General features: G+C 39.4%; 6 protein-coding genes and 1 pseudogene across 7 annotated transcripts; 3 read left to right on the top strand and 4 right to left on the bottom strand.

Annotated features, from left to right (window-relative positions):
• The first annotated feature begins 27,900 nt into the window (after nucleotides 1-27,900).
• On the top strand, nucleotides 27,901-52,661 carry LOC121973171 ((S)-beta-bisabolene synthase-like). The gene is made up of 7 exons (XM_042524747.1): nucleotides 27,901-28,049; nucleotides 28,215-28,470; nucleotides 50,830-51,199; nucleotides 51,305-51,526; nucleotides 51,607-51,742; nucleotides 51,841-52,092; nucleotides 52,228-52,661. Exons 1-7 carry the CDS (start codon nucleotides 27,930-27,932, stop codon nucleotides 52,519-52,521), a joined length of 1,650 nt encoding a protein of 549 aa, XP_042380681.1. The 5' UTR covers nucleotides 27,901-27,929; the 3' UTR covers nucleotides 52,522-52,661.
• Nucleotides 52,662-76,130: 23,469 nt separating this feature from the next.
• On the bottom strand, nucleotides 76,131-78,839 carry LOC121972268 (protein NEDD1-like). Its single transcript, XM_042523956.1, has 6 exons — nucleotides 78,646-78,839; nucleotides 77,479-77,736; nucleotides 77,278-77,382; nucleotides 77,105-77,170; nucleotides 76,742-76,963; nucleotides 76,131-76,163 (listed from the first exon to the last, which is right to left on the bottom strand). The coding sequence occupies exons 1-6, from the start codon at nucleotides 78,817-78,819 to the stop codon at nucleotides 76,131-76,133; spliced, it is 858 nt and encodes a 285-aa protein (XP_042379890.1). The 5' UTR covers nucleotides 78,820-78,839.
• A 111-nt stretch (nucleotides 78,840-78,950) lies between these two features.
• Nucleotides 78,951-79,837, bottom strand: LOC121972267. Its single transcript, XM_042523955.1, has 4 exons — nucleotides 79,698-79,837; nucleotides 79,283-79,553; nucleotides 79,110-79,187; nucleotides 78,951-79,011 (listed from the first exon to the last, which is right to left on the bottom strand). The coding sequence occupies exons 1-4, from the start codon at nucleotides 79,835-79,837 to the stop codon at nucleotides 78,964-78,966; spliced, it is 537 nt and encodes a 178-aa protein (XP_042379889.1). The 3' UTR covers nucleotides 78,951-78,963.
• A 4,169-nt stretch (nucleotides 79,838-84,006) lies between these two features.
• On the bottom strand, nucleotides 84,007-86,399 carry LOC121973170 (annotated as a pseudogene).
• A 940-nt stretch (nucleotides 86,400-87,339) lies between these two features.
• Nucleotides 87,340-88,186, top strand: LOC121973169 ((S)-beta-bisabolene synthase-like). Its single transcript, XM_042524745.1, has 2 exons — nucleotides 87,340-87,604; nucleotides 87,743-88,186. The coding sequence occupies exons 1-2, from the start codon at nucleotides 87,431-87,433 to the stop codon at nucleotides 88,034-88,036; spliced, it is 468 nt and encodes a 155-aa protein (XP_042380679.1). The 5' UTR covers nucleotides 87,340-87,430; the 3' UTR covers nucleotides 88,037-88,186.
• Nucleotides 88,187-100,158: 11,972 nt separating this feature from the next.
• LOC121972265 (probable protein S-acyltransferase 22) lies at nucleotides 100,159-101,706 on the bottom strand. The gene is made up of 6 exons (XM_042523954.1): nucleotides 101,671-101,706; nucleotides 101,487-101,555; nucleotides 101,338-101,409; nucleotides 100,988-101,116; nucleotides 100,811-100,891; nucleotides 100,159-100,473 (listed from the first exon to the last, which is right to left on the bottom strand). Exons 1-6 carry the CDS (start codon nucleotides 101,704-101,706, stop codon nucleotides 100,159-100,161), a joined length of 702 nt encoding a protein of 233 aa, XP_042379888.1.
• Nucleotides 101,707-128,523: 26,817 nt separating this feature from the next.
• Nucleotides 128,524-130,996, top strand: LOC121969629 ((S)-beta-bisabolene synthase-like). Of its 2 annotated transcripts, none has more exons than XM_042519826.1 (7): nucleotides 128,524-128,664; nucleotides 128,838-129,092; nucleotides 129,191-129,563; nucleotides 129,635-129,856; nucleotides 129,945-130,080; nucleotides 130,160-130,411; nucleotides 130,529-130,996. In XM_042519826.1, exons 2-7 carry the CDS (start codon nucleotides 128,888-128,890, stop codon nucleotides 130,820-130,822), a joined length of 1,482 nt encoding a protein of 493 aa, XP_042375760.1. In that variant the 5' UTR covers nucleotides 128,524-128,664; nucleotides 128,838-128,887; the 3' UTR covers nucleotides 130,823-130,996. The 2 variants fall into 2 exon arrangements, with proteins under 2 accessions (XP_042375760.1, XP_042375761.1); XM_042519827.1 differs by having other exon boundaries at nucleotides 128,539-128,696.
• Nucleotides 130,997-144,179: the final 13,183 nt, after the last annotated feature.

Below are 144,179 nucleotides of genomic sequence, written 5' to 3'. Positions count from 1 at the left end.
ATTGGCCGATCTTTTGGGAAGTGACCGTTGCGCAGGATGCAGGTGATGGATGGCTGCGATGGAGTGGTGCTGACGTGGTAATCGATTAGGGATGAATTCGATCGATTGGGAGCACTGTTTAAAGCCTGGGCGGAGCGTTTTCTTGGTAAGTTCTTTGCGAGCTTTTTCCTGCGATTCTTCTCTGATCCTCACGATGATTTCTCCAGCATTCACCGCCAGTTCTTGAAGGCACTTGAGGTGCATTCACAAGCTTCAAGAGGCAACAATAAGCAACAAGTAAGCAAGAAGAAGGGTGTATTTTATTTATATCTTGTATTTTCTTCTTGTGTGAGTTCTTTGTGTGTGTGAGAATTTGTACAAGGCTTCTCCACCTTCGGCTGCGACTGAGAAGGAGTGTTTCATAGTGAAGATAGCATGTCGTATGTGGATCCTTGGACTAGTCACCTCATCTTGAGGTGGATACCAAGTAAATCTACTTGTTACCGTTGTGTGAGTCTTGTATTTTGTTTCCGCTGCATATCATCATCAAGACGAAGCAAACGACACAAGGAGCGCGACGCAACGCTATTCACCCCTCCCCCCCCTCTAGTGGGCATATAGGTCCCAACAATAATACTTCCATTATATTTTGTTTGGAGATCTACTCTTTACTTATTTTGATTAATAGGACGTGATTTGGAACAAAACAGAGCTTAAATGAAGTCTAGAGCTTCCAGAGTGTCACAAACATGCGAAAACTAAGTTCTTCCAAGTTCTGGCCGTGCGGAGACCACACAACCATGTGAAGGTCGTGTGGGGGCATGTCGAGGTCGTGTGAATGCCACACGGCCGTGTGGAATTTTCAACACTGCAGACCAAAAGTAAAATGGTTATAACTTTGTGCTCGGTTAGAGATTTGGGCTATTATTTATACCGATTTGTAGATAACTTCAAGATCTACAACTTTGATGAAGACTTCAACTAGATAAAACTCCATCTTGATGGTATAAAAGATGTTGAAATGAAACATAGCCATTTAGAGCTATGGCAAGGGCCATGCAAGGGGTGTGTGAGAACCACATGGCCATGACATGGTCGTGTCACATTTCCAGAGAAGAAGAAGACTTTGGCCGTGTGGACCACACGGTCGTGCCCTCAGACCAGATCCAAGGCAGCACATGGCTGTGTGGATTCACACGGCTGTGTCACTTTTGAAGTAGCTTCAGAATACGACCGTGTAGATTCACACGGCTGTGCAAGATTTCTAAAGACCAAGCATAACACGGTCGTGTGAAGTCCACATGGCCGTGCAATATTTCCAGAGGCCAAAATGTGCTAGGCCGTGTGTGCCACACGGCCGTGTAGGCCATCCACTGCTGAAGCAGTACACGATCGTGTGAATCTACACGGTCGTGTCACATTGATCGAGAGGGAAGTGCACATGACCGTGTGAAGGCCACACGGCCGTGTCACGGGTCGTGTGGTGCCCGTGCCTAGCCTATAAAAGGAGTTTTTTTCCCCTTTTCTCTGATCTTGGGCGATCTTTGGCTTGGGGCTTTTCCCCATTCCTTTGGGAAGGGTTCTCCCCTTTGGGGAGACCCTAGATCTTCCATCTCCGCCATCGATCCGCCCTCCTCCAGAGAAAAGGATTGCATCCAAGAAGACCGGTGCTATATGGATAAGCTTTCTCTTCTCTTCTCCTTATATCTTAAGTTGTAGATTACTTTACGTCTTGTTTCTTGGTTTTATTCTCTTGCTATGGAGTAGATCTCCAGATTTAGGATGTAGGAAATATTTGTGATGTAAATTGATGTGAGATTTCAAAGATTTGCCATCTTCTTGATTCAATGACATTGTCATGTTTTGTATAAATTCAATCTTGTGTGGATTGTTGTGTTTTGAATCTAATTATCATTCTTGATTGGTTGTTTGTATTTCTTATGGAATCTTGATGAGGAATTCTTTAGATTGTATTATCGCTGGGCGTCGTGACAGAGCTTCCCCATTAAATGGACATTTAGGGGATTGTTTTGAGGGGTGAGACAAGAATCTACAAAGAAGTAGGATGGATTGATATGTAGAATCCTATATCTTAATGTGAATTAATTAGTGATGTGTTTCTATATTGTATGACCGTGGGGCGTCGTGACAGGTTTGCCCCATTAAACGGGCTTCATAGGGATCATAACTATTTGATTACTTAAGGTTTAGATGAGAGTCCTTGACCGATGTTTTCTGTACGAAATAACCGGTGACTTCTTACAAATACATTTCAATTGAGGATAGAATTGGTAGATCATTTCACATTAATGAGTATCACAAAGAAACCGAAACCCTAGAATCTATCATCCTCCATTCACTACGCTCATTCTCTCTCTACTCTCTCTCTTTTCTCTTCTCTTACTCTTTATAGTTTGTTAACAACTTTAGATTGTCTATATAATTCACCGTGCGAAGTTAACTAGTGCTTAATCAACAGTCCCTGTGGATTCGATATCCTTTTTATTACTGACGACGTAATCGTAAACTTGCGGTGACGTAACAGGTAATCTCAGGCAGGACAGCTTCAAGATTCTCTATCGAGTCCTCAATTGGATCCTCTTCTAGATCCTCCTCGATCATTTCCTAGTACTCTTCAAACTCTTTTGGATCCTCTTCAGTCATATGGTGAAGCAGTTCCTCATATAATACTGAATATGTGACACGTCCTTGATGACGCCCCCAAATATAGTCTGCTATCATCCTAGGATTTTTTGGCAATGAACGCATCAAAGCCCAAATCCTATAATTGTCTAGGACTGGAAACTCTTTCCGCTCAAGTTTCCAAACTAGATCATCAAGTCGTCCAATGTATCTGTCGACTCCATAAATAGAGTTATACTCTATCTCCTGAATTTCCTCCCTGAGCTGATTTTGTCACAATTCGCAGTAAGTCAATGTGGTAATCATCCGTGCCATCTGAAAAATTGAAATTAAATAAGTCAGTACAAAACCGACTAACCAGTACAAAAGCGGCTTATTTCAATTTATACATGCATAGTACCAACATAATAAATCAAGAAAAACAAATCTTCTCGATTTTCAGGAGTTCAAGTTGACAATTAGAACTGATCTAATTAGTCATACCCATTGGATCGGTATCCATTGGATCAGTTGATTATGGATTCAGATTCTAAGTTCGGTCCATTGTCCTTAATTAGAACTAATCTAATTGGATAAGGATTTTTGTACCTATATTCTGCTACTGTTTGATATAAGTCTATTTCTATCAATTTCAGACTTATTGATCAACCTCAGATCCGTTTGATCAAACCAATATTCATTGGTTTAAGTCTGATCGATTAGAATAAATCTAATCATTTAATTAAATTTGACCCATTAAAATGAATCTGGTCATTTGATCATATTTGGTCCAAATTCAATTAATCAACCCAAATTGATTCGGGTTTTGATCAAATTGGTTCAGTTAAACCAACTAATGGTTTAATCTAAATAACGTCTAATTGAACCAATCAGATTAAACCCACATAATTAATTAAAATTGGACTAATAATCCTAATTTTAATTTATATATATATATATATATATATATATATATATATATATATATATATATATATATATATATATATATATATATATATATATATATATATATATATATATTTAAAACACAGACGCTTAAAAAAAATTGCATGAAAAGCAATTCGAAATAAAAATTTTTCATTTTTTTTTAATCTAAAAGCATGCGACAACCTTTTATTTTTTTATTTATTTGATTTTTGAAAATCAAACATTTCCTCACGAACTTCGTATTTCTTCGTCATTTTCTTCGCATCGCATTTTCTCCACCGCACGGCTGCCCACGTTCACACGCCGCGCATGCCGTCACGCGACAGCTGCGAACTCAGTCACTAGCCATGCCAACCTTCTGTGCCGACGATAGCCGGTCCTTTCCGGCACCTAAATCCAGTCGTCTTTAAGTCCGACAAGATCGCTGATATCTGCTGTGTATGTCCCAGTCATCAGCACATTGTCAGCCAGCCAGGACGCCGGCCACGGTATGTCGTCGCAAGCAAATCCCCATGGCCTGAGTCCTGCTCCGATGAAAATTGCTATACTGCTGCAATTGGCACAGTGCGTTGCCAAGCAGTCACGCTAACGCCAGCGGTGACTTTTACCAGCGACCTTATCGCCGATCTCCCTGTCGTTATGTAGTCGTCGGCGCTTATTTGCTACGGCATATTAGTCATGCAAAATAACGACGAGAAATGGCAAAGTGATACAGAAAAATATCTGAAGAGTGATTTCATAATTCGTCTCAAGCATTTAGAAATAATTTATGCTCTGATATCATTATTGATTATTTTAAATGCATGGGTTGAAACGAAATTAAAATAATAAACAGTAAATACTTACAGCGATCTTCCACATATCTACAATCGGCGTCGGCAAGACTCACTGTCGGAAGAGCGATCATAGGATCGTAAAGCTCTCCACAATTCCACGAACTAAATCTCACCGCCTCAGATATTCTCCTTCCTCTCTCTACATTGCCCTCCTTGATGATCCTTGGACGAACTATTTATAAAGGGAAATAACCTAGGGGTATGATGGTCTTTTCCATCAAGTGTAGTGGGGAACGTGGGCATGTTCTCACATCCCCACTTTCTCCATTTCCTACACAAGGAGTGAGCTTTGTTAGGTTCTAGATTGTCTTGCTAATGTGTAAAAGTCATATGGAGAACAGTAATGGAAAACATGTGATTTATGATTTGATACTACTAAGTTTGATGAGTGATCCGGTTGTAAGAACAGGTGACCCCCGTCCGGGGGGGTCAACGCCACGGGGAAGTCAAATTAGCAGGAGTCCGGCCGGAGAGGTGTGGGTCCGACCGTCCGGATGGATGGCCGGTGTGGTTAACTGTTAAAGGGGCCTTGTCGAAAATCAAGGTTCCGGCGCTCAGTGGACAAGAGCGGAAGGCCAAGCGGACGGCACGCTCGGCCGAAGCCATAAAGTAGCATGCTGCTAATAGTCCCCACAAAGCACGTGATTGAGAATCTCCCAAGTAAACCACCATATATGTCCGGCCGGATGTCACGGAAGCTGGCCGGCCGGACGCTAGATCGGGAGCAAAGGGGAAAAGGACAAGGTACATCTCTTCCTGACAGTGGGTATGCTCCCCATGTAGGCCATACTCCAAATCTTATGACAGGGGGTTCCGCTGTCCCATCGAGGACATGCCTGGACTGTAGCAGTATGGCGTCAGGTAAGCTTTCTGACAGACACATACCGAGGTATGGGTTGCAGACACGTATGCACCTCGAAGAACGTGCAGGAGCTCTTTCACCACTCTATATAGAGAGCCTCATAATTCGCCGGAGGTACGCGATATACAACCTTGGAGCCACTTTTTTCACTAGCTTGCCTGACTTGAGCGTCGGAGGGTCGCCACCGGGAACCCCTTCCCGGCCCGACTTCTGTGCAGGTTCGCCGGAGCTTCATACGATTAGCCGGAGATCTATATCAGCAAACCGGAGAGCGCCACGTGCCCAGCGTCCGTTGAGTCAGCGTTCGGACAGGATCAAATTGGCGCCGTTTGTGGGAACACTCCTGCATCCGAACGGAAACAATGGACGAGGTTGGACGACAACACACGGTGACACTTTCCACGGAAGAACTCGACGCTCTGATCGAGTTGAGGGCCGCCAAGCTCGTGGAACAAAAACAGAAAGCAACGGCCGAGCGGCAGGAGCAGCAAGCAACGTCAGCATCGGGTGGCCGAGCGGAAGCACCACCAGCGACAGTTCCATTCCATCGGGCACTCTTCCGCACTCCTCCTGAATCCACAGCAACTAATCGAGATCGGGGATCATCTTCGGATGAAATGCCAAGACGAGATAGCAGAAAAAGGAAAGCCCCCCGAGCGGACGCATCGCCCGAGCGGAATACCGTCGAGCTCCGACGTTAAATATCGAGAGACGTGCCGGCGTCTATAAACGTCCGAGCGGAAGACCGTCGAGCTCCGACGTTAAATATCGAGAGACGAGCCGGCGTCTATAAACGTCCGAGCGGAATACCGTCGAGCTCCGACGTTAAATATCGAGAGACGAGCCGGCGTCTATAAACGTCCGAGCGGAAGACCGTCGAGCTCCGACGTTAAATATCGAGAGACGAGCCGGCGTCTATAAACGTCCGAGCGGAATACCGTCGAGCTCCGACGTTAAATATCGAGAGACGAGCCGGCGTCTATAAACCCTCCGAGCGGAAGACCGTCGAGCTCCGACGTTAAATATCGAGAGACGAGCCGGCGTCTATAAACGTCCGGGGAATACCGTCGAGCTCCATCGTTAAATATCGAGACGAGCGGCGTCTATAAACGTCCGAGCGGAAGACCGTCAAGCTCCGACGTTAAATATCGAGAGACGAGCCGGCGTCTATAAACCCTCCGAGCGGAAGACCGTCGAGCTCCGACGTTAAATATCGAGAGATGAGCCGGCGTCTATAAATGTCCGAGCGGAAGACCGTCGAGCTCCGACGTTAAATATCGAGAGACGAGCCGGCGTCTATAAATGTCCGAGTGGAAGACCGTCGAGCTCCGACGTTAAATATCGAGAGACGAGCCGGCGTCTATAAACGTCCGAGCGGAAGATCGTCGAGCTCCGACGTTAAATATCGAGAGACGAGCCGGCGTCTATAAACGTCCGAGCGGAAGACCGTCGAGCTCCGACGTTAAATATTGAGAGACGAGCCGGCGTCTATAAACGTCCAAGCGGAAGACCGTCGAGCTCCGACGTTAAATATCGAGAGACGAGCCGGCGTCTATAAACGTCCGAGCGGAAGACCGTCGAGCTCCGACGTTAAATATCGAGAGATGAGCCGGCGTCTATAAACGTCCGAGCGGAAGACCGTCGAGCTCCGACGTTAAATATCGAGAGACGAGCCGGCGTCTATAAATATTCCGAGCGGAAGAAGGCAATAAAAAAAAGAAGACTGCAAGTGTCCGAGAAGCTCGCCTTCAATATCGTTCGACCGACTCTACGTTCTGCTCGGCTCAGAGCCCAAAGGTTCTTGTCGGCTTCTAGCGAGCAATCTCTGCTATCAAAGCAGAATGTTACGCATCCGAAATATTTAGCTCAGCGGAAGGGCAATGCCAAGTACTTCGCAAAAATTCCTTTCTAATGCCAGAGGTGTGATAATAGGCGAGCGGGCAACACACATATTAACTAGCAAAAGGACAAAGTGCAAAAGGACAAAGTACGCGAAAGGAAAACATTGCATTAAAAATAAAACTTTAGGCCGGGCGGCCTAAGTACAAAAGGGATCATATCTAGCCGAGTGGCCAATTACAAAAGTTACTCGATATAATCGTAGAGGGTCTCGGGGATGTTATCTAGAAGCGCCACCTGATCGCCGGCCGGAATGTTAGTGGACTCTAGAAGAAGGCCCGTGGACTTCAGATATGTCATGGTAGCGGTCATAGCCAAGTCGAAGGCTGTGTACATCCGCTCGCAAATTTTCTCCGAGAATTCGGGCGAACGGATGTAGCCCTGTCTCAAGGCAGCGACTCAACTCGGCTCGGCATCCTGATATTCTTTGAAAGCCGCCTGGGAGTCAGTGAGGGCCTCGTTCAGATTCTTAAGCTTTTTCGCGTCGGCCGAGCGGCCCACCTTCTCTCTGTCGAGTTGCTCCATCATCTTTTTTACCTTCAGCTCCAGGCCCCGAGCCTCCACGTTCTTTTTCTCCAGATCGGAGATGACCGTATTTTTTCGAGTCGTGGCCAGGGTTAATTTTGTGTCGAGCGACTTAACTTGTCGCTCGGACTCGGCCAAGGCGTGGGCCTGATCGTCTATTTTCTTCTGCTCGGCCGCCAGCATATCCTGAGCCCTCTTAAGCTCTTTCTGCAGCTCGGAGTACGATGGGCCTTGAGAGCCGGATGGACCGCACGCCGCCTTCAACTGCCTTAACTCCTCATCCACCAAGGCTAGGCGGTTGGAGACTGCAATCTCCTCCACCCATCTCTGGCAAAAGAAAATTAGGGTTGTTAGCGGCCGATCAGAAGGAATGCATACAAAACTTCGGAGAAAGTGAACTTACCCCCGTGGCCTCCCGCATGTGGCTATTGGCCAAGTTTCGGAGGGGGATCAGCACTGTGCATGCCCGAGCATCGGCCCACATCTCAGCTAGGGGCCCTTTCAAGGTAATGGTGTGCTCGGGCGCGGTTGGTCGGTCGGCCTCTGGCAGTAGCTCTTCAGTCGGGAGATGAAGAGTGACCCGAATCGTGCGGCCATGACCGAGGGTCGTCCGACCGGCAGTCGGAAGGGGATCAGAAGCCCGCGCAGAAAACTTGGAATGAATGGTTGAGCGCTGGACTGAGTGACGAGCGGGCGGAAGGGTGCTGATCGGAGTTGCCTCAACTGGAGCAGCTGGCTCGTCCCAGTTAGAAGGCGTCCGATCGGACGAAATGGTTTCGGCCTCTGGCGCCTTGCCCCGAGCAGTCGCAGTGACCCGCTCAGATGGTTGGACTGCGGAGGTAGCCGACCGCAGGGGAGTCTCCACTCGGCGCCTCTTTTGTAGAGGCTGCTCCTCCTCCCGAGCGGAACCTTCCTCGGGGGCAGTTGGTTCTCCAGGGGGGGTGGCTCCACTGGCCACGTTTTGCTGAGAAGCTTGAGCGGCCGACTCAGCTTGAGTCCCGCTCTCTCCTTCGTGGGATCCGACCGGCTGGATACCCAACGCTTCCATTTCTCGGGCCACCGCGGCTTCTAGCGCTGCCGCCTTTCTCTTCAAAACGCCGGCCATCACTGAATCCATGACGATATCCGCTGCAAGGGAAAGAAAAGAAATCAGTTAGCAATTAAAGCAAATGCCCAAGCAAAGTTCTTACCCAAGCCGGTCGGAAGAGGAGTCCGTATGGGACTCAGGCCGAAGATGTACATCACCCCTTCGTGAAGAAGCTTGTTGATGTCAAGTCGCAGACCGACTAGTATATTTGCAGCGTGGAGATAGTCCGGTCGGGTCTTCAATTTCTTCATCTCGGGAGTAGGGGGTAGGCTGACCTGCCACTGGGTCGGGAAGTTGGCCCGATCGGACATACGGATGTAGAAAAAATAATCCTTCCAATGTTTATTGGAAGAAGGTAGCTTGTTGAAGAAGACTAAGCCGGGTCGAGCTTGGAACATAAAGGTGCCCGGTTCGGCTTGCTTGGGGTAATAAAAATAAAAAAAGACCTCCGGTCGGAGGGGGATGTTGTGAATCTTGAACAAAACAACAACACCGCAAAGGAGACGAAAGGTGTTGGCACACCGAAATAATTACAAACATCTAGGATGAAAGGATGTACAGGGAACCGCAGACCGGCGGTAAATTGGTCGCGGAAGACGCAGAAGGCTCCGTGCGGCGGCCTGTGCGGCTGAGCGGAAGGACCGGCCAAAAGAAGTTCAAAATCTTCGGGGATTTCGAAATTGTCTGTCAGGATATCAAATCACGCTGGTCGAATCGGGACTGCATGGTGGTGTACCATGGGCCGAGAGACTGGTCTTCGGGGTACGAAGAACTAGCCATTGGCCGAGCGAAGGAGGCCAGGAAAGAGGACAGAAACAAGAAGAGATCGCCGGAACAGTATCCAGGAGCAAAAATGGGAGAAAGAAATGTAAAGAAAGCACCAGAAACAAGAAAGGCAGGAGGAGAACCTTACGAAAAAGAAGGAAGATCGAAGGGAGACACCGGAGATCGCCGGAAGCAGGAGAACGCAATCGTCGGAGCTCTAAAGAGCTGGGGGCAAAGGTCGAAATCGCAGAGGCAAATGCGAGAGAGAAGGAAACGAAGAATTTATAGGGTGGAGGCCGGGCGGCCTCCACCGTCGGATCCAGGTCACGGGAATCAAAGCGTGCATCGGGCCGTCCATTTCGAATCGCTTCGATCACATCAAAGCACCATGCCACCGCCGCCGTACGATGATGGCATTACGCCACGTGGCATTCTACCATTCGAGGCATTTAATGAGCGCATGCTCAGCCTTAATGTCGAAGATTGGCGCAGAACACGAGGGGATCCAGTGAATGCCATTGAATCAAGGCCATCTCTGCGGCAGGCCGATCGGGGGATACTAGCACGGAGGATACGCCCGGCTAAAGTCGCAGTCCAGTCAGTCGGACAAATTGCCTCCTTCGACTAGACTTGAAGGGGAGGCAAGTGATTGTTGGAGTGTATACTGAAAGCCTAAGCTTTGTAAACTTTCATTATGAATAAAGAATCACATTTGGTCAAATAGTCTACTTTTAGTTATAGTTGTTCACTTAATTTATATTGTAGATAATATAGTATGTGGTGTTACATACAGAAGATGATATTATCAGTACCTTATAAATTATAAACAGTAGCTCACGACCAAAATGGAAAGGAACAAACCATTAGAAGGTCGTAGTGTAATTAGGTATCAGTTTATCTTGACTGTATAATTACACTAGTACACTCAGAGTGTATTGAGTAGGACTATTTGAGGTCGTTTCTTTTATACTGACTTTATAAAGAAACAAAGACCTCGGTTATTATGAAAGTGTGTGCTCTTAATCCTAATATAATAACAAGCACATATATTTGATATTTATTTCTTTAATTTATCAATGGGTGAGATTAAGTTCGATAAATCAATAAGCCCGATAAGTTGCGAAATGGTATCACTTATAGTGTGTGTTGTTGATTATAGAAGGAAACTGTGTCTTAGAGATACTAGGTTGATAATGTCCTCAAGAGGAGCTCATAAGGATTGTCATGTTAAACCCTGCAGGTGGACTTAGTCCGACATGATAATAAGGTTGAGTGGTACTACTTTTGGACTAAGATATTAATTAAATGAGTTGTCAGTAACTCACTTAATTAGTGGACATTCGATATCTTAAACACAGGGAGACTAACATACTCATAATAAGAAGGAGCCCAAAAAATGTAATTTGGGATTGGTGCGGTAGTTCAATAATAGTTCTCTAGTGGAATGAATTATTATTGATAAAATTAAGTTGTGTGTTCGGGGCGAACACGGGATGCTTAATTTTATCGGGAGACCAAAACCAATTCCTCCTCTCGGTCCCTATCGTAGCCTCTTATTTAAAGAGTACTATACCCACCTATATCCACCTTCTATACCCACCAATAGGGGGCCGGCCAAGCTAGCTTGGGAACCAAGCTAGGGACGGCCTAGGTATAAAATTGGGTGGCCGACCCTAGCTTGAACCCAAGCTAGTGGGGGCCGGCCAAATTAATTTAAAAAGGAATTTTAATTTTAATTTTTATTATGTGGGAGATATAATTTATTAAAGAGAATTAAAATTAAAATATCTCTCTTGTAAAAGATCTACAAAAGATTAAAGAAAGAGATTAGATCTCTTTCCTTATTTGTAGATTGGTGAGATATTTTATTTTCTCTTTAAAAATTATTCACATGTTGTAAAATTAAAATTATAGAAATTTCCTTTTATCAACCATGAAGAGATTTTGAAGAGAAATTTTATTTTTTAAAATTTTTGGAAACAAATTAGGAAGTTTTAATTGTTGATTGAAACTTGTCCAATTTGTTCTTCATGATGTGGCCGGCCACTTGAATTTAATTGGGGAAATTTTATTTTATTTTTCTCAATTAAATCATGTCAAGGAAATTAAGGAAATTTTATTGTAATTAAATTTCCTAATTTGCCTAGGCCAAGGAATATAAAAGAAGGGGTGAGGGTGCCTTCAAGAGATACAACCTCTATTATTTCTTTCCCTCTTTTATTCCTTGGAGTGGCCAGCCATCCTCTTCCTCTCTCCCTCTTTGTGGTGGCCAAAACTCTCAAAGGCTTGGAGCTCTTATGGCGGCCGGATACTACTTGGAGAAGAAGAAGAAGAAGAAGGAGAGAAAGCTAGCATCTCTTGGAGCTTGGTTGGTGTTTTGTTCTTCATCCTTGGTAAAGCTTTTTGTGGTCGAACCTAGCTAGGAGGAGAAGAAGGTGGTTGGTGGTTTCTCATCTCGGAAGATCGTTGCCCACACAACGTCCGAGGTTAGAAGAGGAATACGATAGAAGATCAAGAGGTCTTTCTAGAAGGTATTGTTGATACAGTCTGACCTGGATGTTGTTTTGCTGTTGACACTGATTTAAGTTTGTATCAGATATTTAACTCAGATTAATTACTAATCTAGGTTGACTAGGTTGACCTGATTGAGAAAGTCCTAACTGGGATGTTAGGCAGTTGGAAAGTCCTGGTGAGTGAAGCCAGGCAGATTGGAAATCCTGGTAAGTGAAGCCAGGTGAAAACCCTAGTGAGTGAAGCTAGGTGCAAGTCCTGGTGAGTGAAGCCAGGCAAGGGAAAATCCAGATGAATCAAGGGTGATCGGACATCTGGTGTTGAAAAGTCCAAGAAGGAAACTTGGCATGCGAAGTCAGAGAGGGCTCGGTAGCTCATTCTCTAGGACCAGATGAAGTCGGAGAGGGCTAGGGAGCTCGTTTCTCCGGACTAGGTCAGAGAGGGCTCGACCCGGACTGAGTCAAGAAGCTGGATCGGTCGGTAGACCGATCTAGTGAAACCTTGGACACCTGATCGGTCTGACGACCGATCAGGAATCGATCAGTGGCTACTGATCGATTACTGATCGGTCTGCAGACCGATCAGAAATCGATCAGTAGCCTACTGTGATTTTACTGATCGGTCTGGAGACCGATCAGGAGGGCTTACAGCGCTTGGGAAGAGCGACATCTGATCGGTCTCGGGACCGATCAGATTAGTGCCTGATCAGTCCGCAGACCGATCAAAAGCTGTGCGCAGCGACATCTGATCGGTCTGGAGACCGATCAGATTAGTTCCTAATCGGTCGCCAGACCGATCAGCGATGATCCAGAAAGCGTGGATCGGTCTGCTGACCGACCCACGATATTGATTGTTCTGCATGCACTTTTTCTTCTTGCCGTATTTGTTTTCACCCGTCTGTTTTTAACCATCTGCTGTGAGTCTTTTTAGCTTGCAGGTTGCAGGTCACACTCTCATGGTTGAATTCAAATTAAGCTTCATTAAGAGAAGAAGACAAGTGCTCTTTTCACTGTGATTTGCTGCAACAGATGCATTTGAGGCATCAACGTTCACTGGCGAATCTGATTGCGATTGGGCTGCGCTCAGTTTGACCTCTACTTATTGGTTCGTATCCAGAGACGCCAGTGATGACTGTGATTTCATTGGTGTGAGTTCAGAGAACCAGGTAAGGAGAAAGAGGGATTGGCTGCAGCACTGATTCGTGCAGTCTGACCATGATCGGGAACAGAGCTTCAGAAGCAGTAAAAACAGCGAGAGGAAAGAAGAACACAACAACAAGAAAGCTGAAAGAAAAGTCTGTTGGGTGTGAAAACCTCTTGAGCTCTCGGGTGAACTGCGATCTCTGTTTCCTTCACTGATCCTCGCGTGGTTGTAAGCATTTTTCATTCTTCTCTGCCACCGAGCTTCTGTAAGTCTTGTGCTTTAACTTAGATATTTCTTGAGACTTTGTGGGAAGGTTACTCCACCTAGAAGGAGGATCTTTAGCCGGAATTCTTCCGGGGTGCGATCTACCGAAGATCAAGGAGTCGTCCACCTTACGGACACGCCGAGGAGTAGGGGCAAGTTATCCCCGAACCTCGTAAATCTGTGTATCAGTGTTTGTGTGTTGGTTTTCGTTTTGTTTTAGTTTGCTTATTCCGCTGCGCTAACTAGTTTCTGTGTAGAACTCTCTGCTTAAGTTTTTAAAGAGGCTATTCACCCCCCCCCCCCCTCTAGCCATCTAAGATCCCAACAAGTGGTATTAGAGCAAGGGGCTCTTTGATTCGGATTAACACCCAAAAGAGCAAACAAGGATGGCTATGAAGGAAGGCTTTAGCACAAATCGACCACCCTACTTTGAAGGAGCAGATTTTCAATATTGGAAGGGCCGCATGGAGTATTACCTCAAGACCGACATTGCCATGTGGTTCTCTGTCAAGGAAGGCTTCACACCACCAAAGGATGAAGAAGGTAAGGAACTCGATTCGTTAAGGTGGTCTACCGAACAACTCCGCGAAGCACAAGTCGATGCCAAGGCTATGGTCACCTTGCAATGTGGAATCGCCAAGGACCAACTCGTCAAGGTAGGTCCGTTCTCGAGTGCAAGAGACCTATGAAACAAACTCATCGAGCTCCAAGAGGGAACTCGAGATTCTCGGATTGCCAAGAGGGACCTATTCTTGAATCAGCTCCAAAATCTAACCATGAAGGACAATGAAACGGTAAGTGAACTTCATGGGAGATTCAAGGAGATCATCAACGGTCTACACTCTGTGGACGAACGAGTGGAGAATCGCGATCTAGTAAGGTACGCTCTTAAATCTTTTCCTAGGAATGCCTTGTGGTCATCTATGGTAGATGCCTACAAGGTATCCAAGGATCTTTCCATTGTTAAACTAGATGAATTTTTCTGTGAGATGGAACTTCATGAGCTTGCTAACAAAGGTTAAAAAGAGAAGGGTATTGCTTTATTTGCAGGACCAAAGAGCAAGGATGGAAGAAGGAAGAAGGAAAAGAAGAAGGAAAAGGAGATTTCCTCATCCACCTCTTCCTCCGAATCCGATGATGAAAGTGGATCATCATCAAGTGAGATGGCGAACTTCGTAAGAAGGATTATGAGAAGAAGCCGAAGATACAAAGGAAAAGGTAAAACAAATGATCAAAATTTTGATAAATCTAATGTTATATGTTATGAGTGTAGCAAGAAAGGACACATTCAGAGCGAGTGTCCGAAATTAAAGAGGAAGGAGGAACGAGCCAAAAAGAAGGAGGAAAGAGCCAAGAAGAAGAAGGCTCTCAAGGCCACTTGGGATGAGTCCTCATCAAGCTCATCGGAGGAAGAAGAGAAGATGGAAAAGAGCACACGACAATTAGCACTCATGGCAAGGGAGGTTTCGGACTCCGGAAGTGAGGGAGATTCGAGCGACGCTTCGACCGCGGCTTCATCATCGTCGGATGATGAAGAGGTAACCTCTTCTCATATAGAAAAGTGTTATAAGACTATCACTCACTTATCTACATTGCTTAAAAAGTCAAAAACAGAAAATAAATTGTTAAAAGAAGAAGTAAAAACCTTAAGGACCCTTAGGGAAGATGAGGTCGATGACCTACATCTAGAAGTCCTTGAGGATGAGAACAAGGCATTAAAGGGTGAGGTTGAGAAACTCAAGAAAATGCTTGAGAAGTTCTCAACTAGCTCTAAGACTCTAGACATGATTCTAAATGCCCAAAGGGCGGTCTACAACAAGGCCGGGCTAGGGTATCAACCCAAGGAGTCGAGTTTCATTTCTCTAATGTCTAGAACTCAAAATAGTAGATCACATGTTTCTAGGGCTCATGGAACTAGGAAAGGTATGACCAAGGCATGGATTCCTAGGTCTTTCGTTGTAGAAGCATTAGGTCCCAAGATTTGGGTACCTAAAACCTCTATCTTCCGTGTCTTGTAGGCATTGGTCGAGGGGGAGCATCTATCAACTTGGTTTGTTGATAGTGGATGCTCCAAGCACATGACCGGGGACAAATCACTGTTTACAACCATTCAAAACAAAAGTAGAGGTAATGTGTCTTTTGGTAATAATGGTAGCCTTAAGGTTGTAGGAGTTGGAGACATTCATATATCCGAATGTTTCCATATCAAGAATGTCCTTCTAGTCAAGGGGATGACTTTTAATCTCCTAAGTGTCAGTCAATTGTGTGATACGGGTTACACAATTGAATTTCATTCAAGTCAATGTTTGGTTAAACACATTGACACACTTGACACGGTACTAGTAGGCACAAGGGTTGATAATATTTATCAAGTATCGTTTAAAAGTGCTACTAATGCTTTGATTAAGTGTTTCATGTCGAAAGAAGAAGAGTCTTGGCTATGGCATAGAAGGTTGGCACATGTAAACATGAAGAACATCCGGAAGTTGGCCAACCAAGGATTAGTGCGAGACTTACCCAGCATCAAGTACCACAAGACCAAACTATGTGATGCATGTCAAAAGGGTAAGCAAACAAAAGTTGTTCATAAAGGTAAAAGTACTGTAAGTACATCTACTGCTTTAGATTTATTGCACATGGACCTATTTGATTGCAGTAGTGTAATATCATTGAATGGAAGTAGATATTGCTTGGTAATCGTTGATGATTTTACTAGATACACATGGACTTTCTTTTTGAAACATAAGGACCAAACTATAGATATTTTTATTTCCTTTTGTAGAAGAACTGAAAATGAAAAATCGACAACAATTAAAACCATTAGAAGTGATCGTGGTGGGGAATTTCAAAATCATAGGTTTTTAGAGTTTTGTCAAGAAAAGGGATATAGGCATGAGTTCTTTACTCCAAGGACCCCACAGCAAAATGGGGTTGTGGAGAGAAAGAACCGAGTCCTACAAGAGGCTGCACGAAGCATGCTTAATGAGTACTCACTACCGAGCTACTTATGGGCTGAAGCTGTGAATACAGCTTGCTATGTGCAAAATCGAGTTTTAATACATAGGTTTTTAGGAAAGACTCCCCATGAACTTTGGTTTGGGAAACCGCCTACAATTAAACATCTTAGGGTGTTTGGTTGTAAGGTGTTTATCTTGAACACCAAGGATCATCTTGGGAAGTTCACGGCTAAGGCTGATCAAGGGATACTGGTCGGGTACTCTCTTACCAGCAAAGCCTATCGAGTCTACAATGAGAGGACTAAATTGATTGAAGAGTCCTCGGATGTAGCTTTCGAAGAAATCCCTGATAATCAATCAAGGAATGTAGAAGAAGTTCAATTCGAACTTAGAAGGCTAGGTTTGAATGATCCAAACATGGAAAGAGTCGAAATTGACTCTGATGATGATGAGCAAGGGCAACAAAGAACTCAGGCGGACCCGTTGCCTGATACTGAGTCCTCGCCTGTGCCGAGTGAGACCACTCATGAGGCACCGCCAACACCAAGGCAGTCTAGGTTAGCCTCTAGTCATCCCCAAGACCAAATTGTAGGAGACATCCAACAAGGGGTTAGGACTAGATCATTCTTTAGAAATGAGTCCAATGAGGTTGCCTTAATCTCAGAAATTGAACCAAGACTAGTTGATGAAGCATTGCACGATCCTGATTGGATCATAGCTATGCAAGACGAATTAGGTCAATTTGAAAGGAGCCAAGTATGGGATTTAGTTCCTAGACCTAGGAAGACCACCATTATTGGAACCAAATGGGTCTTCAAAAATAAATTAAATCAAAAGGGTGAAGTTGTAAGAAACAAGGCAAGACTTGTAGCCAAAGGCTATAGCCAAGTCGAATGTCTTGATTATGATGAGACATATGCTCCCGTGGCCCGATTAGAGTCCATTCGCCTGATGCTAGCTTTTGCTGCACATAGAGGTTTCAAGCTCTATCAAATGGACGTTAAATCGGCTTTCTTAAACGGTCTCATCAAAGAAGTGGTCTATGTTGAGCAACCACCGGGGTTTGTGAGTACCGAAGCTCCAAACCACGTATACAAGCTCAAGAAAGCTCTTTATGGGCTTAAACAAGCACCTCGAGCATGGTACGAAAGGTTGTCAACTTACCTATTAGAAAAGGGCTTTGTAAGAGGCCAAATAGACCCAACACTATTTCTGCGTAGAGATGGTGAAAATATTTTTGTAGCCCAAGTATATGTCGATGACATAATTTGTGGCTCAAATAACAAGGGCTATTTGAATGAATTCATTTCTCACATGGAAAGTGAGTTTGAGATGAGTCTAGTAGGAGAGTTGGCATTCTTCCTCGGACTTGAAATCAAACAAACTCGAGATGGAATTTATGTCCATCAGAAAAAATACACTCAAGAGATGCTTAGAAAATTCAATATGAGTGACTCTAAGGAAGTGTCCACTCCAATGGCGACAAACACTCGCCTTGACAATGATGAGAGTGGAAAACCAATTGATCTAACGCAATATAGAAGCATGATTGGTAGTCTTCTATATCTCACAGCTAGTCGACCAGACATACTTTTTGCTGTGGGCATGTGCGCTAGGTATCAAGTCTGTGCCAAGGAATCTCATTTAATTGCAGTTAAGAGAATATTGAGATACCTTAAGGGCACAATTCGAGTAGGTCTATGGTACCCTCGCATGTAGTCTTTTGACTTGATAGGCTATACCGACTCCGATTATGCTGGGTGCAAATTGGATCGGAAAAGTACTAGTGGGGGCTGCCAATTTTTAGGTTCATCTTTAGTTAGTTGGTCAAGTCGGAAGCAACATTGTGTTGCTCTCTCCACGACCGAGGCCGAATATATTGCCATGGGAGAGAGTGTATCACAGTTGTTGTGGATGATACACACCCTAGAGGATTATGGACTTTCTTATAAGGGTGTACAAGTGCTATGTGACAACATTAGCACGATCAACCTAACTAAAAATCCAGTCCATCATTCGAGGACCAAACACATTGAAGTGCGTCATCACTTCATAAGAGATCACGTAGCTAGGGGAGACATTGCACTCACATATGTTGAGTCAAAGTCAAACCTAGCTGATATTTTCACCAAACCCCTTCCGGAGAATGAATTTAGTCATTTAAGGAGGGAGTTGGGAATGTGTTTGGCTCCTTAGGTCATTAGAACTTCACCATGATCAATAAGGACTATTAAAATGACAAGAGTAATTGGGACAATAATTTGGGCAACTTGGGAACATCTCACACAATCTATAAGGTTTAACAAAATATTTTTGTTTGCTAGAAATGGGGTGAGATGCTAGGAACAACCAAATTATTCAAAATATATCATGCATCTCTTGAATAATTAGGTTGAAGAGACATTAATTGAGTATGGGGAACACCATTACATAATTCATGTGTAATTGGTTCCTAGATCTTACTCATATATTCCAACCAAGGAAACTTGGTTGGGCCTTTGCCTAGATTTGATCTGATTTTGATTAATGGGTTGTTTGATATGGCTGTTCATGATTTTGAATGAAAAATAAGACAGGCTATTGAAGTAATTCTAGCATTTTGAATATATTTTGACAAACTTGAAACTGTACATAACAAAGGTGAAAAATTTCACTTTTCAGGCCTTAAGTTGTTTGTTTTCTAAATGTCTGCAACCTTAAGGCTATAAACAAGTTCAGACCATAACTTTTAGGTAAGAGTTATGCTTGTAGATCCTCCAGGTTCTAGGCTCTGAACTTGGAAGTTTTCCTAGAGAAACTTCCACGAATTATCGAACACGAGTTACTGAAATTACTATTTTCAGTTACTGAAATTACGGGAGATACTAGTATCAGACACTGATCGGTCTACGGACCGATCAGGTCAGCCTGGAACGCTCGAGCCCGCTACTGATCCCTTTCTGATCGGTCCGGAGACCGATCAGATCAATTCGGCACAAAAGCCACTGATCAATCTCTGATCGGTCTACCGACCGATCAGGAATCTCGCTGATCGGTCAAGGGACCGATCAGTGAGTACTGATCATCTCCTGATCGGTCCGTGGACCGATCAGGATGTTCCTGGATCGGTCCAGGGACCGATCAGGAGGCTTCGATACCTTCTGATCGGACAACCGTCCGATCATTTCTTCACTGTACACCCATCTAAACCCTTAAAACCTCCCGATCCCTTCTTTTCCTCGTTCACGCGAAACCCTAGCCAACTCTTCCCACCAGCTCACCCTTTCTCTTCTCTTTGCACGCCAAACCCTAGCCGAAGCTCTAGCCCTCGGAAGCCCTAGCCTAAAGTTCAAATGGCACCAAGGTAACTTCTTACCTCTCTAGAACTTGGCATTGTGTTTTCATTTCTCACTGAATCTTCTGTTGTTCTGTTGTCTCGGTTCTTGATTGTTGGTGGCTCCGGTGCTCACTCATTGCCCCATTTTACCACATTGCTAACCCCTTAGGAAGAAACCAGTAGGTGAGGGTACTTCCAAGTCCAAAGATAAATCCAAGTCCAAAGAAACCTCCCGACCTCAACCGTCCAGTTCGGGGAGATTCCTCAACCAACAGTTTGAAAAATCCTTTAAGGAAAGGACCTTCAAGTTGCTCCCATGTAGATCAGTCGATAAAAACTACATGAATGAGTTTTGTCCAGCGATTACGGAGACCATAGCCTACTATAAACTTGATTCCTTGGTATATTTAGAGAGGGATATCAACTTTGACCTAGTTTCTGAATTCTATAACAACCTTCATCAGACTATTGATGGTAGTTATAGATCAAGAGTGGCTAAGCAAAACGTTGATTTCAACTTAATTGCCTTCTTTGATTATTTAGGCTGTCGTATGTGTTCGGGGACGGTGTTCTCATTCTATCCTGCTTTGCCTGAACCCGTGCCTCATCCTCTTGATGTCTCCTCTGACTCGATTTATGAGTACTTCTTTGGATATCCGAGACCGGATGGATTAGATGAGTTAGATGTCGATTTTCCTACATTTGCATCCCTTGGCCTTTCTGCTCCTGATTACATTCTTTTCAAAATTGTCACAAACTGTCTTCTACCTATTACCTCTAAACCATTGGCAGAGATTCGACCGTATCATTGTCTGATGCTTTATGGGTTGCGTAGGCATCTTGACTTTGATATCATGTCGAGTGTCTATACTTCTATCATATCCCATAGCGAGCCAAGCGGTTACACCATCTATATGTCTTATGGGCATGTAATTACTGACTGGCTTGAGACCCTGGGTATTGACGTCTCTAAGGGGAGGATAGTAAAGATGGTTAGGCAGGATTGTCGACTTGGGAAACGTGCGTTTTCCAAGTCTGGAATCTTAGGACAGGCTGGGGTGGTTAGGTGGTAGGATGGGAGGGCACTAGGTGAGTTACCTCGACGACAGATTGCTGCTGCTGCTGCATATGGCGAGGCGGATCCAGATCTGCGCTGGCAGATCGCTGAGTTGGAGAGCCGATTTGATCGCCACGAGGAGATGATGGCTGCTGAGTTCGATGGGCTACGCGTCCGGATTGACCAGCGCTACGATGATTTGCGCAGTCAGCAGCTGGCGACCCATCAGACGATTATGGACTGGATGGCCAGATATCCACCTCCGCAGGATTTCCCGGGCTATCCATCTTCGAGCAGCGGCTTGCCACCTCAGGGATCCTTTCCTCCCGCTGATATTGCTGATGCTCCTCATGATGAGGAGGCTGACTGAGACACACTGTTCTATGATATCATATTGATTGTATGTTTTGGATGATGGTTGCTAGATACTTATGTCTAACCTGGTTGTCTGCTACTTACTGTTACGCTACTCATTCTTCTTTATATATTTGTTGTTCTTTTCTTGGTTGTTACTATACTCTTCATATGTCTTTTATTTCTTTATTCATTTACTGTCCTAAAATACACTTAGAAGGAACTCTAGGGGGATTAAGCAGAGGACAGTATGGATTAAGGGGGAGCTCTTTAAGTTATCTTACCTTGTTCGCTCCTTTTCGGTGTTTGACAAAGGGGGAGAAGATAACTAAGTTTAGTAATGAATGAAAGGTTGATTTAAGGGGAGAGGATGACTTTGAGTCTTTTTGAATCCTCTTACCTAATTCGCACCTATTCGACTAAGTTAAGTGAAGAATTGACTTCATTAAGTCAATATGAAAAAGGGGGAGAAGATAACTAAGGTATATCCGTCTTAGGGGGAGGATCCTGATTTCCCTAAAATTATGGGTATATGAGCATTTCTGATCTAAACTTAAATCGTGTTGTCAAACAACAAAAAGGGGGAGATTGTTGATACAGTCTGACCTGGATGTTGTTTTGCTGTTGACACTGATTTAAGTTTGTATCAGATATTTAACTCAGATTAATTACTAATCTAGGTTGACTAGGTTGACCTGATTGAGAAAGTCCTAACTGGGATGTTAGGCAGTTGGAAAGTCCTGGTGAGTGAAGCCAGGCAGATTGGAAATCCTGGTGAGTGAAGCCAGGTGAAAACCCTAGTGAGTGAAGCTAGGTGCAAGTCCTGGTGAGTGAAGCCAGGCAAGGGAAAATCCAGATGGATCAAGGGTGATCGGACATCTGGTGTTGAAAAGTCCAAGAAGGAAACTTGGCATGCGAAGTCAGAGAGGGCTCGGTAGCTCGTTCTCTAGGACCAGATGAAGTCGGAGAGGGCTAGGGAGCTCGTTTCTCCGGACTAGGTCAGAGAGGGCTCGACCCGGACTGAGTCAAGAAGCTGGATCGGTCGGCAGACCGATCCAGTGAAACCTTGGACACCTGATCGGTCTGGCGACCGATCAGGAATCGATCAGTGGCTACTGATCGATTACTGATCGGTCTGCAGACCGATCAGAAATCGATCAGTAGCCTACTGTGATTTTACTGATCGGTCTGGAGACCGATCAGGAGGGCTTACAGCGCTTGGGAAGAGCGACATCTGATCGGTCTTGGGACCGATCAGATTAGTGCCTGATCAGTCCGCAGACCGATCAAAAGCTGTGCGCAGCGACATCTGATCGGTCTGGAGACCGATCAGATTAGTTCCTAATCGGTCGCCAGACCGATCAGCGATGATCCAGAAAGCATGGATCGGTCTGCTGACCGACCCACGATATTGATTGTTCTGCATGCACTTTTTCTTCTTGCCGTATTTGTTTTCACCCGTCTGTTTTTAACCATCTGCTGTGAGTCTTTTTAGCTTGCAGGTTGCAGGTCACACTCTCATGGTTGAATTCAAATTAAGCTTCATTAAGAGAAGAAGACAAGTGCTCTTTTCACTGTGATTTGCTGCAACAGATGCATTTGAGGCATCAACGTTCACTGGCGAATCTGATTGCGATTGGGCTGCGCTCAGTTTGACCTCTACTTATTGGTTCGTATCCAGAGACGCCAGTGATGACTGTGATTTCATTGGTGTGAGTTCAGAGAACCAGGTAAGGAGAAAGAGGGATTGGCTGCAGCACTGATTCGTGCAGTCTGACCATGATCGGGAACAGGGCTTCAGAAGCAGTAAAAACAGCGAGAGGAAAGAAGAACACAACAACAAGAAAGCTGAAAGAAAAGTCTGTTGGGTGTGAAAAACTTCTTGAGCTCTCGGGTGAACTGCGATCTCTGTTTCCTTCACTGATCCTCGCGTGGTTGTAAGCATTTTTCATTCTTCTCTGCCACCGAGCTTCTGTAAGTCTTGTGCTTTAACTTAGATATTTCTTGAGACTTTGTGGGAAGGTTACTCCACCTAGAAGGAGGATCTTTAGCCGGAATTCTTCCGGGGTGCGATCTACCGAAGATCAAGGAGTCGTCCACCTTACGGACACGCCGAGGAGTAGGGGCAAGTTATCCCCGAACCTCGTAAATATGTGTATCAGTGTTTGTGTGCTGGTTTTCGTTTTGTTTTAGTTTGCTTATTCCGCTGCGCTAACTAGTTTCTGTGTAGAACTCTCTGCTTAAGTTTTTAAAGAGGCTATTCACCCCCCCCCCTCTAGCCATCTAAGATCCCAACAGGTATAACTAGTAGTTTTTCCTTTTCTGCATCATACTAGTTATTTATGGAAATAATACCAAATACAAGAGGCTTACGTTCTAGTATTTCGAATATGTTTTTCGATATTGTGTTCTTTTGTTTTATTTATCCTTGTGATTTGATTGTTCTTTTCGGTTAACCTAAAGTTATTTTAGGAAATTAAATATTAGCTTTTATAAAAGATTTTGTCTAGTCGGTGGTGGTTGCTCCCATATCCAAGAAGGTCATGTGCCTCGCCACGTCAGTACTGGGAACCAATTATGGAAATTAATATTTAATGAAATTAATAACTTAAGGTGATTTGGGTCGAACGTGTTAAGTTCCGCAGGAGACCCAAGTCAAAACCTAAAAGAACGAATAGATTAAGTTTTGGATCAAACGTGTTAAGTTCCGCAGGCGATCCAAAATTTAATTTAAAAGAACACATGGTAGCTAGGAAAAGGTTCAGACCTTTGTACAAATTTTTGTACAGTGGAACCTCTAGGTTTTCCGAGTAACAACCAACAGTGATCCGGTTGTAAGAACAGGGGACCCCCGTCAGGGGGGGTCAACGCCACGGGGAAGTCAAATTAGCAGGAGTCCAGCCGGAGAGGTGTGGGTCCGACCGTCCGGATGGATGGCCGGTGTGGTTAACTGTTAAAGGGGCCTTGTCGAAAATCAGAGTTCTGGCGCTCAGTGGACAAGAGCGGAAGGCCGAGCGGACGGCACGCTCGGCCGAAGCCATAAAGTAGCATGCTGTTAATAGTCCCCACAAAGCACGTGATTGAGAATCTCCCAAGTAAACCACCATATATGTTCGGCCGGATGTCACGGAAGCTGGCCGGCCGGACGCTAGATCGGGAGCAAAGGGGAAAAGGACAAGGTACATCTCTTCCTGACAGTGGGTATGCTCCCCATGTAGGCCATACTCCAAATCTTATGACAGGGGGTTCCGCTGTCCCATCGAGGACATGCCTGGACTGTAGCAGTATGGCGTCAGGTAAGCTTTCTGACAGACACATACCGAGGTATGGGTTGCGGACACGTATGCACCTCGAAGAACGTGCAGGAGCTCTTTCACCGCTCTATATAAAGAGCCTCATACTTCGCCGGAGGTACGCGATATACAACCTTGGAGCCACTTTTTTCACTAGCTTGCCTGACTTGAGCGTCGGAGGGTCGCCGCCGGGAACCCCTTCCCGGCCCGACTTCTGTGCAGGTTCACCGGAGCTTCGTACGATTAGCCGGAGATCTATATCAGCAAACCAGAGAGCGCCACGTGCCCAGCGTCCGTTGAGTCAGCGTTCGGACAGGATCAATGAGTATAACTCATTTTGTATATTTTAGCTGGCATATTTTGAATTGAATGTAGTAAATATTTAGTTTTGTATTGATGATTTACTTATATTAAAGAAAGATTGATTGTTTGTTATTATCATGTTATAACATGAACATTAAAAATAACGAAACGTTGTAAAAGTATATAACCACAATAAAAAAATTTTGTGAAAAGTGATAAAAGACAACAGTTTTATTCGTTGTAAAACATATTAAAATTATATACTACAACAGTTTATAACTGTTGTTAAATTCAAAATGAGTAAATATTATCTACCAGAATGGTTTATATCTGTTGTAAAAAGAATCTACCACAACAGTTTATATCTGTTGTCGAAATTATCTACCACAACGATTTTAAAACGTTATCGTATAGGGTAAAAAAAATTTTTAGCATATAAACAACAACGGATAAAAATCGTTATCGAATGTCTACAAAGACAATAGATTCAAAACTATTGTCGTAAGACAATACATTTTACAACGCTGTCAGTTATAGTGATTTTTTAACCCTACGATAATGGATAATATCTATTGTCGTAGGTCATTTTTGTTGTAATGTCTCCTATAACAGGGTTGAAAAAAATTGAAAAAAAAAAGAGATGATAAAATAAAGGACGGTGAAGAAAAGATACTTGACATTCATGGGAGGAAAGAGAAAAGGGTGAAATAAAAAAAAAATCAGTTAAAATTTTTCAAGAAAGTAGAATGGAAAGACCATTGTAAAAAAAAAAAATGTATTCTTTAATAAATATTAAAATAATGTACATCTTTTAATAAATTTTAAAATTTAAATACGTCCTTTGATAAATTTTTGTTTGATATTTAATAGTCGTGCAGTTATAATATTTACTGTTTTTTTTTTAATGGAGGTCATGTGCCGGAGAAATGTAATCATATTGTGTTTTTTTTTGCTGCATATAAAATATTAAAGATGACATCGAGCCATCTTTATCCTTCGAGGAGACTTTCACATCTATCAGCGTGAGGTGATTTTTCAACGCTAATTAATGAACGTTTACACTATGCTAAAAGAACTTTCTTCACAATTGTATTCTTCATTTTCCTTCCCAATTATTTATTTATTTTATTTTATGATAATTAAGATATCCGGCCCTTTTTAATCATTGAAGTGACCGATTGCCACTAAATCAACCAAATTAAATTGGAAATGTAGATAGTGCTAAGGACATCTCAACGCCACAAATAATTTAAACTCATTAAGTGTGTCTCATTCGTTCAAATATGGAAGATAATTTTTTTTGAATTCCTTATATTTTTCAACGCTAAGTGCATAAAAAGTATTGCTAAGTGCATAAAAAGTATTACGATATTGATGTTCTTACCATTTATAGTCCGAAGCTCAAAATGATCCATTTATGATATAAATGTACTAACTCATAATTTATAGGTAACTGATAGTTATACTAATGTTTTGGGTCAAATTTTTAACGGATATAAAATATATTAAATTTCTGACCTCATATAAAACTCTTATGTTAAAATAAAATATCTTTATAATTTATTTATATATGTTTAATTCAGTAACGATACTATATTAATTTTTTTTCATAATAATCTTTAGATTCAGAATATTAATTATATATAAAATATTAAATGCGACAACGAAGAGGCGGCTTTCACATTTTATTTTATTTTTTATGAAAGAGTCAACAAGGTGACGGTTCCATTTTTACTTCCATAAATAAATAATAGATAAATTCTTTAAATTTTAAGTACAATGATAGATTTCACCGTCACCTTCAAAAAATAATACATGCATTAACATGTTTAGAGATAGCCCACACCTTCATAAAAAACAAAATAAGAGCATTTATTTTATAATTATAAAATAAAGAATAACGCCCCTGGTTTCCTTCCTTCCGACTACGTACTCCCTATATAAAATTCAATTTTCATTGGGAATTAAGACTAGAATTCATCTATAAAATCAGACCAACATGCAGATGGCTCTTCAGGCTTTTCAAAATCATATTCAAGTCATGGAAGTTGTTAATACTCCATCAGTCAAGCTGTCAAGGTTTTGGAAGAAGACGTGGTTGTTGATCGCAGGCTTCGATCCCAGCTTTTGGGGTGACTACTTTATTACAAATCAAAAATCACATGTATCTATCTATACACATCATCCAATGGAGATATTTTTTATCTTTTAAATTCATGATCTCTTTTATTATTTTCAATGTGAGATTTTTATTATATTTCCAATATTTTTGACCCTTGAAACTCTATTTTTAGAGTTTCTAAATTTCTTTGGTCTTCTTGATGTCAAAAATCCTTGGATAAATAATTTTGCTTATCCCTTGTTGGATAATCCTCAATGTTGAAATATTTTTCTTCACATTCTCTTTGTATTCCTTCTCTTTTTCTTTCGTCCGAGAAGAGGTACCATGTCTCTCTTTGTATCCATCTTCAATCATGTTCTATATATCTTGTGAAAAAAAATGATTTCCATTTGAAAATTTCAGTAATCATAATGCTCTCCTTTGAAAATTAGAATCTAACTTGCTGGGTATAAGAAAATAGAGTTTTGATAAAATCATCTTTTCTTATAATTAATAGATGCGAATGCTGTTTCCAAGCACGCCTCTATTTTTTCCAAGTTATTCCAAGCACGCCTCTAGAATGCATTATCGTTCTATTCAACGGAGACATTCTTTCTTTTAAAATCAATAATTGTACTATTTTATTTATTGCATCGCATCATGATCAATATGTCTCCCTTTTGCAAAACTTATAAATAAATAAATAATTATATTTAGAATTATTTATTTTACCAATTTGATATAAACAATAATTTTGATTTTTCATACAATAGTAAATCTACTAAAATAATCTTTTAATCAGTATGAATAAGTATAAATTATAACTTAAATGTTAAACTGGAAAATCGGAATAAAGAAATCCAGATAAAATATATATTAGATATATTTTATAATTTTAAAATCAAAATAAAAGGCATTTATTTTATAATTTAAAATAAAGAATAACTGCCCTTTGTTTCAATTGTCAGACATACTATTTAAATTTCCTTTTCATCCAACTACTCCCTTTGAAAAATTCAATTTTAAATTTAAGACTAGAAATCATCTATAAAATCAGACAACAAGCAGATGTCTCTTCATGCTTTTCAAAATCATATACAAATCATGGAGCTTGTTGATACTCCATCACTCAAGGCTTTCGAAGACGTGGTTGTTGATCGTCAGGTTGCAGGCTTCGATCCTAGCTTTTGGGGTGACTATTTTATTACAAATCAGAAATCACAGGTATCTATACACATTAGTACTTAGCTTGTTCGTATCGTTTCAATGCTTTGGATGATGCATCCTTCAGATATTAATTAGTATTGCATTGCAGTAATCGATCAATATATACATAATTCAGTATATATATAGTTAATATATCAATTTTCTCTTGCATCCATGATGTAGTCTGAGGCATGGATGAATGAAAGAGCTCAAGAGCTCAAGAACGAAGTAAGGAGTATGTTCCAAAACGTGACTGGCATCCTACAAACCATGAATCTAATTGATACAATTCAACTTCTTGGACTTGATTACCATTTCATGGAGGAAATAGCCAAAGCTTTAGACCATCTCAAGGATGTTGACATGAGCAAATACGGGCTCTATGATGTTGCTCTTCATTTTCGACTGCTTAGACAAAAAGGATTCAACATTTCTTCAGGTATATATTCAATGTTCTATTCTTATATATTTAGAGACCTAGCTAGATGATTTATCACGCCCTGGGGGAGTCTTTGTCAGAAAAAATTTCGATAACATCTCCCCTGTACGAATGACAATATGAAACTTGACTACATCAATACAGATACCTCGGCCAACACGCTTGGAACATATGTATAATAATATACCACGCAGTTTAGTATCACAATCCACTAAAACAACGATAAGGAAAATCATCCCAAATATCCTACTCCACTACACTCATAAAACTCAAATCATATTCCTACTCAACTACACCCATAAAATTTAAATCACAATGACGCAAATAAAATCAACTCACCTTTTCTGCTATCCAGACAGGCATGTAGCAGAACATATCTAAATAAAACTCCATCGACAAATAAAGGACCATACAAGATCCAAGTGCCAAAAAGATACAAGTCTAAAACATAGTCTAGTTAGTATAATAAGAAAAACCAAAAGACTAAACAAACATCCTTGCGATCTGTAGGGGGACTAGCGACTGAAAATCCTCCGGACAGCCTCAACCTGAAATAGTAATATCAACGAGGTGAGTCAACTCCTCAGCGGGTAACTACTGACATGCATAGTAAAAAATAACAACTAATAATAAATATGTGTATAGCCTCCTGGATATATATCATATGAAAAATGCAAAACTATGAGCAAGAGTATCTGTACTTACCAGGACTTGGGTAAAGGGATAACAAGGTCGTCAGACTAAGAGTATCATAAATCCTGTATGCATGTCAAACATATGCATCCACCAAATATGCATCATATAAAGTGCAACAAATACAAGCAATAAATGCATCAATGCGTATGATGCCAATGACATATCTTGGTCACCCCTACTGCCAGTTAGCCGTCTCACACACGATGGTGAGACCGAGTGGGTAGAGCTATCACAACCGTGCACTCTGCCATCACTACTCCTGATGAGTGTCCGAGTGGACGGGATGCTGTCGGAGTACACCTATCCTCCTTACCCCAAATCATAAGTGGGAGAGTTCAATGTTCTCATCTCCTTAAGCCAATCCAGAGGAGGGATCCCTGTCCTGCTATCACACTGCGGCACACTACCCATGAGTGGACCAACGGAGCCCTTGACAGAGCAACCTACTACAACACACCCTGCCTGATAAAAACTACTAACCCATGAGTGGTTGTGTGTGCAGATCCATGTAACTGGCGATGTGCTCAATAATAATGGAGCCAACAATCGCACAGCATGCAATCATGCGAGCTGGTGCATGACACTAAGCATGGAAATATCTTGATCCTATCCATCTCTACCAAAATGTGTACCAAATATATATGGATCAAATAATATAATCTAGGTACATAGGTCAGGTATGGTAAAATAAATCAATGTCCTGAACATAATAAGACATGGTATGTCATTACCTTAAGGTCATATATAATCAAAGGAACATGAATGCAACAGCAGAAAATAAATACAGCATGCTCAGGTAATAGATAATGACATACTAATGCAAAAATGAACATAAATATTACTATTTGTTAAATATTACTAAGCATATCAACATGACATATCAAAATAGATAAGTCAAGGTACCCACCTCCAATAAGAGGATCATATCCAAAATAGATCCCTCGTCGAAACACCGTCTCAAATCAAACTCCTATGATATCAAACATAATGTATTTAGCTATATAGCTAAATAAAAAATCTCTAAACCTATTTAATAATCTTATCCTTCCTTTATATTTAAAATATTTGAATTAAACAAATTCTAACTATTTCACCTTCCAATTAGGATTTGCAATTAGCATTATCAACCTAAACTTAATTCTTTTACCTCAAACTCACAGCCAAGTGATTGCTGGAGAAGGGCAGCTGTTGGAAATTGTGGCCGGAGTTACTGCTATCATAGTTTTGTTGCCGTCACTACCCAGGAACCATTGCTAGGCATTCTTCACAGTTAGACCATTCCCATAATGATATCAAAAATGCCAACCTCTGCGAATCTTGAACCCAAAAGTAAACAAACTTACCCAACCAACAGTTCCCTCTCTAGCAGAATCGGCGCAGTGAAGAGAGGCGAAGCGTCGGCTGTGCCAAGAGGTGCCAAGGGGTTCTGGGCGGTGCCGACCGATCAGCGACGGTAGTAGCCAGTGGCGAGCGGAAGACAGCTAGGGTACGACTCTCTGCCCTTGGTTGAAGATCGCCCCGTGCAGAGGTGCAGTGACAAGATTTAGGGCATGACTCAATGTTGCTTACCGCGAGGAGATGAACAGATCGGAGGGGGCAACTGCCGAACGGAACTCGACAATCGAAAGAGAAGGTTGCTCGGGTGTCTTACAACCGGAGAGTGCAGTGGAGACATGATGAAGAGGACTCGGGCTCCTTGCTCAGGCCGACCGCACCACTTCCTATGACGGTTGCTGCGTTGTTGGTGAGTCTCACACGAAGTGGTGATGACGCCCAGGTGATCGGCCTGAGCGGGCGGCAGCAGTGGCCAGTATCTAGCGAGAGGGAGACGGCGGTGGTGGAGACGGCTATGGAAGAGAGAAAGAAGGGGAAAAAGAATTGACGCAAGGGGAAGGCTCTGGTTCGAAGCTTTTGTACTCGTGGAGAAGAAGAGGAAGTGACGTGAGGGAGGGCGACGTCGGTTTGGGAGAAAAAGAGGTTAGGGCATGAGAGGAAGAGAGGCTCGGTGTGAGGAGATTAGGGCACGGGTTCGGCGGGGGAGAAAAGAAAAAGAAAATAAAAAGGAAAAGAAAAACCAAACTTTTCCTCGTTTCAATGGGGTAGCCTAAACAGGCTTTCTCGGGGCCCAATATTTGATCCTCTTAAACCTGTCATACGATCTCTGAAAAATTCCCAGAAAATTTCTAAAAGTTCCAGAAAATTCCCTTATGGTTATTTGCACTTTTTTCGATATTTTACATTCTCGTTATCTACGATCAGCAAGTACTAAAAGTAAATAGATAGTATAAATGCTGAACGAAAATATAACTTACATACCTCAAGTAAAAAGGTGGGGTATCGAGCTCGGATCGTATCCTCGAGCTCCCAGATAGCCTCCTCGTCCGAATGATGCTGCCATCCGACTTTAACCAGCCAGATAGTCTTATTCCACAACTGACGCTCTTCCGGTCCAGGATTCGTACCAGAACCTCCTCATAAGTAACGTCAGGCTAAATGAGAATTGAGATATCTGTCAACACATGTGCCGGGTCGGATATATATCTCCTCAGCATAGACACATGGAATACGCCGTGAACACCTGCCAGGGACGGTGGTAGTGCCAACTGGTAAGCTACTGCTCCAATCCTCTCCAAGATCTAGAAAGGTCCAAGTATCGTGGAGCTAGCTTACCTCGGATCCCAAATCTCTTCACCTCTTTCATGGGTGAGACTCGTAGAAATATATGGTCGCCAGCAGAGAACTCTAGGGGTCTCCGTCTCCGATCAGCATTAACTCTTCTGACGATCCTGCGCCTCTAACAACCTCCGTCTGATAGTACGGACTAACTTTGCCTCCTGCTGAGCTCTATGAGACCCTAGCAGTTGGACCTCCCCAGCCTCCTCCTAGAGGGTGGGTGTCTGACAAGGCTTACCATACAACGTTTCAAACGGTGCCATCTGAATAGTTGAATGAAAGCTATTGTTGTAGGTGAACTCTACCAATGGAAAATGGTCCTCCCAACTTCCTCCGAAATCCAATACACAAGACCTCAGCAAGTCCTCTAGAGTCTGAATGGTCCGCTTTGACTGTCCATAAGTCTGCAGATGGAAAGCTGTACTGAAACGAAGCTGAGTGCCCAAGGCCTGCTGCAAACTCTGCCAGAATTGAGACGTGAATAGAGGGTCCCTATCTGAAATAATACTCAAAGGAACTTCATGTAATTTCATGATCTCTCGGTAATACAAATCTGTCAATCGATCCAGGGAATCAATCTTTCATATTGCTAAGAAGTGCACCGATTTGGTTAATCGATCAACGATTACCCAAATTGTGTCATGGCCTCGTCGTGTCCTAGGCAAACCCACCACAAAATCCATGGTAATGTGTTCCCATTTCCAGTCAGGAATAGGAATCCGCTGAAGTAATCTGGCAGGTCACTGGTGCTTAGCCTTCACCTGCTGACAGACAAGACATCTAGCTACGAATTCCATAATGTCTTTCTTCATGCCGTTCCACCAACAGGAACATCTCAAATCTCGATACATGTGGGTCCCGCTTGGGTGGATAGCAAATCAGGAGCGATGAGCCTCCTGAAATAACTCCTCTTTGACCGGGTGAGATGGAGGTATGCATAATCGACCTCGAAAATATATAATACCCGCATCATCTCGAGTGAACCCTGTCTGCTGCCCGGAAGCTATCTGGCTGCCAATGAACTGAAAATGTTGATCACTGGCCTGGGCCACTCGGATCCTCGTCCTGATCGATGATTGAGCAACCATAGTAACCAAAACACCTCGCTCTGTCTGTCCCTGCTCCTCAAGGCCCAACTCAGAGAAAGCCTGAATCAAGTCCGTGACTGAAGCTCGGTGGCAAGCCAAAGTCCCTCTAGACTTCCTACTAAGTGCATCGATAACCACATTAGCTTCCCCCGGGTGATAGCTAATGGCACAATCGTAATCCTTCAGGAACCCCATCCATCTCCTCTGTTAGAGATTAAGTTCCTTCTGGATAAAAATATATTTGAAATTCTTATGATCCGTGAGAATCTCAAAGGTAATGCCGCTAAATCTTGAAAGCAAAGATGATGGTGGCTAGATCCAGATCATATACTGGGTAGTTCTTCTCATGCTCCTTCAACTGACGAGAAGCATAGGAGACTACTCTGCCGTGCTATATCAGAACAACGCCCAAACCCTGAAGAGATACGTCAGTGTAAAGTACGAATCCATCCTCTCCAGCGGGCAAAACAAAAACTGGAGCCGACACTAATCTCCGCTTTAGCTCTTGGAAGTTGGTCTCATAGGCCTCGAACCAAGTGAACTTCACGTCTTTCCTGGTCAGGCGTGTCAGTGGTGTTAGGATCGGTTGAGCTAGAGGGGGGGGGGGTGAATGGCTCACTTCGTTTTCTTGATCAACTTGATTTTGCGCAGCGGAAACTCGAAGGCAATGCTAACTCGGATATTTACTTGGTATCCACCTCCCCAAGGCGGTGACTAGTCCAAGGATCCACACCACTCACACTCTTCCACTATCAAAAACCCTCCTTCTCGGAATCACACCGAAGGTGGAGAAACCTTACACAGTTACAACCCTCCCTCTCCAAAGTAAAGAATCACACTCACCACAATGAAGAAGAAAAGAAATATTATAGACTTTAGAAAGGCTTCTTCTTTGCTGCGTGAGATTTGAGAAAGTAGCGAGAGGGAGATTCTGAACTTGAGCACCTTTTGAAGATCTTGAGCACTTGAGAGAGTTGAGACCTTGGAGAGCAATGGAACAGTATTTCTTTGTTTTCTTATCTCTTTTCTTTTTCTTTCATGCCTTTAAACATTGAGAAAACTAGCTGTTTCTCACGTAGCCGTCGCCGTGAATCGATCGGAGTCATATTTGGATCGATTCATAAGTATCCGTTGGAAACCATCGCATCACAATCAACAGCTTAGATTGCTTCACTTGAGTTTGAATCGATCGGTGCAATTCTTGAATTGATTCGGACCACTGCTCGTGAGATCGCAGCTCTGTGGATCGATCGCCCGATCGATTGAGTAACCTCAATCGATCGGCTGATCGATCCAAGGGAAATCTGTGCTATGCACAGAGGCTTCCTGGATCGATAGCTCGATCGATTGGATTGCCCCAATCGATCGGCTGATCGATCCAGAAGCATATTGTGCTTCGCACAGAAGCTTCCTGGATCGATCGCTCGATCGATTGGATTGCCCCAATCGATCGTTCGATCGATTGGATTTCCCCAATCGATCGTTCGATCGATTGGATTTCCCCAATCGATCGGCTGATCGATCCAGAAGCACTCTGTGCTTCGCGCAGAGCCTTCCCAATCGATCAGCCGATCGATTGGCTTCCTTCCAATCGATCGACTGATCGATCTAGAGGCATTCTGCCTTACAGCCGTGTCTAAATCGATTTTCCAATTGATTTCTGATACGTGAGGGATATTGCATCCAGCTTTTTGACCTGCAGGAACTTCTCTTGCCAAGAATCCAGTCCTCGACCTTCTTGGACTTCTCTCACCTTGCATCTGGTCTTCTGACCTGCAAGGATTCTTTTGCCAAGAATCCGGTCCTCGACCTTCTTGGACTTCTCTCACCTTGCATCTGGTCTTCTGACCTGCAAGGATTCTTTTGCCAAGAATCCGGTCCTCGACCTTCTTGGACTTCTCTTGCCTTGCATCCGGTCTTCCAACCTGCAAGAACTTCTCCTGCAAACTCACACTGTATGTTAGATCCAACGTATTAACCTAAACTTAAATAATTGTCAACACATTGAAACTTCCAGGGCATGATTGCACCAACAATCTCCCCCTTTTTGATGTTTGACAATCTATTTAAGTTTATGCCAATTTCCAATATATCAAAATAGTACAGTGATAAATAATGATTGCAACAACGCTGAAAATCATCTAAGTTAAACATAAGTAGTAAGTATGAGCATACATAGTAAGCTTGAGTTACAATTTAAATTTTATTTAGCATGAACTTCAACATATATCTCCCCCTTTGTCAATATCAAAAAATAGAACTCCCCCTCAAAATGTGTACTAAGCAAACACAATAACCCAAGGAGTACTCCCCCTAAACCACACAGATATTAACAAAATGTAACCACGTGAATTGTAGAAACAAAATAAAGGATAGACATAAAACTCGATAATTTGTACAATAGAGTTCACATAACATAAGGACTCCATAAGTCGATGACCAAAAGAGAGTTCACATAAGGACTCCATAACAACCATCCATAAGTCGTACAATAACCTATCACAAAGAGACATAAAACTCGATAAGATCATCGCCCGAAGGAGGGGGATCAACAGCAACAGGAGGAGGAGCCGAAGTAGTAGCTGGAGCAGGAACCTCTACAGAGTCAGCACCAGCAGCATCCGTAGCCTGGGGAACGGGAGCTGTGGATGGAGCAGACTGAGACGGATTACCCGTCACCCAGGAGCTCACTAAATCCACTAAGGTATCCATAGTCACTTGTATCGAAGTCTGTCAATGGACCATGGTCTCCATCATGGAACGCAGGTCGGCTACCTCCATGGTCAGCTCCTCCAGGCGAGTGTCGACAGTCTCCTCGAATGTCGGAGCAGCTGGCTCGGGGATATCCTCCTCAGCATCATCTGCCGCGAGAACCAATGCCTGTGCATCCCCCCTGTGGTGAGCCCTGGGTCCCTCACCAAAAGCACGTCCATCGCGCCATCGAACTCTCGCTGGACCACCAACTAAGCCCGTCTTCGTGAAGGAGCGGGAAGAAATCCAAGAATAAGCTATAGTCATGTGCTCCAACCGTCCCCGGGAGATATCTATCTTCTGGGACTCTAGCCAATCTGTGATAAGATGCCCGAAAGGCATATGGATCGTCTGCTGCACGGGCTGGGTAAAATGAATAATGCAATGAAAGATGTTCAGAGCGATGTTAATGTCAAGGGAATGACGAATGACATAGAGGGCAAACATATGAGGAGGTCGTAGAGCGGCTAAGGCACGAGAAACAATGGGGAAAAGGCAGTTGATGATCACTTTAAACAAGGCGTTGTTTTTAGCCGACAACTCAAGCGAAGAAAATTTTGTGATTTGAGCATGTGGTCCATCCGGACGAGGATGACCAAAAAGAAACTGATGCATGGATGCAATGCTGATATGCTCAAAAAGGTGGAGGCAGCTCATCGGGAAGAGTGGGATAAAAGACAAAATCATTGTTGGATGGTAGACAGTCAAGGAAAGATCGAAGAATCTCATAAGAGAAGTCCAAGCTCTGTTTCGCAACACGAGTGCGATAATTTACACCATCAGAAGTGTGCAAATTATTATAAAATTCGGAGACAAGACCTACATTGACATCCCTCTCACAGGTTAACAAAGAGTCAAGTTTATAATGCTTAAACCGATTATAGGTATCAAAACAAGATGTCCTATAGTATTGCAAATCAACTGATCTAGGGGTTATAAGTTTGAAGGTGTTTTTACTAAAAGCTTGTTACATTGCAGCATTTGGGAATCTCGGATCAGTAGGAGGTTGAGGACGTGAGGAAGGTACAGACGATCCTTCGCCCGATTCACGAACCTTTTGTTTCTTTCTGTGGGATAAAAAAAAACACAAGAGGTGGCACACATTTGGCAGTGCATTAGGGAAGGATATGTAAAAATGCAAGGGCAATGCATGAGGGATAATGCAATGCACAAAGACACACAAGACACATATAGATTAGGTCAAATATAGGAGCAAAAACCCAAAAAAAATAAGAAGAGAGCAAAGAAATTTACTTAGGGTTAGGGTTTTGAGACCGCATGTTGTGTGAGGATGCGCAGACGAGGAAAAGAGGCTGCCTAGTACGTCGAGAGAGAAGGAGCAGAACCGGAAGAGAAGTGGAAGAGCTCCCCTTCGCCGGAGAAGCACGTCAGAGTGAACGAGCGAGGCAGACGAAGAAGTCACCTGGAAAATCACCTAGGGCAAGACAGGGTTGAGAGAGAGAAAAGGAAGAGATGAGAATAAGCAGATCGATTCGAGAACCAGTGGATTTAGGGGTTTAAGACGGGTTTTAAATTCTCAATCGATCGACTGATCGATTGAGAACAAGTGAATCGATCGGTCGATCGATTCACGACGCTTCATTGAGAATTTGAACAGGTGTCTCAATCGATCCAACGATCGATTCAAACGGGATGAATCGATCCATTGATCGATTAAAATGGCTTCTGTGAAAATCGAAAGAACATCCCAATCGATCCATTGATCGATTGGAATGGTCTGAATTGATCCATTGATCGATTCAGATGCCTTCTGGAAAAACTCGAGTACGCGTTCTATGGTTAAACGAAAGTGTGTCGTAATCGATCCATTGATCGATCCAAAAGATCTGAATCGATCCATTGATCGATTCAGATGCTCTCTGGAGTGAAATGTGAACCTCCCAATCGATCGACCGATCGATTGGGAAGTCTGATATTTCTGCATTTATGAAAACCTTTCAGATCCAAGTTTTGGAAATGCACAAATAATTGTATATTCCTCTAAAATCACAAAATTTGGTGTAAACACTATTTATGTCTCATATTATCAAGGAAAAATAAAGGTTGACAAAAAGCGACACTCCCTAGACAAGATTTACACAAAATAAAAATTATTGAAAACATCAATGATTCGAGTGAGTCTTATCAAGGTTTCAAAAATAAGTATGGTGCCTATGGTGATTTTAAAAATTTCCAATTATAATCGTAGGGCAACGTGCACATGATTTGTACATGTGCTTTCCCTATGATTGGACAAATTAATGTTTCATATGAAAACCACTTTTCTTGACCAAAATAATGCATCATAACAAGCATCATGACCAAGCTAAATGTCCCTAATCTCTCACCCCATCTAAATCATATTAAGAGGACAATCCATGTTCTTGTGAGAGGCAATGTTAAGGTGAATAAACCTTAAAGAACTCTACCTATGAAGTGATCATGGAGGATGTGATTTAATCAATACAACACATTCCCAATTCCCTTCTAAGAAAGCTAAATTCAACTTCGGGAAGAGGTTTAGTGAAGATATCGGCTAGGTTTGATTTTGATCCAACATAATTTAAAATGATATCACCTCGAGTGATATAATCACGAATAAAATGATGTTTAACCTCTATGTGTTTCGTTCTTGAATGATGAACGAGATTTTTGATCAAGTTGATTGTACTCACATTATCACAAAGAACTTGAACATTGTTATAAGTAAGTTTATAGTCCTCTAGAGTATGAGTCATCCACAATAATTGTGATACACACTCTCCCATGGCAATATATTTCGCTTCGATTGTGGAGAGAGCTACACAATGTTGTTTTCTACTTGACCAACTTACCAAAGAGGACCCTAGAAATTGACAACTACCACTCGTACTTTTGCGATCCAATTTGCATCCGGCATAATCGGAATCGGTATAGCCCACTAGGTCAAAAGTTTCGGTTCTAGGATACCAAAGATCAACATTTTGAGTTCCCTTGAGATAACGAAGAATTCGCTTAACGGCACTCAAATGTGACTCCTTGGCACAAAATTGATACCGTGCACATATACCTACGGTAAAAAGTATGTCGAGTCTACTAGCCGTAAGATAGAGAAGACTCCCTATGGCACTATGATACACCTTGGAGTCAACTTCTTTCCCCTCAACATCTTTATCCAATTTAGTACTAGTGGCCATCGGAGTAGATATTTTCTTTGCATTTTCCATTCCAAATTTCTTAAAGAGCTCTTTGACGTATTTAGATTGATGAATGTAAATGTCTTCTTTTGTTTGCTTAATTTGTAACCCTAGGAAAAATGTCAATTCACCAACCAAACTCATTTCAAATTCACTCTCTATGTGATTAATGAATTCATTTAAATAATCTTTATTTGTAGAACCACAAATAATGTCATCTACATATACTTGGGCCACAAACATATCATTACTACTATTTTTCAAGAATAAAGTGGGATCAATTTTTCCTCTATGAAACCCTTTTGATACTAGAAATGTTGACAATCGTTCATACCAAGCCCGGGAAGCTTGTTTTAGCCCATATAAGGCCTTTTTAAGTTTATATACATGATTTGGATACTCCAAATTTTCAAACCCCGGTGGTTGCTCAACATATACTTCTTATTTTATAACACAATTCAAAAATACTGATTTTACATCCATTTGGTACAATTTGAACCCCTTGTGGGCGGCAAATGCCAACATCATCCTAATTGACTCCAATCTTGCTACGGGTGCATAAGTTTCATCATAGTCTAACTCTTCTACTTGATTGAAACCCCTAGCAACCAATCTAGCTTTGTTTCTCACAACTATCCCCTTATCATCAAGTTTGTTTCTAAAGACCCATTTTGTATCAATAATCGATTTGTTTGTAGGCCTAGGAACTAAATCCCAAACTTGACTTCTCTCAAATTGAGATAGTTCATCTTGCATTGCTAAAATCCAATCGGGATCAAACAAGGCATCATCAATGGTTTTTGGTTCTATTTGAGATATCAAGGCGACTTGGCTTCCTTCATTTCTAAAGTAGGATCGAGTTCTCACTCCTTGAGTGATGTCTCCTACTACTTGATCTAAGGGATGATTTACATGAATCCTAGTAAGTCTTGATTCTTGATTTATTATAATTTCAGGTTCAAGTGGCAAAGATTCATTCTTCTCACCATCACTTTCTTGACCTTGATGATCTACTCCATCCAATGTTAACTTCTCTAACTCAAAACATATTTCTTCATCGTTTGTTCTTATAGAGTTCAAAGAAGGATTTTCTTCAAAGACAACATTTAGTGATTCTTCAACTAATTTTGATCTTTTGTTGTAAATTCGGTACGTCTTGCTATGACTTGAGTAACCTACAAGGATCCCCTCATCCGCCTTAGCGGAAAACTTTCCCAAGTGATCTTTGGTGTTTAGAATATAGACCTTACACCCAAACACTCTAATATGCTTAATCGTAGGTGGTTTACCAAACCACAACTCATGAGGTGTTTTTCCTAGAAACCTATGTATTAATGTTCGATTTTGCACATAACATGCCATATTAATTGCTTCGGCCCATAGGAAGCTATGAAGTGAATATTCATTTAACATGCTCTGAGAGGCCTCTTGCAAAACCCTATTTTTCCTCTCAACAACTCCGTTTTGTTGAGGAGTCCTAGGGGTGGAAAATTCATGTTTATATCCTTTTTCTATACAAAAAGTTGTGAATCTATTATTTTCAAACTCACCTCCATGATCACTTCTTATCTTGTTTATCTTATGAGCCTTTTCATTTTCTACTCTATTACAAAAAGCAATCAAGGTATCTAGAGTTTGATCCTTATGTTTCAAGAAAAACACCCATGTATATCTAGTGTAATCATCCACAATAACAAAACAATATCAACTACCATTTAAAGAAATATATTTACTGCTATCAAATAAATCCATGTGAATGAGCTCCAAAACATTTGAGGTACTTACAACATTTTTACCTTTATGAGTAGCTTTGGTTTGCTTACCTATTTGACATGCATCACATATTTTATCTTTTTGAAACTTCAACTTTGGCAATCCTTGCACCAACTCCATCTTTGAAAGGTTTTTGATATTCTTCATGCTGGTGTGAGCGAGTCTCCGGTGCCAAAGCCACGTCTCCTCTTCTTTGGACATGAGACACTTAGCAAACACATTAGTAGCACCAAATAGTTCAACTTGATAAATATTCTCTCTTCTATGGCCTATGAAAATATTGGTGTTTAGTTCACTATGCTTGATTAGGCATTGAGATGAGTTGAACTCAACTCCATAACCCGAATCACATAGTTGACTAACACTTAAAAGATTAAAGACCATACCTTTTACTAATAGCACATTTTTTATAACAAATTTTTCGGAAATTCTAATCTCTCCTATTCCTACAACTTTTAATTCACCACTATTACCAAAAGAAATGGTACCTTTACTTTTGTGTCTAAATGATGAAAATTTTGATGAGTCCCCCGTCATATGCTTAGAACATCCACTATCTACGAACCATGTTGTTGGATGCTTCCCCTCGGCGCATGCCTGTTTAAACATGATAAACCAAATGTTTTGGTACCCAAACCTTGGGTCTGGTAGCATCAATAACAAATTGCTTGGGTACCCAAGCTTGAACAAACTTAACTCTTGAAGCATGATTTCTACTAATTAGAGACATGAATTTAACTTCCTTATCTTGTGATTTAAAACCTAGTCCCGCTTTGTTGTACACACCCCTTTGAGCTCCTAGAATCATGTCTAAATACTTTGAGCTTGAAGTAAATTTTTCTAGAGCACATCTAAGGTCATCAACTTGTAATTTCAACGATACATTTTCCTTTTTAAGATCATCAAAATCATTTTTGTCATTTTCATGAAGCATGCAAGTTTCACATGACACAATTTCTTTTTTAAGTGATTTCAAGTCATTTTGCAATTTCTTTACCTTCCCTTTTGATTTAGCTAGTGCATTGGTTAAGCATGCAATGGTGGCATACATCTTATCAAGCTTGGGAGAAATTACCTCGTCATCACTAGATGATGACTCACTTGAAGACTCCACATCCTCTCCATGACTATCTTCATCTTCACTATCTTCAACATGGCTTAAGGCCATGAGAGTCATGTGCTTTGAGCTCTTCCTTTCATCTTCTTCCGATGAGCTTGACGATGAGTCATCCCATGTGGCTTTCAAAGCCTTCTTCTTTTTCTTGATCTTTTCCTCTTGCTTCTTCAACTTTGGACACTCCGTTTTGTAGTGCCCCTTTTTCTTGCATTCATAGCAAATAACATCAGTCTTAGACTTAGAATCCATAAGAGATTTACCTTTTCTCTTTTCATCATTGAAAATCTTCTTGACATCCTTTTTGTCAAACTTCCTTGAATGTCTCATCATTCTTCGAACAAAGTTTGCCATTTCACTAGATGATAGCTCTTCATCACTATCACTATCACTATTTTGTTCAGATTCCGAAGATGACTCCTTCTTCTCCTTTTTCTTTTCCTTGTGCTTCTTTTTGCTCTTTTCACCTGCAACCAAAGCTATACCTTTCTCTTTGTGGCTTATGTTAGCTTGCTCATGTAATTCAAGTTCACAAAATAATTCATCCAACTTTACTATTGACAAATCCCTTGATACCTTATAGGCATCCACCATGGATGACCATAATGAGTTTCTTGGGAAGGATTTTAAAGCATACCTTATGAGGTCTCGGTTCTCTACACTCTCTCCAACTGAATGAAGACCGTTTAGGAGTTCCTTGAACCTCCCATGTAGTGAACTTACCGTTTCTCCCTCCTTCATTGTGAAATTTTGGAATTGGTTTATCAAGAGATCTCTCTTTGCAATTCTTGAATCCTTGGTGCCTTCATTTAGCTCAATGAGCTTGTCCCATAAATCCTTGGCACTCTTGAAAGGTCCGACCTTGTTGAGTTGTTCTGAGCTTAATCCACATTGAAGAGTCACAATCGCCTTTGCATTTGCTTGAGCCTTCATTTTTTGTTCAACAGTCCACCTTGATGATTCAAGCATTCTTCCATTTTCGGTTGGCGCCGTGAATCCCTCCATGATTGAGAACCACATGTCAATCTCGGTCATAAGATAGTGCTCCATGTGGCTCTTCCAATACGCGAAATTACTGCCTTCATAGAATGGTGGTCGTGAAGTACAATGTCCCTCCTTCAAAGACGTCTTGTAGCTCTTTAACTTGTGCTTTCTTGGTGATGAATCCTCAAAAGCAAACCAATGCTCTAATACCACTTGTTAGGATCGGTTGAGCTAGAGGGGAGGGGGGGGGGGTGAATGACTCACTTCGTTTTCTTGATCAACTTGATTTTGTGCAGCGGAAACTCACAGGCAATGCTAACTCGGATATTTACTTGGTATCCACCTCTCCAAGGAGGTGACTAGTCCAAGGATCCACACCACTCACACTCTTCCACTATCAAAAACCCTCCTTCTCAGAATCACACCGAAAGTGGAGAAATCTTACACAGTTACAACCCTCCCTCTCTAAAGTAAAGAATCACACTCACCACAATGAAGAAGAAAAGAAATATTACAGACTTTAGAAAGGCTTCTTCTTCGCTGCGTGAGATTTGAGAAAGTAGCGAGAGGGAGATTCTGAACTTGAGTACCTTTTGAAGATCTTGAGCACTTGAGAGAGTTGAGACCTTGGAGAGCAATGGAACAGTATTTCTTTGTTTTCTTATCTCTTTTCTTTTTCTTTCATTCCTTTAAACATTGAGAAAACTAGTCGTTTCTCAAGTAGTCGTCGCCGTGAATCGATCGGAGTCATATTTGGATCGATTCATAAGTATCCGTTGGAAACCATCACATCACGATCAACGGCTTAGATTGCTTCACTTGAGTTTGAATCGATCGGTGCAATTCTTGAATCAATTCAGACCACTGCTCGTGAGATCGCAGCTTTGTGGATCGATCGCCCGATCGATTGAGTAACCTCAATCGATCGGTTGATCGATCCAAGGGAAATCTGTGCTACGCATAGAGGCTTCCTGGATCAATCGCTCGATCGATTGGATTGCCCCAATCGATCGGCTGATCGATCCAGAAGCATTCTGTGCTTCGCACAGAAGCTTCCTGGATCGATCGCTCGATTGATTGGATTGCCCCAATCGATCGGCTGATCGCTCCAGAAGCATTCTGTGCTTCGCACAGAAGCTTCCTGGATCAATCGTTCGATCGATTGGATTTCCCCAATCGATCGGCTGATCGATCCAGAAGCACTCTGTGCTTCGCGCAGAGCCTTCCCAATCGATCGACCGATCGATTGGCTTCCTTCCAATCGATCGACTGATCGATCCAGAGGCATTCTGCCTTACAGCCGTGTCTAAATCAATTTTCTAATCGATTTCTGATATGTGAGGGATCGTGCATCCAGCTTTATGACCTGTAGGAACTTCTCTTGCCAAGAATCCGGTCCTCGACCTTCTTGGACTTCTCTCACCTTGCATCCTGTCTTCTGACCTGCAAGGATTCTTTTGCCAAGAATCCGGTGCTCGACCTTCTTGGACTTCTCTTGCCTTGCATCTGGTCTTCCGACCTGCAAGAACTTCTCCTGCAAACTCACACTGTATGTTAGATCCAACGTATTAACCTAAACTTAAATAATTATCAACGCATTAAAACTTTCAGGGCATGATTGCACCAACAAGTGGTATAGCTATGTGGGAGAAACCCTCAACAAAATGTCTATAATATCCTGCCAGTCCCAAGAAACTCCGGATCTCCTGTACTGATTTCGGCTGCTCCCAGCTGGTGACAGCCTCTATCTTCTGAGAGTCTACTGAAATACCTTAGCTAGAGATCACGTGACCCAGAAAATCGACTGAAGATAGCCAGAAGGTACACTTGCTGAACTTCGCATATAGCTGATGTCGTCGAAGAGTTCCCAAGACTGTATGAAGATGCTGCGCATGTTCTTCCTCAGAACGCGAGTAAACCAATATGTCATCGATGAAAATGATAACAAATTGATCAAGATACTCCAGGAAGACACGGTTCATCAAATCCATAGATACTGCTGGAGCATTGGTAAGCCCAAATGACATTACCAAGAACTCATAATGGTCGTATCTGGTATGGAATGCTCTCTTTTGAATATCAGATTCTTTGACTCTCAACTGATGATATCCAGACTGCAGATCAATCTTAGAATACACTGATGTACCTCCGAACTGATCAAATAAATCCTCGATCTGAGGTAAGAGGTACTTATTTCTGATGGTCACTGCATTCAGCTGTCTATAATCTATGCACAACCTCAGAGTACTATCTTTTTTCTTGACAAATAATACCAGAGAACCCCACGGAGAAGCACTAGGGCATATAAATCCCCGGTCTAAAAGTTCCTGGAGTTGAACCTTCAGTTCGTTCAACTCTTTTGGTGTCATATGGTAAGGAGCTTTCGATATCGGTGTGGTTCCCGGAATCAACTCAATAGCAAACTCCACTTGCCTTCTGGGAGGCAAACCTGGTAGCTCCTCTGGAAATACATCCGGATACTCTCGGACTACTGGAACATCGGAGAGTTGAGAACTACTGCCATCTTCAGTATTAATCAAAGATAACAGAAAACCCTGACAACCATGTGACATCAGCTTTTGAGCCTGAATCTCTGAAATAGTCGATATGTCGTCGTCTCTAATGCAAGTGAAATCCCATGAGGGTTGGTTCGGAGGCTGGCATGTGACCACCCTCGTCTGGCAATCAACAATGGCATGATATGCTGACAGCCAATCCATGCCAAGAATAATATCAAACTCGACCATTTCCAGTACTAAAAGATCTACCGTAAGTATCTTGTCGCCAAAGTCTAACGGGCAACCTCTGACCTCCTGGGTGACGTCCAAAGTATCACCGGATGGTAGAGAGATGGTCAGTTACTACGGTCTAATAGTGGGTAATCTACCAATCTCCCTCATAAATGTACTGGATATAAAAGAATGCGAACTACCAGTATCTATCAGCATATCAGCAGATAAGACATAAATGAAAATTGTACCATGGAAAACGAATCTGTCGACCCATTACGCATCCTCTATGGTGACCGCATGAATCCGTCCAGTCTCTGGCGGAGGTGGAGGTGGTAGCGCTGCCAGCTGCGGTTGCATCTGGCCAAGAGCCGCTCACTGAGGCGGTGCTGGATACGAGGCCAGAGGTATAAGTGAGGACTGTGACTGATACTGTACTGGTGGCTGTGACTACGTCTAGTACTGAACCAGAGGCTGGGGCTGCCAATACTAGACTAGGGGCTGAGGCTACAACTGATATAGAGATCCCACAACAGAACTCTATGGTACTATGAGGGCATTGGGTGCTCCTGTCCATGCATGCCACAAGCAGCAGCTGCAGGGGGAGCTATCCTCTGCTGGCGATGCGAAGTTTGAGCTCTATGTCCTCCTCGCTGAGTCCCTAGCTGACTGAGCTAAACTCCATGACCAGAAACTCCGGAAGCAATATGCTGAGCCTTCAGCGAATAATCTCGGCTCATCTGCCCAGGCAGTTTGCAATAATAGCAAACTGACTGTCCTAAGGTGCAGGCTGATGTGGTGTGCTCTCTGGACCCACACCGGGCGCAATGGATGTCACCGACAGGTTATTTCCGAGTTTGCTGAGGAGGCCGGAAACATCCTAATGAAAATCACCTCGATTTCTGAGGCTGACCAGATGCCGCAGAAGTTCCTTGACCTGTTCGATTGCGATCACTCTGCTGCTGTGTAGCCTGTGGCTGCTGGATCTATCCAGATGTCCAATCCGTATTTTTCTTTTTCTTGTCCGGGTATACTCTCTGGTAAGCTGACTCTATCATCAGGGCTCTCTCCAATGTCTCTAAATAGGAAGAATTTCCAAAACTAGCAAGCTTTACTTGCAGATGCTCATCCAGTCCCTAGATAAACTGAAGCATACGGGACTTGTCCTCAGCACCTAATTCTGGACAAAACCTGGCCAACCGATTAAACTCTGCATTGTACTCTGTCACTGAGCGATTGTTTTGACGCAGACTCAGAAAATCCTACCGGCGAGTCATCTGATATGCTCGTGGACAATACCGGCTCTCAAAAGCCTCTCTGAAACTCGCCCAGGTAATATTCTGCTCGTTTATAATGGAACGTTGCATATCCCACCAGGTGTCGGCCTCATCCCATAGATGGAAAGCAGCTTGCTCCGCTTTCTCCCACTCAGAGCAAGCAATGTAGAAGAAGGTCCGCTCCATAGTTTCAATCCAGGACTGAGTCACACTCGAATCAATCCCTCCACGGAATAATGTGAATCGACTCTTCATCAACTCTACTATGTTAGAATCCGGACTCGTGCCACGATAATATAGTGAGGTAGGTAGGGATCGTCGCGGGAACTGGCAAAATCACTGGAGCTAGTGCTACAGGTGGTACCGCTGGATATACCTGGGGAGGTACTCTCGATGCTGTTGCATAAACTGGGGCATATACCACTGGTGGTATTGCAGGATCGATATGAGTGGCCATAGCTGGAGGTACGGTAGGTGGTGGTACCGAAAATGGCGTAATCGGTACTGCTAGTGAGGGTGCTAGGTACACTATAGGAACTAGGGGCGTGGGTGCCGCTGGTGCTGGGTACACGGTAGGTCCAGGTTGCGGTGGTGTCGGGTATGCCGCAGCCTCTGCTGGTGGAGGTATCGGGTTTGCGACGGGTGGTACAGTGTGTACGGTATGGGTGGGTACCTTTAACGAAGCCACCGGAGTCTGAGAGCCCGACACACCCGTAGTATCTTGAGTCTGTCCCTAATCGACAGGCTCAAGCCCAGTAGGGATCTCTAGCGAGTCCGTTGCCCGAGATTCCAAAGTCCTCTTACATGGTCGTCCAACACTACGTCTTGCAGATACTGTCCATGTAGATCTCCTCATATATGTTAAGTTATAACTCAGATATTACCACAAGTAACAAAAATTATAAAATTACCTTTTTACCTATTTGTCATCAGGAGATGTTCCATTGCTGTCTAGTCCCCACATATAACCTCGGAATCCCGTACGAGAAATTCGACGGAAACCCGTACAAATCTGAAAAATAAATACCTAAGTTAACTAGCAAACTTGGGTTAACTCTCAAATCCAGAACACGAAAAGTAGGTATCGTAACCCGCTCTGATACCAAATAAATTGGTATCAGATTAACACGCAAAACCAAAATCCGAATACCAAGCATCAGAAACTTGGCTCTGATACCAAATAAATTGTCACGCCCCGGGGGAATCCCTGCCAGAAGAAATTTCGGCAGCATCTTCCCTGTACGGGTGACAATATGAAACTTGACTACATCAATCCAGATACCTCAGCCAACACGGCTGGAACATATGTATAATAACATACCACGCAGTTTAGTATCACAATCAACTAAAACAACGATAAAGAAAATCATCCCAAATATCCTACTCCATTATACTCATAAAACTCAAATCATATTCCTACTCAACTACACCCATAAAACTCAAATCACAATGACGCAAATAAAATCAACTCACCTCTTCCCAGGCAGACATGTAGCAGAACATATCCAAATAAAACTCTATCAACAAATAAAGGATCATACAAGATCCAAGTGCCAAAAAGATACAAGTCTAAAACATAGTCTAGATAGTATAATAAGAAAAACCAAAAGACTAAACAAACATCCTTGCGATATGCAGGGGGATTAGCGACTGAAAATCCTCCGGATAGCCTCAACCTGAAATAGTAATATCAACGGGGTGAGTCAACTCCTCAGCGGGTAACTACTGACATGCATAGTAAAAAATAACAACTAATAATAAATATGTGTACAGCTTCCTGGATATATATCATATGAAAAATGCAAAACTATGAGCAAGAGTATCTGTACTAACCAGGACCTGGGTAAAGGGATAACAAGGTCGTCAGACTGAGAGTATCATAAATCCTGTATGAATGTCAAACATATGCATCCACCGAATATGTAGCATATAAAGTGCAGCAAACACAAGCAATAAAAGCATCAATACGTATGATGTCAATGACATGTCCTGGTCACTCCTACTGCAGTCAGCCGTCTCACACACGATGGTGAGACCGAGTGGGTAGGGTTGTGACAATCGTGCACTCTGCCATCACTGCTCCTGATGAGTGGTCGAGTGGACGGGATGCTGTCGGAGTACACCTATCCTCCTTATCCCAAATCATAAGTGGGGGAGCTCAATGCTCTCATCTCCCTGAGCCAATCTAGAGGAGGGATCCCTATCTTGCTATCACGCTGCATCACACTACCCATGAGTATACCAACGGAGCCCTTGATAGAGCAACCTACTGCAACACACCCTGCCTGATAAAAACTACTAACCCATGAGTAGTTGTGTGTGCAGATCCATGTAACTGGCGATGTGCTCAATAATAATGGAGCCAACAATCGCATAGCATGCAATCATGCGAGATGATGTATGACACTAAGCATGGAAATATCCTGATCCTATCCATCTCTACCATAATGTGTACCAAAGATATATGGATCAAATAATATGATCTAGGTACATAGGTCAGGTATGGTAAAAGAAATTAATGTCCTGAACATAATAAGACATGGTATGTCATTACCTTAAGGTCATATATAATCAAAGGAACACGAATGCAACAACAAGAAATAAATACAGCATGCTCAGGTAATAGATAATGACATACCAATGCAAAAATGAACATAAATATTACTATTTGTTAAATATTACTAAGCATATCAACATGACATATCAAAATAGATAAGTCAAGGTACCCGCCTCCAATAAGAGGATCGTATCCAAAATAGATCCCTCGTCGAGACACCGTCTCGAATCAAACTCCTATGATATCAAACATAATGTATTTAGCTATATAGCTAAATAAAAATCTCTAAACCTATTTAATAATCTTATCCTTCCTTTATATTTAAAATTCTTGAATTAAACAAATTCTAACTATTTCACCTTCCAATTAGGATTTGCAACTAGCATTATCAACCTAAACTTAATTCTCTTACCTCAAATTCACAGCCAAGTGACTGCTGGAGAAGGGTAGCTGCTAGAAATTGTGATCGGAGTTACTGCTATCACAGTTTTGTTGCCGTCACTACCTAGGAACCACTGCCAGGCATTCTTCACAGTTATACCATTCCCATAATGATATCAAAACGCGAACCTCTGCGAATCTTGAACCCAAAAGTAAACAGACTTACCCAACTAGCAGTTTCCCTCTCTGGCAGAATCGGCGCAGTGAAGAGAGGCGAGGCGTCGGTTGCGCCAAGAGGTGTCGAGGGGTTCTGGGTGGTGCCGGCCGATCAGTGGTGGCAGTAGCCAATGGCGAGCGGAAGACGACTAAGGCACGACTCTCTGCCCTTGGTTGAAGATCACCCATTGCAGAGGTGCAGTGGCGAGATCTAGGGCACGACTCAATGTTGCTTGGTGCGAGGAGATGAGCGGATCAGAGGGGGCAACTGCCGAACGGAACTCAACAATCTAAAGAGAAGGTTGCTCGGGTGGCTTGCAATCGGCGAGTGCAATGGAGACACAATGAAGAGGACTCGGGCTCCTTGCTCAGGCCAACCCTCACCACTTCCTATGACGGCCACTACATTGTTGGTGAGTCTCACACGAAGTGGTGACGACGCCCAGGTGATCGTCCGGAGTGGGCGGTGACAGTGGCTAGTATCTGGCGAGAGGGAGACGACGATGGTGGAGACGGCTAGGGCAGAGGGAAAGAAGGGGAAAAAGAATCGACGCAAGGGGAAGGCTCAGGTTCGAAGCTTTTGTACTCGTGGAGAAGAAGAGGAAGTGACGTGAGGGAGGGCGGCGCCGGTTTGGGAGAAGGAGCGGTTAGGGCGTGAGAGGAGAAGAGGCTCGGCGTTTAGGGCATGGGTTTGGCGGGGGAGAAAAGAAAAAGAAAATAAAAAAGAAAAAAAATCAAATTTTTTCTCGTTTAAATGGGCTAGTCTAAACAGGCTTTTCCGGAGACCAATATTTGATCCCCTTATATTTATCATACGAGATCTGAAAAATTTTCATAAAATTTTTAAATATTCCAGTAAATTTTCTTATGGTTATTCACCCTTTGTTTTTTTTTTGGTATTTTACATGATTATTTATATATTTAGTGCATAATATATAATGCAGATGTATTTAAAAAGTACATGGATGAGGGAAAATTTATGGAAGAACTAAAAGATGATGCTAAGGGTCTCCTGAGCTTATATAATGCGGCTTACCTTGGAACTAAAAAAGAGACTATACTCCATGAAGCCATGTCTTTTACTAAAGATAATCTTACATCTTTGTTAAAAGATCTAAATCCAACATTTGCAAAGCTAGTGTCTCTCACTCTCAAGACACCTATTCAACGAAGCATGAAACGAATTTTCACAAGAAGCTACATCTCTATTTACCAAGATGAACCAACACTAAATGAAACAATACTTGAGCTTGCAAAGTTGGACTTCAACATATTACAACATCTCCACCAGGAGGAGCTCAAGAAAATATGCACGTAAGTTTTTGGGTAAAATGAGTCACATATTTTGATGTACGTGTGAGTATTTAAACAATTTTATATAAGGCACCTTACTTATATATGACACTGATATACATGCAGGTGGTGGAAGAATTTGAATTTAGACATTATGCATCTAAATTTTGTTCGAGACCGAGTGGTGGAATCTTATTGTTGGTTGATGGTGATACGTCATGAACCCAGTTGTTCTCGTGCTCGACTCTTTGCGACTAAGCTACTTATGTTCATTACTGTCTTGGATGACTTCTATGATAGCTACAGCACACTAGAAGAGAGTCGACTACTGACAGACGCAATCCAAAGGCATGATTGACATCTGTAACTACAATAAAATTAAATCACGTTTTTTTTTAAGATTAGTAACCAATTTTTTATTCATGCAGGTGGAGCCCTAATGCAGTAGATCAACTACCAGAATACTTAAGGGATTTCTTTCTCAAAATGTTGAGCACTTTTCAGGAATTTGAAAATGAACTTGCACCGGAGGAGACGTTTCGAATATTGTACCTCAAGGAACATGTATGTCTATGCGTCCTGGCTACATTTTTTTCCCACTATATATATATATATATATATAACCAGGTCTTAGTTATTCTCTGTTAATTAACTATGTGTAGTGGAAATTTCAAGCTCAAACTTACTTCAAGGAATGCCAATGGAGGGATGACAAGTATGTGCCCAAGTTAGAAGAGCACATGCGTGTTTCAATCATAAGTGTTGGATTTATCTTGTTTTCCTGCGTACTTTTGAGTGGCATGGAGGAGGCAGTGGCCACAAAGGAAGCATTTGAATGGTTCGAAGGCTCATCAAAGATCGCAGAAGCTTGTGGAACAATTGCCCGTATCACTAATGACATAGCTTCAAAGGAGGTATATATATAGAAACCATAACTTAAGTTTTTTTTTTTTTTTGTGTATGGGAATTTATAATCCCAATAGGAACCCGAGAACATATGCAAATTTATATATGCTTGATAGACACCTTTTTCTTTTTTTGGGTTGAAGCGAGAACAAAAGAGGATACATGTTGCCTCAACAATAGATTGCTATATGAAGGAACATGGAACATCAGAAGATGTTGCATGTGAGAAGCTCCTAGGCTTTGTTGAAGATGCATGGAAGACTATGAACGAGGAGCTCCTTATTGCAACTGGATTGTCTAGAGAAGTAACCGAAGTATTACTCCACTTTACGCGAAGTACAGAAGTTATATACAAGCATGGCGATGGATTCACAGAACCTGACACTTCGATGAAGGAAATCATCTTTTCTCTACTTGTTCATCCTATTCCTGTTTGATGACAGTAGCGTTACAATCATGTACTATCTGATATCTTATATTGTTGTGTGCCTAAGTTATTATCGTAGAAATAAAAGGGGAAGAAAGAGTGAAATAATTTGTTCTTGTTATTGTTGAAGCCAAATAAGCCCATATATACAAGTTTTTTACGAGTTGTATACAATGTAATAAATTATGATGATATTAATTATGGCATGCAATCTTAGAATTATGGTGACAATAAGAATTATGATAATTGCATACCTAATATGAATTGTATGTTAAGCTCTTGTTGACAATTGTAATTTTTATAGATATGTAAATTTTATCATAACTACTACTTTTCTGTATCCAATTTTATTGGATGGCTCCGAAGAGACTCATTACTACTACTTTTGCTATCATTACCCCTTGCTTTTGTAGCAAAATTAAGGTAATTACACTCATCTCAAGTTTCCTTCACAATCCGTCCCCAAATTATATGGAGGTAAATCATGAGACCGTTGGGAAGTGATCCATTATCTATTGTAACAAAGATGTCATCCTCTTAGATACTTAATGACATTATAGAGGTGATGAATATGTTGAGTTTGGATGCTAATAAGAAATCATTGTCTTATTAATGGTGTGGTGAAGGTATCTGAAATCTTATCATACATGGAGATATAGAAAATAAGTTGTTGTCAATTCACTACATGTTTTTTTTTAAAATAAAAATAAAAATTAATTTCCAGATATCATATTTGTAACAAGATATGTAATGCTAATATTGTCACACAAAATTTTAAATATATTAATGGTATCCAAATGTTATTCAGAGAGAAAATTTAAAGTCAAATGACCTCAAACATTCTAGCTTTATATTCAATTTTAGTGTTGGACTAAGATATGATAGGTTACTTTTTAGAAAACATGAGCCGACCGCCACAGTCGACACCGCACGAAGCAGTGCCGACCCAACGCCGATCGCCTCTGTGCCCTAGCATCTCCGCCAACGCTGAGCAACGCCGACCTTCCCTCCTCTGCCTCCCGGCCCCTCTCCTTCTCCCGACGCCGAGCAGCGCCGAGCCTAGCCTCCCCATAGTCCCCAGCGCCGACCACCGCAGTGCCGCGGCCCTTTCCCTCTTTGGAGCTGTGCGCCGACGCCAACCCACTTTCGTCGGCCACCAGGTCCGACCCTCAGGCGCCTCTAACTCCACTAATTACCAAGTGCTGTCGCGCAACCGATGGGCCTAGTAGTGCCCTAGTTCTCGCCATCGCAGCCACCTAGCCTCTGTGCTGCTTGCTGCCACAGAAGAGGTAATGCTTTCGGATTTGGGTGCTTAGTTTTGGATAGGGAAGTTTGCTGATTAGGGTTTCTTTGTCCAGCAGGGAGGTTATTGGTTGTGGTTTGAGGTAAGGGAAGCTAGGTTGAAGTTAAATTGTAGTGGTGTATTGATGTTTTGGTTGAGCCTCAAATTTTCATGTGATCCGGGCAGTGTGGAGGGTTTCCAGCAACAGTTACTTCGTCCAGCAGTAACTTTCCTTGCCTATGGTGTAACAGGAGCAGCTGAGAAGTAAGGTAAGGTGTAGAGCATTTGATATATGCTATAGGTCATGATTTTGATTCAATTATTTTAGATAGATGATCATGTGTAGATTAATTCTTGTGGGAAGAATGATGGTCATATGATTAGGGTTTTGCCCTAATTTAGGATTAGAGATTTTATTTAGCTATTTGGAAGAGTTGTAGCTAAATAAAAATATATTTCTATTTGTGACATAGGACTTTGACGCGAGACGAGTATCTCGACGTCGAATTTGGACCGGTTTGGACATTTTTCATTGGAGGCGGATACTTTTGACTTTATGTCTTTGATATGCATAGTAGTGAATTTAACAAATAGCAATAATTATGTTTCTTATTTGCTTCGGTTATTCACTACCCGATACCTGTTACATGCTTGGTTGATTGCTTGTTTTGCATCTCATGTTATTACTTACCTGGTTATACGTGCTTATAGGGGTAGTGATATAACCATACTTCACCATGTTCAGGACCTAGGTGTGATACCTTATCTGATCTGTGTACCCTTGATATGTTTTATTGACTATGGTACACATCATATATGTATGTTGATTGGTTCAGTATATTGTCATGCTTAGTGTCATGCACCATTCGCATGATTACATGCTGTGCGATTGTCGGCTCCATTATTGTTGAGCACATCGCCAGTTACATGTATCTGCACATACGACCACTCGTGGGTTAGTGGTATACTCAGGCAGGGTGTGTTGCAGCAGTTGCTCTGTCAAGGGCTCCGTTGGTCCACTCATGGATTAGTGTGACACAACGTTGTAGTAGGACAGAGATCCCTCCCCGTCATCGTGTACCGGGAGATGAGAGCATTGAGCTCCCCCATTTATGATTTGGGGTAGGAGGATAGGTGTACTTCGATAGCATCCCATTCACTCGACCACTCATCAGGAGTAGTGATGACAGAGTGCACGGTTGTCACAGCCCTACCCACTCGGTCTCACTATCATGTGTGAGATGGCTGACTGGAGAGTAGGGGTGACCAGGACATGTCATGGGCATCATATGCATGATGCATTTATTGGTTGTGTTTGTGTTTGCTGCATTTGGATTGATGCATATGCTTGACATGCATACAGGATATTGATACTTCTTGGTCTGACGACTCTGTGATATTTATACCTAGTCCTGGTTAATACAGTTATGCTCCTGCTTATCTCAGTTTGCATTTATCCTTATTATGTTAGGAGACTGTACGCATGATTAGTGTTAGATGCTATTTCCTTACTATGTATATCAGTTGTACTTGCTGAGTGTTGGACTCACACCCTCCTCCGTTGCTATTTCAGGTTGATGCTGTCAGGATAGAGTTCCAGTTGCTAGTCCCCTGCAGCCCACGAGGATGTTTATTTATCTTTTGGCTTTATGTACTAGACTATGTTTGGACTTGTTTTGTTTTAATACTTGGAGCTTGCATGGATTGTACTTGTCGGTGGATTTTTAATTGGATTTGTTTTACTATATGCCTACCTAGACAGCAGAAGAGGTAAGTTGATTTGATCGTCGGATTTGTGTTTTATGAGTGTAGTGGAGTAGGATATCAGATTTATGTTTTATGGGTGTAGTTGAGTAGGGTGGATTTTGAGTCTTATTATCATTGCTTATTAAACTGCGTGGATGTCTATATGTTGTGGTTTGTTTATTAATGTTATTTATTCCAGTCGCATGTGGCTGAGGTATATGGTGATGTAGTAAAGTTTCATATTGTCCGTCGTACAGGGGAGATGCTGCCGAAATTTCTTCGGACAGGGACTCCTCCGGGGCGTGACATATTCTCCAAGCTAAATCTGGCCACCAATATCTCCTTGAGAGTTGATGCCGCCGGCCACCAAAGAAGAAGAAAAAGAGAAGAGGAAGAAGATGAGGGCTGGCCACCACCAAGGAATAGAGGAGAGGAATAATAGATGTGTTGTTGTTAGGTGAGGCACCTCTACCGTCTTTTTTATATTCCTTGGTCTTGGAAAATAAGGAAAGTTTTAAAATATAATTAAAATTTCCTTATTTTCCTTGCCAATGTCTAAGAAGGAAAATTTAATAAAACCTTCCTTATAATTCTTTCAATGGCCGACCATATCAAATCTTCCAAATAAGGAAAGTTTTAAACACAAAAATTACAATTTCCTAATTTGTTTCCAGAAATTTTAAAATAAAAAATTTCTCTTTTAAAAATTTCCTTCATGGTTGGTTATAAAAGGAAACTTTTATAAATTAAAATCTCTCTATTAAAACATGTGGATGATTACAAAAAGATTTTCTCCAAAATTAAAATCTTCCTTTTAACTACAAATAAGGAAAGATATCAAATCCTTCTCTTAATCCTTTATATAAATTAAAAAGGATAGATTTATAATTTTTAAAACTCTCTTTTAAAACCATGGAGATATTACAAAAAGTAAAGTTTTATAAAAATTAAAATCTTCCTTTTAACTACAAATAAGGAAAGATATCAAATATTTTCCTTAATCCTTTGTAGAAAGCTATAAAAGGAAAGATTTAATTTTAAAACTCTATTTTAAAATCATGTCTTCCACATTATGAAAGATTTAAATTTAAACTCCCCTTTTATTTTATTTTGTTCGGCCACCTAAGCTTGGGTTCAAGCTAGGGTCGACCATAACTTGACCCATCATGCCTTGGTTTGGCCGGCCCTAGCTTGGGCTCCAAGCTAAGCTTGGTCGGCCACCTTAAGGTGGGTAAGAAGTTGGGTATAGGTGGGTATAAGACTTTACAAATAAGAGGCTACGACAGGGACCGAGAGGAGGAATTGATTTTGGTCTCCCGATGAACTTGAGCTTCCCGTGTTCGCCCCGAACACCCAACTCGAGTTCATCAATAATAACTCATACCACTAAAGAGTTATTATTGAACTACCGCACCAATCCCATATTACTATATGGGCTCCTTATCATGAGTGTGTTAGTCTCCCTGTGTTTAAGATATAGAATGTCCACTAATTAAATGAGTTACTGACAACTCACTTAATTAATATCTAGCTCCAAGAGTAGTATCACTTAACTTTATTGTCATGCCAGACTAAATCCACCTGCATGATTTACATGACAATCCTTATGAGCTCCTCAAGGGGACATCATCAACATAGATTACTAGGACACAGTTTCATTCTATAATCAACAACACACCATATAAATAATATCATTTCCCAACTTATCGGACCTATTGATTTAACGAGCTAAATCGCACCCTTTGATAAATTAAAGAAATAAATATTAAGTATATGTGCTTGTTATTATATCATGATTAAGAGTACACACTTCCATAATAACAGAGGTATTGTTCTTTTATATAGTTAGTATAAAAAGAAACTACCTAAAATGGTCCTGCTCAATACACTCATAGTGTACTAGTGTAATTTATTAGTCAAGATAAACTAATACCTAATTACACTACAACCACTCCTATGATTTATCCCATTCCATCTTGGTTGTGAGCAACTGTTTATAATTTATAAGGAACTGATAACATGATCTTCTGTGTATGGCACCACATACCATGTTATCTACAATATAAATTATTTGAACAACTACACTTAGTATAAATGTAGACATTTGACCAATGTGATTCTTATAAATATTTATACAAAAAGCTAGACATTTAGTATATACTCTAACACAGCCTTGGTCCAAAAGCTTTTATTCAACTCAAACAATTCATTTCCAACACTTGTACGCTTCATTTCTAGATTAGCTTCTTTGTTTTTGCGCTTCACTGCTGTAAGAGCTTCTCCGCCTGAAGGAGTATTTAGTGTTACACTTTCCTTGGATTAACAACCTCCCCGATTGTAACCAAGTAAAAATCCACTTGCCTCTACTTTCTGTTCTGTTTAGTTAATTTACTTTATGCAAGTGTTATTCTGTTGAAAGTTCGAGAAGAGTTTCGTTTTATTATTTTTCAGACTATTCAACCCCCCTTCTAGTCGGCCCCAGCAGTCCAATATAGAAGAAGGTCGGCGGGAGCGCACAAGGAGATCGAATGACTGTTGGTGTGAGGTGGAGAAGGATGGAAGACGACAACGCAAGGGGGAGGGATGGGTTTTGTACTCGTGGAAGAAGAGGAAGCGAAGCGTCAACGGGTTGGGGGAGACAATCGGGTTCGAGGAAGAGGAGGAGCTCCACGCCGTGAAAGGGAGAGGCGGCGTCGGGCGAGAGGGGAGGGAGATGGCGCGGGTGAAGATGGCTAGGGCACGAGCAAATGAGAGAAAATGAAATATTATAAACTTAGGTATCTCTAATTAAACCCTAGGTTAATTCCTTAATCAACTCCCACTTTTGGGTATTCCAAACAAGCTTTTCCCAAGCCTATAAACTCATCCCCTCAAAATAGTCATACGAGTTCCAAAAAAATTCTCAGAAAATCTCTAAAAATTCCCTTATAGTTATTTATGTTGGGTTTTTCAGGCCGCGAAAACCGCTTTTCGTGTCGCGGAAACCCCGAAACCCCCAGCCACAGATCCGTGCGAAGTAAAAACTTTCGAAAGCATACGAGTACGAGTTTATAAAAACCTAGATCTACTCTAGATCTACAAAGAAGAAGAGCTTATACCTTCGATGCGTGCCCTTTTCATATCCCGCTCGTCCAAGGAGATGCCGGATCTCAAGTTGTCAAGGTAGGCAACTCTCTATGCGTATCCACATGAACAACTTGATGGAGGGAGAACCTTTGAGTGTGCTAGCACTCCAAGAAGGTCTCGGCAATGGAGAAGAGAGGGAGAGAAGAATTGGAGCAGGGAAGAAGATGGGAGTTACACTTGCAAAAATGAAACTGCTTTTTCATCCAATAAAGTGGCCGACCACTTATGTGGTTTGTAACCTCCATGGGATACCAAGAGTCACATCTCTTGGTAACTCCCATGAGGTGGCACTTCACTTAAGTAACCATGATGATGTGGAGCATCATCATTGGTCCACTTAATGTCAACTCACCAATGAGGTGGCATAAAGTCAAGTCAAACTTGACTCTTCATCTTCCTCTCAAGTCAAGTCAAACTTGACTTAATCTCTCTCATGGTTGATCTAATTCAACCATTTAATTCAAGTCAATTTAATATATGAATCTTATTCATTTAATTAAATTGATTCAATGAGTCATAATCTAAATTAGACTCATTGAACATATGAATCAACTTGAGTCCAACTCAATTAGCCCAATTAGGATTACTCTTAATCCAATTTGATTTATCAAATGAATCTAATCCTCTTTGTTCATCATATGAACCTAATTTCCATCTAATTGTCCTTAGTGTGTGACCCTATAGGTTCTTGTAACGTTGGCAATGCCCCTAAACCCATTTAGGAGCATAAGTAATGAGCGGTATCTAGCAATACATCATTACTACCCAAGTTACAAGAATGTTGAGATCCAACATCACCTTGTGACTACTAATTGTGACTCCTCACAATATATGACAAGTGTCCTTCTATCCAAGACATCTAGATTGATCAATGTGAGGCATAGACCGTGTCATCCTCTAATCAATCTAAATCTTGAACTCCAAGTAGACTCACTAAATCAAATGAGCTCAATATCTCATATTGACTCATTTGAGCATGGCAATGCACTTCGTGGTCTCACTCTATCAAGAATATCGATGTCTCTCCCGTCATATAGGAGGGATAGATCCCATCTACATCACTCACATCCCTCTGCATAATTCGTTACATACCCAGTAATCGCCTTTATAGTCCACCCAATTACGGGTGACGTTTGACGAAACTAAAGTACATAACTCCTTATATAGGGAACCATGGTGACTTCAGGTCCAAGGACTAGTAGTCATACTAATAGCCACATGAGAAAGTATATGACACTCATATAACAATCCATGATACTTTCTCATGGCGGGTCATTCAGTATACATTCTCCAATGCATACCCATGTGTCAACTTGATATCTCTATATCCATGACTTGTGAGATCAAGTCATCGAGTTGACCTACATGCTAGTCTTATTGCATTAACATTGTCCCTGAATGTTAACACTCGACTAGGAATGATTAAGAGTAGTATTCCCTATATCATCTCACTATCGGTTCAACTAACCGAATGATATATGTGAGAACCTTCTACTCAAGGACACTATTATACTTAGTTTATTTGACACCAATACAAGTAAGTATAATAACCAAAACAAATGTCTTTAATTATATATAAGAATATGATACAATAAGTCCATAATACAATCATCAAATGATTGTCTCTAGGACTCTAACTAACAATCTCCCACTAGCACTAGTGCCAATCAGTGTAGGCTCTAAGCCCCAATGACCTAGTGTGACCATCATGCTTCCTTTGTATCATAGCCTTAGTCAAGGGATCTGCGATGTTAGCCTCTGTAAATCTTCACATCTCCTCTCTCGATAATCTCTCAAATGAGATGGAAGCGTCGTAGAACTACTGTGAACTCTTCCAGCTCACAGCACCACCATTCAAGCAAAACACGAACCCTGACTGCGATCGATAATCATCCTGGTCGGTCTGAAAACTAGCATCACTGTAACCCTTTACAGCTAGCTCATCATTGCCTCCATATATCAAGAAATATTCTTTAGTCCTTCTTAAGTACTTAAGAATATTCTTGACCGCTATCCAGTGACTTTCACCTGGATCTGACTGGTATCTGCTCGTCATGCTCAAAGTATACGAGACATCAGGTCGAGTACATAGCATGGCGTACATGATAGATCCTATGGCTGAGGCATAAGGGATCTGATCCATGAGATCTCTTTTCTCTCTAGAAGAGGGACCTTGAGTCTTCGAAAGACTCACACCATGTGACATTGGCAGAAATCCCTTCTTGGAGTTCTGCATGGCAAACCGAAGGAGTACCTTGTCAATGTATGTACTCTGACTTAGGCCAAGCAATCTCTTAGATCTATCTCTATAGATATGTATCCCTAGAATGCGGGATACCTCACCTAAGTCCTTCATTGAGAAGCAACTCCCTAGCCAGGTCTTGACAGACTGAAGCAAAGGGATGTCCTTCCCAATGAGTAGTATGTCATCCACATACAATATGAGAAAGACAACTATATCCCCTACAACCTTCTTGTAGACACAAGGCTCATCTTCATTCTTGATGAAACCAAACTGTTTGATTGCATCATCGAATCAAAGATTCCAGCTTCGAGAAGCTTGCTTTAGTCTATAAATGGACCTATGCAGCTTGCATACTCTGCTAGTATGCTGTGGATCTACAAAACCCTCAGGTTGTGTCATGTACATATCCTTGAGCAAGTTTCCATTCAGAAATGTGGTTTTGACATCCATCTGCCATATCTCATAGTCATGGTAAGCTGCAATAGCAAGCATGATCCGAATGGACTTAAACATCGCTACTGGAGAAAAGGTTTCATCATAGTCAATACCATGAATCTGTTTGAAACCTTTAGCTACCAAGTGACCCTTATAGATAAGTCCATCCATGTCAGTCTTTCTCTTAAAGACCCACTTACAACCTATGGGTTTTACCCATTCAGGTGGATCAACCAAAGTTCATACTTGGTTGGTGTACATGGATTCCATTTCGGATCTCATGGCCTCTAGCCATTTCTCAGAATCTGGTCTCATCACAGCTTCCTGATAGGTGGTAGGCTCATCCTCTATGAACACAATGTCATCATGGTTAGACAAGAGAAATGAGTATCTCTCAGGCTGACGACGTACCCTATCAGACCTGCGAAGAGGTATGTCTACTTGAACTGGTTGTTGTTCCTCAACTCTTTATGGAACAACATCATCCACAACACTTTGTGGTTCCAGTTCAACTTCCATCGAGACTTCAGTGTTATGGTCCACATCTTGAACTTCTTCAAGATCGAACGTACTCCCACTAGTCTTTCTAGAAACAAAGTCCCTTTTTAGAAAGACCCCAGTCTTTGCCACAACTAGCTTGTACTGACTGGGAATGTAGAAGTAATATCCCTTAGTTTCCTTGGGATATCCAATAAAATAACACTTGTCAGATTTGGGTCCTAACTTGTCTGAGACTTGACGTCGAGCGTAAGCCTCACAACCCCAAATCCTCATGAAAGACACCTGGGCATCTCTCCCAGTCCATATCCTATATGGTGTCTTTATCACGGCCTTGGATGGAACTCGGTTGAGTATAAAAGCTGCCGTGTCTAGAGCATAGCCCCAAAGGTATGTCGGAAGATCTGTGTAACTCATCATAGATCGTACCATATCTAATAGAGTATGATTCCTCCTTTCGGATACACCATTCCATTATGGTGTTTCAGGAGGAGTGAGTTGGGATAGAATCCCACACTCAGCTAGGTAGTCACGAAACTCATGGCTAAGGTATTCACCACCTCGATCTGATCGAAGTATCTTAATACTCTTGCCAAGCTGGTTCTGTACTTCATTCTTGAATTCTTTGAACTTTTTAAAGGATTCAGACTTATGTGTCATCAAGTACACATAACCATATCTACTGAAGTCATCAGTAAATGTGATGAAGTACTTATAACCGCCTCTAGCAACGACATTGAAAGGGTCACATACATCATTATGTATAAGACCTAACAAGTCAGTCACTCTCTCACTGTGCCCACTAAAGGGAGTCTTGATCATCTTGCCTAGTAGACATGACTCACACGTCTCATAAGATTCAAAAGCAGATGAGTCAAGCAAACCATCCTTATGGAGCTGGGATAAGCGCTTGTCATTTATATGACCTAGGCGACAGTGCCAGAGATAGGCTTGGTTCAGGTCATTTGACTTGAACCTCTTAGTATTTATGTTATAGATAGGGCTTTCAAGGTCTAGAATGTAGAGTCCGTTCATCAGAGGTGCACTACAATAGAACATATCTTTTAAATAAACAGAACAACATTTGTTCTTTATAATAAAAGAGAAACCTTTCTTGTCCAAACAAGAAACTGAAATTATGTTCTTAGTTAATGCAGGCACATAACAACAATCATCCAACTCTAATACAAGCCCAGAGGGCAGAGATAGAAAATAAGTCCCTACAGCAACAGCAGCAACCCGTGCTCTATTGCCTAAAGCTCAGAGTTCATGGTCGCGAGCATTAGACAGGACACATCTAATACGTCATCTTGATGCTTCTTGTAAGCATCTTTATCTGCTCACGTGGCATTGGCAGGAGGAGCCTCCGGAATGGGCTGCTCCAGACGTACAGTTTACGTTCCTGGTGAGAACTATTCTTAAGTTCTTGTACCAATCCAGGAAATTTGCTCCGTTGAGCTTATCCTTCTCAAGGACTAAACGCAGGGAGAAAGAGTTCGTATTCGACGTCATGGTTATCTACAACAGAAAAATGCAGAAAATAAATATTATATTCTTTTAAATCATTTAATTAGGCCTTTAACTAAATGATGCTCCCACTGAATTCTATAATTCATGTGGGACAAGATCCACATCATACTAACCCTTGAGTTAGCTTTGGCTAATACGCCCAAGATTTAGTATGATCGGTAGGTAACGATTTATCAATTACATCTCTATGCAACTCTTGTTTATAGGATCATTATCCGCAGTTATATTAAAACTTGAGTTAGCTTTGGCTAATACGCCCAAGAATTAATATAAATGTGATTTATGTCCTATCTTTCCAACCATTGGAAGAATGCTTATAGTTGTACTCGATCCAACCGAGTTAACTAGGAATACTCAATCTAATTGAGTTTGTATTCGCTCATGCGTTGATAAGCGGGACCAAGATTGTCCCTCCGTACCCTACCAAGATAATATGTGTTGCTCTGCTTTGGCAGATTCAACAACACATGTGATCGAGGTAGTGATAGATATCACGGCATTGTAGGCATTAGAGTTGACGTGATTTAGATCTAATCTAAACGATGATGCGTATCATATACTCAATAGATCTAATCAATCGAAAGGGTGCATCATGTGCACGACTTAGATCTAATCTAATCGTTATGCACTAATTAATTACTTAATCATGCATCACATATACACAATCAATTAATTAAATTAATTTGTGATTTGTCATGGCCCTACTACGATCTTCTCAAGCTAATGAGAAGATCGGATGATCAACCTAGGGTCAACAACTTCTTAAGCTCCTCCCTTTGACCACCTTGTGTTGCACATCTGCACTCAAGAATTAAGGAAATCATCACCGGCTCTCAAATCTCGGAGTAAATAACCGAGATTCGCTAAGGTACGCCCTCAATTCATTTCCTAGAAATACAAAATGGGCATCACTAGTAAATGTCTTTTATATTTTGAAAATTTTAGAAAAAATTATATTAGAAGAATTTTTTTTCTACATTTGAAGTGTATGAATCAAGATGTATAGGTACGAAGGAGCCCAAGAACAATGTCGCCCTCAAAGCATCGAGAGACAAACCTGATTCTGAGTCTTCTCTCGATGACGAGAAAATTATAATGATGGTAAGAGGATTCAAGAATCTTTGTAAGTCTAGAAACACTAACCATCCGCAAGGTAGAAAGAAAAAGACCATCCGCTGCTACCACTGCGACGAAGAAGGGCACGTCAAGGACAACTGCCCCAAGCTAAAAAACAAGGACAAAGATAAAGGTAAGAAACTGTTGGAGTGTATACTGAAAGCCTAAGCTTTGTAAACATTCATTATGAATAAAGAATCACATTTGGTCAAATTATCTACATTTAGTTGTAGTTGTTCAATTAATTTATACTGTAGATAACATAGTATGTGGTGTCACATGCAGAAGATGATGTTATCATTACCTTATAAATTATAAACAGTAGCTCACGACCAAAATGGAAAGGAACAAACCATTAGAAGGTCGTAGTGTAATTAGGTATCAGTTTATCTTGACTGTATAATTACACTAGTACACTTAGAGTGTATTGAGTAGGACCATTTGAGGTCGTTTCTTTTATACTGACTTTATAAAGAAACAAAGACCTAGGTTATTATGGAAGTGTGCGCTCTTAATCCTAATATAATAACAAGTACATATATTTGATATTTATTTCTTAAATTTATCAGTGGGTGAGATTTAGTTCGATGAATCAATAAGCCCGATAAGTTGGGAAATGATATCACTTATAGTGTGTGTTGTTGATTATAGAAGGAAACTGTGTCCTAGAGATACTAGGTTGATAATGTCCCCAAGAGGAGCTCATAAGGATTGTCATGTTAAACCCTGTAGGTGGACTTAGTTCGACATGACAATAAGGTTGAGTGGTACTACTCTTGGACTTAGATATTAATTAAATGAGTTGTCTGTAACTCACTTAATTAGTGGACATTAGATATCTTAAACACAGGGAGACTAACACACTCATAATAAGAAGGAGCCCAAAAAATGTAATTTAGGATTGGTGCGGTAGTTCAATAATAGTTCTCTAGTGGAAAGAATTATTATTGACAAAATTAAGTTGTGTGTTCGGGGCGAACACGGGATGCTTAATTTTATCGGGAGACCAAAACCAATTCCTCCTCTCAGTCCCTATCGTAGCCTCTTATTTATAGAGTATTATACCCACCTATACCCACCTTCTATACCCACCAATAGGGAGCCGGCCAAGCTAGCTTGGGAACCAAGCTAGGGCCGGCCTAGGTATAAGATTGGGTGGTCGGCCCTAGCTTGAACCCAAGCTAGTGGGGGCCGGCCAAATTAAATTAAAAAAGAATTTTAATTTTAATTTTTATTATGTGGAAGAAATAATTTATTAAAGAGAATTGAAAATAAAATATCTCTCTTGTAAAAGATTTACAAAAGATTAAAGAAAGAGATTTGATCTCTTTCCTTATTTGTAGATTGGTGAGATATTTTATTTTATCTTTAAAAATTATTCACATGTTGTAAAATTAAAATTATGGAAATTTATTTTTATCAACCATGAAGAGATTTTTGAAGAGAAATTTTAATTTTAAAATTTCCGGAAACAAATTAGGAAGTTTTAATTGTTGATTGAAACTTGTCCAATTTGTTCTTCATGATGTGGCCGGCCACTTGAGTTTAATTGGGGAAATTTTATTTTATTTTTCTCAATTAAATCATGTCAAGGAAATTAAGGAAATTTTATTGTAATTAAATTTCCTAATTTGCCTAGGCCAAGGAATATAAAAGAAGGGGTGAGGGTGCCTTCATGAGAGACAACCTCTATTATTTCTCTCCCTCTTTTGTTCCTTGGTGTGGCTGGCCATCCTTTCCCTCTCTTCCTCTTGTGGTGGCCGAACCCGTCTCTTTCCTTGGAGCTCTTGTGGTGGCCGGATACTACTTGGAGAAGAAGAAGAAGAAGGAGAGGAAGCGAGCATCTCTTGGAGCTTGGTTAGTGTTTTGATTTTCTTCCTTGGTGAAGCTTCTTTCTTTGTGGCCGAACCTAGCTAGGAGGAGAAGAAGGTGGTTGGTGGTTTCTCATCTCGGAAGATCGTTGCCCACACAACGTCCGAGGTTAGAAGAGGAATACGATAGAAGATCAAGAGGTCTTTCTAGAAGGTATAACTAGTAGTTTTTCCTTTTCCGCATCATACTAGTTATTTATGGAAATAATACCAAATACAAGAGGCTTATGTTCTAGTATTTCGAATATGTTTTTTCGATGTTGTGTTCTTTTGTTTTATTTTTACTTGTGATTTGATTGTTCTTTTCGGTTAACCTAAAGTTATTTTAGGAAATTAAATATTAGCTTTCTATAAAAGGTTTTGTCTAGTCGGTGGTGGTTGCTCCCATATCCAAGAAGGTCATGTGCCTCGCCACGTCAGTACTGGGAACCAATTATGGAAATTAATATTTAATGGAATTAATAACTTAAGGCGATTTGGGTCGAACGTGTTAAGTTCCAGAGACCCAAGTCAAAACCTAAAAGAACGAATAGATTAAGTTTTGGATCAAACGTGTTAAGTTCCGTAGGCGATCCAAAATTTAATTTAAAAGAACACATGGTAGCTAGGAAAAGGTTCAGACCTTTGTACAAAATTTTTGTACAGTGGAACCTCTAGGTTTTCCGAGTAGCAACCAACAATTGGTATCAGAGCTAGGGTTTTGCCTCTGTGTATTTGGTATTAGTTTAATTATGCACATGTCATACATAATTTAGGCAGGTTAATAGTAGGATGTGCTAACTTTGTGGATGCAGGATCCAACTATTATGGCTTTTAGTTATTATGTGTGTGATTGGACCCTTGGACATGTCAAGGGCATTTATATGTGTGTGCATGATTGTATTAAAATACAGCAGGAGCTGTATTTAGTTTTATTAGGATTTTATTTTTGATCTAGATACATGTACATTCCTTTTATGGAATATAGGATCAAAAATGTAAAATTCTATTTATGTCACGGATCAAATCTTGCAAAGCGTGGAACCTTCTAAGGACCAGAGGCGCAGCGGAACTAGTAACAAGATGGATGCGACAGCTAGACCCGGTGGCGGTGGCCAAATATGGCAGCAGCTTGGGATGACAACACACGGAGGACAACTAGAGATAAAAGCCATAATAGTTGAAAATTAGATTTTCTATTTATTGCTTTTATATTGTGCTGTGTGTGCATGTTAGTTTACAAGTTTTAGTAGGCTAGCATAGTTAAAATTCCTCATTTATAAATAACTAAGTGGGAGAGGGATTTTTAAGTAAATCCCATGGTCTCCATTACTGGTTTGTAAGTGATGCAAACAAGCTTGCGCGTTGGCTCTGAGTGCCTTCCTCCATAACGGATGAGCTTGTTTACGGATCACTAGAACAAACTTCCATTATTGGATGACTATAGGAAATTAATTAAGAGCGTGTGATCTTCCCCAACGGAAGGGCATAATCTTATTAATGGACTTAGTGTCAAGTAATGGTATACACTTAGACACATCTAATAGTATCCTCCCCATCGGAGTCACTGCTATTATTTGTGTGACCAAATCATGCCAACTATTAATTTTATTTGTCAAAAAGTTAGGTTGACAAGATAATAAAATTAATGGGTTAAAACCCTCCTTTTACAAATGTTGAATTTGTATACGTCCACACTAACGTGGCATACAAAATTCACGGTGTTATGAGGCGTTGGTTAATTTAAAATAGTATTGTTTGAGGAATCAATATTATTCTAAATTTAGAGTTCTGACCAAAAGTTATTTGTGATTCTTAGGATGACTTTCAACCCACTGTCCATCATACTTCAACAAAATAGACTTACTGGACCTAATTACATAGATTGGAAAAGAAACCTAGACATTGTTCTTACTGCTGAAAGCTATAAATTTGTACTGACTGAGCAGTGCCCTGAAGCACCTACTGGTGAATCTACCCAAGAGGAGATTGAATATCATAGGAAATGGGTAAAAGCAGATGAGATGGCGTGGTGTTACATTTTGGCTTCAATGTCAAATGTATTACAACATCAGCATTAAGATTTACCAACAGCCTATGATATTATGAACAATCTCAAGGAACTCTTTGGTCATCAGGATAGGCTTCTAGGCAAGAAGCCATGAGAAAGATAATGACAGCCACCATGCAAGAGGGTACTCCTGTAAGGGATCATATCCTAAAGATGATGGCTTATCTGAACGAGATACAAATCCTTGGAGGAGAAATTGATGGGGAAACCCAGATCGATATGATCCTCCAAACGCTACCGAGAAGTTTCGCCTGAACTATAATATGAATAAAAGGATTTATTCATTAGCGGAACTACTGACAGAACTTCAAGCAGCAGAAGGATTATTTCGTCACAATGCTCAAATTCACTATGCTGAAAATGGTTCTACTTCTAAACCGAGAGGAAAGAAGAAGAAGAAACAAGCTGGTTCAGCAAAGAAAGTGAATAAATCTCAGAGTACGGGATTTAAAGCTGGAGTGAAGAAGCCGAAGGGCAAGTGCTTCATCTGCAAGCAGGCAGGACATTGGAAGGCGGACTGTCCTCGTAGGAACCAAAACAAAGGTATATCTCATACTCTAGTTGTTGAAACATGTTTAGCGGTGTTATCTACCAGCACCTGGTGTGTAGATACGGGAGCCACTGATCATGTCTGTAATTCCTTGCAGGGGTTCCAGGAAACCCGACGACTATCTGAAGGAGAGATTACCGTCTACATGGGCAATGCTACTAAGGTGGCAACTGTTGCAGTGGGAGACGTCTACTTATCTTTTAGTAGAAATAGGAATTTGGTTTTAATAAATTGTCTTTATGTACCCAGTTTTAAAAAGAATTTAATTTCAGTTTCTAAACTGTTTTTAGATGGATATTCAGTTTCTTTCAGTAACGATGTAGTTATTAAGAGAAATAAAGTGATTATCTGTTCTGGTACATTAGTTGGTAATTTGTATACTTTAAATCCAATTTCTTCCACAAGGCAAAGCATGGAAATTTATAACTCATCTTCTAACTCAAATAAAAGAAAAGAACCTTCAGAAATGAACCAAGCATATCTTTGGCATCTAAGGCTTGGTCATATTAACTTAAGTAGGATTCAGAGGCTTATAGCCGATAGACTTTTGGGTTCATTAGAGTTGGAAAATTTTCCAACTTGTGAATCCTGCTTGGAAGGTAAAATGACCAAGAGGCCGTTCAAGGCCAAGGGGTATAGAGCCAAAGAAGTGTTAGAGTTGGTTCACTCTGATTTGTGTGGTCCTATGTCTATCCAGGTAAGAGGAGGTTTTGAATATTTTGTCTCTTTCATAGACGATTATTCAAGATATGGATATATTTACCTAATGTGCCACAAGTCCGAGTGTTTTGATAAGTTCAAAGAATACAAGGCTGATGTGGAGAAACGACTAGGTAAAAGTATCAAGACACTACGGTCAGATCGTGGTGGCGAATACCTCTTAGGAGAGTTTAGGAATTACTTATCAGAGGCCGGGATTCAATCCCAACTGTCCGCACCTGGTACACCCCAACAGAATGGTGTGGCAGAACGAAGGAATAGGACTCTTATGGAGATGGTTAGATCGATGATGAGTTATTCAGAATTACCAAATTCATTTTGGGGATATGCTCTGGAAACAGCAGTGTATGTTCTGAACTTAGTACCTTCTAAATCAGTTTCTTCTACTCCCATAGAATTGTGGAATGGGCGAAAACCCAGTCTAAGACATATTCGGATTTGGGGTAGTCCAGCACATGTGCTGAAACCAGATGCTGATAAGTTAGAATCCCGTACAGAAGTTCGCGTGTTTGTAGGATATCCCAAAGGAACGAAAGGTGGTTTATTTTATAGTCCTAAAGACCAGAAGGTCATTGTTAGCATCAATGCCTAGTTTTTAGAAGAAGACTATATAATGGATCACAAGCCCAGTAGTAAAGTTATTTTAGAAGAATTAAGAGAGGACACGTCTACTTTAGTACCAACAGTATAAGATGAAGTACCACAAGAGACTGCAACACGTGTCACACATGATACACAACCACAGACAGTGCCTCGTCGTAGTGGGAGGGTTGTGAGGCAGCCTGAGAGATTCATGTTTTTGGGAGAGTCTTCGAACTTGATCCCGGGTAAACATGAACCTGATCCCCGGTCATATGACGAAGCACTCCAAGATATAGATGCAGCATCTTGGCAAAAGGCGATGAATTCTGAAATAGAGTCTATGTACTCTAATAAGGTCTGGGAGCTTGTAGAACCACCTGATGGTGTAAAAGCCGTTGGATGTAAGTGGATCTACAAAAGGAAAAGAGGGACAGACAGGAAGGTAGAAACCTTCAAAGCTAGGCTTGTTGCGAAAGGGTACACTCAGAAAGAGGGAATCGATTATGAGGAAACCTTTTCACCGGTAGCCATGCTTAAGTCTATCCGGATACTCTTATCCATTGCTACTCATATGGATTATGAGATTTGGCAAATGGATGTCAAGACAGCTTTCCTTAATGAAAGTCTTGAAGAAAACATACATATGAAGCAACCAGAAGGGTTCATTGAAAAGGGCAAAGAGCATCTAGTGTGTAAGCTCAATCGGTCCATTTATGGACTGAAGCAAGCTTCAAGATCTTGGAACATCCGGTTTAATGAAGTAATCCAGTCATATGGATTTATTCAAAGTCCGGATGAGTCTTGTGTATATAAGAAGTGTAACGGAAATGTGGTGGTATTTCTTGTACTATACGTAGATGATATTTTGTTAATTGGCAACAATGTCAAAGTATTATCAGACGTAAGGGTATGGTTGTCCAAACAATTTGATATGAAGGACTTAGGAGAGTATGCACACATTCATGGGATCAAAGTGATAAGGGATCGCAAGAAAAGAATGTTGTGTCTGTCCCAAGCTTCATATATAGATACAATCCTTGCTCGTTTTAGTATGCAGGATTCCAAGAAAGGTTTCTTACCTTTTAGGCATGGAATAGCTCTATCTAAAGAGATGTCTCCTAAGACATCAAAGGAGATAGAAGACATGAAAGCAGTTCCTTATGCCTCAGCTGTAGGAAGCCTTATGTATGCAATGCTATGTACGAGACCTGATATTTTTTTTGCCGTGGGCATGGTCAGCAGATATCAGAGTAACCCTGGACAAGGACATTGGACTACGGTAAAGCATATATTAAAGTACTTGAGAAGGACTAGAGATTATATGCTAGTTTACCAAGCAGACGATTTGCTCCCTGTGGGTTACACGGATTCAGATTTCCAATCAGATAGGGACAACAGTAAGTCTACATCAGGCTATGTGTTTACTTTAGGAGGTGGAGCCATTTCATGGAGGAGTGTTAAGCAGAAATGTGTTTCAGACTCAACCATGGAAGCAGAGTATGTAGCAGCCTCTGAGGCAGCTAAAGAAGCAGTATGACTCAGGAACTTTCTAATGGACTTAGATGTGATTCCTGGATTGCCCAAAATCATCACAATTTATTGTGATAATAGTGGTGCAGTTGCAAACTCGAAGGAACCACGAGCTCATAAGGCAAGTAAACATATAGAGCGCAAGTACCACCTGATACGAGATATCGTGAAGCGAGGAGAAGTTGTCATCGCCAAGATTGCATCAGCGGATAACCTGGCAGATCCTTTCACTAAGGCCCTTCCGGCGAAAGCTTTCGATCGGCATGTGGAGGAAATGGGAATCAGATGTATGGTAGAAGATATGGCAGCTTAGTCATTAGTATAAGTGGGAGATTGTTGGAGTGTATACTGAAAGCCTAAGCTTTGTAAACATTCATTATGAATAAAGAATCACATTTGGTCAAATTGTCTACATTTAGTTGTAGTTGTTCAATTAATTTATACTATATATAACATAGTATGTGGTGTCACATGCAGAAGATGATGTTATCAGTACCTTATAAATTATAAACAGTAGCTCACGACCAAAATGGAAAAGAACAAACCATTAGAAGGTCGTAGTGTAATTAGGTATCAGTTTATCTTGACTGTATAATTACACTATTACACTTAGAGTGTATTGAGTAGGACCATTTGAGGTCGTTTCTTTTATACTGACTTTATAAATAAACAAAGACCTCGGTTATTATGGAAGTGTGCGCTCTTAATCCTAATATAATAACAAGCACATATATTTGATATTTATTTCTTTAATTTATCAATGGGTGAGATTTAGTTCGATGAATCAATAAGCCCGATAAGTTGGGAAATGATATCACTTATAGTGTGTGTTGTTGATTATAGAAGGAAACTGTGTCCTAGAGATACTAGGTTGATAATGTCCCCAAGAGGAGCTCATAAGGATTGTCATGTTAAACCCTACAGGTGGACTTAGTTCGACATGACAATAAGGTTGAGTGGTACTACTCTTGGACTTAGATATTAATTAAATGAGTTGTCAGTAACTCACTTAATTAGTGGACATTAGATATCTTAAACACAGGGAGATTAACACACTCATAATAAGAAGGAGCCCAAAAAATGTAATTTGGGATTGGTGCGGTAGTTCAATAATAGTTCTCTAGTGGAATGAATTATTATTGATAAAATTAAGTTGTGTGTTCGGGGCGAACACGGGATGCTTAATTTTATCGGGAGACCAAAACCAATTCCTCCACTCGGTCCCTATCGTAGCCTCTTATTTATAGAGTACTATACCCACCTATACCCACCTTCTATACCCACCAATAGGGGGTCGGCCAAGCTAGCTTGGGAACCAAGCTAGGGCCGGCCTAAGTATAAGATTGGGTGGCCGGCCCTAGCTTGAACCCAAGCTAGTGGGGGCCGGCCAAATTAAATTAAAAAAGAATTTTAATTTTAATTTTTATTATGTGGAAGAAATAATTTATTAAAGAGAATTGAAATTAAAATATCTCTCTTGTAAAAGATTTACAAAAGATTAAAGAAAGAGATTTGATCTCTTTCCTTATTTGTAGATTGGTGAGATATTTTATTTTCTCTTTAAAAATTATTCACGTGTTGTAAAAATAAAATTATGGAAATTTATTTTTATCAACCATGAAGAGATTTTTGAAGAGAAATTTTAATTTTAAAATTTCCGGAAACAAATTAGGAAGTTTTAATTGTTGATTGAAACTTGTCCAATTTGTTCTTCATGATGTGGCCGGCCACTTGAGTTTAATTGGGGAAATTTTATTTTATTTTTCTCAATTAAATCATGTCAAGGAAATTAAGGAAATTTTATTGTAATTAAATTTCCTAATTTGCCTAGGCCAAGGAATATAAAAGAAGGGGTGAGAGTGCCTTCATGAGAGACAACCTCTATTATTTCTCTCCCTCTTTTGTTCCTTGGTGTGGCCGGCCATCCTTTCCCTCTCTTCCTCTTGTGGTGGCCGAACCCGTCTCTTTCCTTGGAGCTCTTGTGGTGACCGGATACTACTTGGAGAAGAAGAAGAAGAAGGAGAGGAAGCGAGCATCTCTTGGAGCTTGGTTAGTGTTTTGATTTTCTTCCTTGGTGAAGCTTCTTTCTTTGTGGCCGAACCTAGCTAGGAGGAGAAGAAGGTGGTTGGTGGTTTCTCATCTCGGAAGATCGTTGCCCACACAACATCCGAGGTTAGAAGAGGAATACGATAGAAGATCAAGAGGTCTTTCTAGAAGGTATAACTAGTAGTTTTTCCTTTTCCGCATCATACTAGTTATTTATGGAAATAATACCAAATACAAGAGGCTTATGTTCTAGTATTTCGAATATGTTTTTTCGATGTTGTGTTCTTTTGTTTTATTTTTACTTATGATTTGATTGTTCTTTTCGGTTAACCTAAAGTTATTTTAGGAAATTAAATATTAACTTTCTATAAAAGGTTTTGTCTAGTCGGTGGTGGTTGCTCCCATATCCAAGAAGGCCATGTGCCTCGCCATGTCAGTACTGGGAACCAATTATGGAAATTAATATTTAATGGAATTAATAACTTAAGGCGATTTGGGTCGAACGTGTTAAGTTCCGCAGGAGACCCAAGTCAAAACCTAAAAGAACGAATAGATTAAGTTTTGGATCAAACGTGTTAAGTTCCGCAGGCGATCCAAAATTTAATTTAAAAGAACACATGGTAGCTAGGAAAAGGTTCAGACCTTTGTACAAAATTTTTTGTACAGTGAAACCTCTAGGTTTTCCGAGTAGCAACCAACAGAAACCTGTTCAAAAACGCAAGGCATTAAAAGCGATGTGGGACGATACGTCGTCCGAATCAGAAGTCGAAGCCTTCTCCGAACTTGCACTAATTGCAAGTCATCAAGACGACAACTACGAGTCAAGCTCTTCCGAAATGAGCATCGATGAAGGGGGAGCTACGTCGGAAGATAGCAGCAGTTCAGGGGGAGGCACAGACAACAAAATCGACAAGGTAAGTCAGGTATGATCTCTTCCTCCCGATAAACTATTTAAGTTTATTAATTTGCACTACAACAAAAACCCTCATAGACATCGGTTTTCCACCGGTGTCTATTTCATTTTCGACCGATGTCTATGAAGTCGATGTTAAAAGTCTGTCATTTTAGACATCGGGTTAAAACCGGTGTAGTATCACTTAACGACACCGGTTTTCGAATCGGTTATTAACCGGTGTAGTATCACTTAACGACACCGTTTCATCAATGGTGTAAAACCGATGTAATATTGTATGTTAATAACACCAGTTTTGGCAGCGATAAATGACCGATGTAATATTATTTAACAACACCAGTTTTGCAACGGTGGAAAACCGATGTAATATGTATTTTTTTTAACATCACAAATTTAATTTCCGAAACAATGAAAAACCGACAATAATAAAAAAAATACATAAATATTCACAAATTATACAAATATTCTTCATTCAACAATATCCATAAAATACACAAATATTCACAAATTATATAAATAATCTTCTTACAACAGTATCCATAAAATACCCAAACATTCTTTTTACATCAAAAGCTGGCTAATAGATATCAACATCAAGGTAGAACATTCTTTTAACAACACATCAAGGTAGAACCGCACTTCAAATGTAATCTAGCATGCATTCAGCCCACTCGAACCGCACTTCATCAATTTCAACTATGGAGTACTTGAGATTTGTAAACTGTAAAAACACATAAATAATATATTAGTAGGCATCATACAGCAACTTACTAGGCATAATACAACAACTTACTAGGCATGATAATGGTTGAACAAAGAAATATGACTACACAACAAATCCAATGAAGCATAGAAGAGCAAAGCTACCTCTGATGAAGCTTATAATCGCAGGGAGCAGTGTTGTCATTTTTAGTCAACTTCTATAAAATCTTTTACCATTGTTGAATGTATGTTTGTAGGACATAAACAATGTTTGTAGGTTCAAGCCGAAATAAATAAATGCTTAGGACATATTTGAAGGAAAACATCAAATAGCAAAAGATGAGATTATACTATGTATAGCCAGCCGTGGTTATATTTCTTCAAATTTATTAACATATAAAGCAGTGGTATTCAAATTGTTCACACATGCTATTAGTCTGCCAAGAACATCATCAAATTTTAGTAATTCTTTTGCAACTTTAACAGAAGCATCAATTGCTTTAGAACTCAGTTGTATTTTTCCTTCTCATGAATACATCAAGTAAATTAGTTGTGTTTTAGAACTGTGGGAAACAACACCCAAGGTGAGACATGCATAAGACTTACAGAAAAGACATACTGTGGTTGCAGAGCAATCATCTAGTAGAAATCAATTCACTAACAATTATTGAATTGAATCAGAGATGTAAACCAAAGACACGCAGGTCACTCTAGAATAATCATTAACAGTAGTTGAACTGAAGAAAAGATGTAAACCAGAGAGACGGGGAAAAAAATGATTTCTTTATTTATTAAACTTTTGATGAATACCCAAAATCACAGTGAAAACACTTCTTTAAATATCACAGAAATATATTGTATCTGTTCTCACTTATAATTTGTTTCACAAGGCTAATCAAGCATCATAACAGGTATCAATAAACTAGCACAGATGTAATTTTCAATTAATCTTTATTTAAAAAGATAGATTTTTTTTATCTATGTGCACTGCCTGTGATCTAATAATCTAAAACCTAAACGTGTGATTTTCTCAGATTACTTGATGAAATTGAATCTAAATCTGTCATATGAGATCAAATAAACTAATAAAAACCTTTGCAACATCTATATGCTTGCATGTTCTGCATGACCTGACAGGATTGTTTAGCATAAAAAGAACAAACATGACTATGAACTATGAAAGGCATGCTATCATCAGCATATAAATAGACTATTTAATGAAGCAGTGAAAAAAAGAATCAAGATGACTATGAAATACATGCTATTCTTGGCAGATAAGATATCTTACCTCTGAACTACTGTATGCACGAAGAACTGTGAAAGGTTGAGGTTTCCCTCGAACATCATAGAATACTACACGTCCATTATTTGTCCCAGCAGCCAATAGATTACCATCATCACAGTATGCCAGCGATGAGAAGGGTGCCTCAAAAGGCATGCAATATGAGGGTCTTTTTGTTCCAGAATCAAACATATACAACTTTTTATCAAGACCAACTGTAACAATAACCTACAGGGAAAACAAGTTAGGATATAATGGCCATTGATTTTCTATAGAACAAGCACCTCCCATCCAACAAAACTAGCCAAACCATGTATAATTATCCACCAGAAATCCAAATCATTTAATAGATTCCTAGGAAGATAATACCTTGTCACTTGATGGAGAGAAGCAAATACCAGTTGTTGGGGCAGAATGTTGTTTCAACCAAGAAACCTGACACCAAGAGCCAGTATGAATGGAGATCAATTTTTTAGTGAATGCAGGGAACAAATACAATTTCTCCTTCATTTTAGCAGATTAAGAAATATTATTTTACTAACCTTTGGTCTGCGACCAGTTGTATCCCAAATATGAACAGATCCATCATCCCCAGCTGTTGACAAAAGATGTCGACTAAATCGAGAATAATCAAGTACTCTTAGTACCTGAAATCGCATCACCGATACAGATTCATGTTAAACCAAAAAAGATGTTAGTAGAGTGAAAGTTTGGAATTTTCAAAATATTTGACAGCCAATAACCTGCCCATTTGGATCCTTGAGTTCAGCCCGTGTTCCGGAAGCAAGATAATGAAGTATGAGATCCCCCTTCTCGTTGATGGATGCTAAATGTTCATCTTTGCAGTTGTACATTACACCTGTAATTGTGTCAATATGACCACTCAACCGTTTGATGCACCTTTTCCTCTGCAGGTCCCATATTTTGACAATATGCCCACTTCCTCCAGAGCAAAGATATCTAGAACTTTTATTACTAAAGCTGATACAATTTATGGATTCCTACAAAATAGAGAAAAGTAAAAAAATCTTTAAAATGTTTGATATATTATGCACTCATAATTACACAGATAAGAAGTGTTTTTATTATATTGTCATTTAGGTCCTATTAGGCATCAATCAGAATTGGTAAGCTTACTAAAAAAATACAGGTATAGTCACCCAGACTGCGAGTATGCACTAATTTGTCCCTAATCACAACAAGGGGAAACAAGGCTCAGGAGCGGTACTTAGCATTACAATGAAACATACAAAAATAACGTAAAGGATTCATATTATTACAATTGCAAATATCGAAACACGGCACAGTCATAAAATTTCTCTTAATTTTTACCATCAAGTGAAAACTTGCAGAATAATCAAGCTGTACTCATTCTATGTTTAAAAGCAACATTTTCCATGCTTTGCACTCAAACGCAAAGAAAAAAAAAACTACCTGGAAAAGGAGAAAATCTAGCTTTTAAGTCTCTTATTTCTTCAATGTGTAACATCAGAATAAGCAATTTTTGCAAAGTCATCAACTGTAAAAGTCAAAGTCAGACTTTGCTATATTGGCAGACATTGCTGTACAATTAGATGAAAAGAAATAACCTACCTAGCAAAAGAGATATGCTAGCTATTTTCTTCTTATTTGTTCAACATGTATGCTAAAATTCATAAGGGAGTCAAACGAACAATCACCATTGTTCGAAGAAAATATTGATGGAAGAAAATACCCAGACACAACATAGCAAGAAGGTGGCAATTTCTATCGTGCCAACAGTTCCAGTGCTTTTCTTCCAAGAGAGACAGAGAGACAGGGGGAAAAAAATGCAGGCAATGATTTGAATGGCATCCGGGCATCTGTAAATTTCCAGAAAACCAGATGTATTGATCACAATAGAACAAATTAATGAGCAAACAATGAGCTACCTCAATGTCATCAGCAAGGTCGCTGCCGTGAGAAGGAAAGGATCCCATACTTTGGCCATTTTTATTCCAAAGTGATATCTTTTTATCGTCACCAGCACTAGCAACCACTAGGTCTGCACGAACATAAAGATTAACCTTTAGTAAGATTTTCCCACCGTAAAAGTCAGCCACCATCCGCTGGATTAACAAAATTAACTAAGTTATACAAGATACAAAATAAATTTGAATGATGAGTCATGGGAAAATTAAATTCTGACGGAAAAATTCCAATTCGATCATAATCAATGATAGCAATTAGTATTACCTCTCCCTTTTGCTTCATTCTGAATCACTCTCCATGGACATGGCCTTTAATCCTCTTCTCCTCTGCGAATTATGGGACAGGAAACAAAAGAACATGAGATGTGAATGGGATGCAGGAACGAGACGAGCAAATTAGTCGAAGGTAGAGAGAGAATTTCTACCTTTCTTGATCCCTTCTTCTCCCTGACTACATACCTCTCCTGTGAGAGATCTGACAGCCATGCTCCAGGACTCACCAACTAGATCGAGTTTGTCAAAGAAATTAGAGGAAAAAATTAGTTTTTTCAACTGTTTGATCTTAAAAATCGGATTTTTGGAGGGAATGGAAGCGTACGAGTATGCATTTTTGGATGAATTTGGATCTCTTCTTGGGTCGCTGCGGCAGCTTGCACCCCTTCATCACCATGAAGTCCTCCTCCTTCTCCTTGTTCGACAGTGAAACGAAGAATCGAGGTAGAGAGGCTGCCGAGGCTCTTTCGTCGGCGTTCTCGCCCTCGCATACCAACGCCGCCGATCCCCTGGTCGTGTAGCAACGGTCATCCTTATCCGGCGACGACGAGACAGATCGGGAGTTATGGTTCTCGCTCCCGGCCGATTCCGACCTCCTGTGGATAAATCCGAGCAGTGGTTACTTCCATATCTCACCGCCGACACCTCAAACTAGATCAAACCCTAACTTTTCCGGATCAACCTCCGATCTATTACTTGAGGGGATAAAGAGGCGGGTGCAGGGGGGACTCTTGATCTACGATGCGGTGGACATTCCGAGACGTGATTCCCCTCCGGACGCCAGATTTTGCGGCGGATCCTTTGTCCCTGACCTTGATGCGGCGGAGGCGCTTGCGGCACCCCCATTGCAGAGTGATGCGAGGACCGTTGCAGAGCCCATCGCGGCGGAGGAGAGATTGTTTTTGTTTTTTCCTCCTCCTTCTTCTTCTTCTTCTTCTTCTTCTTTCAAACAGGTAAAGGAAAGTGCTGCAAAATCTAAACTCGAGAGTAAAGAAGCATACATAGAAAGCAACCACCACTCCAGCCACGTAATCGGAGGGCAGTTTAATGGAGGCACTAAAGAATCCATGGAGGTAGAGATCTTGCGACGCAAATGCAGCACCTGATCACATAACAAGGTAGGTTCAAAGATGCCCCTTTCTTTTTTTAAAAAAAATCTTTTAACAGAACCTATTTGTTGGTCGAGGGAGAGGTGGACAGTCCGGCCATCGCCGTGAAGCATGAGGTTGGAGTCTTCGAACAGTTGGGTGTAGCCTTCCTCAAAGGAGATAGTGGCGAGGTTGGGCAACTCCGAGAGGAAAGCAGCCTCATGGGAAGGGAGCAGAACCGAACACAAAAACAGGAGGAAGTAGAAAGGAAAAGATAAAGTATGGACTACCAGAATGCGAAGAAGGCCTCCTCTTCTCAACCAAATGGAGGAGTTGGAGGAGATGCGGTGTGGTTGGACGGAGAAGCAAGTTCGTCGTGTCTTGATCCTGATCGGGAAAGGATCTAGGAAGGGGGAAGAGGGAGATGAGGCTGAGAGAGATGGTCGGAGGTTTAGGTTTAGGTTGAGAGAGATGTCTCGGTTTAGGTTTACACGAGAGAGATGGTCGCGCGGAGGAAGGGGCGGGATAAAGATTTAGGTTTGGAGGGAACTTCACAGTGTGCAGATTTTGGCTTGTGGGGAAATTAAAATATTTTATTTTTGTTCATTAACATCGGATTTTAAAAACCGATGTTAAAATTGGTGTCTATTAACGAAAAAAAGAGCGCTCATAGACATCGCATAAAAAACCGATGTCTATGAGCTAAAATATGCGGTCATAGACACCGGTTTTTAGAAAAATCGGTGTAAAATACTCAAAGACATCGGTTTTAGCCTAAAACCGTTGTTGTTCCACTGATGTCTATGAGAGATTTTGTTGTAGTGTTGTTAACTAAGGATTGCTGTAAATTAGAAAAAGAAATTAAGAATTGAAAAATAATATTAGCTAAATCTTGTCCAATAGAAGAATTCGACAGAATTAAATTAGAAAATAAAAAAAATAAAAGTAGAAAATGATAATTTAAAAGTACAAGTAAATAACTTGAAAAACCATGCATGCTCATCTAATACCAGTGTTAGAAAATTTAACAATTTAAATTGATATTTTAGATATCATAAGGGACAAATTAGGAACATTTCAAAAAGATATGTCCCTAAGAAATTTTTAGTTAATCCGGTAGGCTAGAACCTTTATTGGGTTCCAAAGTCATATTTAAATTGAACTTTTAATCGAATTTAGCGCTTTTAGTGAGAAAATTAAACAGTCAGTTTCTTTAAGAGACTTTGTCTAAAGAAGTGGTTGTTGCTCCAATACCCAAGAAGGACTAGTGCCTCGCCACAACATGAAAGCCAAAATATTGAAATAAAGTGTTTAATTAACTTTCTGATAAAGCATTAAGACTAAACTTTAATAATACTTTAAAAAGTTTTTCAAACATCTTTTTTTGGAAATCTTTCTAAAATAATTTTATACTTAGAAAAATTTTCGTATGTAAAATTTTCACTTAGAAAAATTCTCAAAAATTATTTTTGCCTAAGATAAAATTTATTCTAAAAATTAGAAATTATTACTTAAATTTCTTTTTACTCAAAAAATTTTTACCTAAAGTTTTTACTTAAAATTCAAAAATTTAAGTTAGAAATTTTTAAAATATTTCTTTTGTAAATTTACTAACTTAGAATTTGTTTAACTTAGAAGTTTTTTTTAACTTAGAAACTTTTTGAAAATTATTGAATATTTTTAAGTAAAGTTAAAATAATTTTTCTGAGTTTCAAAATTTCTTTTTACACTTAGAGTTTTCTTAGAACTCCAATTTTTTTTTATGTGATCAAAGGGGGAGAAGGAAAAGTATAAGTCTATGGGGAGGTAGACCAATTTAAATTTTCTATCTTTTTTGCACTTTATAGCAAAATTAGTTAGTTTATTTTTATGTCTATTTACCCTATCTTAACTTGTGTTGCTCACATAAAAAAGGGGGAGATTGTTGGAACCCCAAGGTTGTTTTGGTGTGATCAACAAGTTAAATTAGGTCCTGTATGTTTAGAACCTGGTGTCTAAGTGTGCAGGAGCTCACTTAGACACGGGTTGAAAAAGTCAACGATGTTGGCTTTCCCCATCCGAGGCGCCCGGAACTGTCCGAGGCGTTCGGAACAGTTCGGGGCACTCGGACCAAAAATATATCCAGATCTCGATCAAATCGAGATCTGTGTGTTGGGAAAAAAAATTTTATCCCCCCAGGGCGCCTGGAAGCTTTCGAGACGCCCCGACCAAGGCTATAAATACAGCCTTGGTCCAGAAGCTTTTATTCAACTCAAGCAATTCATTTCCAACACTTGAACGCTTCATTTCTAGATTAGCTTCTTTGTTTTTGCGCTTCACTGCTGTAAGAGGCTTCTTCGTTTGAAGGAGTATTTAGCGCTACACTTTCCTTTGATTAACAACCTCCCCGGTTATAACCAAGTAAAAATCCTCTTGCCTTTTCTTTCTGTTCTGTTTAGTTAATTTACTTTATGCAAGTGTTATTCTGTTGAAAGTTCGAGAAGGGTTTCATTATATTATTTTTCAAGTTATTCAACCCCCTCTTCTAGCCGACCCCAGCGGTCCAACAGAGAAAAAGGTCGGCGGGAGCGCACAGGGAGATCGGATGGCTGTCGGTGTGAGGTGGAGAAGGATGGAAGACGATAACGCAAGGGGGAGGGATGAGTTTTGTACTCGTGGAAGAAGAGGAAGTGAAGCATCGACAGGTTGGGAGAGACAATCGGGTTCGAGGAAGAGGAGGAGCTCCACGCCGTGAGAGCGAGAGGCAGCGTCGGGAGAGAGGGGAGGGAGATGGCGCGGGTGAAGATTGCTAGGGCACGAGCAAACGAGAGAAAATGAAATATTATAAACTTAGGTATCTCTAATTAAACCCTAGGCTAATTCCTTAATCAACTCTCACTTTTGGGTATTCCAAACAAGCTTTTCCTAAGCCTATAAACTCATCTCCTTAAAATACGTCATCGGAGCTCCGAAAATTTTTCAAAAAATTCCTAAAAATTTCCTTATAGTTATCCATCATTTTCGGTATTTTACAATATCAATAGTACATGATTGTAATGATACTATCATCAAACAGGAATAAGATGAAAAAGTAGAGAAAAGATATCAAATAGTACATTCCACTAGTTGTTTTGCAATATTTTACATATGAAGTATCATATCATATCATGTTTTCTAAAAAGTAACCTATCATATCTTAGTCCAACACTAAAATTGAATATAAAGCCAGAATGTTTGAGGTCATTTGGCTTTAAATTTTCTCTCTGAATAACATTTGGATACCATTAATATATTTAAAATTTTGTGTGGCAATATTAGCATTACATATCTTGTTACAAATATGATATGGTATCTGGAAATTAATTTTTATTTTTTTTTAAAAAAAAACATGTGGTGAATTATTTTCTATATCTCCATGTATGATAAGATTTCAGATACCTTCACCACACCATTAATAAGACAATGATTTCTTATTAGCATTCAAACTCAACATATTCATCGCCTCTATAATGTAATTAAGTTTGTAAGAGGATGACATCTTTGTCACAATGAATAATGGGTCACTTCCCAACGGTCTCATGATTTACCTCCATATAATCTGGGGGACGGATTGTGAAGGAAACTAATTGAGATGAGTGTAATTATCTTAATTTTGCTACAAAAGCAAGGGGTAATGATAGCAAAAGTATAGTAATGAATCTCTTCTGAGACATCCAATAAAATCGGATACAGAAAAGTAGTAGTAATGATAAAATTTACATATCTATTAAAAATTACAATTGTCAACAAGAGCTTAACATACAATTCATATTAGGTATGCAATTATCATAATTCTTATTGTCACCATAATTCTAAGATTGCATGCCATAATTAATATCATCATAATTTATCACATTGTATACAACTCGTAAACAACTTGTATATATGGGCTTATTTGGCTTCAACAATAACAAGAACAAATTATTTCACTCTTTTTCCCCCTTTTATTTCTACGGTAATAACTTAGGCACACAACAATATAAGATATCAGATAGTACATGATTGTAACGCTACTGTCATCAAACAGGAATAGGATGAACAAGTAGAGAAAAGATGATTTCCTTCATCGAAGTGTCAGGTTCTGTGAATCCATCGCCATGCTTGTATATAACTTCTGTACTTCGCGTAAAGTGGAGTAATACTTCAGTTACTTCTCTAGACAATCCAGTTGCAATAAGGAGCTCCTCGTTCATAGTCTTCCATGCATCTTCAACAAAGTCTAGGAGCTTCTCACATGCAACATCTTCTGATGTTCCATGTTCCTTCATATAGCAATCTACTGTTGAGGCAACATGTATCCTCTTTTGTTCTCGCTTCAACCCAAAAAAAGAAAAAGGTGTCTATCAAGCATATATAAATTTGCATATGTTCTAGGGTTTCTATTGTGATTATAAATTCCCATACACAAAAAAAAAAAAAAAACTTAAGTTATGGTTACTATATATATATACCTCCTTTGAAGCTATGTCATTAGTGATACGGGCAATTGTTCCACAAGCTTCTACGATCTTTGGTGAGCCTTCGAACCATTCAAATGCTTCCTTTGTGGCCACTGCCTCCTCCATGCCACTCAAAAGTACGCAGGAAAACAAGATAAATCCAACACTTATGATTGAAACACGCATGTGCTCCTCTAACTTGGGCACATACTCGACATCCCTCCATTGGCATTCCTTGAAGTAAGTTTGAGCTTGAAATTTCCACTACACATAGTTAATTAACAGAGAATAATTATAACTAAGACCTGGTTATATATATATATATATATATATAAAGTGGGGAAAAAATGTAGCTAAGAAGCATAGACATACATGTTCCTTGAGGTACAATATTCGAAACGTCTCCTCCGGTGCAAGTTCATTTTCAAATTCCTGAAAAGTGCTCAACATTTTGAGAAAGAAATCCCTTAAGTATTCTGGTAGTTGATCTACTGCATTAGGGCTCCACCTGCATGAATAAAAAATTGGTTGCTAATCTTAAAAAATTAAAACGTGATTTAATTTTATTGTAGTTACAGTTCACAATAGATGTCAATCATGCCTTTGGATTGCGTCTGTCAGTAGTCGACTCTCTTCTAGTGTGCTGTAGCTATCATAGAAGTCATCCAAGACAGTAATGAACATAAGTAGATTCCACCACTCGGTCTCGAACAAAATTTAGATGCATAATGTCTAAATTCAAATTCTTCCACCACCTGCATGTATATCAGTGTCATATATAAGTAAGGTGCCTTATATAAAATTGTTTAAATACTCACACGTACATCAAAATATGTGACTCATTTTACCCAAAAACTTACGTGCATATTTTCTTGAGCTCCTCCTGGTGGAGATGTTGTAATATGTTGAAGTCCAACTTTGCAAGCTCAAGTATTGTTTCATTTAGTGTTGGTTCATCTTGGTAAATAGAGATGTAGCTTCTTGTGAAAATTCGTTTCATGCTTCGTTGAATAGGTGTCTTGAGAGTGAGAGACACTAGCTTTGCAAATGTTGGATTTAGATCTTTTAACAAAGATGTAAGATTATCTTTAGTAAAAGAAATGGCTTCATGGAGTATAGTCTCTTTTTTAGTTCCAAGGTAAGCCGCATTATATAAGCTCAGGAGACCCTTAGCATCATCTTTTAGTTCTTCCATAAATTTTCCCTCCTTATCCTTGTACTTTTTAAATACATCTGCATTATATATTATGCACTAAATATATAAATAATCATCTAGCTAGGTCTCTAAATATATAAGAAAAGAACATTGAATATATACCTGAAGAAATGTTGAATCCTTTTTGTCTAAGCAGTCGAAAATGAAGAGCAACCTCATAGAGCCCGTATTTGCTCATGTCAACATCCTTGAGATGGTCTAAAGCTTTGTCTATTTCCTCCATGAAATGGTAATCAAGTCCAAGAAGTTGAATTGTATCAATTAGATTCATGATTTGTAGGATGCCAGTCACGTTTTGGAACATGCTCCTTACTTCATTCTTGAGCTCTTCAGCTCTTTCATTCATCCATGCCTCAGACTACATCATGGATGAAGGGAAAAATTGATATATTAACTATATATATAATGAATTATGTATATATTGATCAATTACTGCAATGCAATACTAATTAATATCTGAATGATGCATCATCCAAAGCATTGAAACGATACGAACAAGCTAAATACTGATGTGTATAGATAGATTACCTGTGATTTCTGATTTGTAATAAAGTAATCACCCCAAAAGCTAGGATCGAAACCTGCAACCTGGCGATCAACAACCACGTCTTCGAAAACCTTGAGTGATGGAGAATCAACAAGCTCCATGACTTGTATATGATTTTGAAAAACCTGAAGAGCCATCTGCGGTTTGTTAGATTATATTTATAGATGATTTCTAACCTTAAATTTTTATAAAGTAGTATTTTTTGATGAGGTTAGTTGGAAGGAAGGGAAAATTTAAAGTTATAAAATAAATGCTCCTATTTTTAATTTTTTTTTTTTTTATGGGACACGAGCTTTACATACTTTAATATATCTATTACATCTTTTTTTTTATCTGGATTATTATTCAGATTTTTCAGTCGAACGTATAGTTATTCTTACTGATTCAAAGATTATTTAGTGCATCTACTATTCTACCAAAATTAAACGAAATTTTTTATTTATGTAGTAAAAAAGGTGATTCGTTCGCCCCAGCACCCTCACCAACCCGTCTTTAGGTCAATACGGAAGAGGTAAATCACGGGTGACTACTAGTCATTAGTGCAAATGACCAAGATATGGGGGAGGTTATGCTCGGTCATGTCGAGTTTCGACCCCAAGATCTCATATGGTAACACCCCATATTTTAACCATCGCATTGTCCAGAAGAGATTGAAATTTTTTATTTAAGAGTTATGGTAAAGAGACATAATGATGATAAGATACAATAAATAAAATAATATTATTGATTTTAAAAGAAAGAACGTGTCTTTGGATTTTCTCCAAAATTTACCAACGGCCCAAGTTTTCGTTGATAAGTAATCTAGTTTAAACCGACATCTAGAAAATGAGGATTTTAAATATTCTAAAAGACACGTCCGAGATACATGCATTAGTCTAAAAAATGTGAGGATTTTAGTCCGAGATACATGCATTAGTCTAAAAAATGTGAGGATTTTAGTCCGAGATACATGCATTATCTAAAAAATGTCTATGCTTCCTAGCTACATTTTTTTTCCCCACTTTATATATATATATATATATATATATATATATATATATAACCAGGTCTTAGTTATAATTATTCTTTGTTAATTAACTATGTGTAGTGGAAATTTCAAGCTCAAACTTACTTCAAGGAATGCCAATGGAGGGATGACAAGTATGTGCCCAAGTTAGAAGAGCACATGCGTGTTTCAATCATAAGTGTTGGATTTATCTTGTTTTCCTGCGTACTTTTGAGTGGCATGGAGGAGGCAATGGCCACAAAGGAAGCATTTGAATGGTTCGAAGGCTCACCAAAGATCGCAGAAGCTTGTGGAACAATTGCCCGTATCACTAATGACATAGCTTCAAAGGAGGTATATATATATATAGTAACCATAACTTAAGTTTTTTTTTTTCTTTGTGTATGGGAATTTATAATCCCAATAGGAACCCTAGAACATAGCAAATTTATATATGCTTGATAGACACCTTTTTCTTTTTTTGGGTTGAAGCGAGAACAAAAGAGGATACATGTTGCCTCAACAGTAGATTGCTATATGAAGGAACATGGAACATCAGAAGATGTTGCATGTGAGAAGCTCCTAGGCTTTGTTGAAGATGCATGGAAGACTATGAATGAGGAGCTCCTTATTGCAACTGGATTGTCTAGAGAAGTAACTGAAGTATTACTCCACTTTACGCGAAGTACAGAAGTTATATACAAGCATGGCGATGGATTCACAGAACCTGACACTTCGATGAAGGAAATCATCTTTTCTCTACTTGTTCATCCTATTCCTATTTGATGACAGTATCGTTACAATCATGTACTATCTGATATCTTATATTGTTGTGTGCCTAAGTTATTATCGTAGAAATAAAAGGGGGAGAAAGAGGGAAATAATTTGTTCTTGTTATTGTTGAAGCCAAATAAGCCCATATATACAAGTTGTTTACGAGTTGCATGTATACAATGTGATAAATTATGATGATATTAATTATGGCATGCAATCTTAGAATTATGGTGACAATAAGAATTATGATAATTGCATACCTAATATGAATTGTATGTTAAGCTCTTGTTGACAATTGTAATTTTTAATAGATATGTAAATTTTATCATTACTACTACTTTTCTGTATCCGATTTTATTGGATGTCTCAGAAGAGATTCATTACTATACTTTTGCTATCATTACCCCTTGCTTTTGTAGCAAAATTAAGATAATTACACTCATCTCAAGTTTCCTTCACAATCCGTCCCCCAGATTATATGGAGGTAAATCATGAGACCGTTGGGAAGTGACCCATTATTCATTGTGACAAAGATGTCATCCTCTTACAAACTTAATTACATTATAGAGGCGATGAATATGTTGAGTTTGGATGCCAATAAGAAATCATTGTCTTATTAATGGTGTGGTGAAGGTATTTGAAATCTTATCATACATGGAGATATAGAAAATAAGTTGTTGTCAATTCACCACATGTTTTTTTTAAAAAAATAAAAATTAATTTCCAGATACCATATTTGTAACAAGATATGTAATGCTAATATTGTCATACAAAATTTTAAATATATTAATGGTATCCAAATGTTATTCCGAGAGAAAATTTAAAGCTAAATGACCTCAAACATTCTGGCTTTATATTCAATTTTAGTGTTGGACTAAGATATGATAGGTTACATTTTAGAAAACATGATATGATACTTCATCTGTAAAATATTGCAAAACAACTAGTGGAATGTACTATTTGATATCTTTTATCTACTTCTTCATCTTATTCCTGTTTGATGACACTATCGTTACAATCATGTACTATTGATATTGTAAAATACCGAAAATGATGGATAACTATAAGGAAATTTTTAGGGATTTTTTGAAAAATTTTCGGAGCTCGGATGACGTATTTTAAGGAGATGAGTTTATATGCTTGGGAAAAGCTTGTTTGGAATATCCAAAAGTGGGAGTTGATTAAGGAATTAACCTAGAATTTAATTAGAGATACCTAAGTTTATAATATTTCATTTTCTCTCATTTCCTCATGCCCTAGCCATCTTCACCCGCGCCATCTCCCTCCCCTCTCGCCTGACATATAGCGTGGAGCTCCTCCTCTTCCTCGAACCCGATTGTCTCTCCCAACCTGTCGACGCTTCGCTTCCTCTTGTTCCACGAGTATAAAACTCATCCCTCCCCCTTGCGTCATCGTCTTCCATCCTTCTCCACCTCACACCTACAACCATCTGATCTCCCTGTGCGCTCCCGCCGACCTTTTTCTCTGTTGGACCGCTGGGGTCGGCTAGAAGGGGGGTTGAATAACCTGAAAAATAATATAATGAAACCCTTCTCGAACTTTCAACAGAATAACACTTGCATAAAGTAAATTAACTAAACAGAACAGAAAGAAGAGGCAAGAGAATTTTTACTTGGTTATAACCGGGGAGGTTGTTAATCCAAGGAAAGTGTAGTGCTAAATACTCCTTCAAACAGAGAAGCCTCTTACAGCAGTGAAGCGCAAAAACAAAGAAGCTAATCTAAAAATGAAGCGTACAAGTGTTGGAAAATGAATTGCTTGAGTTGAATAAAAGCTTCTAGACCAAGGTTGTGTTAGAGTATATACTAAAAGTCTAGCTTTTTGTATAAACATTTATAAGAATCACATTGGTCAAATGTCTACATTTATGCTAAGTGTAGTTGTTCAAATAATTTATATTGTAGATAACATGGTGTGTGGTGCCACACACAGAAGATCATGTTATCAGTTCCTTATAAATTATAAATAGTTGCTCACAACCAAGATGGAATGGGATAAACCATAGGAGTGGTTGTAGTGTAATTAGGTATTAGTTTATCTTGACTAATAAATTACACTAGTACACTATGAGTGTATTGAGCAGGACCATTTGAGGTAGTTTTTTTTATACTGACTATATAAAAGAACAATATCTCTGTTATTATGAAAGTGTGTACTCTTAATCATGATATAATAACAAGCACATATACTTAATATTTATTTCTTTAATTTATCAAAGGGTGCGATTTAGCTCGTTAAACTAATATGCCCGATAAGTTGGGAAATGATATTATTTATATGGTGTGTTATTGATTATAGAATGAAACTGTGTCCTAGTAATCTAGGTTGATGATGCCCCCTTAAGGAACTCATAAGGATTGTCATGTAAACCCTGCAGGTGGATTTAGTCCGGCATGACAATAAAGTTGAGTGGCACTACTCTTGGAGCTAGATATTAATTAAGTGAGTTGTCAGTAACTTATTTAATTAGTGGACATTCTATATCTTAAACACAGGGAGACTAACACACTCGTGATAAGAAAGAGCCCATATAGTAATATGGGATTGGTGCAGTAGGTCAATAATAACTCTTTAGTGGTATGAGTTATTATTGATGAACTCGAGTTGGATGTTCGGGGCGAACAGGGAAGCTCAAGTTCATTGGGAGACCAAAACTAATTCCTCCTCTCGATCCCTGTCGTAGCCTCTTATTTATAAAGTCTTATACCCACCTATACCCAACTTCTTACCCACCTTAAGGTGGCAGCCCAAGCCTAGCTTAGAGCCCAAACTAGGGTCGGCCAAACCAAGGCATGATGGGTCAAGTTGTCGCCGGCCCTAGCTTGAACCCAAGCTTAGGTGGTCGGCCAAAATAAAATAAAAGGGGAGTTTAAATTTAAATCTTTCCTAATGTGGAAGACATGATTTTAAAAGAGAGTTCTAAAATTAAATCTTTCCCTTTATAGCTTTCTACAAAGGATTAAGGAAAAGGTTTGATATCTTTCCTTATTTGTAGTTAAAAGGAAGATTTTAATTTTTGATAAAGCTTTCCTTTTTGTAACCATCTCCATGGTTTTAAAAGAGAGTTTTAAAAATTATAAATTTTTCCTTTTTAGTTTCTACAAAGGATTAAGAGAAATATTTGATAGCTTTCCTTATTTGTAGTTAAAAGAAAGATTTTAATTTTGGAGAAAACTTTCCTTTTTGAAATCATCCACATGTTTTTAATAGAGAGATTTTAATTTATAAAAGTTTCCTTTTATAACCAACCATGAAGGGAATTTTTAAAAGAGAATTTTTTATTTTAAAATTTCTGGAAACAAATTAGGAAGTTTTAATTTTGTGTTTAAAACTTTCCTTATTTAGAGGATTTGATATGGTCGACCATTGAAAGAATTATAAGTAAGGTTTTATTAAATTTTCCTTCTTAGACATTGGCAAGGAAAATAAGGAAATTTTAATTATGTTTTAGAACTTTTCTTATTTACCAAGACCAAGGAATATAAAAGAGAGAGTAGAGGTGCATCATCTAACAACATGTAACGACCCACCTTTCTACACTACTACTATTCTCTAAAGGTGGACGCTACTTGACTACTAACTCTACTTAACCGGTATGATTAAAAATCACATAGAAATTCTACCGAAGAATTTCGGCAGAGTCTCCCCTGTACCGGTGACCCCAAACTGGGATACATAACATGTATACTCAGCCACAGGCGGCTGGAACATATAATTTCACAACCACGCAGTATAATAGCACAATAAAAATATGAAACTACTCTAGCAATGGCAAACAACCATATCACTCCAACAATAGGAGGTATCAAACTACAAATGCGGAAATAAACTCAATTTCAATATAACATTAAAAGAGAACTAAAAGAAAACTCTTGACAATTTTGCCAGCTAATTCTGGATCTCTCCATAGTCCACACATCACACACCGTCACAGCACCTCCTTGTCGCCTTCTTCCTTATACTTTAGCTTTTTCCTTTATCTGCAGTAGGAGGAAAATAGTATCTATAAGCTAAAAGCTTAGTGAGCGCTATCCTACTCACAAAAACTCGATATGCATGTATATAAATAAAAACATGCTAAAATTGAATGCTAACATGTAAAGCTACTCATGCTCATAAATAGCCAAGAAATCAACTAACTGGAAAACTAACATGTATAGCTACTCATGCTCATGAATAGCAAAGAAATCATATCATGCTAACTGAAATACTGAACATGTATAGCTAATCATGCTCATAAATAGCAATAAAGGAATCATACTAACTGAAATACTAAACATGTATAGCTAGTCATGCTCACAAACCAATAAAACTATAAAAGAAGCATACTAAACATGTAAAACTACTAAACATGTAAAGCTACTAAACATGTAAAACTACTAAACATGTAAAGCTAATCATAGAACTATCCTGTGTATCAATAGGAAACTGAAGTGATACATAAGTTGAACTAATTAATGCTAAACTGAGTCTAACTTGTATTCACATAACTAATTTGTGAAGTTTTGAAAACTATTTATATAATAGATCAAAATAGTAATCATGCTGCTGATGGGCCCGGCAACTGTACTTGCTGTGCGCGCATCCCTAACTAAACCCGGGATTGCAAGTTCCGAGTCTAGTAGGGTTTACTAGGTTATCTAAACCTAGGGACGACTGTGGGAGCCCAACCCAATGGATATCTAATCCAGTACAGTGCCACTGCTGAAAATAAAATACTGATTTCATAGTTAATTTTCTTACCTTGCTTTAACTAGGTTATCTGAACCTAGAGGCGACTGTGGGAGCCCACCCATTGGACCGTAGTCCCATATAAGCTGAAGCAAGACTAAATAAGTTATTTTAAATGCTTCTACTGCATTAACTGAGCTATTAAAATGTCTACTGTAGCATTATATTGAGCTAAGCATTTTATCAAGCACTTGGTGTGCACTAGAACACACCCTACGTATTGAAAATCTGTATACAAAGCTTAACATAGATCTGCATGCAAAGCTTAACAAAAATCTGCATATTGAGCTTATCAAAATCTGCATATTGTACTTGTAAAAATCTGCCCATGAACTTCTAATATCAAGGAAACTAGAAATAAAGGAATCAATGCTGCACATACTCATTCTTTATCATGCTTACTAAATAACGAAGAGGCTGAATTTGCAATGCTATTAAACAGGGCTGATCATATGACAATTTATTCTAATCAACAAGAAATCTATGAGCTAAATGCAAACTAAAAATCTGCTCATGCTTCATTAGTTGTGCACGCCTACTGCTACACAAAGAAAACTAGATGTTTGATACAAAAGTCTGGATTTGCTTAACACTTGGCTGTTCTTTTTCATTGTCGCAAGGAGGAAGAAAGAACAAAATCTAAAACTGCAATTAAACTAGCGAAACTGAAATGCTAAATCAAGGAATCTGGAACACATGTAGAATAGCACTAAAAGCTAAACTAAAACTGAAGGCTTAATGCTAGGGCTGGAAAATCTAACAACATGCTAGAATAAAGAGAGATTACAATCTGCTGAACTGGAAATAAGAAACTTGAAAACTGAAGCTAAAAAAACTAATCTCCAACTAAAAGTTAGGGTTCGGATGGAAGTAAACCTAAGCACAACTGAAAATTTAAAAGGAACAATTTGCCAACTGATGCTAGGATTCGGATCAAGAAGAAGGATCAAAGTACATTCACTTGCATAGCACTAACGGAAAGGAACAGAACCGAATCAAGAAGGAACAAAATCCAAAAATCTCCACAACCTAAAATCCGAAAACCATGAAGATAAATCGAAGTTCGGAACAACTCCTACTGCAGGTGAGAAGCAACTCACCTTTGCTTTTAGGACTTACAACCGGAAGGGAGAAATCTAGGGTTTGCGGCGAAGCTTGAGTTTCCCCGGCCGCTTCCTCGTGCCTACGCGCCCTCCTGCCGAGGTGGTCTCAATTGGTGAAGATCCGTCGGAAGGAAACCTTCGCCGGCCACCGGAGGAAGAAATCCTGGCGGCGGCTGCGATTTCGCCCAAGAGAACCCCGACGCCGCGCGAGAGAAAGAATAGGAGAGGGGAAAAATTAGGTCACGGCCAAAACTTAAGTTCTCCTTTTAATACTCTCATATTTCTGTTAACTAGTACTACTTAAATATATTTCGATATATATTTAATTAAGAAAAGTTCGGCCGGTCTGTTGGTGGGCTGCGTTCTGCTTAAAGCCCAACTTGTGGGTTCGAATCTCGGCTGCAACCATTTTATTTCGTATTTATTCTCCATTTCCTAACTACTGCTCAAATAGAATATTTCTCCTTCTTTAATAAGAAACGCCCGCTGGAAGAGTTGGTTGGCTGTGTTTAACCGAAACCTCTGGTCACGGTTTCGAAACCTCAACCGAGCGTTTAATTTCCCTTTTATTTTAACTGTTCTTAACTACTGCTTAAATATATATCGCTCCATATATGATTAACAAATTGAGCGCAGCTCGGTTGGTTGGGCCGATTTTGCTTGGGTCCGGGGTGCTGGGTTCGAAACCCAACTTCTACAACCCTTTTTTTTTTTATTATTTTTTTAAACTTCTTCCTCTTGGTAAAAATACCAAACGAACTCCTAAAATTGCATAAAAATACTCTAAAAATTTCTAAAAATCTCTAGAATTTTTCTAAAGAATTTCTAGATTTTAATAAGGTCTTTTAGGACTCCAAATCATGAAATTTGGGGTGTTACACAACAACACATCTATTATTCCTCTCCTCTATTCCTTGGTGGTGGCCAACCCTCATCTTCTTCCTCTTCTCCTTTTCTTCTTCTTTGGTGGTCGGCAACATCAACTCTCAAGGAGATTTTGGTGGCCAGATTTGGCTTGGAGAAGAAGTAGAGAAAGGAGGCTTTGTTTCTTAGCATCCCTTGGAGCATGGTTGGTGGCCGAAGTTCTTCATCTCTAGGAGATTGTTGGTGGCTGAAACTTGCAAGGAGAAGAAGGAGGCTTGGGTGGATTTTCGTCTCGGTAGATCGTCGCCCATACGAGATCCGAGATAAGAAGAGGAATACGGCAGAAGATCGTGAGGTCTATAATCTACAAAAGGTATAACTAGTTATTAGTTTCCGCATCATAACTAGTTTATTCTTTTGTTTAGATCTTGAAATACCAAACACAAGAGACTAACGATTATAGGTTTCGGATTTATGATTCGACTTTGTGTTTCTTTTAGTTTTTTCGATCTTGTGATTCGATTGTTCTTAATGGTTAAACCTAGGGTTACTATAAGGAGATTAAATATTGAATTTCGTTGAAAGGTTTTGTCTAGGAAGTGGTGGATGATCCCATACCCAAGAAGGCCTAGTGCCTCGCCATGTTTAACCTGGAAGTCGATCTCTGAAATAAATATTTAATTGAATTTGTAACATAGGTGGATTTGGATTAATAATGTTAAGCATCATTTGCGATCCAAGTCTAAACCTCTAAGAACAGATAAGTTGAATTGGAATCAATAATGTTAAGTTCTATTTGCGATTCCAAATTTAATTTCTAAAGAACACAATAGGTTGTTAGGAAAGGTTCAGGACTTGTACAAAATTTTTGTACAGGGGAACCGGTACGATATCCGAGTAGCAATCAACAGACTGTATTTATAGCCTTGGTTGGGGCACCCCGAAGGGTTCCAGGCGCCCTGGGGGGATAAAATTTTATCCCCAACGCATAGATCTCGGTTTGACCTGGATCTGGATATATTTTCGGTCCGGGCACCCCGAACTGTTCCGGGCGCCCCGAACTGTTCGGGGCGCCCCGAACTGTTCCGGGCGCCCCGGATAGTTTCGGGCACCCCGAATGGGGAAAGTCAACATCATTGACTTTTTCAGCCCAAGTCTTCTGCTCCGGCTCTATTCGCTCTCTTGGGTGATCTCGGCCATTCGGAATATGGCTCACCCGAACCCAACTTTCGGTCTTCTCGATCAGACTTACACTGCGGCTTCTCATCCCTCGAAATCGTCGCGTGCTTCCTTCTCATCGGCCAGTGTACTCATCCGCAGTTTTCGTCCCTCGGTCGCACCCCGTGCCGACCTTCTTGCTAGCTGTGTCTCTTGCTCCCCGAGCAGTCTTCCACTTCGGCTTCTCGTCCCTCGGAACCACCGTACGCTTCCTTCTCATCTGTCGGTGTACTCTTCCGCAACGCCTCGTCCCTCAGACGTACCGCATGCCGTCCTTTTCGCTAGCTGTGTCTTCTGCTATACTACTTGTGCTCCTAAGCTCCTGCACACTTAGACACATGGTTAAAATCACACAAGATCTAACTTAACTTGTTGATCACACCAAAACAACCTTGGGGTTCCAACAATCTCCCCCTTTTTGATATAAGCAACCCAAGTTAAGCTAGGCTAAATAGACATAAAAATAAACTAACTAATTTTACAATAAAGTGCAAAAAAGATAGAAAATTTAAATTTGGTCTACCTCCCCCTAGACTTATACTTTTCCTTCTCCCCCTTTGATAACATAAAAAAAATTGGGGTTCTAAGAAAACTCTAAGGGTGTGTTTGGTTCGGGGTTATTCTTGATAACCTTAGTTATCCATTCAAGGTTATCAACAAAAACCTTGTTTGGTTTAGGTATTCGATGATTCCCAAGTAATTTTCCATGCCCGACACGTCAGCAAAAGGGTCATGCAGCCCGGAATCGAAAAATCTCATAAAACTAAGGTTTTTGTTGATTCCGGGGTTAACGAATTTTTTTAACCAAAAATACCCTCCGATAAGAAAAAACATGAAAAAAAGAGAAAAAATGTAAAAAAATATTAAAAAAAGTAAAAAAATAAAAAAAATGTTTTAAAAAATTTAAAAATTATTTATTTTAAAAAAAATAAAAAATTTAAAAATAAAAAATAAAAAATAAAAAATAAAAATTTTAAAAATGTTAAAAAATTTTAAAAATTTTAAAAAATTTAAAAAAAAATTATAAAAATTTAAAATTTTAAAATTTTTTAAAAAATTTTAAAAATTTTAAAAAATATAAAAATTTTTAAAAAAAATAAATAAATAAAATTTAAAATTAAAAAAATGTAAAAAAATAAAAAAATATAAATATAAATAATATAAAAATATAAAAACATTAAAAAATTTAAAAAAAACATAAAAAAGTAAAAAAATATACCGGAAAAAGAAAAGTAAAAAAACATTAAAAAATAAATAATAATAATAATAATAATAATAATAAATAATAATAATAATAACAATAATAATATTATTATTATTATGTATATTTATTTTTGTAACTGAGGGTAATACAGTAAAATATTAAACTAGGGTATTCATTAAAATCTTCAAACAAACAAGTTTTTGTTGCATTACCTAAGTTGAACCAAACAACATTTGGTTATGTTTTATTCCCTATAACCTTGGTTATGTGATTACCTGGTAATCACATAACCAAGGTTATACATGATGACTTGAACCAAACGCACGCTAAGGGTAAACAAAAAATTTGAAACTCTGAAAAATTATTTTGACTTTACATAAAAATATTCAATAATTTTCAAAAAGTTTCTAAGTTAAAAAAAAACTTCTAAGTTAAACAAATTCTAAGTTAGTAAATTTGCAAAAAAAATATTTTAAAAATTTCTAACTTAGATTTTTAAATTTTAAGTAAAAAGTTTAGGTAAAAATTTTCTGAGTAAAAAAAAATTTAAGTAATAATTTCTAATTTTCAGAATAAATTTTATCTTAGGAAAAAATAATTTTTGAGAATTTTTCTAAGCGAAAATTTTACGCACGAAAATTTTTTTAAGTATAAAAATATTTTAGAAAGATTTCCAAAAAAAGATGTTTGAAAAACTTTTTAAAGCATTATTAAATTTCAGTCTTAATGCTTTATCAGAAAGTTAATTAAACACTTTATTTCAATATTTTGGCTTCTTGGTCGTGGCGAGGCACTAGGCCTTCTTAGTTATTGGAGCAACAACCACTTCCTTAGACAAAGCCTCATAAAGAAACTGACTATTTAATTTTTTCACTGAAAGCACTAAATCCGATTAAAAGTTCAATTTAACACATGACTTTGAAACCCAATAAAGGTTCCAGCATACTGGATTAACTAGAAATTTCTTAGGGACATATCTTTTTGAATGTTCCTAATTTTTCCCTTATGATATCTAAAATACCAATTTAAATTGTTAAATTTTCTAACACTGGTATTAGATGAGCATGCATGGTTTTTCAAGTTATTTACACTACAAGAAAAAAGCTAAACAACAACGCTTTTTTGGCGTTGTCGTATGTACTTAAAAAGTGATGTTGTAGATGGTGTTGTAGAAAGTCATATCAAAGACAACGCTTTAAAAGCGTTGTGGTTGGTCACAAAGACAACGCTTTTTAAGCGTTGTCTTTTCGTTCTTAAAAAGCGTTGTTATAGATGCTGTTGTAAAAATGCACATATCAAAGACAACGCTTTAAAAGCGTTGTGGTTGGTCACAAAGACAACGCTTTTTAAGCGTTGTCTATTCGTTCTTAAAAAGCGTTGTTAAAGATGTTGTTGTAAAAATGCACATATCAAAGACAACGCTTTAAAAGCGTTGTGGTTGGTCTCAAAGACATTGTTTTTTAAGCGTTGTCTTTTATTACTTAAAAACGTTGTCTTTTAAAATTGTTTTTTAATTAAATAGCAAAATTATAAAAATACTCAAAATTTACATATAATTGAATATCCACAACCACAATCATTTTTATAATAAGACTATTTAACAAATAAATAAAACTTTATATTATACAAACAAAATGTATACATATTGATCCACAAATTAAATTTGTATCATACAAGTTATCCTTAACTTCATGACAATAATTTTTCAAACACACAAGTTTTACAAAACCTCATCATTGACTAACCGTTGTTGTTGGTGTCCATCGCATGGAATTGCTTCTTTAAGTCCAGCAATCTCTTCTTCCGAAAGGCTTTCAGCTATCACTCTTAGAGCCATCTTCTTCAACTTGTCATCAACACACCTGGGGTTGTAGGCAATCAAGAAATTTTGTATGAAAACTTTCATACATGTAAATCTCGTACTAAATAATATGTCAATGTTATATATACATGTAATTCATACCGTAAGTGTGTTTATATCGTAACTGACAAGTTTTCTTTAGGGCCAACTTCTACTCAAGCTCTTTAAACACTGCATCAAAATAAAAAAATTGGCATTAGTTCTGTGCTAAATGAAAATCATATTTAGAGGAAAAAGCGGGAGTGCTGTAGATGGATATATTAACCAAGCATATTAATGTTTGACCTGTCTTTACAAGTTCTAAGCATATATATTAACTAAGCGGGAGTGCTGTAGACTCCGAACCAAGTAAAAATAAACTGTGTTAGCAATTGTTTTTACTTAACTTATATTCTGCTGCATTTTACTCAATTGTTTTTAAACGAACGTGAAAAAGCAACGAGTGCTATTGACATTAATTTTGAACTAGAATTAATTTTGAACTAGAATTTCTGTAATAGAATCTAACTTAAGTTATACCATGAGATTGACAATTATTTACACAATTGAGCTGAAGCAAGGTAAAAGTTCAACTTGACATGACACATTCACAGTCCCAAAATCGAGGACGACATTCTATTCCCTTCCAACACCCATGCGTCATGGAAATATATATATTAACAAACTGTAGACATTATCCTACTATCAAATTCTCAGAAGTCAGAAGTTGGCAATGGAAATGTGAATGCAGTTCAATTTATGAATAGCTAATGATCAACTAAGTTGATTTTGGTTAGCTTTCCAGCGAGAGCTTGAATAAGAAATCGCATGCAGTTTACAAGATTCTTAGTTCACGAAATTCCATAAAAACGGGTTAATTATAACAACATTAACTACCCATATTAAAAGATATATTGCATCTTTCAAAATAGGTTCACAAGAAACAAATCATCTAAAGAGGTCAATGCATGAAAACAAAATTCAAACAGCACACACCTAAGTTCGCTAACCATTGAACCAAGTGTACAATAAGCAAGTGGATTACATTTGTTATTTCAATTTTTATTCAAAAATACGATAATGATGAATAAGGAGAAATGAATGAAGTGTTGATAAAGATTTACAACTAGGCTTTTTTACCAAAAAAAAACTTTTAATTAAATGGATTTGCCTCGTACAGTAAAAAAAATCTTATTAAAAGGTTTTTCAAAAATAATCTTAACCATGGTAAATTACATTCACAATAACTTTCTAAATAATGAAAGTATGATACCTGATCCTCAAGGAATAATCTTGGCGGAGTACACCATGCACCCCGATGGAATTGATTGAAAGAACTGGTGCTGCTTAGTCCAGTAAAAGAGCTCACTTGGGACATTTGCGGACTTTGCTGCCCACCAACAGCAAGTTGCTCCTGCTCCTGATCTTGCTCCCTCAAAGCAATAATGTAATCATAGGTGCTGATTCCCTGTAAGCGCATCCATGTAGAGTAGCATGAGCTAGTTAAAGTGTCAATTTTCTCCAGAATTGATGAATAAACAACACCATATCGTTCAAATTCTACTATTTGTTTTCCACTATGGAAAATCTATCAGTTAAATAACAAGCTGTAATAGTTCAGTTGGATAATAAGTTTCAGTAATGCTCAGTGTATGGATGAATGCAAAGAATTTGAAAATATAAAAGATATATTCCTTGAAATAGAGATATTTGACCGGATACATAGGTTTGTTTTATATAAATGTAGGAGCTGTGTAACTGGTAGTGTTTGCTGTGTCACAAGTAGAAATATGAAAGTAGTGTACCTTTTTTATTAAAAGAATATGGAAGAAGAAAAGTTGTGCAACTGGAAGAGTAGCAACCATGGCTAATAAAGTGCACACAGCCTGCATTATAGAGACATTATCAAATTAGTATCAGAACCTTGAAAAATCCTCATTATGATGTGTGATTTTCATTCATTTTCTCTTCTGAGTACTCACCACCACAATGATAAAGGGTGCCAAGGAAAAGCTACTACCCAGCTTTGAAACAATTTCAGCAGAAAATCTCCTTCTCTCAACAAAACACAGTATCAGCACAAGCATCCCAACAGCCCACTGCAGAATAAGCTGGCCCAAGGTGCACAAAGCATGGAGACCAATCAATAGTCAATCAGAATGAAAAGGACCTGACATAAAATGCATTCTATGTATCAGGTCCTTCACGTACTAAGAAAATAGTATCTTCTAAGTTGATGCACACAGATGATAAATCTACACTAAGAAAATAGTGTCAATCACTATGATTAATGAATACAACTATTGGAATGGTAGGAAATATTTGTGCTTACCAAGAGAAGAGCAAACACCATGAGGATGAAGAACCTTTTGTAATTTTTTCTTCCTATGCAGTTATTGATCCACTACTAGGAAAGATGAATACTGCATATTACTACAAGATAACAAAACATATAAGGTTGTGAATGGAGAAAACCCTCACCCTGCAATGATGATCAAAGCCATCAACGCATTTGTCACAGACTCTACAATGCTTACTATATTTTAGAACCTGCAATACAAACAGATAGAAATCATTAGAGAAAAACCAAGTTAATATAAAGCACATAAGAACTTTATTTTCTTGAAAAGATTGTGTGGCTCATCGTAAATGAGATCTCTATCACCTTTCTCCCTAATAACCAATATTCTGAATTATCCATCTTTTATGGTTATGCATTTGTCCAAAGGCCATCTGATCAAGCAATCAAAAAAAGTAAATTACTCATCTTACTGTCCTATTCTTTTTAAGACATCCTACCACACCACATGAGAAGCACCCACATTGTTTTGGTTAGCCTAGAAATTTGCAACTTATCACCTCGAATCCCAACGGTGGCATCACTCTGAATTATTGCACAACTTCTCCATCCATAGCAATCCAAACACCAGAACACGAAATGGCGAAGAAATATTACCTTAGTTAAGATGGAAGATTAAAAGTATTGATCAGGAAGAGACCAACAACTTTAGAAGCCTCGAAGTTTTAAATTTTGTCCATGCTGGTTGGCACAGGGAAAAAAATTCATTCCATCTGCCAACTGGCACACGAAAAAGAACAAAACTACTGGTATGCTCCTATGAACTGCACCACCGCTTGCCGCCTTTAACACCTCATGTGTTCCTCTTTGTCGGTTGAAACCTACTATGTCACCTCATTGCCAATTGAAACCCACTGCATCCCCTCACGAGCAGTCTTCTGAACAGCCACCCACCGGATGAGGCCAATAGCTTTGAATGCCTTAAACACATGGTTTTAGATCTTGTTTGTGTCACTTAACATGGCCAATATATATGCTTGGAGAAGATGACTTGTTTCAGAAGCTTTTTAGATCAAAGATACGAAGTGCATTGTTATAAAACTAGATGCACGAACACTTGCTTATACGGTTCTTGAAATAAAATACATTCGTAACCGTCACTAGCCCAAGCTCAATAAGGAAAATTCACGGTAAATGTGCATAGTATACCTCAGATACTGCAGATGATAGGGAAGGCCAGAAGACAGTTTGACGCAAATATTGAGATTGCCCAAGCCAATCCATGGTACTAATCCTGACAGCTCCTCCAAATCGCACTGACTTGATTGTGTCCACCCATCCTTGTTCATCAGCTTGGAACCTTTGAAATGAAAGCTGCATTGGGTACATGGAAAAAACAACAAAAAGGGAGGATAAATGATAGCCACCAACCTAATTGTTCACAAATATCTGTATAAGTTATTAAGGGTGTTCATAGAAGTTGATCCTTTAGCCGTGTCTGTTAGATGGTCAAATCTAGGCGCCAACTCAAAAATGTTGGCGTCCAAGTGTTAGTGTTCAACTACTTCTGATTTTCTTCATCTTTGAATTGTTAAATACATAGGGTATTTATAGGGAATACTCAAGATGTATCTAAATAAATACATTAACCAATATTAAATGACATACATTCATCATCCGAAGAGTCATTCATGAATCCTCCAATATTCATGCTCCAGATGACCATACATTAGATTATAAGTCCAATTAATTTGATTGCAAGGTTGTAAACAGTCCTTGAGGGCTATTGATAGTGATTCCAGTACGTCTCGGAAAATAATGGAACAAACCTATGAAACAGCTATCAAGGGATTCACTTCAACTTTCCTAAACCAAAGAAGAAACAGATGGATTACAAAAGAAAACAATTTGCACCATCAAACTGAAACTTATAATAAGCCTTAATAAATTAATGAAAAAAGAATTGTTTAGAAGTTCACTGAGAAACATATGAAAATACAACAAATGCAACTGCAAAAAAAAAATAAAAAACTAGTATCCAATTAACTTTTTTTTTATACTTTCAGATCAAAAGGTCAAATTTATATACTTTGGTTCATGTTCAAGCAAGAGGATAACAATCTCATCGACAGTTAGTATTTCCTTTTAATATAGAACACTAAAAAGAAGGAATATCAATGATGAAACAAACCTGAAAATGCGAGCTACTGAGGCAGCGAGCAATCTGCTTGAACAAGGTAATCATGCAGCGTTGGAACTCTGTCGTGAGCATCAAAGACCAAATATTACCAAATATTAAGATCACTGACAAACCAAATAATACCTTATTTTTAACAGCTATCTAGAGGATCTGGCTTTTTGACTTGAAGCTGGTTCAAAGAAGACAAATCAAATATACAAATACTAAGATGAAAGCATAATGAAGTAGTTAACTTTTTCTACTTTACCTGATTATAAGATCTACAGCTTCTTGCTCAATATTTTGCTGCAAGAGTAATTATTAGAAAAACAAACCCAATAGTGGAACAAAAGCTAGATAAAGAAACTAGATAATTTACACGGACAGAACTTTACAGAATAACATATAATACATTGCTTTGTACTTGCATATTAATCCAGAAAACATCCTTTCACCTAAGTGACAATTTTTCCAAAACATCATCATTCACAAAACATCATCATTCACTAAAAATTTTCACAAGTTTTTAAACTTCAGTGACAACTTTTCTTTGGGGTCAACTGCTCAAGGTCGATCTGGTAACTATGCACTGCATCAAAAAAATTGGCATTAACTATGATTCCACCAAAAAAACCACCATTCCATGAACTTAAATCTAAATAGAATTATGGCAACTATCATTCCATACCTATTCATAAATATGATCTTGTATGCACTCCGCCAACTCGGACCGAACCTCATCAATTTGTTCACGAGAGTACCCTATTTTTGTGAACTGTGAGCATACACAATTTATGTTAATGGAAAAATAATCAACACTGATCACTTTGCAATTTTAAATAGTTTATGTCAAATAATTTGAGATAAGCTAAATAATGTTACTATTGATTGCAGTGAATCTCTCTCAATAGTCTCAACTTCTTCAATAATTTCTCTCATAAATCGCATCACAAAAAAACCACATTGTTTCGCATCCGGTTGTTGAGGAGCCTATATATAGTAATTAGAGTCAAATTGTTAATGAAAATTATACACATTACAATATATGTTAAACAAAAGTACACATACCTTAACTACTTCCCACTTAACATTTTTCCTACCTTTCCTTCCCTTGGTTGAATTAAACAATTTTAAGGCCCTTCATACGTTAAGAATATTTGTTAAATAAGATTTTTATTATAATAAATATTTACTAAAAGAAATCTGAACTCACATTTCCATTACGTATTTTGAATCATCATCGCGAATGCGGCAACTTAGGGAATCCAGCAAGTAAATAGCATCCTTGTAAGGTTCAATAACACTAAGATTCCAATGGAAACTAGGCAAATACATAGGATTAGATCATAAAATTGAATAAATTATCGAAAGGAAGCAATTGAAAGTGATGTTTTACTTCTTGCTTACCCGACATTACATGGCACTAACACTAGTTGATCTGTTGATGCACTTGTCAGCTTATCTGCTAAAAGAGTTGCCCTTTGATTCAGGGTTTCAAGCTTAACTGATTTGTCTTGTGCCGTTTTTGCCAGATATGGGAGTTTGTGAGGATTCATAAATCTGAATTTCTTTGTCTTGGTATCTTTCACCATCTTTTTATACAGACACCTATCATTGCAAAGAAAAAATATTTAGATACTAAATAATAAAATTTAGATACAAAACACTCATAATAAGTTGGAAAAAATAATGATCACTCATAACACTAAGTTATGGTTGATGATAGTAACATCCATACATGAGAACTTACTATGAACAGTCTTGCATATTAAACATACCAGAAATGTATACATGCAAATTCTTTTATTTCTTGAGGACAAGCACATTTAAGATACTTAAAAATATACAAGAAAAAAGATATGAGCAAAGTACTTCCTGTCTAGAAGAACAAATGGCAGAAGGCAAACATTAAGGGCCGGTTGAAAATGAATGAGCTATATTTATGTAAAGTGTACCACATCAATTGATATTAGTAAACCTCTCAATAGAAATGATGAACTATTAACTTAATGAGAATAACATGGTATGAGAAAATTACTAGAAGTTGAATTTTTCAAGAGTAAACTTGTTCACACAACAATATTAGTAAACTTCTTGCAGTTCAAATCAGGGATTTTCTGTCTTGCTAGATATTAGAATTTCCCAACAAACATAAAGCAATGCAGTAATTTCCCAGCATAAGTAAAGCAATGCAGTTGCAACTGAGAAAATAATATTTAGATACTAAATAATAAAATTTAGATACAAAACAATCATGTGGATTAAAAAATAATGATCACTCATAATAAGTTGGTGAAATTGTAACAATAAACCATAATAAGTTGCTAAAATTGGGAAGCAAACATGTGATGAAAAAGTTGCTGAAATTGCTTAAATAAACTTACTTACCATATGTAGGCAACGATCAAATTTCCTGAAATTGACTCCAAATGATACAAAGAATTGATGTCCTCAAGGTCAAGAAAAAGTTCACAATCTTCATCAAACACTTCATTATCTAAGCACATTGATATACATTTTCCTCCATCTAGAGCATGCTTCCTGTAACAATATAACATATGTAATGCTCTTGGGACACTTGTTGACAAAGTAGGTTTTGATTTTTTTCGTTCAAACTTCTTCCTTCTAGGCTTCTAATAATTTCAAATATAAACAAGTTAGATAGCTAGGTTGAATAATAATAAAGTGGCAATATAATTAGAAATATAATAATAAAGTGACAATATAATTAGAAATATAATATCTCATATACCTCATCTTGCTTCACAATCTACTGTTCAGGCCAAACCACAACAGGTCCTATGGCATCACCAATTACTTCACATTCACTTGGAATTGGATATGGCAAAGGAGCGGATTTGTCCACTGCTTGATCAATGGAGACTCGAATGCAATTCTTGGGAAATGGAATACCATGAAGCATTTTTTCCATGCCATTGAAACAAACAATTGTACCATATGCAGCAATATTTGAGCAAGATTCCAATGTCAATGCAACTGATTGACCCTAAAATATTAAAAAAAACATGTTGATTATATTTAGTTTATAATGCTATAATAATAATGAATATCACTATAACTTGTATTTTACCTGTAAAACTTCGTCTTTACCTACAATCTGTACGTCATCTTCTTCAATATTCTTCTGATGAAACTTCACCGAGCAACTGCCTTTGTCATCAATTGAATTGTCCCATGCACCCCTTTTATGCATTAATGCTTCAAGTTTTTGGATGCGTACATCTTGTTCTAAAATTTGCATCTTCGCCTCCTTCAGCTCCCTTTTATGCTCAGCGATTATATCTAGGGTAACATCATATTTCTTCCTTGTTCTACCAACATTGAAATAGATTGTTGGGTTGATATGACCTCCGATACCCCGGACACGCCTAGAATATTCCTGAGTTTCAAGTGCCTTGGTAAGAATATCCTCTTTTGCTCCTTCGCATTGCAGCTTACCCTCCCTCTTTTGCTGTATATATTCATCCTGTAATGCAACATTAAAAAGAATTATCAGTACTTTACCAAGGATAATTACCAAGGATATGCAATATTGGTTTAAAAAATACTGATGTCCAGGCCGGTTCTTCCCGTGATAGCTCAAGTCAAGTGCTTAGTAAGTCATATTGAACAAATATGAAGTTGACTTTGAAATATTTTTTCCTTTTTTGGCATTCAATCATATATTTACTTCTGCACAGTTCTAAAAAAGGCACATATTTGATTGAGCAATTGACTACAAGTTTAATAAAATGACAAAATTTTAATAAATTTTCACTACACAAACCCATAAAGAGAGGACCACCACATAATTGAAGCTAATTGTCTGGAGTTGCAGGAAAGAATAATCAAAAGTAAAGTTGTTCCCAACCTCTCAAGTTCCGATTCATGAATCTTATGCTTTAATTCAAACTAAAACAGCACAAAGAGAATGCTCAAGGAGACAAGGAGCTTTATTTGTCACCAATTAAGTGGGAAAACATAATAGAAGCTTCAGAGCAGTGGTCTGGGGAACAACTTTACTGGCCCTTGGGTTACTGAAGCTTACAAATTGCTTACTGCCAAGAACGTTTCAAACCTGGTTGATTTATCTGCATCTGTTCTATAGAAACTCTAGCTATCACCTCTAAGTTCTCAATGCATTCACCATTAATTGATTGCAGCAAAAGGAAACCACTGCATGTAATAGACTTTTCGACTTGATCTCTTCTCCAAGTAAGAACATTTCAAACCTAGATACCTAGTAAATCCACATATGTTCTATATAAACCCGTCACCTCTAAGCTCTCAATGCATTCATTCACCATTTACTTCCTCAATACATGCTCTAGTACTGAGAATTCAAGCTATGCAAGGAATGGCTGTTAAACTCCTCATTACACTGCTTGCCTTGGCTTCCTCACGCAAAGGGTATGCATGCATGCAACTTTACTCTCGAAAACTAGAAGATATATTGAAGTCATTATCAGAAGAACATGAAAATTTACTTACAATCTTGTGTACTGTGTTCACCAAATCTTCACCTTCAAACTCTCCTCCTTTGTTGGCGCGTCCTTTCTTCCACATAATAGCTCTATTGATGTCATTATCATCACATAATTCAGTCCCCTACAACAAAGAAAAATCAAATAACAAATGTGAAATAATTTAATGTGAATCAATTAGAGGGTTCTTAGAGGAAATATATTTTAAAAATACTTACAATTTCTTCAGCAAAGCGTGCATACCCTTTGCGTGAGAGTCGATGAGGATATCTATTTTTTTTCCTTCGCTCTTTTTGTTGATCACTGAGTTTCTAGTTATTTCAAACAGGCGACATATCAAATTTGAATAATACATAATGAATTATGATCGAATAGTTTCAAAAGAAAAAATTTAGAATCTTACAATGAAATCTTCAGAAATGCGACTAATGACAAACGCACGCCAATCTTCTCTTGTAATTTCAAAGCCAACAGGTGGCTCATTCAACTCCTCAGGTTTGTCACGCCTGCTTAAAATAAATTTTTGGGTGAGATGGGTCTTGTATTGCCTCCACTTACTGTTTGCAGACCTCAAACATCCCTTTTTCCACTTTGAGTCAACATTATAAATCAACTGTACATCAAATAAGTGGAAAACATTAATAAGATTAATTAAGACAAACATAAAATATATCTATCATTAGTAGTGAAATATTATAATTGTTAAAACATGCTAACTTGCTTACATTGACTGATTCCCATATTAATTCTTTGACAGCAATTGGGACTTGCTTCCATGTCTTGTATTTAATATTAACCTTTTGCCGAGCCAAGACACCAATGTAACTTTGCATGGCTACAGCAGCTGGTCCTATCGGTTGTCCAAAATTATTGAATGACACCTCATTTCTAATACCTTGCATTCTTTGCTTTGTAATCTTATCCAACTGTGTGCGACCTCTAGAAGTTCTTGAGGAGATAGTGTCTTTAGAATCCAACACTTTATCACCCTCGCAACTCTCTTCACGGGCAGCTGTAATGACTTCTTTACCCTTGTCCAACTTTGCAAGTTGCCCTATTCTCTTACTCTTTCTAGTAGAATCCATTGATCTGTAACAACTTAGACTGATCAACATAAGTTTAGTTAGAAACATGCATAAACTCACAGCAAGATGATATATTTACACCAACAAATTCACAACAGTATGAAAAAAAATAAAAGATAAAAGCAGAAACTTGCAATAACATCACAACATATCTGATTCGAATTAAAGTGAGGAATATAACATATTAATATTGTCCACAAATTCATCCTCATAGGTAAATTGTTTACACACTTATATTCAAAAGCAAAAATTCAGCAATTAAATATTGTCAATCCAACTTCCATCACAGTCTTCACGAATACATGGTGGTTCATTATCATCTTCTCCGTCAATATCCATTGATGGTAACCCCCTACTAAAACATTGATAGTGGATAGCAGTGTCCTCTAACTCTTCGCCCTTTAGGTATTCAAAGTAGTCTCTGTTTGGTGTTGCAAGTACAACACTCCATAAAGGATCTTCAGGATCTTCAATGTAAAATACTTGCTTTGCTTGGCTTGCCAGGATAAAGCGTCAGATTTGAATCCAAGTCTATTGAGGTTTACCAATGTGAAACCAAGATCATCTACTTTAATGCCGTTATTATGCTCCACCCAATTACATTTAAACATTGGAAGTTGAAATTTATGGTAATCAACTACCCATATTTCTTCTATAACTCCATAAAAAGCCATATCTGACACAATAGGATTTTTATCCTTTGCACTTGCAACTTGCATTGTCTTTGCAACTAAGCTGACTCTGAAGTTTTGAACAACTCGTATAGCATCACGCTCTTTTGTAGCATAAGTAACCCCATCAATCAAATAGCTAGAGTATTTTAGTACCTGCTTGTTAGGCCCGCGAGCTATCCACATCAATCTTTCTGAAACTTGATGAGTGGAATGGTCAACTACATCAGCAACCTAAATTTTTTATGCAATAAATTTTTAATTATGCATAAATATGAAAATGAATGTATGCCAATATGTAATACTAAAGAAACTTACACGATCACGCAACCAAGTAATAAACGTTCGATTATGCTCATCTTGTAACCACTTCTTGGACTTAGCCTTACGAGGAAATCTTGCATTCAAATACGTCATGTGTTCCCTAATCAAATTATTTGGTATAAATAAACCAACAGAATGTAAGCAAACCACATTAAAATATTAATAAGTTAGATACATTACTCGATATAGAGATCAATCTCAGCATCATTTGCCAATACATAACGATGTGCTTGCGTCAACTCATCGTGAGTAGTGGAGTAGACTACTGCACCTGATAAAGGCTTAGTAAGTTCTATTTGTCGATGACTTGATGGGATCCCAATTGTGTGCACACTAGACAGATAGTCTGAGCAAAATTCAACAGCCTCTTCAGCAATATAAGATTCAGCCATACACCCTTCAAGTCGATTGCGATTTCGCACATAACCTTTCAAAATCTTCATGTATCTTTCAAATGGATACATATACCTATACCAAACCGGTCCACACAGTTTCACCTCCCGCACAAGATGAACACTTAAATGAATCATTATATCAAAAAATGAAGGGGGGAAATACTTTTCAAGTAAACACAATATTGTCACAATCTCTCTTTGCATATCATCCATCCTTGAAACATCTATCACTTTATTACATAACACATTGAAGAAGAAACACAAGCGAGTGATAGTGTCTCTAACATGTTTGGGCAAAACACCACGTATCGCCACAGGAAGCAATTGTTGCATTAAAGCGTGGTAGTCGTGTGACTTAAGGCCAATAAGTTTTAAGTCCTTCAACGACACGAGGTTTTTAACATTAGATGAGTAACATGATGGAAGTTGTATTCCAAACAAAGAATTCAAAATTTTCCTTTTCTCATCCTTACTAAGTGTATAACAGGCTGCTGGCAAAAATGTTTTCTTCTCCCCCATCCTTGGTGCCAAATCTGTCCTGACATTCATTTCCAAAAGGTCTAATCTCGCTGCTACTCCATCCTTTGTTTTTCCTGGAATATCAAGTAACGTTTCGATAAGACTTTCACAAATATTCTTTTCAATGTGCATCACATCAAGAACATGTCGAATGTATAGATGTTTCCAATACTGAAGTTCAAAGAAAATTGATTTTTTTTCCAGCATGATTTTACATCATCATTCGACTGAGACTTTCTACTCATTTTTCCCCAATGACAATTAATTCTTTCAACTCTTTCAAAAACTTCATCGCCACTTAATGGTTTTGGAGCAGGGTTAAATTCTTGGTTCCCATTAAATGCCTTCCGTTGCCTTCGATAAGGATGAGTTGCAGGTAGAAACCTTCTATGACCTGTATAAGACATTTTCCTACTATGCTTCAACCTTGTTGAATAGGTATCTTCACCACAAATAGGACATGCATGATATCCTTTCACAATGCATCCTGACATGTTCCCATATGCAGGAAAATCATTGATCGTCCATAATAAGATAACCCTAAGCATAAAAGTTTCTTGGCGATATGCATCATATGCTTCGATACCTATATCCCATAAGCATTTTAAGTCATCAATTAGAGGTGCTAAGTAAACATCAATATCATTTCCCGGCTGTTTGGGACCAGAAATTAACAATGTGAGCATCATAAATTTTCTCTTCATACACAACCATGGAGGAAGATTATAAGTAATCATTAAAACTGGCCAACAACTATATGCAGAACTCATTAAACCATGAGGATTCATCCCATCAGCTGATATAGCCAATCTGAGATTTCTTGCCTCAATACCAAAATCTGGCCATTTGCGATCAACTATTTTCCAAGAAGGTGTATCAGCTGGATGGCGTAAATATCCATCACAAAGTCTTTTTTCGGCATGCCAAGTCAACTCCTTAGATATCTCTTTATTCCGAAACATTCTTTGAAATCTTGGAATAGGGGGGAAGTACCACAAAACCTTGATAGGAATTCCTTCATTTATCATATTTTTTTTTCCCAACTTCCACCTTGACATCCCGCAAGTAGGGCAATTAGTTAAATCCTCATACTCCTTCCGGTATAAGATACAATCATTAGGACAAGCGTGAATTTTTACATAATCCATCCCTAATGCAGATAAGCTTTTCTTTGCATCATACAGAGATAAAGGCAATTTATTGTCATCTGGAAGTATTTCTCCTAACAAACTGAGTAGGTCAGTGAAACTTTTATCACTCCAACTATATTTGGCCTTCAAGTTGAATAATTTCACAATTGCAGATAACCTTGTAAATTTAGTGCATCCCGGATATAAAGGTGTCTCGGCATCTTCAAGAAGCTTATTGAATTGGGTTGGATTCTCAGCATAACTATCATATGCATCATGAACCATATTTATTGGTTCCTCACGAACATATTCATTTGGCCCTACTTGGTCACTTTCATTTTGTGAAATCCCTATCGTAGATCTTTCGCCGTGCCATATCCATGTATGATATGTCATATCTATACCGTTACAATACATATGTGCCCTGATAGTTTGTATATTTTTCTTCTTTAGATTGCCACATTTTGCACATGGGCAAGATATTCCCATATTCGGATCATTAGTGTTTTCCATTGCAAATTGCAAGAAAGACTCAACTCCATTCTCATATTCACGTGATAGTCTATCCTTTGACATCCAATCTTTGTCCATTCTTTATAACTAATCAATCAACAATGAGCTAATACCTAAAAATATTAACACAAACAATAGTGTGAAACTATAACAAAATATTTAAACAATTAATCAAAATTGTATTTCTACCTGAAAATTTTTGACCATACAGGTTTCTCATCAAAATGCAATCCCAATAGCAAATTTCTCACTTGGGGAGATAACCTAGTTATCTATATTATCCATATGTACATGTTTGTTAGAGTCTACGTATAGGTAGTTAGGTACTTTTGCCTTGGTATAAATTGTAGAGTCATATAATATTGGAGCATTCACCAAAACATATTCTCTATTGAAACATGTTAACCTTTAGTTGAAAAATGAAACCATTCCAGGAAAATGCTTGAATTATAACTTATAATAAGCAACTTTGTTTCTTTAGCACTTGAGAATCTGCAACTTCCTCAAAGGGACATCAACATAAGCAACTCAATGCAATAGTGCATGATGTATTAAATCATACTTAAGCCATTAAGCTCTTAGAAGGCAAGTGACATAAATATAACAATAGTAGTTGATATAAATTCAACAAACTGAGTAGGCACAAGTCACTACCCAGAATTAAGATGAGATAATGCAGAACACAAGTTTTAGATACAATAAAAATGAGAGATATTCTCTGCGCATTAAGGGTACACAATAAAAATAATAGTAGAATAACACTAGAGATTGATTAATTTCAAGCTGCACATTATACCTGACGACAAAGAAAGGCTGGAATGTGAATAATATCTGCAACTTGGCCAACAACTTCACACTGAATTTGAGAAAAAAGGATAGCATGTTATATGCTTCATGCTATTTTTAAGGATTAATACCTACTGCCAAAGTCTATAGCTAAACGTTTAAAAATTCCAGATTAAATCATGAGAAAATACAATCAGGGGAGGGGGAAAATTGATGCAGTATGAATCCGGCAAAATGGCTAGTTCGGAAAATAATCAAAAATAAACAAAATCTTATTCTAGAGGGATGGAAGAAATTTTACCTTTCTTTCTTCCGTTCCTCCTACTCTCGAATCTGCTCTGCGAGGAAGGAACTAAGATCGAAGGGTTCAGAGGAGTTGAGGAGCCGTGAGAAGATTAGGAAGGGTAAGCTGACTTTGATTGAGGAGATGGGGAAATGCGAGATTAGGGATCTCGACTTGGAGGAGTTGGGCCGGCGTGAGGAGTTTTGCGTGAGGAGTTTGGGTCGAGATTAGGGTTCAGAGGAGATCACGCGGCAAGGAGAGGAGAAGGCGCTCGTGGAGAGGAGAAGGCGCTCGTGGAGAGGAGTGGAGAGGAGAAGGCGCTCGTGGAGAGGAGAAGGCACTCGTGGAGAGGAGAAGGAGAGGAGAAGGCACTCGTGGAGAGGAGTGGAGAGGAGAACTCGTGGAGAGGAGTGGTGAGGAGAAGGCGCGCACGCGTTGAGGGTTTAGAGTTTAGCAAAGCTAGGGCTGCGAATTTATTTTAAGTGAGTTTAGGGGAAACATACACAACACTTTAAAAAATGTTTTTTAAAAAAATGTTGTCTTTGACCATAAACAACAACACTAAAGACAACACTTCATTAAAAACCGTTGTCTTTAGTAAAAAGTAAATACCATAGACAACGCTTTTCACTAAAAGCGTTGTAAAACAAAGAACGACAACGTTTTTATTAAAAAGCGTTGTCTATTGGGTGTTGTTGAATGCAAAAATTCTTGTAGTGTTACTTGTACTTTTAAATTATCATTTTCTACTTTTAATTTTTTATTTTCTAATTTAATTCTGTCGAATTCTTCTATTGGGCGGGATTTAGCTAATATTATTTTTCAATTCTTAATTTCTTTTTCTAATTTACAGCAATCCTTAGTTAACAATTTAATAAATTTAAATAGTTTATCGGGAGGAAGAGATCGTACCTGACTTACCTTGTCGATCTCGTTGTCTGTGCTTCCCCCTGAACTACTGCTATCTTCCGACGTGGCTCCCCCTTCATCGATGCTCTCATGCTCATTTCGGAAGAGCTTGACTCGCAGTCATCCTCTTGATGACTTGCCATTAGTGCAAGTCTGGAGAAGGCTTCAACTTTCGATTCAGACGACGTATCGTCCTACGTCGCTTTTAATGCCTTGTGTTTTTGAACAAGTTTCTTACCTTTATCTTTGTCCTTGTTTTTTAGCTTGGGGCAGTTGTCCTTGGCGTGCCCTTCTTCGTCGCGATGGTAGCAGCGGATGGTCTTTTTCTTTCTACCTTGCGGATGGTTAATTTTTCTAGACTTACAAAGATTCTTGAATCGTCTTACCATCATTATAATTTCCTCATCATCGAGAGAAGACTCCGAATCAGGTTCGTCCCTCGATGCTTTGAGGGCGACGTTGTTCTTGGGCTCCTTCGTACCTACACATCTTGATTCATGCACTTTAAATGTAGAAAAAAATTCTTCTAATATAATTTTTTCTAAATCTTTCGAAATATAAAAGGCATTTACTAGTGATGCTCATTTTGTATTTCTAGGAAATGAATTGAGGGCGTACCTTAGCGAATCTCGATTTTTTACCTTTTCTCCGAGATTTGAGAGTCCGGTGATGATTTCCTTAATTCTTGAGTGCAGGTGCGCAACTGTCTCGTCTTCCCCAAGTCGTAGGCTGGTGAGCTGGTTGCGGAGTAAATCTCGTTTGCGAGCTTGGTTTCGGATGTTCCTTCGTGCAGCTCAAGGAACTTCTCCCAAAGTTCCTTCGCGGAGTCGTAGTTGCCGATCCGATTGACTTCTTGTGGTGAGAGAACGCTCAGTAGATGGAATTCTACCTTGCCATTTGTCATGTAGTCGGCCTGCTCCTTTTTTGTCCATTGGTACTTTTCTTTACCTTCTGGTGCTGTAAAACCAAATTCCATAATTAATAATAAATTGAAATCAGTTTTAAAAAATACCTGCATTCGCTTTTTCCAGCTAGCGAATTTCCCTTCGAACTTCAGCGGGTAGCTACTCGGTCTGACCATGATTTCGTTGCTTCGTTCGACGGTTAGTCTTCCTGAACCGCCTTGGGTCTGATACCACTTGTTAGACCACTGGGGCTGGCTAGAAGGGGGGTTGAATAGCCTAAAAAATAATAAAATGAAACTCTTCTCAAACTTTCAACAGAATAACACTTGCATAAAGTAAATTAACTAAACAGAACAGAAAGAAGAGGCAAGAGTATTTTTACTTGATTACAACTGGGGAGGTTGTTAATCCAAGGAAAGTGTAGCATTAAATACTCCTTCAGGCGGAGAAGTCTCTTACAACAATGAAGCGCAAAAACAAAGAGGCTAATCTAGAAATGAAGCGTACAAGTGTTGGAAATGAATTACTTGAGTTGAATAAAAACTTCTGGACCAAGGCTCTATTTATAGCCTTAGTCGAGCGCCCTGAAGGGTTTCAATGCCTTGGGGGAATAAAATTTTATCCCCAATGCACAGATCTCGGTTTGATCGAGATCTAGATATATTTTTGGTCCGAACGCCCCGAACAGTTCCGGGCGCCCCGGACAGTTCCGGGCTCCCCGGATGGGGAAAGTCAACATCGTTGACTTTTCATCCCAGGTCTTCTCCTGCGGCTCCGTTCGCTCGCTTGGGTGATCTCGGCCATCCAGAATAGGGCTCACCCGAACCCAACTTCTAGTCTTCTCGAGCAGGCTTCCGCTCCGGCTTCTCGTCCCTCAGAATTGTCATATGCTTCCTTCTTGTCTGCTAGCGTACTCATCCGTAGTCTTCGTCCCTTGGTCTCACCTCGTGCCGACCTTCTCGCTAGCTGCGTCTCTTGCTCCCCGAGCAATCTTCCGCTCCGGCTTCTCATCCCTTGGAACCACCGTACGCTTCCTTCTCGTCCGCTGGTGTACTCTTCTGCAGCGTCTCATCCCTCGGACGTACCACGTGCCGTCCTTCTCGCTAGCTGCGTCTTCCGCTCGACTACCTGTGCTCCTAAGCTCCTGCATAGTTAGACACAAGGTTAAAAGCACACAGGACCTAACTTAACTTGTTGATCACACCAAAACAATCTTGGGGTTCTAACATTCTCCTCCTGTGCAACGCGTCACCTCCGGTCGCCACAACACGACATCGATCGTCATCCATAGAGCGCCAACCACCTTCCCTCTGCCCTAGCATCGGCATCTTGATTCCCTCCTCTTCATCACTGTGCCCTTTTTCCCCTTATTGCCGGCATAGATCACCATAGACTCCTTGTGAGGGTTTGGATCGACAACGTTTGACGTGACCTTCAATCGATCCTGCTCTCTCGATTATCGTGTGCTATAACACCGAGCCACACCTCACATCAGGTATAAGCTGACGATTCTCTTCTTATCTTTGGATATCTTCTGTTGACTCTCTCGCTTGTGGATCCAAACAGGATAGCAACCGATACCACCCAAGGAGTCATCGTCGGTAGAACTTTAGGTTCTGTTGCCTCCGTCTCATAGATCCCTTTGTCGAGGTTGAACCATGGCCATCGGCGTTGGATCTTTGCTCAACGCTGCTGGTTAATTATGTTGGATCTCTATGTGACGTCGTTGCCCGATTGCACCAGTGCCACTTGATCGAGGTTTATGTCACGTTGCCCTGGCACTCTTCTTCTTCTCTGATTACTATCAAATCAATGCCCTAGTGTTGGCATCACCCCGTCCTCTGCCAGACTCACCTCCACAGCTACATCCAGCATTCATCCGATCTGGATCTGGTTAAGGGGTAAGATGTGCTTAATGTCAGATTAGTAGAGATTTCATCTCATATTCTGTTTTGGATATTGTTGGATTGAGTTGGGTGTGTAATGGTTTAGAATTAGCTGATCTATGGTTAAGAGATAGGTTGAGCATATAGTCCTTATACTATGATTAAATCAATAGTTGGATTGGATAATGATCGTATTTCAATTAGGGCTTCCTTAAATAGGTTTAGGGATTTGATTTAGATATTTAATTCATATATAATTAGCTAAATCTATATATCATATGTCACAGGACCTTGATTCGAGACGAGCATCTCGACGTGAGATTTTCTGATACGATTTCGTTTAAGGCGGGTACCCTTGACTTATCTTTTGATATTGTCATTTTAATATGCGTAGTAGGTTATATCTAGTAGTAATGATTATGTTTATATATGACTTGGTATTTCACTGCTTGATACCGTAGTATGCTCATGCTGTTATCAGTTATGTATTTATGCTTATGTCCTCTTGATTCTTGCATTGTGTACCTATGTAGTGACATACAATGCATTACCGGATATATGTCTAGCTACTAGATATACTTGGCATATGTACCTAGTTTATTACTTGACATGTGTACCTAGTTTATTACTTGGCATGTGTACCTAGGTTTACTATTTGGCATGCATATCTCAATCATTGTTATGGACTCGGTTTTCCTTTTGGTACACATTATGAGGAGGCTGGTATTTTCAGGAGTAACATGCTTTAGTGTCATGTACCATTTTGCATGATTGCATGCTGAGCAATTGTCAACTTCATTATTGTTGAGCACATCACCAGTTACATGATCTGCACACACAACCACTCATGGATTAGTGGTATATCAGGTAGGGTGTGTGCAGACTAGCTCTGTCAGGGCTCCGTTGGTCCGCTCATGGGTAGTGTGACTATAGCTTGGTAGTAGGCAGGGATCCCTCCCCTTGACTATGACACAGGGAGATGAGAACTTTGGCTCCCCCACTATGTTTGGGGTAGGAGGATAGGTATACTTTGACAGCATCCTGTCCATTCGATCACTCAGGAGTAGTGATGGCAGAATGCACAGTTGTCATAGCCCTATCCACTCGGCCTCACCATCGCGTGTGAGGTGGTTGACTGGCGTCAGGGGTGACCACGTCATTTGCATCATATGCATGGATTGCATTTATTGCTTGTGATTGCTGCATTTGGATGCTTCATTTTTGGTGATTACATATGATTGACATACATACAGGAGACATTAGGTATTTGGTCTGACGACCCTTACATCCGGATAGGAGGTCCTGGTGAGTAAAGCTTATTCTATTATCAGTTTGTATTTCCTGTTGTTATTCAGAAGACTGTACTACATGATAATTACTGATAGCTATATCGTACTATGCATGTCTGCTCAATACCCGCTGAGTTCATTGAACTCACTCCATTGACTTATTTGTATTTCAGATTAAGGTCGTCAGGAGGTTTCAGTTGCTAGTCCCCACGTTGTGTCGAGATGATTTTCTATTTTGGACTTGTGTTTCCTTGTTTGTGAACTACAGACTTGTGATGTGTAGTTATTACACTCGTGTATTTTATATCGAGTTTTTGGTACTCTGCCCATGTTTTTCGTACGATGGTTTTCCGTTGTGGGTTTGTACTGTTGGTGCGGTTAGCACTAACGATCTAACTCAAGTTTTGATGAATGACAAAATAGGTTAAGTTAGTTTTGTTGTTGTCTAACACTCTGATCGAGTGTGTAGGAGAAGCCCAGCTAGGTCGACGGGTCGACCGGATAACTAGCACGAAGTCCAGCTAGGTCAACGGGCTGACCGGATAGCTAGCACGAAGTTCAAACGGGTCGACGGGCTGACCAGACATTTGGCACGAAGTACAGCTTGGTCGATGGGCTGACCGGATAGCTGGCACGAAGTCCAGACGGGTCGAAGGGCTGACCGGACCTCTGGCAGGTAAGTGAAGGTAAGTCACTGGAGGGGAGTGACTATGAGGACGCGTTCCCGGGAAGGGAAGTTAGGTGCTGATTCGACTTAGAACCATTTCGGAACTCTAAAGTCGAGATCTTGACTAGATTCCGGTCTCGAGGAGACGGAATCTAATTAATATTTTATTTAATGATAAACTGTGCTAACACTCTATTTTGCAGGATATATATTTGTCTTGGACTAACATTTTCTTGCAGGTAGGAAACCGATGGAAAATAGGATCCAGGCGCCCGGGAGGTACCCGAGCCCCCGGAGGCAAAAATTAATCCTCAGCGTCACCTCGCCACATGGAGCACCCTGGTTGGCTCGGCTACGTCATGGTCAGGGCGCCCTGAAGGTTCCAGGCACCCCGAACCTCCTATATAAGGAGGGTCAAGGCTGAGGCTCCAACAAGAACTCACAATCTGATCTCTTGTGCTCCTGTGACGCTGCAAAGCTCTGACAACGCGCTGTTCCTCTAGTTTCTTCTTTGTCGGTATTGTTTTATTTTGGCATTAGCATTCTTGTACTTAATTTGTAATCAAACTTTCGAATTTCTAGTGAATTGTCCATCGAAAGCACCCTTGTGTACGGGCCTTGGAGTAGAAGTCGACACAGGCTTCGAACCAAGTAAATCGAACTGTGTTAGCGTTGTTCTTTCTTTTCTCTTATACATTTTCCGCTGAGTAATCTCTCGATAAAGTTTTAAATCGATATTCACTCCCCCCCCCCCTCTATCGACTTTCACAATCCAACAAGTGGTATCAGAGCAAGTATTGCTCTGATTTGGTGCAACCACTAATCAGACAAGGGGGTGAAATTTTTTTTATTTATTTTCTTTCGGCTTTTTAGTTTTCCGCATAATTCCAAACTGGTACTATTACCTTTTTGGAAATATTTTCTCGTTGCAGTTAATCTAAATTGGTGCAACACCAATTTTATTTTTTTAAAGAATTTTTAAAGTTTTAAAAGGATTTTTAAAAGTTTAAAATAATTTTTAAAGTTTTTAAAGGATTTTTAAAAGTTTTTAAATAATTTTTAATATATATATATATATATATATATATATATATATATATATATTTAAAGTATTATTATTATTTTTCAATTAATTTAATTTAATTTAATTTAATTTAATTTAATTTATTTTTATTTTAATTTAGTTTATTTTAATTTAATTTATTTTCATTTAATTTATTTTAATATAGTCTTTACTCATCTCACCCGATCTACGTTTTCAATAAGGCAATGCTATAATTTTGTGAGATGAATTAGATTCAATTTTAGGGTTTGGTTTAATTTTGTGCTAGATTCAGGTTTAGCTTTGGGTCCAACAAATAGGCATTCTCTGGATAACATTCTAGGCTATGGTGAGTCACTTGGACATCATTAGAGTAATCATGCCTTCGAGGTTTTCCAAATAGTCATATCCATTGGACTTAGTATAAAACCTTGGTCTAAATGGTTAGGATCCATAAAGGATAGCTTCGGTCAGTTCCACTTAGCCAAATATACCAGGTCGAAGCCATATCTTCCTAGACATGCATAAACTAAGCTTCCCTAACGTACTATCATCCAAAATTTCACCAGTACCATGGGTCAAGTTAAACTTGAACCTTTTTTAATTAGTCCTAATTACCTTGCCGGGTAGATTAGTTTGGGTTACCCTACCGGGATGATTAGTTTTGGAGGTGCCAGCTATTCTGGAGTTTCCCCATGAATTATTAGCCTTTAATTCTTGGTTCTTGATTTATGTCTGTTCTTTTTATAATTATAGTTTACTTGATGATATTCTAGGTCTTGGTGTGACTTAAAATATTTAGATTTTGAATTTGTTGATTTAGATTTGTATTTAAGTTTTTGATTTGAATTATCTGATTTTATATAGTATATTTTTTTCTTTAGGTATGTAGTATTAGTTAAATCCTACTTGCGTGGTTAAGCACGCTTTCAGAACCCAAGCTTTACTTGTTGGTTTATATTGGGTTATTAATGATTTAAATGTTTTATTTGAACTTGACTTATAGCCAAGCCTGATTTTGTTGTAAATTACTTTTTGATTATTTAAGATTAAATATAAATTTTTAGATCTTGTTATAAAATTTTCAAACATTTATTTTAATTTATTAATTTCTATTTTTAGTGATAAATTCTCCTTCTCAAGTGTTAGATCTTGAGTTGGATTATTTTTTGTAATTTGTTCCTTGAGGTTTTAGTTTTCCTCAAGGAGTAATTTGTTTTCATCTTTTAATTTAACTAATTTCCTATTTAAACAAGAAATAATTTTAAAGAACTTTCGATTTAAATTTTGGTATACCTCTTCGGAACCTTCGAAAATGAGTACGGACTCGTGACTCGATGCGGGTTTGGACCCGTCTTCTGATTCATCCTCCGACTCTGCTTCGCAGGCCATCAGTGCGAGGTGACTCTGGTGCTTCTGATCTTCGGTCTCCGATTCGTCCGAGGAAGAGTCGTCCCACGTCGCTTTGAGGGCCTTCTTTTTGGTTATCTTCGGTTTGTTGTTCTTTAATCTCGGGCACTCGTTCTTGTAGTGGCCCTCTTTGTTGCACCCGAAGCATGTGACATTCCTTGGTTTGGTTGTAGAGTTAATCTTCTACAGGTCCTTCTTGTTGAAGCTCTTCTTCCTCCTGGTGAACATTTTCCTTACCAGGTTCACCAAGTGCTCCTCATCTTCTGAATCGTGGTCAGAATTGTAACGACCCAATTTTCCTTATTTTGAGTTCTGAATATCTTCAAAAATAATTGAAAATGCTTTTAAATATTCTAGAGATTTTTTTAGGAATTTTTAGAGTATTTTTATGCAATTTTTGGAGTCCGTTTGGTATTTTTACCGAGTGGAGAAAGTTTAAAAGGAAAAAGATAAAATAAAAAAAAACCAAAGTGCAAGAGCTGGGATTCGAACCCAGCTTCTCGGGCCCAAGCAGTAAGCGGCCCAACCAACCGAGCTGAGCTCGTTTTGTTAACTAAGTATGTGAACGAATATATTTGAGTTATAGGTAGATTCGGATCACTCAAGTTATTAAAGGAGGTTAATTCCTCCCCGAACCCTAAAAACCCCAAATCACTTTCCCCTCCTCACCACGCGACGCCGCCTTCTCCTCTCGGGCGAAAAAGGGGCGACGGCGCTAGGGCTCGTTTCCGGCGGCCGGCGAGGACTTCTTTCCGAGAGTTGTTCGCGGATTCGTGGTCTCCTCGTCAAGGAGAACACGCGGATAGGAAGGGATCGCCGAAACCTTCACCTCGTCCGAACCCTAGGTCTCTTTCTCCGGTTGTAAGTCCAAGAACCCATTGTAAGTGCTTCTCACCTGCGGTAGGAGTAGCTTTTGGGGTTTTTGTTCGCATTTTCTTGTTGTTGTGTAATGAACAAGAGCAGCCCTTCATTCTAGCCTATTGTCCAGATTTTAAACCTCTGCTAGCATTTCGGTTTGGGCTTTGGTTCAAGTTCGTTTGCTGTTTTTTTGATCACGGACAGTTTTTTTTTAAGTGTCTTCTGGATTGGTTACAGCATGCTTATCTAAATGTAGTTACCTCACAATTCAAGCATGTTTAAGTAGAATACAAATTACTTCCAGCTACAGCATGATGAAAGATTGATGGTTTATGAATAAGTTAGTTGATACAAGCAAGATTGATGGTTTATGAATAAGTTAGTTGATACAAGCTTGATGTGTAGAAACTTTTGCTGCTGTGAGCTTAGCTAAGATTACCGTCTATGACCATGTAGTTCTGTTATTGGCTGTTGAATCCGATTTGAACATATCATGTTATATTTCCGTGATATAGTTGTTCTTTCTTTAATTATTGTGGAGTTTATTTGAACATGTACTGGATAATATTTTATATCAGTGCCATGTAGTTTAAAATCTCTTGTTTGTTGAATAAATGAGAGAAGTACAAGTAAAGCAATATTAGGATACAATCTGATCCTAAGTTTCAGAAGTTAGAATCAAGGCACACTAAGTGCTTAAATAGATGCCAAGGCATTTATTTAAAAGAAGTGATTAAAGAAGTATATAAAGAAAAGTATTTTACTTTTAAAAGGGCATGTACCGGACACAATGTCCAAGGGATGGGCTCCAAGTTGCCCCTAGACATAAGGTCTAGAAGTGTCTTAATGGTTTGGGATTAGCTACCTCAATTCTCATTAAGAAAGGCGCGCAAAGTGGTACAATGCCGGGCCCAAGTAAAGTTGAATATTATTTTTAAAGTATACAAGTATTTATTTGGAAACAAACAGAACAAGTTCTTTTATCAAAGTTGCCAATTTTAGCAAATTAAATTGTTGTTTCCTTTAGAGATGCATGATGTAGTTCCATTTGCTATTTTCATGTTGAGCATGTATTTCCCTGCTTTCTTTTATGCTTATGCATTTCCTTATCGGATTTTGTGAGTAGAAAGCACTTACTAAGCTTTTAGCTTATAGATACTACTTTTTCCTCCTACTGCAGATATGGATAAAAATAAAGGAAAGGCTAAAATGGTATAGGAGAAGGCGACAAGGAGACGTTGATGGTGTGTGTGTGGTGGCGGATATGGAAGCTTGGGATCTAGCTAATAAATTGCTGCAAGTTAATTTATTGAGTTTTCTTCTTAAATAACTAGGAGAATTTAGAGGAAATACAAATTCTGTTACTCTTTCTGTTTTGCTGTTATGAAGTGTTTAAATGTTTTGTTTTTGTTTCTGTTGGATTTCTGGAACCATTCGGATGGTTAAATGCATGGTTAAATGTTTTATGGAAGTAAATGCATATGAAAATTTGGTTTTCATTGTAAAGTAGCCTCAGGTGATTGCTTTGGTTGCATGTTAAAATTTAGTGCAGTATTATTATTCCTTGCACTAATGGAGTTAGTCATTGCTGAAAGTTCTGCATTTGAACTGCCATGTACGTGTCTTATTATCAATGTTATAGCATTAATTGTGTTGGGATGCACTGCTGTTTAAATTCAGAAAGATTTGCATGCTCAGTTGCTGTACCAAATAGAATTGCATGATATATTCGTGATCTGCAGTTGTTCCTAAATGTACTGTAATTGCTTTCAAGCCTTGAAATGGGTAAAGTGCATGTTAGACTTGTTTATGCCGTGTTGTTGGAAATACCCCTATCAGAATTGTTACTATGGTGTCTTAAATTGTATGCTAAGAAGGTTATTGGTGTACCTGGAATGGGAGAATAAATGGTTAGCTGTTACTCATTTTGTTCTTTCGTATTGGTTAGGTTGCTAGCACTGTTAGAAGCAGCAACCGAACCCTATAGTATATAATGCAGTTGACTACTTTTTTTTCCAGTTGCTCTAAACTGAGAATTCTATGCGAAACCATAACATGCATGGACTTACCTTTAAGCTTGAATGTAGCATACTGAGGACTAGTTTCTCTATAACTCTGTCTATAACAATTTCTAGGTATGCTAGTTTATTGTTTGAGTTTAGTTTTCTTTTTATAGAAAGAGTTCTTTCCGTTCTCAGCATGTAATCACATATAGAAATGTTTAAATTGCATGATATGAAAGGCGGTTACAATAAGAACAGTAAAAAAAAAAAAAAAAAAGGTTTGCATGGCAGTCTGAAATTTTCTTTTAGCTTTGCTTTTATTAGCATAGGCAACATTACTTAAGTAAAGTTATAGTTAAGTAGCATCCATCCTTAGAGATTAGTAAAGAAGGGTGGTTGTTACAAGAATCTTCATCGGGTTCAGATTTGTTCTTTGTTCTTTCCTTGGAGGAACCTACAAACAAGGTAATACCTTTCTCGATTTCGTCGTTAGTCAATTCGTGTAGTTCTAATTCACAAAATAGTTCGTCTAATTTTAACTTAGATAGATTTTTAGAAATTTTGTAGGCATCCACGATAGATGCCCACAAATTATTTTCAGAAATGCGTTTAACGTGTACCTTATCAGATCTCAGTTTTCCATCTGGTGGCCTATCGCTGGAGTTCGTTGAGGATATCCTTGATCCTCGCGTGCAGTTGACTCACCGTTTCTCCTTCCTGCATTTTTATTTTAAACATTCTATTTAATAACAAATCTCGTTTCGTTACCTTATTATCGCTGGTTCCTTCGTGCAGCTAGATCAACTTGTCCCAAAGTTCTTTCGCGTTCTGGTGCGGTCCTACCCGGTTCAGCTCTTCCCTTGTCAGTCCGCATTGTAGCGTGTTGATTGCCTTGTTCTCCGTTGATGCTTTCTTCTTCATGTCCGGAGTCCACTGTTCCGGATCAAGTGCACTTCCGGAGTTGCCAACTGGTGCTCTGTAGGCTTTTGTGACGCTGAACCATTGGTCGAAGTCCGTCTTCAGGTAGACTTTCATTCTTTTCTTCCAATACGGAAAATAGTCCCCGTTGAATAGGGGAGGGCATACCGTGCTGAAGCCTTCAATCTGAGACATCCTGCACACAAGAAAGCAACTAGACAAGCAAGGTCCCAAGACTTGGTCTTGGATTAGTAGTGCGGGAAAAAATAGAAGTAATAGAAAGAACTAAATTGGTGTTGCACCAATTTAGATTGACTGCAATGAAAAAATATTTCCAGGAAGGTAATAGTACCAGTTTGGAATTATGTGAAAAATTGAAAAGACGAAAAAAATGAAAGAAAATTTCACCCCCTTGTTTGATTGGTGGTTGCACCAAATCAGAGCGGTATTTGCTCTGATACCACTTGTTGGATAATGAAAGTCGATAGATGGGGGGAGGGTGAATATCGATTTAAAACTTTATCGAGAGATTACGCAGCGGAAAATGTATAAGCGAAAAGAAAGAACAACGCTAACATAGTTCGATTTACTTGGTTCGGAGCCTGTGTCGACTACTACTCCAAGGCCCGCACACAAGGGTGCTTTCAATGGGCAATTCATTAGCAATTCGAAAGTTTGATTACAAATTAAGTACAAAAATGCTAATGAAAAAAATAAAACAATACCGATAAAGAAAGAAACTAGAGGAACAGCGCGTTGTCGGAGCTTTGTAGCGTCACAGGAGCACAAGAGATCAGATTGTGAATTCTTGTTGGAGCTTCAGCCTTGACCCTCCTTATATAGGAGGTTCGGGACGTCTAGAACCTTCAGGGCGCCCTGACCATGACGTAGTCGAGCCAACCAGGGCACTCCACGTGGCGAGGTGACGCTGAGGATAAATTTTTGCCTCCAGGCGCCTGGACCCTATTTTCCAGCGGTTTTCTACCTGCAAGAAAACGTTAGTCCGAGGGAAATATATATCCTGCAAAATAGAGTGTTAGCACAGTTTATCATTAAATAAAATATTAATTAGATTTCGTCTCCTCGAGACCGGAATCTAGTCAAAATTTCGATTTAGAGTTCCGAAATGGTTCTAAGTCAGATCGGCATCTAAGTTCCCTTCTCGGGAATGCGTCCTCATAGTCACTCCCCTCCAGTGACTTACCTTCACTTACCTGCCAGATGTCCGGTCAGCCCTTCGACCCATCTGGACTTCGGCCAGCTATCCGGTCAGTCTGTCGACCTAGTTGGACTTCGTGCCAAACGTTCGATCAGCCCGTCGATCCGTTTGGACTTCGTGCTAGCTATCCGGTCGACCCATTGACCTAGCTAGGCTTCGTGCCAGACATCAGGTCAGCCTATCGACTTGCCTGGGCGTCTCCTGCACACTTGGTTAGAGTATTTAGAAAACAACAAAACTAACTTAACCTATTTTGTCATTCATCAAAACTTGAGTTAGACCGTTAGTGCTAACCGCACCAACACAAAACGCTCAAGGGATACGGAGAAGCCAAGCCGAGCGGCTCCTCCGCTCGGTTTAGTATACCAGCTGAGCATGCTGACAATGAACTACCCGTCGAGCGGATATCCCGCTCGGCTCAACAATCGAGCATGTGGACAGTGGGCTTTTGGCCGAGCGGATATCCCGCTCGGCCCAACAACGGACGACACTTGGACAATGGACTTTCAGCAGGGCGACTATCCCGATCGGCGCCACAGTGGACTTTCAGCCGAGCGGTTATCTCTCTCGGTGTGACAGCAAACAACGTAGGGATAGCAGAATTCCGGCCGACCGACCATTCCGCTCGGCCAAGCAATAGACACAGCAAGATATCTTTCGACATCCTTTTGAAAGCTAGTGCCGCTGACAGGCAACATCGTCAGACAGAAGATCGTACGACGGAAGCTTCCACTGTTACTTCAGAGATATGTTCGGCCCGTTAAGGTACTGTGTCAGGAACACTTTACTGACACATCTTTTCAGGGAAAGCTTTGAGATGCGTGCTCGTCTTGGGAAGCATGCACGCACACTTCCAGGACTCTATATAAAGGGGGTCCAAGTATCCGCGAAGGTATGCTTGACACGCGATTTCTATTGTTACGCTATAGTTATTTCTTCTTGTTTCTTGCTTTGCCGGAAACTGATTTGAGCGTTGGAGGGTGATCGCCGAGACCCCTTCCTTGACTCGGCATTGACACTGCTTGTGTTGCAGGCGGGAGAGAAGTCCACAGAGATCAACAGGAGCGCGTACATCTCTAGCATCCATCTCATTGACCTACGGGCATGATCAATTATTATTATATCATATATAATATTTTTATTATTAGTTAAATAATTTATATAAATAAGTCTTTTAATTTTATTAATAAAATTATTTAAAAATAACTATTTTTTATTTACTTTATTTCTATCTCAGATAACTCAGCCACATTATATTGTTTTAGACTAATGTATCTCGAACGTATCTTAATATATAAAATCCTCATTTTCTAGATGTCGGTTTAAACTAGATTACTTATCAACGAAAACTTTGGCCGTTAGTAAATTTTGGAGAAAATTCAAAGGCGTTCTTTCTTTTAAAATCAATAATATTATTTTAGTTATTGTATCTTCCATCATTTTGTCTCTTTACCATAACTCTTAAATAAAAAATTTCGTTTAATTTTGGTAGAATAGTAGATGCACTAAATAATCTTTGAATCAGTAAGAATAACTATACGTTAAACAGAAAAATCTGAATAATAATCCAGATAAAACAAAAAGATGTAATAGATATATTAAAGTCTGTAAAGCTCGTGCCCCTTCAAATAAAAATAAAATAGGAGCATTTATTTATAACTTTAAATTTTCCCTTCCTTCCAACTACCCTCATTAGAAAATACTACTTTATAAAAATTTAAGGTTAGAAATCAACTATAAATATAATCTAACAGACCGCAGATGGCTCTTCAGGCTTTTCAATATCATATACAAGTCATGGAGCTTGTTGATACTCCATCACTCAAGGTTTTTGAAGACGTGGTTGTTGATCGTCAGGTTGCAGGCTTCGATCCTAGCTTTTGGGGTGACTGTTCTATACACATCAGTACTTAGCTTGTTCGTATCGTTTCAATGCTTTGGATGATGCATCATTCAGATATTAATTAGTATTGCATTGTAGTAATTGATCAATATATACATAATTCACTATATATATAGTTAATATATCAATTTCCCCCCTGCATCCATATGATGTAGTCTGAGGCATGGATGAATGAAAGAGCTGAAGAACTCAAGAATGAAGGAGCATGTTCCAAAACGTGTCAACTGACGTACTACAAACCATGAATCTAATTGATACAATTCAACTTCTTGGACTTGATTACCATTTCACGGAGGAAATAGACAAAGCTTTAGACCATCTCAAGGATGTTGACATGAGCAAATACGGACTATATGAGGTTGCTCTTCATTTTCGACTGCTTAAACAAAAAGGATTCAACATTTCTTCAGGTATTTAATCAATGTTCCATTCTTATATATTTAAAGACCTAGCTAGATGATTATTTATATATTTAGTGCATAATATATACATATTGTTTAATTTGTAGATGTATTTAAAAAATACAAGGATAATGAGGGAAAATTTATGGAAGAACTAAACGATGATGCTAAGGGGCTTCTGAGCTTATATAATGCGGCTTACCTTGGAACTAAAAAAGAGACTATACTCGACGAAGCCATTTCATTTACTAAGGACAAGCTTACATCTTTGTTAAAAGATCTAAATCCTACATTTGCAAAGCTAGTGTCTCTCACTCTCAAGACACCTATTCAACGAAACATGAAACGGCTTTTCACAAGATGCTATTTCTCTATTTACCAAGATGAACTGACTCGAAATGAAACAATACTTGAGCTTGCAAAGTTGGACTTCAACATGTTCCAATGTCTCCACCAGGAAGAACTCAGGAAAGCATGCATGTAAGCTTGTCGTACAAGAGTTCAAGTACGTTTAGTTTGACAAATTTATAAGGCACCTTATTGACATGCAGGTGGTGGAAGAAGTTGAATTTAGACATTATGCATCTAAATTTTATTCGAGAACGAGTGGTGGAATGTTATTGTTGGTCGATGGTGATACGTCATGAACCTAGTTGTTCTCGTGCTCGACTGATATCGACTAAGCTACTTATGTTAATTACTGTCTTGGACGACATCTATGATAGCTACAGCACACTAGAAGAGAGTCTACTACTTACAGATGCAATCCAAAGGCATATTTCACATCTATTGTGAACTGTAACTACTACAATGAAATCATGTTTTATTTTTTTAAGATTAGCCAATTTTTAACTCATGCAGGTGGAGCCCTGATGCAGTAGATCGACTACCAGAGTACATGAGGGATTTCTTTCTCAAAATGTTGAGCATTTTTCAAGAATTAGAAAATGAACTTGCACCGGCGGAGAAGTTTCGAATATTATACCTCAAGGAACAAGTATGTCGACTATGCTTCCCGGATGCATTTATTTTCACACAGGTCTTATTATGATCTGTTAATTATACTATATGTGCAGTGGAAAATTCTAGCACAACATTACATCACGGAATGCAAATGGAGGGATGACAATTATGTGCCTAAGTTAGAAGAGCACATGCGTGTCTCAATCAAAAGTGTGGGATATGTCTGGTTTTATTGCTCATTTTTGACTGGCATGGAGGAGGCAGCGGCCACAAAGGATGCATTTGAATGGTTCGCAAGCTTTCCTAAGATTGTGGAAGCTTGTGCAATAATTGTTCGTATCACTAATGACATAACTTCAAAGGAGGTACACAATAACGTAACCATAACTTAGAGATAATTCATAATCCAAAAAGGAAATCTAGAACATATGCAAGTTCATATATAAATGGTTGATAGATTTTATTTTTTTTTTTGGATGAAGCGAGAACAAAAGAGGGAACATGTTGCCTCAACGGTAGATTGCTATATGAAGGAATATGGAACATCAAAAGATGTTGCATGCGAGAAGCTCCTAGGCTTTGTTGAAGATGCATGGAAGACTATCAACGAGGAACTCCTTAATGTAACTGGATTGTCGAGGGAAGTAATTGAACTATCACTCCACTCTTCGCGATCTACCGAATTGATATACAAGCATGTCGACGCATTCACAGAGACTAATACCACGATGAAGGAAAATATATTCTCTCTACTTGTTCATCCTATCCCTATTTGATGACAGTAGTTGCTGCAGATCATGATATCTTATATTTTTGTGTGCTTAAGTTATTATTACAGAAATAAAGGGCGAGAAATAACTTGTCTTGTTATTGCTGAAGCCAGATAAGCAACTTATATGTACAAGTTGTTGTACACAATGTCATAAATTATGATAATATTAATTATGGTATGCAATCTTAGAATTATGGTGACGAGAATTATGATAATTGCATACCTAATATATTGAATTGTATGTTAAATTCTTGTTGATAGGAATAGATTGTAAATCTTGTCACTACTGCTACAATGACGCTATATATAGGTGATGGACATACATTGAGTTTAGTTGCTAACAAGAAATCATTGCAATATTGTTTGTGTAGTAATGATATCAACAATCTCATCATACATAGAGATAGAGGATATATGTAGTACATTTTGCCACATGCTCCTAAAAAATAATATTTAATTTTAAGAAGTCATAGAGGCATCTTGGCTTCGGAAATCATGAAAGTTCCAGAAACAAAGAAGTTTCAATCATTTTTAGACTCCAAATGAAAAAAAAATTGATGCCTTAATATTTTTTTAAAAATTAATATTAATTTTTTAAAAAATGTATTTTTAAATAAAAATTAATTTTTTGACTTTTTGAAAAGTTACTAATTAATTTTTTTTATTCAAACTTTGATAATAAATATTTTTCAATTGATAAAATTATTTTATATTTCTTGAAATATTGTTAAGTGTAAATAAGATTTATTAATTTTAATTAAAAAAAAATCTTTCTTTTGAAACTATACTAACAAGTGATCCAGTTCGGAAGTTAGGGGGTCGGTGACGAGAGTGAGAACATTGATGGAGAGAAGACTGAGCTCTAGGACTCGAAGACATGTTGCAAGATTTAGATCTTCGAGAAGAGCAGGGGAGGAAGAACTCGTGGGCCCACATACAACACAGAAAAATCACACAGGATCATTAAGGCGAGTACCAAAGAAAGGGTCCCTGGAACAGACACTCAGATGCTTAAGTCAGAAGCAGGATAACGCAAAAAATGCAGGAAGAAAATGAATAGTAGAACTATAGTAGATATGTAGTGCGCGCGTACATGGCCAATGGAGAGGATCCCTTTTTATACCACTTCTCATAACTTTCGTCATAATGAGACATCAAAGAATGTCTGGTTTCAGGGTATGCCAGATGATGGAGGATGTATGACGGACTTCTATTGGGTAGAGGAAGGTTTTGTGGCATGCATGTGGCATAGTATCAAAATATTCCTTAACAAATAGCTATTATTTTCTGACATGTGGTTGCGATTCTCTAACAAAATTGTTCCCTGGCGATGGTCCAACCGGTGCGGAGGTCGACCGGTAGTAGATTGAGAGTCATTCTCACGAGAAGTGAGGGACTAAGCCCTGGGGTTCAATCGACGCTTGGGGCTGACAGAGAATAGACTGGGAACCATGCCCATGAGAACTGAAGGATTGACCCTAGGGTCTGACTGACACTTGGACCGAATGGGAGTAGACTGGGAGCCATACCCAAGAGAAGTGAGGAATTGAGCCATGTGGGTCCGACAGGGAGTAGATTGGGAGCCATGACCATGAGAAGTGAGGGACTGAGCCTAAGACTCCAGCTGACTCTGGGGCCGACTGGGAATACACTGGGAGTCATGTCTATGCGAAGTGAGGGGCAAAGCTCTGGTTGACAGGGAATGGACTAGGAGCTGTGTCCATGAAAAATGAGGAGCTAGGCCCTGGAGTCTGATCGGCTCTTGGCCAGTTCAGATACGTACTCCTTGGCTTTAACTGCTATATTCTCTTGACTTTTGACCGTCGCATCACCTTGGTCATTAGCCCCATATTATCCTTGGAGCCACCCACTATGCGCTTGTGACCTATGGGCTGTATCACAAGCCTCCCCTTCATGTTTAGTCAAAAAAGGCTCATGACTGACTGACTAGACTCAAGTCATGTTGCCATCCTATTGTTTGACTGGGCATCCACTCCGATGGCTTCTCCTCGATGTAACTGAGAACCTTATCTTTTTTAAAAAAATGCTTGTCAAACATTTGTCAGCCATTTTAAATGCAAGGTAGGGCATCGGTGACAACATATCAGTGCAATGATTTGATGTACCATCCATCAAAAAAACAATGTTTTTTAAAAAAATTGTTGTCTTTTAAGTGTTGGAAAATCTCAATTTTCTTGTAGTGCTCGCCTCTGACTCGTCCTTGGTATGCACCTTTTACCACCGCATCACAAGTCTTCCCCTCAAATTTAGTTGAAGGAGACTGTAAGTCCGACTGACTGGAGAAGCAGTGTCTTCAGTGACCTTTCCGCCCGATTGGACATTCTCTATTCTAGAGCCGCCGATCAGCTCACATCTTCGTTAATCAAGAGTTGTGAGTCTTTTGTATGCCTCTTTTACCACCGCATTATCTGTATTTTTAATTTATTTAGGAATTTTAGAATTGCGATTCTTTTTCCTTTTTTATTAGGATTCCTTTCCGTTCTTCACAAGTTAGGAATTGAGATCTATAAATTGAATTTTTTTTTTTTTTTAGATATTAGGGTTTAGAATCTATATAAACATTTGTTTAGCTGTTGAGAAATTAATCCAACTCAGTTGGGGTATCAGAGCTGGCAATGTCTGATTGAGGAAACCGAGCGACAGATCCAATGGAAAGTTAATTGTGGTGGTGGTTCTTGTCGTCATGCCAAGCAGGTTCCAATTGAGGAAGCCTCGCACCATTGTCGTAGCACCCAAGACGTGGTTAAAGATTTATAGAGGCAAGTTGTAGATTCAATCTAGCATGATTTAGAGAGGCAAGTTGCAAATATATCCTAGCGCCTAGCAGAGATGGTGCAAATTCGTGAAGATAGTGAGGTACGTGGTCGAGAGGATTGATATGGAGATCTCAAACTTTGAGTTGATTTATCTAAATTTTTGGTATGTTACAGATAGAGAATTTTGTTGATTGGATCAATAAAGTAGAGCAGATTTTTAACTATAAGCAAGTTTCAGAACGGATGAAGGTAAAATTGGTTGTCTTCAAGCTATCCAACATTGACATGGTGGGAGCACTTGCGACGCTTATGGAATTGACAAGGACAATGCCAAAATCAAGGATTGTGAGAAGATGAAGAAGAAGATGATGAAAGGTCACTTTCTTCTCTTTAATTATACTTAAACTTCGTCCAGGAACGATTATGCTTTGTCATAGAGAGTGATAGCTTCGACACTCAAGATGATCTTGATGGATTTGAAGATGATTTAGAGGAAGAATTTGACTAGAAGAAGTTAATGAACCTAACATACTTTAAGTTGAGAAAGATGCAATAATTGAAGAGGAATCTAGATCTTAAATTAGAGATGACGACGAGATCGAATTATTTAGTGATCCAACTTACGACAAAGATGAGACCAAGCCAACTAGTGAGCCAATATATGATGAGGTACTTTATGATGATGATGATGATGATGATGATGATGATGGTAATCAACAATGCAATCAAGGTTCGATAGCTGCCAAGCTGTGGAGGTCTCAGGCGTGACCATCTCTTCTCTCGGTGATCGTCCCAACACGGACAAAATTCATTTACAGAACTTTGTGGGTGTCATAACCTACAATTGGATAACCATAGCATAAACATTTAGCAAATCACAGAGGGAGTCTAAGAAAACACTACAAAAAGTGATCTACAATTGAATAATAATCTCTACGAAGGAAGACAAATTTACTGTGTTGGTACGGTAGACCAATAAAGGGAGAGATGCACACCAGAACAGGTTCCAAAGGAACAACACACTGAGGATTCAAGAATTGTTCTTCCACTTGCCCTATCGAATTCAACAAAGCAATCAAGTAGGCAACAAGATTTGCAAAGTTCATTGTAGTCAGGATCTTCTGGTCCACAACCCCTAATCCACTCTTAGACCATAGATTGTTTATAGGTGAAATTCTATAGATCCCACATGTATAGTAGGTAGGGTCCATAAATCCTCACTTATTAATAAGTTGGTTCATCCTCTCGATCGCACTTTGCGGTCTAGAGAATCTATGCACAATTCACTGGAGCAAGTCTGCTTAGCATCAAAGGTTTCTGAACTGTTGAAAGCATTTAGGGAGAGTGAATCTAAAGCAAACTATCATATCATGTGGTAAAAGGTAATTCGTTCTTCCTCAACGTCCTCGTAAACTCATTCCTAGGTTAATACGGAGAAGATAAATTACGGGTGACTACTAGTCATTAGTACAAATAGTAAGGCATAGGAGAAGACATACTTGGATAGGTCGAGTTTCGATTCAAAGACCTCATGTGATAACACCCTATGTTTTAATCATCACACCGCCCCAAGGAGACACAAACTATGATATCATGTGACAAAAGACGATTCGATCACCCCAGCACCTCCGCCAACCCATCCCTAAGCTAATATATGGAAGATAAATCACGAATGACTATGAGCCATTAATACAAATGACTAAAATATAGAGAAAAACATATTTAAATACGTAAATTTTGATTTTAAAATTTCATATGGCAATATTCAATACCTAAACTACCGTACTGTCCGAAGGGATAAAACTATGATACCATGAATCAAGGGTAGGAAGAGTTGTCCCCATCCTTTATCAATAAAAGTAGCATGAATATGTCCCAATTAGATCAATTTGACCTTTGACCATCATTGGCAAATGTGATCATGCAGATAATCCAAAACATAAAGTGACTAAAATCCAGCCTACATGCTAGTATATTTTATAAATTTGGTGTGAGATAATTTTTCTGTTATGTCATCATTAATACTATTTTAAATTTAAGGATGAATTTTTTTAATCTGGTATGATTGATATAAGAGAATTTATATATTATTATATATTTTTAATAATTTTATATTTTTTATATATAATTTTTGATATCTAGGATACTTTTATTCTTTTAGTAATTTATTACTTTTTATATTTTTAATTTGTTGAAGGATTTTAGAATTGTTAGTTGCTTTTTTTTCTTTTTTTTGGAGATTTTTTTTTTTTTTATGAGTTAGGAATTGAGATCTATATTAGAATTATTTTCTTCTTTAGATATTAAATTTTAGAGTTTATATAAATATCAGCTTAGTTTAACACGTGTTATTTCATCCTCTCCTTAAACGCATTTTCTTATTAACTTCACATAATAATTATTATCCTATCCGATGTTAGAGGCAAATTTATTTTGCGCTCCGTCAATCTTTGAACTCTAGCCACATAGGAATTCTCAAGTTGTGCTTCACATTAGCATATAAAATTTTAAAGATGACACAAATAAGTTAGGTACTTTATCAAAGGGACTATTCAATATCACAAATAATTTTAATTCCTTAAGTATATCTAGTGGTTCAAATGTAGACGGTAAATTTTGCTTACATAGTCCGAGGGCTCAAAATGATGTATTTATGATATGTACCGTTTAACCAATAATTTCTAAGTATCAATAATAATCTTACGGTTCGGAATATTAATTATATATAAAATATTAAATAGAAAAAAATTTCTCGCACCTTTTGATATTCGGCAATTTATCAAAGGGCATATTTCTAAATTTACCATAAGACGTATGATCCCGTCCGGAAGCTGAGTTGGATAGAGGCTGGCTGCGCTGTCCTTGGTGTTGACAGAAAGTTGTGGAAGCGCCTGGTTGAGCTGGCACCTACCGGAAGCGTTCTCACGAGCGGATGACGGGGGGTGATGACGGGGATGACGACGCGAGGGCTCTGCGCACACTCAGACAACCCGCCTCTACGTTAAAGACCAAGAAACAGGGGAAAAGTCCCCGGGTCAGGCCCTCCGACGCTCAAGTCAGGTACTTTTTCCTCAAAAGCACAGTGAAAGGGCGAAAAGTAAAAGACGAGAATGAAAAGACAAGTGAGCATACCTGCGTAGAGATAAAGCCCCCCTTTTTATATGGTTGTGGGTACTTCTGGAGTCTGACGGGTGTCAGGGAATGTTGGGTGTCAGGATTTGTCTGACGGAGAATAACACATGGCATCTTCCTATAGGTTTAAGGAGGAATCGGTGGACAATGAGCCCTAGACCGTTAGCATATTTCCTGACATGCAGTGATTATTCTTTGACGGGTTGTTACGATTCCCTGTCTTGCTTGTCGTATAGTGTAGGCTCGCTCCGATTTGTTAACCCTCGATTGGGTCCTTGTACCTGTAAATCTTGACCTGTATGAACAGACCTGCCTTTCCTGACGCATTCCCTGGCTTGTTTGTTGTCCCGCAAATCCAGATTTGTACGTCCCGCCCTGTATTTGCCATTCGGTCTATCCCGATAGATCCAGACCTACGCCTACTGCCCTGCCCTTCGAGGCCTTCGCTTATCGTTCCTCAAGTCTCATCCCATATGCACGGCCCTATTCTGTATCTTATCCTGACCTGTAAGCCTTCGTCCACATATCCTGACCTATATGTCTTTGGTCTGTGTATCCTGTTATACATATCTTGTCCTGTAGATCCCGACTTGTAAGCCTTAGTCCATTTATCGCGACCTGTATGTCTTTGGTCCGCATATCCTGCTCTGAGAGCCTTGGTTTACGTGCCCCGACCTGTATGCCTTGGTCCGTGTGTCCTATTCCGCAAATCTATAAGTCTTGACCTATAATCCTTGGTTTGCATATCCCGACTTGTACGCTTTGATCCGTGTATCCTGTGCCGCAAATCTATAAGTCCTGACCTGTAATCCTTGGTTTGCATATCCCGACCTGTATACTTTGATCCGTGTATCCTGTGCCGCAAGTCTATAAGTCTTGACCTGTAATCCTTGGTTTGCATATCCCGACCTGTATGCTTTGATCCATGTATCCTGTGCCTCAAGTCTATAAGTCCTGACATGTAATCCTTGGTTTGCATATCCCGACTTGTATGTTTTGGTCCGTGTATCCTGTGCCGCAAGTCTATAAGTCCTGACCTGTAAACCTTGGTTTGCATATCCCGACCTGTACGCTTTGATACGTGTATCCTGTGTCGTAAGTCTATAAGTCCTGGTCTGTAATCCTTGGTTTGCCTATCCCGACCCGTACGCTTTGATCCGTGTATTTTTTTTCCGCAAGTCTATAAGTCTTGACCTATAATTCTTCGTCCACATATCCTGACCTGTATGTCTTACCTTCCGAGTTCCTACTTGACATGTAGGCCTAACTCCAGCATACCACTTGTGCCCGACCAAGACCATCCTATAACCTGGCCCTTTGAACCCCACGTAGGTCGGACTTTTGACCTCTATGTAGGCCGGACTTTTGACCACCACATAGATTTGACTTCTGACCGCCACGTGAGCTTGACTTTTGACTACCTCGTGGGTTTGACTTTTGACCGCCCTGAGGACTTGACTTCCGACCACGTCCGCTGTTCGACCCCATTATCATGCACCGTATCACAAGCCTCCCCCTCAAGTCTAGTCGAAGGAGGCTCCAGTCTGACTGACTAGACCCCAGTCCCGTTCTCACCTGACCTTGCCCTTGTGTCTCTTTAACTGCTGGCCCTTTCCTCGATATCCCACTCAGAATTTAGCACCCTTCCTAAATGAGTCTTTATTGCCTACGCGTTTACTCCGCTATCCTCGTTCTTGCTCTTTTCCCATAAATGCCACACTATTTCTCAAATATCTTCACATGTTCCGAAGTTAGCTCTTCACATTTCCCTCCTTTAAAAGAGGGGCCGCGTATACTGCTGCCCTTACTTTCCTCAGGCTACCTTCTTCTGTATTCATGGAATTAGATGAGGTATCTTCTCTGCACCATCAACTCACTCATTTAACCTAGTTGCTAACTCACAGAGATAAGGCTCTGCTTGAAATGACGCAGAGTAGGGATCTTCAGTCGTCTCTCCGTCGAGAAATGGAAGAACTCTGGCTGGCAGCTAAATTCAGAACTCGAGCCGAGGTAGCTCTCAAGCATAAGGCTCATTCATACCTGAGGAGTCAGGCTCATTTTATTGCCTATCTGAAACTGAAGCATGAGGATACTGTAACCCTCCTGCAAGAGAAAAATCGGATCAAGATGAAATCATCACCCATCTGCAAAGCAGCATCCAATGCATCAAGGAAGAACTGGCTCAAGCGCAGGCTCATCTAATAACGAGGAACCAGGTGTCTTGTTCTTGTAATAGTGTGAACCCTTGACAAATGCTGCCCAACTCTTATTAAATAAACCTTATTTTCTGCATTATCTGCCTATTAGGGTGTGGGTTTGTATGCCCTTGTCTTTCCTATTATCATGTTCCATATGTGCATGCCCCAAGAGAATTTGCTAGAAAAGATAATTTAGAAAGGATAATTTACTTACCACACTTGTTTCTTACCATAAGGGGTGGGAAGTCGTGGTTCATAAGGACCCGCCTGTTTGCCTCTCATATTGGCAATAAAGTATGCCTGCAGAACTATTGAGCATGAAAGTATACCTCGCAGCTTCACATTGAGGCGAGAGTAGGAAATACAGACCGAGAAAGTCATTAGACGTGAGAGCAAGCTCACTTATAACTCGCACTGAGGCGAGAGTCTGGGACACCAACCTGGAAGGTCGTTGGGCGTGAGAGCATGCTCACTTATAACTCGCATTGGGATGAGAGTCTGGGACACCGACCTGGAAAGGTCGTTGGGCGTGAGAGCATGCTCACTTATAACTCGCACTGGGCGAGAGTCTGGGACACCGACCTGGAAAGGTCGTTGGGCGTGAGAGCATGCTCACTTATAACTCGCACTGGGAAGAGAGTTTGGGACACCGACCTGGAAAGGCCGTTGGACGTGAGAGCATGCTCACTTATAACTCGCACTAGGGCGAGAGTCTAGGACACCAACCTAGAAGGTCGTTGGGCATGAGAGCATGCTCACTTATAACTCGCAATAGGGCGAGAGTTTGGGGCACCGACCTGGAAGATCATTAGGCGTGAGAGCATGCTCACTTATAACTCGCACTGGGCGAGAGTCTGGGACACCGACCTGGAAAGGTCATTGGGCGTGAGAGCATGCTCACTTATAACTCGCATTGGGGCAAGAGTCTGGGACACCGACCTGGAAAGGTCGTTGGGCGTGAGAGCATGCTCACTTATAACTCGCACTGGGCGAGAGTCTGAGACACCGACCTGGAAAGGTCGTTGGGCGTGAGAGCATGCTCACTTATAACTCGCACTGGGGCAAGAGTCTGGGACACTAACTTGGAAAGGTCGTTGGATGTGAGAGCATGCTCACTTATAACTCGCACTGGGGTGAGTCTGGGACACCAACTTGGAAGGTCGTTGGGCGTGAGAGCATTCTCACTTATAACTCGCACTAGGGTAAGAGTTTGGGACACCGACCTGGAAAGGTCATTGGACATGAGAGCATGCTCACTTATAACTCGCACTGGGGCGAGAGTCTGGGACACCGACCTGGAAAGGTCGTTGGGCGTGAGAGCATGCTCACTTATAACTAGCACTAGGGCGAGAGTCTGGGACACCGACCTGGAAGGTCGTTGGGTGTGAGAGCATGCTCACTTATAACTCGCACTAGGGCGAGAGTCTCGGACACCAACCTGGAAAGGTCGTTGGACGTGAGAGCATGCTCACTTATAACTAGCACTGAGACGAGAGTCTGGGACACTGACCTAGAAAGGTCGTTGGGCGTGAGAGCATGCTTACTTATAACTCACATTGGGGCGAGAGTCTGGGACACCGACCTGGAAAGGTCGTTGGGCGTGAAAGCATGCTCACTTATAACTCGCATTGGGGCGAGAGCCTGAGACACCGACCTGGAATGTGTAGGATCGTTGCGGCCGGCTAGTTGGGGGGTTGGATAGCCCTGTAAACACAAAAACAAAAAAAAAACTCAACCCTTCTCGAACTCTTAAGCTAACACTTGCATAAATAGATAAACAGAAAATAACTCAGAAAAGTAAAAGGCATACTGAGATTTACTTGGTTACAACCGGGGAGGTTGTTAATCCAAGAAAAGTGTAGCACTAGTATCTCCTTCAGGCGGAGAAGCCTTTTACAGTAATGAAGCGCACGACAGAAGCTAAACTACAGAAAAAGCTCACAAGTGTAGAAAGAATGCTTGAGTTCTTAATTAATGAAATGCTTTTGGACCAAGGCTATATTTATAGCCTTGGTTGAGGCGCCCTGAGGGTTCCGGGCGCCCTAGGGGGGATAAATCTTTATCCCCAAAGTTCAGATCGCGTCAATTGTGATCTGGTCAACTTTTCAGGTCCGAGCGCCCGGAAGGGTTTTGGGCGCCCCGGGCAGGTCCGAGCGCCCCGGACTGTTCTAGGCGCCCTAGACACCGAAGTCAACTCTGGTTGACTTTTTCAGTCCGGGTCCTCTGCTCCGGCTCTGCTCGCCTTGGTCCGAGTCTTCTACTCCGGATCCGCTTGCTTAGGTGATCTCTGCCATCCGGAAAAGGGCTCACCCGAACCCAGCTTCCGGTCTTCTCGAGCAGGCTTCCGCTCCGGCTTCTCGTCCCTAGGAATCGCCGCGTGGTTCCTTCTAGTTCGTCAATGTACTCATCCGCAGTCTTCGTCCCTCGGTCACACCCCGTGCCTACCTTCTCACTAGCTGCATCTCTTGCTCCTCGAGCAGTCTTCCGCTCCAGCTTCTCGTCCCTCGGAACCACCGCACGCTTCCTTCTCGTCCGCCGGTGTACTCTTCCGCAGCGCCTCGTCCCTCGGACGCACCGCGTGCCGTCCTTCTCACCAGTTGAGTCTTCAGCTCGACTACCTATGCTCCTAAGCTCTTGCACACTTAGACACAAGGTTAGAAAAACACAGGACCTAACTTAACTTGTTGATTACACCAAAACAACCTTGGGGTTCCAACAGAAAGGTCGTTGGGCGTGAGAGCATGCTCACTTATAACTCACACTAGGGCGAGAGTTTGGGACACCAACCTGGAAAGGTCGTTGGGCGTGAGAGCATGCTCTCTTATAACTCGAACTGGGGCGAGAGTCTGGGACACCGACCTGGAAGGTCGTTGGGCGTGAAAGCATGCTCACTTATAACTCGCACAGGGGCAAGACTCTGGGACACCGACTTGGAAGGTCATTGAGCGTGAGAGCATGCTCACTTATAACTCACACAGGGGCAAGACTCTGGGACACCGACCTGGAAAGGTCGTTGGGCGTGAGAGCATGCTCACATATAACTCTCACTAGGGTGAGTCTGGGACACCAACCTGGATTGTCGTTGGGCGTGAGAGCATACTCACTTATAACTCACACTGGGATGAGAGTCTGGGACACCGACCTGGAAAGGTCGTTAGCGTGAGATCATGCTCACTTATAACTCGCATTGGGGAGAGAGTCTGGGACACCGACTTGGAAAGGTCATTGGGCATGAGAGCATGCTCACTTATAACTCGCACTGGGGCAAGAGTTTGGGACACCGACCTGGAAAGGTCATTAGGCGTGAGAGCATGCTCACTTATAACTCGCACTGGGGCGAGTCTGGGACACCAACTTGGAAAGGTCGTTGGGCGTGAGAGCATGCTCAGTTATAACTCGCATGTTGGTTGATACTCAGAATATCGTACCGGTTCCCCTATACAAAAATTTTGTACAAGTCCTTAACCATTCCTAACAACCTATTGTGTTCTTTAGAAATTAAATTAGGAATTGCAAGCGGAACTTAACATTATTGATTTCAAATTTAACTTATTTGTTCTTAGAGGTTTAGACTTGGATTACAAACGATACTTAACATTATTGATCCAAATCCACCTATGTTACAAATTCAATTAAATATTAATTTCAGAGATTGGCTTCCAGGTTAAACATGGCGAGGCTCTAGGCCTTCTTGGATATGGGAGCATCCACCACTTCCTAGACAAAGCCATTCAACGAAATTTAATATTTAATTTCCTTATAGTAACCCTAGGTTTAACCAAAAGGAACAATCAAATCATAAGATCGAAAAAAAAACAAAAGAACACAAACTCAAATCACAAATTCAAAATCTAGAATCATATGCCTTTTGTGTTTAGTATTTCAAAATCTATACAAATAAAATTAGTATGATGCAGAATAGAATTACTAGTTATACCTTTCTTTGTAAGCAACAACCTCTTGATCTTCTATCGTATTCCTCTTCTTATCTCGGACGTCGTGTGGGCGATGATCTACCGAGACGAGAACCACCCAAGCTTCCTTCTTCTCCAACAAGATTTGGCCACCACAAGAACTCCAAGAGAAGATGAGGCTCGACCACCACCACCAAGCTCCAAGGGATGCTAGAAACAAAACCTCCTATCTCTCTTTCTTCCTCTAACAATATCCGACCACCAACAAAAACTCCTTGAGATGAAGATGTCGCCAGCCAAGGAAAAAGAATAGGAGATGGAGAGGAAGAGAGGGGCCGACCACCAACCAAGGAAGAGAGGGGCCGACCACCAACTAAGGAAGAGAGGAACCAAAGAAGACATCTTGTTATGAGGTGAGGCACCTCTACCCTCTCTTTTATATTCCTTGGTCTTGGCAAATAAGGAAAGTTTTATTAAAACTTCGTTATTCTCTTTGCCAATGAAAGGAAAGTTTAATAAAATTTCTATTTCAAACTATATATGGCCGGCCACCTTAATCCCTCCAAACAAGTAAAGTTTTAAACACAAAATTAAAACTTCCTAATTTGTTTTTGGAAATTTTTAAATAAAAATTTATCTTTAAAAAATTCCCTTCATGGTTGGTTATAAAAGGAAACTTTTATAAATTAAAATCTCTCTATTAAAACATGTGGATAATTTATAAAAAGGAAAGTTTTCTAAAATTAAAATATTCCTTTCAATCTACAAATAAGGAAAGATATCAAATCTTTTCTTAATATTTTGTAGAAACTATAAAAGGAAAGATTTAATTTTAAAACTCTCTTTTAAATCGTGAGGATGGTTACAAAAAAGAAAAGTTTTATAAAAAAATTAAAATCTTCCTTTTAACTACAAATAAGGAAAGATTTCAAACCTTTCACTTAATCTTTTGTAGAAAGCTATAAAAGGAAAGATTTAAATTTTAAACTCTCTTTTAAAACCATGACTTCCACATAAGAAATATTTTAAAAAATAAAAACCTTTTAATTTATTTTGGCCGGCCACACCAAGCTTGGGTTCAAGCTAGGGTCGGCCACCTAATGAAACCAACTCACCTTGATAAAATTTGGCCGGCCCTAGCTTGGGCTCCAAGCTAGGCTTGGCCGACCACCTTAAGGTGGGTAAGAAGGTGGGTATGAGTGGGTATAATACTTTATAAATAAGAGGCTACGATAGGGACTGAGAGGAGGAATTTGTTTTGGTCTCTCGATGAAATTAAGCTTCCCGTGTTTGCCCCGAACACCCAACTTAATTTCATCAATAATAATTCATACCACTAA

The sequence above is a fragment of the Zingiber officinale genome, chromosome 4A, assembly GCF_018446385.1.
Source record: "Zingiber officinale cultivar Zhangliang chromosome 4A, Zo_v1.1, whole genome shotgun sequence".
Taxonomy (NCBI): domain Eukaryota; kingdom Viridiplantae; phylum Streptophyta; class Magnoliopsida; order Zingiberales; family Zingiberaceae; genus Zingiber; species Zingiber officinale.
The sequence above is the reverse complement of the archived record's forward strand: the minus strand, read 5'-3'. Positions and strand labels throughout refer to the sequence as shown.

What these genes read in the sequence shown, in the direction of transcription:
- LOC121973171 (XM_042524747.1), top strand. Translation starts at nt 27,930, where the DNA reads ATGGAGCTTGTTGATACTCCATCACTCAAGGCTTTCGAAGACGTGGTT. An exon ending in TTACAAATCAGAAATCACAG is followed by an intron (nt 28,050 to 28,214) that starts GTATCTATACAC and finishes TCCATGATGTAG; the next exon opens with TCTGAGGCATGGATGAATGA. An exon ending in AGGATTCAACATTTCTTCAG is followed by an intron (nt 28,471 to 50,829) that starts GTATATATTCAA and finishes TATATAATGCAG; the next exon opens with ATGTATTTAAAAAGTACATG.
- LOC121972268 (XM_042523956.1), bottom strand. Translation starts at nt 78,819, where the DNA reads ATGGTGGCTGACTTTTACGGTGGGAAAATCTTACTAAAGGTTAATCTT. An exon ending in ACCTTGCTGATGACATTGAG is followed by an intron (nt 77,737 to 78,645) that starts GTAGCTCATTGT and finishes TCTATTTTGTAG; the next exon opens with GAATCCATAAATTGTATCAG. An exon ending in GTGCATACAGTAGTTCAGAG is followed by an intron (nt 76,164 to 76,741) that starts GTAAGATATCTT and finishes TGATTATTCTAG; the next exon opens with AGTGACCTGCGTGTCTTTGG.
- LOC121969629 (XM_042519826.1), top strand. Translation starts at nt 128,888, where the DNA reads ATGTTCCAAAACGTGTCAACTGACGTACTACAAACCATGAATCTAATT. An exon ending in GAACTCAGGAAAGCATGCAT is followed by an intron (nt 129,564 to 129,634) that starts GTAAGCTTGTCG and finishes ATTGACATGCAG; the next exon opens with GTGGTGGAAGAAGTTGAATT. An exon ending in TATTATACCTCAAGGAACAA is followed by an intron (nt 130,081 to 130,159) that starts GTATGTCGACTA and finishes CTATATGTGCAG; the next exon opens with TGGAAAATTCTAGCACAACA.
- LOC121973169 (XM_042524745.1), top strand. Translation starts at nt 87,431, where the DNA reads ATGCGTGTTTCAATCATAAGTGTTGGATTTATCTTGTTTTCCTGCGTA. An exon ending in ATGACATAGCTTCAAAGGAG is followed by an intron (nt 87,605 to 87,742) that starts GTATATATATAT and finishes TTTGGGTTGAAG; the next exon opens with CGAGAACAAAAGAGGATACA.
- LOC121972265 (XM_042523954.1), bottom strand. Translation starts at nt 101,706, where the DNA reads ATGGATAATTCAGAATATTGGTTATTAGGGAGAAAG. An exon ending in GCTTTGATCATCATTGCAGG is followed by an intron (nt 101,410 to 101,486) that starts GTGAGGGTTTTC and finishes CTTTCCTAGTAG; the next exon opens with TGGATCAATAACTGCATAGG. An exon ending in TGGTGTTTGCTCTTCTCTTG is followed by an intron (nt 101,117 to 101,337) that starts GTAAGCACAAAT and finishes ACCTTGGGCCAG; the next exon opens with CTTATTCTGCAGTGGGCTGT.
- LOC121972267 (XM_042523955.1), bottom strand. Translation starts at nt 79,837, where the DNA reads ATGGGCTCTGCAACGGTCCTCGCATCACTCTGCAATGGGGGTGCCGCA. An exon ending in TCATCCAAAAATGCATACTC is followed by an intron (nt 79,188 to 79,282) that starts GTACGCTTCCAT and finishes AACTCGATCTAG; the next exon opens with TTGGTGAGTCCTGGAGCATG. An exon ending in AGAAGAAGGGATCAAGAAAG is followed by an intron (nt 79,012 to 79,109) that starts GTAGAAATTCTC and finishes CATAATTCGCAG; the next exon opens with AGGAGAAGAGGATTAAAGGC.